This window comes from Nyctereutes procyonoides, unplaced genomic scaffold, assembly GCF_905146905.1.
Source record: "Nyctereutes procyonoides isolate TBG_1078 unplaced genomic scaffold, NYPRO_anot_genome, whole genome shotgun sequence".
Lineage (NCBI taxonomy): Eukaryota > Metazoa > Chordata > Mammalia > Carnivora > Canidae > Nyctereutes > Nyctereutes procyonoides.
The window spans coordinates 15666132-15795046 of record NW_026575046.1 but is presented as its reverse complement, the minus strand read 5'-3'; the positions used below and the strand labels follow the sequence as shown (position 1 = coordinate 15795046).

Genomic DNA, 128915 nt, shown 5'->3' with positions numbered 1-128915 from the left:
TGAGAAGGAGTTCATAAATAACCTATATAGTTGTCAAAGTTTCATTAGGAGAGGTTAGAATAATACAAGAGGGTTATAGGAGGTGTTCTAAAATATGAATTCCCTCCATGAAAAGTACTTCTTCCCAGTGGACTTTTCTCATGCCCAGAGAGCTAGAAGACCAAGCCCTGTCATCCCTTACCCCAACTCCTGGAGACCAGGCCTGATGAATCCTTTTCCCCAGCAGAGTGGGCACTAGCCCTGCCCTATCCTCAATCCCATCATTGGGAACATGACCTCACCTCTAATTCCTTTCACACTTAGTCTGGTCTTCCTAAAATTTTATTATCATTGTCAAAAGATTTGTCCATTGAGGTTGGTTGAAGGCTTTCTACAATTTTTAATTTATTAATAAAGCAGGAATATTGGCATGTTCCTCTTCTTATTGATAATCTTAAAAGACATTTATTTTTGACACACACCCTGGAAAAAATTAACTTTTTCTCCTGAAAATTTTTTCTTTGGTGGTTATCTTGATCTCAAGTCATTTTATAAAAGATTTTTTTTTCTGTACTTGGTGCAAAAGTGTAGAAAAAGTGGTTTACTATGGCAGATATATGTAGGGTAAAGTCATAATTTATGACTCTGTGCAACACCATATTGAGTCAATATAATTGATATAAATCTTATCAATCTAGTCACTTAGAGCTGTATTTCTCAAAAGAACGCTGGCTAGCATCTTCCCTACTTAGTACACCAAGTTGTAGGGGAGAGACTTGTATTTATTTTATTAAAAGCAATCCAATGGATTTGTTTTTGTTCATACTTTGAAAACAGCTTGAAGGATTTTTCTCATTGTAGAAGGTAGAAAACATGTGGACATGTCTTTTAAATTACTGTAATCTAATATATATTTATAAATTATAGCATTGAAAAAAAGAGCTCTAATATTGATGTTGTTACTTTCTGGTATTTAATTTTTATAAAATTTTTTGTAGTAACTAATTGTAGTGCTTTTAAGTAGTTTAAAAATCATTCTCAAATAAGTTCTGCCCATATCCTAGTTCCTTGGGGCAATTCTAAAGTTCAGTAATCCAGTGTGAATTTGAAATATTCTTTCATCCCTTCAGTGTCTTTTTATATATATCAGTACCCAAACGAAGTATACCAAAAGCCTAATTTCTGTGTTGCATTAATGAAGTACTTGTTATTTGTCTAATTCAGTGGATTAGGTGAAATAGAGGATAAGTCTTTTCAAATGTGCATCTGGTCATAATTTTTCTAAATGTTCATTCTGTTCATTTTTGGTGCATGATGCCAAATTTGTCTTTAATTAGCCATTACTACCTGATATGTAATGACAGATGTTTTCCTATCTGACCAATGGGTTAACTATTTTTCTCTGCAGATTCTCACTACATTTTCAAATATGTATTTGGAAAAAGCTGCAAAATGCTCCTATAAGTAAGTTAGCATCTTTGGCCTTATCTATGCATAATGTTCTCTCGGTTTGGTTTTGACAAACTCGTGGACTTGCAATTGCTTTGTAGTATTTTAACTTATTGTGATGTAATGAATTTTTTGAAATGTTTACTTGATTAGCTATTAAAATCAGGAAATTATGTGGCTTTGCATGAAATAAAGAACATTTCTACAAGTTCCTAAGAATTTTGCTGATTATTTATGTGTTTCATTTGATAACATCTTTGAGATTAAACCCCTAAGGAGCCTGAAGCTTTCTTTGTTCTATTTTAAGATAATTAAACACATGTACTTTAGGTTCTACATTACTTTATCCAGTGTTTATAATTAAAATAAATAATTGTTATAAAAATTAGAAATCAATGAAATTTAAAGCTGGAAAACAATAAAGAAAATCAATAAAACCAAAGCCTAGGTTCTTGAAAATATCAATAAAATTGATTAAATCATAGCCAGGCTAAGTAAACAGAGAATTGCTTTCCTTTATACCAAAAAGAACAATTGAAGTTTGAAATTAAAAACAATACCGTTTATATTAGTCCTAGCTAATGCAGTTTAAGAGAAGGAAATAAAAGGTACACAGATTTGGAAGGAAGAAATAAAACTGTCTTTGTTAGCAGATGACATGATTGCCTATGTAAACAACCTAAAAGAATTGGCCCAAAAAACTCCTGGAATAAGTAATTATGATAAGGTTGCAAGATACAAGATTAATATTACAAAAGTCAATCATTTTCCCATATAACCAATGGAAAAGTAAAATTTGAAATTAAAAACACCATACCAATGGCAACATGGCGGAAGGACAGGGGATCTCGTTTCATCTGGTTCCCCCAAGTTTAGCAAGGTAACTTTCAAACACCATCCTGAACACCTATGAATTCAACCGGAGATGTAAAGAGAGCATGGCTGGAACTCTACAAATAGAAAAGTGACCACTTCTTGCAAGGAGGATTGTGGAGAAGAGAAACGGGGGATCTATGGGAAGGTAAAGCGCAGGGGGAGGGAGCCTTTGTAGCCGGGCTGCAGGCAAGTGATACAGTCCTGGGGCTCCAAATCAGGACCTTTGGAGATCTGCTCCCGGGAGAGTCTTCCCTGCCCGAAAGGTGCTCAGTGGTGAAACGCAGAATTACAGGAGGGACAGTGAGGTCTCAATATTCCTGGAGGAACAGAAAGATCGGGGCGCCTGAGGGGCAGAGCTCCCAAGCATCGGAGCAGGGAAACAGGTTTAGGTCAGCGAGCCCGGGGAAGACTCCCGCTTGTGCCATAAAACACGAACCGAACCGAACCGAGGACAGATGGGTGACCTCTGCCTGCCGGGTCCCTGCAACGCTCTGCTTTCACCTGGGAGAGGCAGAGGGAGTGCACGCACAAGCGGGTGAAACCTCTCCCCACCGGTGTCCTGCTGCACAGGTCAGGGTCCGCCCACCTGCTGGTGAGGAGGAGGAGGAGGAGGAGGAGTGAGTGGGCGCTAGAGGGGACTGCGGTTTGGCACGTGCTGGATCTCTTGGCTCTGGGGCTGGAGACCTCTGCGGGCCTTTTTTTTTTTTTTTTTTTTTTTTCCTTTGCCCTCAAAAGAGGCACGGAAAGCCTCCAGGAACAAAGACCTTACACAGCAAACTGCTCCTACTGGGCCCAGCCACCCGGCAAGGGGCACAGCCGCTCCACCCAGGCACGGACACCCGAGAATCCGCAGCAGGCCCCGCCCACAGAAAACCAGCCCGGAGAACCGGAACAGCAAGTTACTGACCTACAGGGACTGAAGAATCCGGGACTAAGAGAAAGTAGCATTTAGAACTCGAGGATTTTTTTTTCTTATGATTTATCTTTCAGGTTAAAACTTTCCAATATTCATTCTCTTTTCCCGTCTTTCTATAACATTTTATTAACTCTGTTTTGAAGTTTTTTCTTTTGTATTTTACAATCACATGTTATAGATATATTCTTCATTTTTGGCTTCCTTACCACTTATTCAATATTTTATTTTTGTAAATATAGAAGTTTTTCCATATATATATAAATTTGGAATTTCATACCTTCAACATACAGACCAAAATACACTCAAAACCAAGTGGATCACCATCTTGGTCCACCCTGTGAGATTCTATTTTCTCTCATGCACCGTTTCCTTCCCCCAACCCCCCCCCCCCGTTTTTTTTTTTTTATTTCATTTTCTTTTTCTTTGTCTTTTTTCTTTTGTTTTCTGGTCCTGGACCTCTGTGGAAGTATCTAGTGTGTATTTTGCTTGGCTTGTGGCTGACATTTTGACTCTGCTCACCTGTACAGCCATTCTGCCCTGGACAAAATGACTAAAAGGAAGAATTCACCACAAAGAAAAAAGAACCAGAGATAATACAGATTTAATGGATATGGATTTAAGTAAAAAGTTAGAGATAGAATTCAGGAATACAATGATAAAATTACTAACTGGACTTGAAAAAAGCATAAAACACTCAAGAGATTCTCTTACTGCAGAAATGAGATCTAATCAGGCCAAAATTAAAAATTTTCTAAAATGTACTCTAAACTGGATGCTCTAACAGCCAGGGTAAATGAGGCAGAAGAGAAAATAAGTGATGTGGAAGAAAACTTGATGGGGAAAAAGGAAACTGAGGAAAAGAGAAAAACAACTAAGAGCCCAAGAGGAGAGACTCTGGGTGATAGTTTGAAAAAAAAAAAATCCATATTATTGGTATTCCAGAGGGCATGGAGACAGAGAGGACCAGAAGGTATGTTTGAACAAAGCATAGCTAAAATCTTCCCTAATCTGGGGAAAGAAACAAGTATTTATATCCAAGAGATAGGACTTCCTCTCCACCTTCCCCCCACCCCCAAATAAAACAACAACTGATCAACACCCTGACGTATAATACTGAAGCTTGCAAATTTTGGAAATAGAGAATCTTGAAGGCAGCTTAAGACAAGAGATTCCTAACATAAAGTGGAAGAGAAACATCAGATTAACGACAGGTCTATCCACAGAGACATGGCAGGTCAGAAAGGGCTGGCATGGTATACTCAGGGTACCAAATGAGAAAAACATGCAACCAAGAATACTTTATCCAGCAAGGCTGTCATTCAGAACGGAAGGAGAGATAAAGAGCTTCCAGGACAGATAGAAGCTAAAAGAATATGTGACCACCAAACCAGCCATGCAAGAAATATTAAACAGGATTCTGAAAGCAAGAAGAGAACCCAAGAGTAACATAGAACAGAAAGAAACAGACAATCCACAGAAACAGGGACTTTATAGGTAATTTAGTAGCACTAAATTCATATCTTTCAATAGTAACTCTGAATGTCAATGGACTAAATGCTCCAGTCAAAAGACACAGGGTGTCAGGTTGGATAAAAAAGCAAGACCCATCCATATACTGTCTACAAGAGACTCATTTGAGGCCTAAAGACACCTCTGGACTGAAAATGAGGGGGTGGAGAACCATTTATCATGCTAATGGACCTCAAAAGAAAGCTAGGGTAGTGATCCTCATATCAGGCAAAATAGATTTTAAACCAAAGACAGTAGTAAGGGATGAAAAGGAACACTAGAGCATACTTAAAGGGTATGATCTTCAAGTCCAGCAGAATATCTAATAAATATAAATATTCATGCTCCTAACAAGGGAGCAGGCAATTATATATAAGCCAATTAATAACCAAAGTAAAGAATCACATTGATAATAATACAGCAATTGTAGGAGGACTTCAATACCCCACTCACAGCAATGGACAGATCATCTAAGCAGAAGATCAACAAGGAAACAAGGACTTTGAATGCAACACTGGACCAGATGGATTTCACAGAAATATACAGAGCATTCCATCCTAAAACATACATATACTTACATATTCTACTCCAGTGCACATAGAACATTCTCCAGAATAGATCTCATACTGTGTCATAAATCGGGTTTCATCTCCTACCAAAGATTGGGGTCATTCCGTGCATATTTTCAGACCATAATGCATTGAAACTTGAACCAATCACAAGAAGAAATTTGGAAAGCTCTCAGTTTTCCCCATAAGGTCAGGAACACTACAAGGATGACCATTCTCACCACTGTTGTTTGATACAGTATAGAAGTCCTAGGCTCAGCAATCAGACAACAAAAAGAAATAAAAAGCATCCAAATTGACAAAGAAGAAGTCAAACTCTCACTCTTCACAGGTGGCATGATACTGTATATAGAGAACCCAAAAGACTCCACCTCAAAATTCCTAGCACTCAAACAGCAATTCAGCAATGTGGCAGGATACAAAATCAATTCACAGAAATCAGTTGCATTTCTATACACTAATAATGAGACAGAAGAAAGAGAAAGTAAGGAATCGATCCCATTTATAATTGCACCAAAACCCATAAGATACCTAGAAAAAATTAACCAAAGAAGTAAAGGATCTATACTCTAATCACTACAGAACACTTGGGAAAGAAATTGAGAAAGACACAAAGAGGTGGGAAAACATTCCATGATCATAGATTAGAAGAATAAATACTGTGAAAATGTCTATGCTACCCAGAGCAATTTATACATTCAGTGACATCCCTAGCAAAATACCATGGACTTTCTTCAGAGTTGGAACCAATAATCCTAAGATTTGTATGGAATCAGAAAAGACCCTGAATAGCCAGAGGAATGTTGAAAAAGAAAACCAAAGCTGGGCCATCACAATGCCAGGCTTCAAGCTGTCGCACAAAGCTGTGATCAACAAGATAGCATGGTACTGGCACAAAAACAGACACATAGATCAATGGAACCTAAGAGAGAACCCAGAAATGCACCCTCAACTCTAGGGTCAACTCTTCTTTGATAAAGCAGGAAAGACTATCCACTGGAAAAAAGACAGGCTCTTTAATAAGTGGTGTTGGGAAAATTGGACAGCCACATGCAGAAGAATGAAACTGGACCATTCTTACACCATGCACAAAGATAAACTCAAAATGGATGAAAGACCTAAATGTGAGTCAGGAATCTATCAAAATCCTAGAGGAGAACCCAGGCAGCAACCTCTGTGACCTCAGCCACAGTAACTTCTTGCAAGAAACGTCTCTAAAGGGAAGGGAAACAAAACCAATAGTGAACTACTGGGATTTCATCAAGATAAAAAGCTGCTTCACAGCAAAGGAAATAGTCAACAAAACTAAAGGGCAGCCTACAGAATGGGAGAAGATATTTGCAAATGTCCTATCAGATAAAGGGCTAGTATCCAAGATGTATAAAGAACTTACCAAACTCAACACCTGAAAAATAAACAATCCAGTCAAGAAATGGGCAGAAGACTTGAAGAGACATTTCTCCAAAGAAGACCTACACATGGCCGACAGGCACATGAAAATATGCGCCTCATCACTTGTCAGCAGGGAAATACAAATCAAAACCACAATGAGATACCACTTTACACTGGTGAGAATGGTTAAAGTTAACAAGTCAGGAATAAGAAATGTTGGTGAAGATGTGGAGAAAGGGGGGAACCCTCTTACACTGTTGGTGGTTTGCAAGCTGCTCCATCCACTCTGGAAAACAGTGTGGAGTTTCCTCTAAAAGCTAAAAATAGAGCTACCCTACAACCCAGCAATTGCATTACTGGGTGTTTACCCCAAAGATACAAATGTAGTGAAACGATGGACATTTGTACCCTCATGTTCATTGCAGCAATGTCCACAATAGCCAAACTTTGGAAGTAGCCAACGTGTCCTTAGATAAATGGATAAAGAAGATATGATATATATGTATACACACACACACACACACACATACACACACACAATGGAATATTACTCAGCCATCAGAAAGGATGAATACCTACCATTTACATCAATGTGGATGGAACTAAAGGGTATTAAGTGTATAAGTCAATTGGAGAAAGACACTTATCATATGGTTTCACTCACATTTGGAATATAAAAAATAGTGAAAGGGACTATAAGGGAAGGAGGGGAAACTGAGTTGGGAAAAATTAGAGAGGCAGAAAAACCATGAGAGTCTCCTAACTCTGGGAAACAAAGGATTGTGGAAGGGGAAGTGAGGGTGGGGGGGGATGGGGTGACTGGTTGATGAGCACTATGGTGGTCACATGATGTGAAGAGCACTGGGTGTTGCACTATATGTTGACAAATTGAATTTATTTATTTATTTATTTATTTATTTATTTATTTATTTATTTTTTCAATCCTGAGGTCTTTTGTTTTCTTTACATTTATCATGCCATGAATTCATAGGGAATGGGTTCCAGCAATTCAGGCTCCTTTCCATTGGTTCTCACAAAGTGTGCTTCTCTGGGTGGGGCAGGCTGGCACTTCAGTTGGACCCACGTGCCTTTCTCTTTGGTTTCCTTCTTTTTCTGATCATTTTCCTTTACACGCTTCAGGAAGCTATCTCAGCTCTTTGAGTGTTTAATATGCTCAATGCGGACATTAATTCTCTTGGCAAGAATCTTGCCCTTAACCTATTTACAACAATGCCAACAGCATGCTGAGTAACATTGTAGACACTTCCAGTTTTGCCGTGGTAACATTTGTGGGGCATTCCTTTTTGAGCAGTGCCCATTCCCTTGATGTCCACAATAATCACCTTTCTTATAGATTCGCATGTATGTGGCCAAAGGAACAACTCCATGTTTTCTAAAAGGCCTAGAGAACATATAATGGGTACCTCTCCTCTTTCCCTTTGTGTTGGTCATTTTGGTGAATTACTGAAAAATGGCGGTTCTGGCTGAAAGGAAGGCAGCAAATTGAGTTTAAATTAAAAAAAAAAAACCAACACAATACCATTTACATAGGCACCCCCAAAAGTGAAATACTTAGATCTAAATCTAACAGAATATATGTAGAGAGAAAATGTATATGAGGAAAAGTACAAAACTGATGAAAGAAATTAAATAACCTAATAAATGGAGAGAATCTGTGTTCATAGAGAGAAAGACTCAACATTGTCAAGATGTCAGTTTTTCCCAACCTAATCTGTAGAGTCAATGCAATCCCAATCAAAATTCCAATAAGTCATTTTGTGGGTATTGACAAACTAATTCCAAAGTTTATATGGCAAGCTGAAGACCTGGACTAACACAATTTTGAAGGACAAGAAAAAGAGAATTGACACTACCCAGCTTCAAAACTTACTATACAGCTGTAGTAATCCAAACATTGTAGGACTGACAAAAGAGTAGACAGTGAAACAGAATAGAAAGTCCACCAGTAGGCCCACAAACAGTCCATTGATCTTTGACAAAGGAACAAAGGCAATTCAGTAGAGAAAGGATAGTCTTTTCAACAAAGGAGGCTGGGATGAATGAATAGCCACAGGCCAAAAAGAAGGGGGAAAAATGGAATCCAGACAGTGCTGACTTTATATCTTTCACAAAAAAAAATAACTCAAAATGATTCATAAATGCAAAACTATAAACCTTCTAGAAGATAACAGAGAACATAGATGACTTTGGGCTTGGCAATGAGTCTATATATCACGCAAAAATGTGTGTGTATGTAAGAAGACATACAAGAACGTTCATAGCAGCATTCTTCATAGTCCATAAACAGCTCGATAAACAGAATAGTTTTACTTATTCAACATGATGATATATACATGTACAACTAAATGAAAATTAATGATTTGCAGCTATGCAAGAGCATAAATGAAACTCACATAATGCGTATCCAAAGAAGCCAGATGTGAAAAAATAATATAGTGTGGTTACACTTAAAGTTCAAAAACTGGCAAAACTAGACTGCATAGTACAAACATTGATGCTTTGTAGTAAAACCATAAAAATAATCAAGGAAGAAATTACCATACATATCAGGCTATTGCTTACCTTGGAGGAGGAGGAAGGGATCAGTGATTAAAGTAAAGCACAAGAGAAGTTTCAGCATTGTGGCCTGTCTTCTCTTTTTCGGGTGCTGGTTTTCTAGATGTTCACTTTGTAATGGGTTGTTGTAATGGGTTGTTGTAACGGTTGTTGTAATTGCCTTTGCGTGTGCTTTCCTGTATGTGCATTTTATTTTGTAGTAAGGGTAAAATCTTTAGGGAGAGCATTAAATTACATAATTTACCGCGTAAATTGGGTGTGGAGGAAGTTGCATTATAGTATGCTAAGGTCATGATAACATAAAGGAGGAATAAAGATATTGCTTAAGCTAGACTTTGTGAAGGATGTGTGCTGTAATCTCTTTGGTAACTATTAAAAGAATAAAAATAGAATTTAGCTTCAAATACAGGGAAGTTGGAATGACTCCCCTCAAAAAAAAAATGATCCAATTCAAAACAGCAAAAGAAAAAAAACAGCCAAAACCCAAATTTTATTGTTTAGAAATGCATACATAGTTGGGCAAACTATAAAGTCATGTGAAGCAATTTAGCATTTAAGTCATGGTAGTGCTTCCGGTAGGGACGGACATTCAGGGGTATTGCTCAGAGAACCTCCGGGTTAGTAAGGGCAACGTTTTATTTCTTTGGGTGCTTTTTCCAAGCATGTTTCTACTTATTAACTAAATATTTATATTTTATGCTCTTTTGGTTTTTTAAAAAGATTACTTATTTTGGGAGAGAGAGCGTGTGCAAGCAAAGGGAGGGACAGGGACAGGGTGGCTCAGCTGTTGAGCACCTGCCTTAGGCTCAGGGCATGATCCTGGAGTCCCAGGATCGAGTCCCACATCAGGCTCCCTGCATGGAGCCTGCTTCTCCCTCTGCCTGTGTCTCTGCTTCTCTCTCTTTCTGTGTGTCTCTCACAAATAAATGAATAAAATCTTTTTTTAAAAAAAGAAAAGGGACAGACAGAGGGAGACAGAGAGAGAGAGAAAATCCCTAAGCAGATTCCCAGCTGAATAGGGATACCAAGTTAGGGCTTGATCCCAGGATCCTGAGATCATGACCTGAGCTGAAATCAAGAGTCAGATGTTCAACCGACTGAGTCACCCAGGTGCTCCTGCACTTTTCGGAATTTCTGTTTGTATTTCAAACTGTAAAAGGTTTTAGGGGATCCCTGGGTGGCACAGCGGTTTGGCGCCTGCCTTTGGCCCAGGGTGCGATCCTGGAGACCCGGGATCGAATCCCACGTCGGGCTCTCGGTGCATGGAGCCTGCTTCTCCCTCTGCCTATGTCTCTGCCTCTCTCTCTCTCACTGTGTGTGCCTATCATGAATAAAAAAAAAAAAAAAGTAAAAGGTTTTACAAAGAAAAATCAATTTCTATAAATTACATTAATAGTTGAAAAGAGTAAAATCTACATGATCATCTCAAATATATGTTGAAAACTTTTTGATATAATTTCTTTAGTGTTTTTAAAGTCTTGTTTTTTTAAAGAAAGATAGCATTCTTTTTTCCGATAAAGGATGTATATCTATATATGTACCTATAGACATATATCTATAAACAAGAACATAAAACTATGGAAGAAATCATACTTAATGCTATCTTTGAGATCCAGAACCAGCCACGAATGCCTACCATCATCACTTCTATTTAACACTGTATGTTCCATAATCATAAGATAAGAGAAATGAAAGGCCTAAGGATGGGAAAAGAACAAGCATTTATCCATCTTGATTTTGATGGTCATGCATATGGAAGATCCAAAAATACACAATTTACTGAAAAATGTCATTTTTTAATATGGTGTTTGGGATCCCTGAACCCTGGTTAAGTCAGAGACCCTCAGGGACACTTGGGTGGCTCAGTGGTGGAGCATCTGCCTTTGGCTCAGGACGTCATCCCGGGGTCCTGGGATCAAGTCCCTTGTTGGGTTCCCTGCGGGGGGCCTGCTTCTCCCTCTCCTCTGTCTCTGCCTCTCTCTCTGTGTCTCTCATGATTAAGTAAATAAAATCTTTAAAGAAAAAGAAAGTCAGAGACCCTCAACAAACCTGAACCTCAGACTCATTTGTTAAAGAGAGAGAGAGAAGGGTGGGGAGTGGGATGGTTTATAACATTACCTGTGAGGGTGGTTGTGAGGATTATAATCAAATAATGCATTTGAAAGTGCCAAAAAAACACATGATAGTACCTTAACACCAAAGAAGAAGGCAGGAAAGAAAGAAAGAAAAGAAAAGAAAAGAAAGAAAGAAAGAAAGAAAGAAAGAAAGAAAGAAAGAAAGAAAGAAAGAAAGAAAGAAAGAAAGAAAAAAAGTAAGGAAGCAAAGGAAAGGCCAGGCCAAGCATAATGCTGCCCCACAGACACTCAGTTGTTAAGAAACAGCAAGCATCCCGGTGGTGAAGCTCATCCTTTTCTTTCAGGGCCTTATCAGGAAGTCACATCTCAGGGCGGGGGGGGGGGGCACCCCTGCTTCATTTTTTTTTCTCCTAAGCACTTAGCACCACCTAACATGATAGATGAGCTAACATATTAGACGAGCTAATGCACATCTCTCTAACATGAGTTCCACGAGGAATGATTTTTGTTCCATTTGCAGAACCACCCTGCTCTGACCCACGCTAAGGGTTCAATAAACTGGTGTTGAATGGGTGAGATTGCTCAGTCGCCACCCCGCCCCGACCTGCGCCACTGCATTATAGCAGGTGCCAGGCTGTGAACGCCAGGCTGCTCCAAGCTCCGCCCCTCCGGGGCTCTTCCCTGGGGGAAGAGGGGAGAATTAGAGGCTAGGTCTGTGTGACTGTTAGAGTTAGTGAGAAGGCAACGGGCACCCAAAAGTCCAGAGAAAGGTCCAGCAAAAGGCAATGGGAATCTGAACAGCAGACCCAACTTGGCATTCCAGGCTACCCTGCTCTGGAGTTTCCCTTGGCTGCTGCAGGGACTGGCGTGTCCTCGCAGGGTTTTCGCTGAGACTCTGCAGCCCTGGACTTCTAAGCAGGGCCCAGGTGAGAGGTCGGGGCCCCAAGAGGTGTCAAAGGGCCCAGCAGGGGTGGGGTGAAGACATCGGGCCTGATGCTTGGCTGCTACCCAGTGGGGGCAGGCACCCCGCCGTCGGCCTGCAGCTTGCCCCCCACCTCCCCCCAGCCTGAGTCTCCCTCCACCCATCTCTCCTTCCTGCTTGATGCACCTCGGCAGGGCAAGTGCCTGCGGGGACGTGAGGCCCGGCCCGGGAGCCCGGGTTGACTTGAAGCCGAGCAGAGCCATTTGACTCCAGTAAAAAATGAGTTTAGGCGGAGAGGGCAAGGGAACTGCAATTCAGGCCAAGCAACCGACGGTGAACCCCAAGAGACTAAGAGGAGGTGAGCTCTTACCAGACCTTGGGAGGAAAGTGGGGAAGGTTACTCTGAAGACATGTTTCGAGGAGAGCAAGAGTTTGAGATTGGGGCGGTTCCTTGTTGGTCAAAGGCAGTGGTTAGTGACTTATTGTTGGGGAAGGGAGGGATCTCCCTTCCTTTTCTTTTTTTTTTTCTCCAGATATTTAAAAATTTATTTAAATTCAATCAATTAATATATAGTGTTTTATTAGTTTCAGAGGTAGAGTTTAATGATTCATCAGTTACATACACCCAGTGCTTATTCCATGAAGTACCCTCCTTAATGTCCATCACCCAGTTACCCCATCCCCCCACCTCCCTCCCCTCCAGCAGCCCTCAGTTTGTTTTCTATGATTAAGAGTCTCTTAGCGTTTGACTCCCTCTCTGATTTCATCTTGTTTCCTTTCTTCCTTCCCTTCCCCTATGATCCTCTGTTTTGTTTCTTAAGTTGCACATATGAGTGAGATCACATGATAATTGTCTTTCTCTGATTAATTTATTTCGCTTAGCATAATACCCTCTAGTTCCATTCAACTCCCAAGTGCAAAGTGCCGTCCTGTGTTGAAATAATTCTTACCTTCCTTTCCCCTGCTGGCTGTGTGGGCTGTGTGGTACCTGCTGAGACCTCTCCCTTCAGGCCTTCCCCACTGCATTTTAAAGGTTTCCTTGATTTTCACACCAGAAATGTCTGAATTTTGAGTGGAGCCAAGCTGGGGCCCCAAATAAGTACCCCCCTGCACAAAGCATTTACACTTTAAAGGAAGTTTCTAGGGTTAAAGATCAGTTCCACCTCCACCCCATGACTGTCTCCTGGACTCATTTTCTAGCCACTTTGTGGTTTTCATTGTAGCAAAAATTGCCAAAGAGAAGGCTCCCAGGATACTCCTGGTCAGCTGTCTACTATAAGAAGCCATATGTATACCACCACGTGCAGTTATTTTTTAGAGCTTGATTAAGGAGGTGGGTGGGGGGTGGGGGTGACTGGGTGACAGGCACTGAGGTGGGCACTTGATGGGATGAGCACTGGGTGTTATTCTATATGTTGACAAATTGAACACCAATAAAAAATAAATTTATATATATAAAAAAGGGACACGACCTTTACTAAAATGTAGTTTATTTCCAAGAAAGAGGAACGCTTTCAACTCTAAGTAAGTCCTCAAGAGCTTATCACATTGACATGGACAGAGGCTCTGGGTCACAGGACAGGGAAACCATAGAGAAAAGTTGCTCTAGGTGAGGGCTCAGAGAGTCAGCATGAGGACTCTGAGGGTCCAAGGCAGGGTTGCCCATATAGGAAATGAAGAGATGGATGAAGCTTTCCTTCTGCTCATCATCCAATGAAGGCTTATCCTGAAGCTTCTTTATATCCCCACCTTCCCACCCTGGTTTTTCTCTTCGTGGACCTCACAAAAATGAAACCTTGTTTTGAGGGGGAAGTCATTATCTAATGATGGACTGGGTATCTCCGATTCTTTAAGACCATGGGCATAATGTGATCTCACTCCAACAGAATGGACTTTTGTTCACGTCACATATCATATCTTTCTATTCTGTGGACTGGTTCTGTCCAACAGAAATATAACAGGAGCCACAAATGCAAGCACCATGATGTAATTATATTCCAGAAGCCACATGAAAAATAAAAACAGGTCAAGCTAATTTTAATAATATATTTTATTTAACTCATTATATCCAAAATATCATTTCAACGTGTAAACAATATAAACATTATTCATGAAATACTTCATGTTTGTTTATACTAAATCTTTGAAATCTGGTGTGTATTTTACAGTTCACACTAGCCACATTTCAAGTGCCCAACAGCTACATGTAGTTAATGGCTGCCATATTGGACGGTAGTGTTTGGACCCTTCTACCATAAGTGATAAGCTATGAGTGCCTTGCTTGTGTTAAATGTTCAGCAAAATTTCATTTGAGTCTACTGAATTATTATTATGAAAAAAGATATATGTGTGGTATCTGTGTCTACTTCAGGGTCCATCTTAAACCATAACTATAGCATTAGAAAATTGGAAACATTGTTTGGCTCTGTTCATCATCCTCTGCACTCCTCCATCTCATATCCTCTCACCTCTATCTTCAGCCCATTCACAGGAACCCTTCATAAACATTTCCAGATCGATTTGATAAAATGCTACTTTGTTTATGTTATATTAAATCTTATAGTTTGTGAAGACTGGATAAAGATGATTTTTCTGATTACTAATGATTCTAGAAAAAGAAAATAGTAAAACTGCAGAAACTTATCAAAGAGCTAATACAAGAAGAAATTTCAGAACTAAAATACATGAAGCTCCACAATGAAAGGCTCCCATCCAGCACTCAAGACAAAGAATAAAAAAATGATCTACACTGAGACCAATCATAGTGAAATTTCAGAGTAGTAGTGATTAATAAAAAGCAACCTAAATGTTTTACTACACTTCAATGGTGAATAAGACTCAGAATGGCATCAATCCCTTTAGCGTTGACATTACAACAGTGTTCACAGAAAATCAAGAAGATTTGACAGTAAAATCATCTCAAAGGTTTTCCTTTTCATATACCGCTTCTTAAGAATTTACTGCAGCATTTAGTCCCAGCAGAACAATGGCCTAACCAAGAAAGAGGAAGACAGAGAGTCAGTCGATAGAACTGGCGAAAGAAGAGAGTGTTAAGATTTGCCCTAAGACATCAGCTGTGCAGTTGGCTTGGAGAGCAGTTAGTTCAGACTGAATCTGTGGAAGAATCCAGAAAGAACATATCCTAGGAAAAAAATTAGTCAATAAGTTGACATTACTGGAAATTGAATTAGAGGAAATTGAAAGGCTGAGCAATACACACAGAAACAAAACAAAACAAAACCTAAACAATTTTTTTAAACAGGCAATATTAACTCCAAGGGGGAGAAAAGTACACAAATGAAAAACAGATAATAATATACTATTTAGCTAAAAAAAATAAACAATTTTTACATAGTTATAAGAATATGAACTTGGAATGTTTGAATGCTTATATAACTCAATATATTGTGGTATAACTAATTGAGAAGATGATTCTTGGGTTTGAAAAGTTCTGACCTATTCCTGGGAATCTAGAAGGCCATGTGCACATTCAGGACTGTGCACATGTTGAGGAAAGACCTGAGAAGGCCCTAAGTGCTCACTTTTGATCACCCTTGAGCCTCTGCACAAGCAGGAAGTGAAGGCTAAGGTAGTGTCATAAAGTGTTTGCCTTTTTTTTTTTTACACAAAAATAAAGCAATTATTACTTGGGAAATCTGAATGAGTGAATGAATTAACTAATAAATCAAACAATTCTTCAATTGTCTCTGACCAAGTCACTTCAGGCAGTCTTGGGAATATGGTACTCTGGCAAACATTCCCAGTTTGTTTAGCTTCCAAGCTTGAATGAGTAAATAGTACCCTTAGAAATTGGGGTGAATCTCACCTTATGAACCTCGCCTACTTCTCTCCTTGCCTTCAATCTCTCCAGCTTAGGGACAAGGAAGTTCACCATTTCATTGTTGGATAAAGTCACAGTTACTCAATTTCACTTCTTTCTCTTCCCTTCTCTTTTCATAAGTTTTTGATGATGAGGTCACTTACAAAGATTGATTTTTGCAAAACTTGAACCTGGTCATTAAGATCCACTCATTGCATAACTCACTTGCTTTCAGCCTTGAAGACTGTAAGTCATGAGGCTGACTCTTGGAAATTCCACTCATCGGAAACTCAAAATAACAAGAAGGTACTCATCTTAACTATGAAATCATAGAGAGGAAAATCATAGTGTCTGTGTTAAGTAGAATGTCCTTGCTGCTCCCTCATTTCTGAAAATGATGCTTCTCACCAGTCAAGGCATTTCTTTCTCTTTTTTTTAAGATTTATTTATTTATTCATTCAGAGAGACAGGCAGAGACACAGGCAGAGGGAGAAGCAGGCTCCATGCAGGGAGCCCCAATGCGGAACTCGATCCCGGGTCTCCAGGATCATGCCCTGGGCTGCAGGCGGTGCTAAACCTCTGCACCACCGGGGCTGCCCAGTCAAGGCATTTCTTAAATACTGCCTCCTACATAAAATGTGTTTTATTTATCTCATTTCTTCTCTAAACTTCTCTATACCCCTGACTTAGCACTTACTTTTGTGCTGTATTTTTTTTTTCATTAAAAAGACTTATTGGGTACTTAATATGTGCCAGGCAATGTAGGAGTAGCAGAGAATGAAAGTTATTGGAAAACAAACAAAAAATCCCCATGTCTTCCCTTTGTTCTCCCATCCTCCAACTAGATGAATCAGGGCACATACACTTTTAGAGTGTGACCTATAGAGCTTAGCACTGTTTCTGCCAGTTTTTTCTCTCTCATTGGAAGTTAATGTTTATATTTCCAAGTGTTAATTTCTAAAAATTTATAGCTGCTGTCTTGAATTTTTCAGAACTATTCCATGTGTTACCTTAATTTTCTTTCTTTTTCTTTTTCTTTCTTTTTTTTTAAAAAAACTTGAACTCAGGACACTGAGATCAAGAGTCACATGTGCTATCGCCTGAGTCAGCTATTGCCTGAGCCAGCCAGGTTCCCCCTTTAAACATTTAAAAAAATACTTAATTTTATGTATTTATTTATTAATTTACCAGAGAGAGAGAGAGAGAGAGAGAGAGAGGCAGAGACACAGATAGAGGGAGAAGCAGGCTCCATACAGGGAGCTCAGCATGGGACTCGACCCCAGGTCTCCAGGGTCACGCCCTGGGCAGAAGGCAGTGCTAAACCGCTGAGCCACAGGGGGTACCCCCCCAAAATACTTCATTTTAAAAATGTATCTCAACTGATGTATTTGAAATTGATAGTAGCGCCCAGAGAGAATCACTGTACTAACTGCTATGCTAACTAAGCTGTTTCAACACTTTCATAATGCCTAGCTTTTTCTTTTGAAACAGTGAACACACTGGTACTTTTTTTTATTTGTAATGACTTGCTCAATATCTGCTTTCCCTATCAAAGTGTAAGCACCATGAGGGCAAAGATCATGTTTTCTTTGCACATTACTAGGCCCACAGAACCTACCATAGTGTATAACACATAGTAGGCAGAAGATAAACCTTTATTACAGAAAGATCAAGATTGGACAAACAGTGTATGTTCTCACTCATTTGGGGAATATGAATAATAGTGAAGGGGAATATAAGGGAAGGGAGAAGAAATGTGTGGGAGATATCAGAAAGGGACACAGAACATAAAGACTTCTAACTCTGGGAAATGAACTAGGGGTGGTGGAAGGGGAGGAGGGCGGGGGGTGGGGGTGAATGGGTGACGGGCACTGAGGGGGACACTTGACGGGATGAGCACTGGGTGTTATTCTGTATGTTGGTAAATTGAACACCAATAAAAATTAATTTATTAAAAAAAAAGATCAAGATTTATAAAAATACTAGGTTAAATTATAAATTACATCTTCCTTGACTAGCTTTTTACAGTTATTGAAACCTTTGATATTGTCCCAGATATAATTAGGAAAATTATCCTGATGTGATCATTGAATTCAAGAAGCCTCCTTGGACTGTTCTTTCTCCTGCTTAAATTTTTTTTTAAAGATTTTATTTATTTACTCATGAGAGACACACACACAGAGGCAAAGACACAGGCAGAGGGAGAAGCAGGCTCCATGCAGGGAGCCTGACATGGGACTCAATCCTGGGTCTCCAAGATCATGCCCTGGGCTGAAGGCAGCACTAAACCACTGAGCCACCTGGGCTGCCCTGTTCTCTCTCCTGCTTAAAGTAGTTGTCTGCTTTCCTCCTCCTGTCCCTGATCCAATCAGAACACCCTCATCAAACTTACTACACTGACTGTCCATTTAGTCCCATATATTTTCTCCTCATAACCTTGTGTCCTTTTGGAAGAAGGCTGTCCTACTGATCATGCCACTGAAATGACAAAACAACTTCCTCTCTCTTGTCCCCAATAATTATCAGTAATTATTCTCATAGAAAAAATTTTCTTCTTGGAAACAGAACTTCTTACAACTTTTGTCCCCAAATTAGTTCATTCCATCTTCTTTCTCCTGAACCAATTATAAAAAGAGTTGAACCAGTGGCACCTGGGTAGCTCAGTTGGTTAAGGGTCTGACTCTTGGTTTCAGCTCAGGTCATGATCTTAGGGTTGTGAGATGGAGCTCCACGTCAGGTTCAGCACCCAGTGCAGAGTCTGCTTGAGATTCTCTGTCCCTTTTCCATCCTGTCTGCCCCTCTCCGCCCCCCCCAACACTCTCTCTCCCTCTCTCAAATAAATAAATAAATAATCTTTAGAACATAGTCGAACCATTTAAATATACATGAATAGTGGTATACCTTGTGTCCTTATGTTAGGATAAATGCATATTTGCCTTCTCTTTCTCTCAGGATGGCACTTCTCAACCCTGGCTGCATATTAGAATCACCTGAGGAGCTTTAAGCAAATACTTACGCTTGGGGCCCCACTTTCAGAAAGTCTTATGTAAATTATTAATGGTGAAGCCCAGGTATGGATGTATTTATAAACCTCCTTAGGAATTATAGCAAAAAGTCAGGGTAGAGACCTTCCTCCTGGAGCCATGTTTCTATCTCCCCCTTCACCGCTTGCCAGAGGGCATAGGGCAGTGCTCTTACCTAAGGGTTCTCTTTAAGTGTTGTGCCTTCACTTTAGCAAAAGGAGATCAAGTACCTGATTGCTGATCTTTGGTTTATAAGTCAACTGCCTGAATCCTAGTTAGAATCTAATTTTCACCCTATTTTGTGGATCCTCAGTTTAGAATCACCATAGCAAATATTTAAACATTATTATTAGAAAAGTAAATGAATACCCCATAAAACAAAGTAAATGCTCACGTAAAAGCTTACATGGATATTAATCTTCAGTAAGGTTTCTTAGACTTTGTATCACAGAAGAGGCCCTGAGAGATAGAGAAAAGTGCAAAGTCCTTATTCACTGGCCCTTAAGTGGGGAGCTCAAACAATAGTGACCGTTTTGAAGGATTTTTTTGCCAGTGGAGTGTGAAGGCCTCTATCGGCCCAGTAGTTGAAAGCAAGAAACTAGCAGCTGTCACTGGCACACAGCTTCTACAGTGGTTTCTCCAATGGAAAATGCTGTTTTTTCACTTATGTTCATAAGACCCTGTCATCGAGATGCTGACAGCCCCGGGAAAATAAGTCCTACACACATGTACATTTGAGAGCAAGGTTTACATATAATTGAAGATCATATAGAGCATCATGGATGAACTTCAGCATTCAGCCAATGGAGAGAGGTCATAGGCTTCAGCTATAGCTGGTAACATCTCAGGGCAGGAAGAGCATTGAAAAGTGGGTAGGAGTTCCATGAGGGGAAGGAAGGAAGAGGAATACTCGAAGCATTAGGAAGAATTATAGCAAAGAAAAAAACAAGGTATATTTGGAGATCATGAAAAGACCAACAGCTAGAGCAAAAAATTCTTAGGAGAGAACAATAGAAGGGATTATTGCCAAAAGTGCTTTCTAGATTAGTCACTTCTGGTGCCAGGATTCTTTTGTGTGTTCCAAGATTAACACTGTTTATGAATATTGAACATTTCTCACTTCTTTTTTCTTTCTTTTGCAGGAACTCATTTAAAGAACTTTTAAAGGTCGTGAAGCTCTACATGCAACTCAGTGTAGTCATTGATTAGGAAGACATTGTGGGCTCCTTCAAGAATGAGAGTTTCGAGCCAGTGGTGGTTGATGCTATAGATCACTGCACTCCCCTGGTTGTTGAGAAACTTAGAAGGCCATTTGTGACCATCCTTACTGGCACATTTGGAATTATGAATTTTGGGATGCCTGGGTGGCTCAGCGGTTGTGCACCTGCCTTCAGTTCAGGGCATGATCCTGGAGTCCCAGGATCGAGTCCCACGTCGGGCTCCCTGCATGGAGCCTGCTTCTCCCTCTGCCTGTGTTGTGTCTCTGCCTCTCTTCTCTTTGTGTGTCTCTCATGAATAAATAAATAAAATCTTAAAGAAAAAAAGGAATTATGAATTTTGGGCTGTGTGAGCCTGTGTCTAATGTTCCAGCATTCTACTCCTCCATGACAGATCACATGGATTTCTGAGGCCTAGTGAAGAACTCTCTGATGTTCTTCAATTCGACCTTGAGGGAATGGTATATTTATACTCAGGTTGATGACTGTCATGTCAGGGAACATTTCCCAGAAGGCTTCAGGCCAGAGCTCTTTAATCTTCAACTGAAAATTAAAGAAAGCAGAGCTGTGGTTTGTTAATTCTGACTTTGCCTTTATTTTGCCTGACCCCTGCTTCACAACATTGTTTACACCGCAGGTTTAATGGTCAACCTGTTGAACCAATACTCAAGTAAATAAAACCTTTGTGCCCCATTTGGATGTGAGGAGTCACCCTCATGATGGTGTCTTTAGTGCACAGATAGCAATTGTTCAAAGTTAAATCTAGGTGGGTTTTTTGAAGACTTTATTATTTATTTATTTGTTTGTTTGTTTATGGGGGGGAGAGAACAGAGAGAGAACAAGCAGGGTGAGAGGAAGAGGGAGAGAGAATCTCAAGCAGACTCTGCTGAGTGCAGAGCTTGACACAGTGCTTCATCTCATGACCCTGAGATCATGACCTGAGCTAAAATCAAGTCAGATGTTTAACCAACTGAATCACCCAGACATCCCATAAAGCTAGGTTTGTTTGTTTGTTTGTTTGTTTTAAAGAAATTGCTTTATAACTTTGCCAATGTACAGATAAGGATATTCTCCAATGCTTTCTTTTTCTGTAGGCTTTATAGTTCTGGATTTTATGTTTAAACTTATGATCTATCATGAATTAATTCTTGTATATAAATTATTTAGAAGACTATGGTTCTTTAAAATATATATAGATATTCAGTTATTCTTTATTTCTCAAAAGAACCTGCTGGGATTTTGTTTTGGGATAAGCTGAATCTATAGATCAACTTGGGAGAATGGTGATCTTAAGAATATTGAGATTTCAGATCCATTAACATGGTAATCTTTCCATTTATTTAGAGTCTAGTCTCTTCAGTTTAACTTAATTATGCTTTGTAGTTTTCAGTTTCATGGGAATTTTTTTGTTAGATTTAATCCTAGGTGTGTGAACTTTTTGAAATTTATTATATTACAATTTTCAATCACTTTTGCTATTACATAGAAATATAATAACTTTTATATATCAACCTTGAGTCCTCTAATTTTAATAAATTCACTTATTAGACGCTAGTTTTCTTTTTTTAGACTGTATCTTTCAAAGGGTTTTTTAAATTTTTTAAAAAGATTTTATTTATTTATTCATGAGAGACACACACACACACACACAGAGAGAGAGAGAGAGAGAGAGAGAGAGAGAGAGAGAGAGAGGCAGAGACACAGGCAGAGGGAGAAGCAGGTTCCATGCAGGGAGCCTGATGTGGGACTGATCCCAGGACTCCAGGATCACACCCTGGGCCAAAGGCAGGTGCTTAACTGCTGAGAGACCCAGGAATCCCCTTTTTTTAAATTTAAATTCAGTTTGACAACATATGGTATAGCGCCCAGTGCTCATTATGTCATGTGCTCTTCTTAATGCCCATCACCCAGTTACCCCCATATCCCCAACTACTCCTCCTTTGGGAACCCTCAGTTTGTTTCTCAGAGTTAAGAGTTTCTCATGATTTGTTTTCCTCTCTAATTTTTACCCACTCAGTTTTCCCTCCTTTCTTTATGGTCCCATTCACTATTTCTTATATTTCATATATGAATGAAACCATAAGATAATTGCATTTCTCTGATTGACTTATTTAATTCAGCATAATACCCTCCAGTTCCAGGATGCCTGGATGGCTGAGTGGTTGAGCATCTGCCTTTGGCTCAGGGCCTGATCCCAGAGTCCTGGGATCAAGTCCCAATCAGGGTCCCCACAGGGAGCCTGCTTCTCCCTCTGCCTAAGTCTCTGCTTCTCTCTCTGTGTCTCTCATGGATAAATAAAATCTTTTAAAAAATACCCTCCAGTTCCATCTATGTCTATGTAAATAGTAAGTATTAATCCTTTCTGATGGCTGAGTAATATTCTTTTATATATATATGCCACCTCTTCTTTATCCATTCATCTAAGGACATTGAGGCTCCTTCCACAGTTTGGCTATAGTGGACATTGCTGCAATGAACATGGGGGTACAAGTAGCCATTGTTTCACTACATCTGTACTACTGTTTCACTACCCAGTAGTGCAATTGCTGGGTTGTAGGGTAGCTCTATTTTTAGCTTTTAGAGGAAACTCCACACTGTTTTCCAGAGTGGATGCACCAGCTTGCAAACCACCAACAGTGTAAGAGGGTTCCCCCTTTCTCCACATCTTCACCAACATTTCTTATTTCCTGATTTGTTAACTTTAACCATTCTCACCAGTGTAAAGTGGTATCTCATTGTGGTTTTGATTTGTATTTCCCTGCTGACAAGTGATGAGGCGCATATTTTCATGTGCCTGTCGGCCATGTGTAGGTCTTCTTTGGAGAAATGTCTCTTCATGTCTTCTGCCCATTTCTTGACTGGATTGTTTATTTTTCGGGTGTTGAGTTTGGTAAGTTCTTTATACATCTTGGATACTAGCCCTTTATCTGATAGGACATTTGCAAATATCTTCTCCCATTCTGTAGCTGCCCTTTAGTTTTGTTGACTGTTTCCTTTGCTGTGAAGAAGCTTTTTATCTTGATGAAATCCCAGTAGTTCACTATTGGTTTTGTTTCCCTTCCCTTTAGAGACGTTTCTTGCAGGAAGTTACTGTGGCTGAGGTCACAGAGGTTGCTGCCTGGGTTCTCCTCTAGGATTTTGATAGATTCCTGACTCACATTTAGGTCTTTCATCCATTTTGAGTTTATCTTTGTGCATGGTGTAAGAATGGTCCAGTTTCATTCTTCTGCATGTGGCTGTCCAATTTTCCCAACACCACTTATTAAAGAGCCTGTCTTTTTTCCAGTGGATAGTCTTTCCTGCTTTATCAAAGAAGAGTTGACCCTAGAGCTGAGGGTGCATTTCTGGGTTCTCTCTTAGGTTCCATTGATCTATGTGTCTGTTTTTGTGCCAGTACCATGCTATCTTGTTGATCACAGCTTTGTGCGACAGCTTGAAGCCTGGCATTGCGATGGCCCAGCTTTGGTTTTCTTTTTCAACATTCCTCTGGCTATTCAGGGTCTTTTCTGATTCCATACAAATCTTAGGATTATTGGTTCCAACTCTGAAGAAAGTCCATGGTGTTTTGCTAGGGATGTCACTGAATGTATAAATTGCTCTGGGTAGCATAGACATTTTCACAGTATTTATTCTTCTAATCTATGATCATGGAATGTTTTCCCACCTCTTTGTGTCTTTCTCAATTTCTTTCCCAAGTGTTCTGTAGTGATTAGAGTACAGATCCTTTACTTCTTTGGTTAATTTTTTCTAGGTATCTTATGGGTTTTGGTACAATTATAAATGGGATCGATTCCTTACTTTCTCTTTCTTCTGTCTCATTATTAGTGTATAGAAATGCAACTGATTTCTGTGAATTGATTTTGTATCCTGCCACATTGCTGAATTGCTGTTTGAGTGCTAGGAATTTTGAGGTGGAGTCTTTTGGGTTCTCTATATACAGTATCATGCCACCTGTGAAGAGTGAGAGTTTGACTTCTTCTTTGTCAATTTGGATGCTTTTTATTTCTTTTTGTTGTCTGATTGCTGAGCCTAGGACTTCTATACTGTATCAAACAACAGTGGTGAGAGTGATCATCCCTGTAGTGTGATCTTTTTTTTTTTAAGATTTTATTTATTTATTCATGAGACACACACAGAGAGAGAGAGAGAGAGAGAGAGAGAGAGAGAGAGAGAGAGAGGCAGAGACACAGGCAGAGGGAGAAGCAGGCTCCATGCAGGAAGCCTGATGTGGAACTCGATCCTGGGTCTCCAGGATCAGGCCCTGGGCTGAAGGCAGCACTAAACCGCTGAGCCACTGGGCTGCCTGTAGTGTCCTGATCTTAGCAGAAAAATTGAGAGCTTATCCCCATTGAGAATGACATTTGCTGTGGGCTTTTCATAGATGGCTTTTACGATGTCGAGGTATGTTCCCTCTATCCCTATCCTTTGAAGAGTTTTAATCAGGAAAGAATGTTGTATCTTATCAAATGTTTTTTCCTGCGTCATTTGAGAGGATCATATGGTTCTCATCTTTTATTAATGTGATCTATCAAATTCATTTTCAAATATTGGACCACCCTTGCATCCCAGGGATAAATCCCACTTGGTCATGGTGTATAATCCTTTTAATGCACTGTTGGATCCCATTGGTGAGCACTGTGGTGAGAATTTTTGTATCCATGTTCATCAAAGATACTGTTCTGTATCCCCTTTTTTGATGGAGTCTTTGGTTTGGGGATGAAGGTAATGCTGGCCTCATAGAATGAGTTTGAAAGTTTTCTTTCCACATATATCTTTTGAAACACTTCAGTAGAAAAGGTATTATTTCTTCTTTAAATGTTTGCTAGAATTCCCCTGGGAAGCTAACTGGCCCTGGACTCTGGTTTCTTGGGAGGTTTTTGATGACTGTATCAAATTCCTTGCTGGTTATTGGTCTGCTCAGGTTTTCTATTTATTCCTGTCTCTGTTTTGGTGATGTAAGTTTCCAGAGCTGCTTCCATTTCTTCCTGATTGTCTAATTTGTTGGCATATAGTTGCTTATAATATGTTCTTAAAATCATTTGTATTTCCTTGGTGTTGGTTGTGATGTTGCCTCTTTCATTCACAATTAATCTGAGTCTTTTCTTTCTTCTTAATAAGTCTGGCTAGGGGCTTATCTATCTTATTAATTCTTTTTTTTTAATTTTTATTTATTTATGATAGTCACAGAGAGAGAGAGAGGCAGAGACATAGGCAGAAGGAGAAGCAGGCTCCATGTACCGGGAGCCCGACGTGGGATTCGATCCCGGGTCTCCAGGATCGCGCCCTGGGCCAAAGGCAGGCGCTAAACCACCGCGACACCCAGGGATCCCATCTTATTAATTCTTTTAAAGAACCACCTCCTAGTTTTGTTGATCTGTTCTACTGTTCTGGTTTCTATTTCATTGGTTTTTTGCTCTAATCTTTATTATCTTTTTCTCCTTTAGTTGAATCCTTATTTGCTGTTCTTTCTCCAGTTCCTTTAGGTATAGGGTTAGCTTGTCTATCTGAGATTTTCCCACTTTTTTTGAAAGAGGCTTGTATTGCAATGTACTTCTCTCTTAGGACAACCTTTGCTGTATCTCAAAGATTTTGAACAGTTGTGTTTTCATTTTCTTTAGTTTCCATGAATTTTTTTAAGGATTTTATTTATTTATTCATGAGAGAAATAGAGAGACAGAGACAGAGAGAGGCAGAGGGAGAAGCAGGCTCTATGCAGGGAGCCCGATGTGGGACTCGATCCTGGGTCTCCAGGATCATGCCCTGGGTCTAAGGTGGTGCTAAACTGCTGAGCCACCCAGGCTGCCCTCCATGATTTTTTTAAATGGCTCTTTAATTTCCTGGTTCACCCATTAATTCTTTAGTAGGATGCTTTTTAACCTCCAAGTGTTTGAGTTCTTTCCAAATTTCCTCTTATGATTGGGTTCTTTTCACTCCATTGTGGTCTTAAAATATGCATGGAATAACCCCAATCTTTTGGTACTGGTTGAGACCTGATTCGTGACACAGTATGATATCTATTCTGGAGAATGCTCCATGTACACCGGAGAAAAATGTATATTCTGTTGCATTAGGATGAAATTCTCTGTATGTATCTCTGAAGTCTATCATTCAAAACCCTTGTTTCTTTGTTGATCTTCTGCTTAATCTGTCCCTTGCTGAGAGTGGGGTGTTGAAGTCTCCTACTATTAATGTTTTGTTATCCATGTGTTTCTTTACTTTGGTTGTTAATTGGTTGATATAATTGGCCTTTCCCACATTGATATAATTAGGCTTTTCCTGCATAAGTGTTCATAATTGTTATATATTCCTGTTGGATAGACTCTTTAAATATGCTATAGTATATATCCCTCTTCATCTCTTACTTCAGTTTTTGATTTACTGTCTAATTCATCTGAAATGAGGATTGTTACCCCAGCTTTCTTTTGAGGGCCGTTTGCATGCTAAGTGGTTCTCCATCCCCTCATTTTCAGTCTGAAGGTGTCATTATGTCTAAAATGAGTCTCTTGTAGCTAGCATGTGGATGGGTCTTGCTTTTTTATCCAGTCTGATACCCTGTGTCTTTTCACTGGAGCAATTCATGTTCAGAGTAACTATTGAAAGATATGAATTTAGTACCATTGTGTTACCTGTACAGTCCCTGTTTCTGCAGATTGTTTGTGTTTCTTTGGGCTCCTTATTTGCTTACAAGATCACCCTTAATATTTCTTGCAGAGCTGGTTTGGTGGTCACATATTATTTCAGTTTCTATCTTTCCTAGAAGCTCTTTATCTCTCCTTCCATTCTGGATGACAGCCTTGCTGGATAAAGTATTCTTGGCTGCATGTTTTTCTCATTTGTTACCCTGAGTATACCATGCCAGCCCTTTCTGTCCTGTCAGGTCTCTGGATAGACCTGTTGTTAATCTGATGTTTCTCTTCCATTGTATGTTAGGAATCCTCTTGTCTTGAGCTGCTTTCAGGATTTTCTCTTTATCTCCGAAATTTGCAAGCTTCACTATTATATGTCAAGGTGTTGATCCCCACCCCTGCTTGTGTTCTCTTGCTTTCTCTCTTTGTGTTTCTCTGTCAAATAAATAAATAAATAAATAAATAAATAAATAAATAAATAGAATCTTGAAAAAAAAGAAAAATATTTTAAAGGTAAGCTGGTCTCATAAAACTCGATTGAAATTGCACCTTCTTGTATTTCATGAGGTTATGTTTCTAGAGGTTTCTTTTTGAAAGCGTTTTGATTCTGAATTCAATTTTTGTAAAAAAAAATAAAATAAAACTTTAATAAGCTATTTAAAGCTACTTAAAATTTCTAATTTTTTTAGTGTCAGTTCTGAGAAATTGTTTTTAGTCAAATAATTTGCTCACCTCACATATCTGATAACCAGATATTTCATTTTTCATAGATACGAAGTGATATATGGGAACTGGGAGCTCTGGAACAATTGGTGCTCTACTCCAGGTATCTTATCAGTTATATATGCTGCCTTGTCAGAACCTTTTTCAACCCAACCCTAGGATATATAGATAGCTCCAGTGAGGTGCACCCTTCCACATTAGTGCTTCAGGATTATGCAGGTCACACCCTGCATTAGTCGTCCTTAAAGTGTGGTTCTTAGCCCATCTTTGTCAGGTTCACTAGAGATACTTATTAAAAATATAGATTCTAGGCCCCACCCTAGGGTGAATCAGAATCTCTAGGTTTGAATCCTGGTAATTTGCATTTTCAACAACACCCAAACTGCATTTATATGGACTCAACATTTGAGTCTTTAAGACTGACTGTGAGACAACCACTATTTTTTATTCTTTCCCTCCATAGTCTCTGCTGAATCCCAAAGTGAATTAACAAACTGAAAAACATTTTCACTATCAGTTCTGTCTGTGAATATTCTAAGAGAAATACGTAATAATCATCATTCTTTTCACATATTAGTCCACTTTGATGTTGTATAGTAGAAAAAACATGGACTTAAGAGTCAGACACAGCCTGAATTGAATCCTGGTTCTACCATTTATTTGATATATTCTCTTCAACAAGTACTTTTTCTTCTCTAAGCCTCAGTTTCTGGGAGTGTAAAAGAGCTATAATCTTAGCACTCAGGATTGTTCAGAGGATTGGATATATGGTTTTTAAAAATTGCATTTAAATTAAATTAATTAACATATAATGTATTATTGGTTTCAGAGGTAGACATCAGTGATTCATCAGTCTTATATAATACCCAGAGCTCATTACATCATGTGCCCTTCTTAATGTCCAATGCCCAGTTACCCCTTCCCCCATCCCACTCTCTTCCAGGGACCCTCAGTTTGTTTTAAGAGTTCCATTGCAGTACCTGACACATGTTGGGCATGACTAAGTGGTATTTGTCTTTGTTATTACTATTGTTACATCTCTGTTAACAAGGACCACAAAACCAGACACATGCCCCTCAGTTGGTTAACTGGGAGGCAAAGATCCAGCTACTTCTGTATTTTTGATGTTTCACATTACAGCCTGGCTTATAGCTTTCTATACATTCTTGAGAGATTTACCATCATCTTTTTTATTAGGTCCTCCCTTATCCCATAGCAGCCACTACCATTGGGAAAGGAATGAGCTCAAGCACATGAGAAGTGGATGACTCTGGAAGCACAGAGAAAAGGAGAGAGAAGAGATGACAAACTCTCTCAAAAGTATACCCACAGAACATCATTTAGAGAGAGTGGTGGTTGGGATGGACACAAATACCCATGAACTTAACTTGCCTTGTGGCAAAGCCCACACAGGTCACTGGAAACCTTTAGAAAAATGAGAATTTGAGATCATATTGTATCGTTTTGCCACATGTGTCTCTCTGACCATCTTCCAGCACTACATATTTTTGCTGCCTCCCTAGCAGTGGTAGATGAGATCCAGCTCCTCCTAACCATTTGGAAATCCTGCTTACTTCCCAGTGTCCTCTGGGGGAAGCCCATCGTGCAGGATGGGGGAAACTATCCTCCTCTGGAGGATACTATCAAAAACTCTCCCTGTCTTCCCTCCTGATCCACAAGAGACAAATTTGAAATTCATCCAGTTATAAAGCCTGCAGGGAGAGGATATACCATTCCTGTGATCCTGGAGAAAAAGGATAAATCAAGGCTCAGAAAAACCTCTGTCTTTCAGGCCATCCAGCACAGTTGATGTTAGCCTACGGAAAAGAAAGGTTTCCATTTATCCTAAACAAGAAAAACACAGAGAGTTCAGATGTGTGCTTCATGAATGGTATAACTCTTCTTTTTGTTCTCTCCAGGAATTTGAGAACTTTATTTCCAAATTTGGACATGTATGTTCTGTTCTTAACACACTGGGCTTCATGATGTACAACCAATAGGTTGAGGAAGACCTAATGGAGATACATGCTGCCTTTGCCCCCCTTCCTCAGGGTGTTATATGGAAGTGTAAGCCTTCTCATTGGCCCAAAGATGTCAAATTGATAGCCAACGTGAAAATCGTGGACTGGCTTCTTCAGAATGACCTTGTAGGTAAGGACTTCCTCCTTCTACAGACAGAAGCCATTCTGCCCTTCTCTCTCTCCACTTAATTTTTCTTTAGGGTTTATTGCACCTGTCACTCCTATCTGGCCACTCCACCATCATTGAAAAGGAAAGCATCTGTTAGCAAAAGGCAAAGCACCAGAAAAGATGGTCACTTTGGGTTCACTTCATTCATTTGTAACCCAGGACCATTTATCTGTAGCACTAGTGATATTCAAATCCTACTTTATGCCTTGGACTTTCCAGTGTGTTCTTACAACTGCCAGAGGTCAGTGTCTGCAACTCTGAGCATGAGTGAGTGATCCTTTTCCCAGAACTGTGGAAGGCTATGCTGCCCATGCATAAGACAGTCTGGAAGTTGGGACGCCTGAATAGCTCAGCGGTTGAGCGTCTGCCTTCAGCTCAGGGTGTGATCTCAGAGTCCAACGATCAAATCCCACATCGGGCTCCCTGCATGGGGCCTGCTTCTCCCTCTGCCTATGTGTCTGCCTCTCTCTCTCTCTCATGAATAAATAAAATATTTTTTTTAAAAAAAGTGTGGAAGTTCCAGTTAATTGGAACTCTTGAGAGCAACCCTCAACCAGTGGTTATTGGAATTTAGCATGCAAAAAATTCCTTTCCTCTCTTGTGGGATAATTCTGAGTCATGTCTTTTGCACTGTTTTGCAGTTTTTCTGTGGAATTAAACTATTGTAGCTGTTTTAATGACTAACTATATCAATATTCTCTGTATCAATTTCCCATTTCCATGCCAGTGTTCCCAAGTATTTTCCAAATAAACAAATCGTACTCAATTCCTTGTCTCAGTGTCTGATTCTGGAGCTGCAATGGACTGAGCATTTCCCCTAAATTCATATATTGAAACCACACCCCAATATGATGGTATTTGGGAATAGGACCTTTGGTAGATAATTAGGTCATGAGGAGAGAGTTTCTGTGAATATTAGTACCCTTATAAGAAGAGGCCAGAGAACTAGCTAGTTCTCTTTCTACCATGTGAAGATACAATGAGAAGTCAGCTGCCTACAAGCCAGGAAGAGTCTTCACCCAAAGCCAACCATGTTGGCATACTGGTCTCAGATTACCCAGCCTCCAGAACTCTGAAAATTTTCTTTTGTTTATAGGCCACCAGATTTATAGTATTTTGTTACAGCAGCCAGAGCTGAGTAAGATAAACCCAAATTGCCTCTTCTTCTGAGCTCTCTTCAAAGTTCCAGAAAGCAGCCCTCTAAATATGTGCAGACCCTCCCGTCCACAATCTTCCCTCCCAGAACTCCATTGCAGCTACAGTATCCCTTCCTTCAGGGAGCACCATCTCTGTTGGCTACACATAGGGCTTACAGGTTGTTACACAGTTTCTACTTTCATGAAATCTTTCCATGACACCTGCTTTCTAAAACAGGGTTATAAGCAAGTCAAATGGGACCATAAAATTTGTACTTAGCCTTTTTTTAATGGATTTTTTAAATTTTTATTTATTTATGATAGTCACACAGAGAAAGAAAGAGAGGCAGAGACACAGGTAGAGAGAGAAGCAGGCTCCATGCACCAGGAGCCCGACGTGGGATTCGATCCCGGGTCTCCAGGATCATGCCCTGGGCCAAAGGCAGGCGCCAAACTGCTGCACCACCCAGGGATCCCTGTACTTAGCCTTAATATGTTTTTGTGATTCAGGCAGCTGGATATGTGGTGATTTCTAAGACTATTGTTATTCAGGAAAGGAATTCCATCCCCTTTTCCTTTCACAGCAATGGACCTTCCTATATATCATGAATCACTAGAAATTAAATTGATTACTAGTCATAAAAGTTCAAAAAAATAATGGCTTAAATATATAAAGGGTCTATTTCCCTCTCATATGAAAGATGGCTGGAGGTTGGAAATGTGAGTCTAGAATGGAAGTTCCCTAATGTCAACAGTTTCCTAGCCCCCTCTTACCTTCTGGCTAGCCACTCTTGCCTGTTGCTTCTATCACAACGTTTCGTCTTGGGTGCTATGTGCTCACTAGCTGGAGCCAGAAGATATGTGCTCTATGGAAGGAAGAAGGAGGAAAAAAAGAATTCTGTGTGAAACAGGTGGAATAATGGCTCCCCCCAAATGTCCACATCTTAACATCTGGAACCTGTAAATATGTTAGGTTACATGGCAAAAGGGATTAAGACTGTAGTTAGAATTCAGATTGCTAATCAGTTGACCTTAAAATAGGGAGATTATCTTGGTTATCAGGTGGGCCCAGTGCAGTCACAAAGGCCCTTTACAGTTGAAGGAGAGGAAAGGCAGAGAAAGATGTAGCTACAGAAGAATGGTCAGAAAGATGCAATGTAGCTGGGTTTGAAGACAGAAAAGGAGATCTGAATCAAGGATTGTGAATCTCTAGAAACTGAAAAGGTAAGGAAATTAATCCATCCCTAGGGTCCCCAAAATGAACACAGGCATGCCAACACTTTAATTTTAGCCCATAAAACTAACATCAGATTTCTAACCTACAAAACTGTAAGACAATAAAGTCATGTTGCTTTAAGCCACCAAGTTTGTGGTAATTAGTTACAGCAGGAATTAGAAAACCTAATAGTGCATGTCATCCTTGAAGGCTGTAACTACTCAATAACTCCCATTTAACTTACATTAATCAGAACTATGCCACATGATGACCCCTAGTTACAAGAGGCTGGAAAATGTAGAGGTTTTTCCTTTTGTTTGTATGTTGGGTACATTTCTATTCCAAATAAAACTGAAGTTTGGCTAGTAAAACAGAATGGGAAAAGGAATATTAGGTCAGGCTTTGATCGGAGAAGAAAGAACACTATGAATTATACAGAAAAAATATTTTTCATAGGTGCTAGGCCTTACATATTTGTGGCACAGGTGGAACAGCCCATGTAAGCTTCTAGTGGGAGATTTAAGTCAGCTAGATTGGCTGTGAGGAAAAATAAAGAGAGGACACTGAGAATAAATTGGAATAAACTGGAACCAGCAAGGATGACCTGGGACTTGTGAGATTGACTAGAACCCATGTATGTCTCTCATACCTCCAACCTCAATGTCCTGGGGGACCGATAAGAGAAGCTGGCCCCTTTATCACAGGGCTGCGTGTGCACCTGGCCCAGGATTCACAGAAGCTGAAGGAGGGGGCTGCAGGATGAGGGCAATGGCTCCACACCAATATAGGATGTGTTTCCATTCATATGTTCTTTAATTTCTTTCAGCAATGTTTTGCAGTTTTCATTGTACAAGTCTTTCACCTCTTTGGCTAAGTTAATTCCTAAGTATTTTATTTTCTTGATGGTATTGTAAATAGAATTGTTTTGCAGATGTGTTTTCAGATTGTTTATTGTTAATATAGAAATGCAATTGATTTTTGTGTGCTTGCTTTGTATTCTTGCTATATTGCTGAATGTATTTATTAGTTCTGACAGGTGTGTGTGTGTGTGTGTGTGTGTACATAATCTTTAATTTTCTACATGTAGGATCATGTCATTTGTGAGTAGAGATAATTTTACTTCTGCCTTCCCAAAGTTTTTTTTCTTGCTTAATTGCTCAGGCTAGAACTTCTGGTACAATGTTGAATAGAAATGCTAAATCATGCATCCTTGATTTGTTCCTGATCATAGAGAAAGTTTTCAGTCATTCATCATTAAGTATGTTTGCTGTGGGTTTTTAATTTATGGCTTTTATTATGTTGAATTTTTTTTTATCATGAAAGGATGTTGAATTTTGTTGAATGCTTTTTCTGCATCAATTAAGGTGGTCATGTGGTTTTTTCCTTTATTCTGTTAATGTGGTGTATTACATTGATCAATTTCCATATATTGAACCCTGTTTGCATTTCAGGATACTTTCACTTGTTACTGGTGTGTAATCGATTTTATGTGCTGCTGAATTTGGTTTGTTAGCAGGATTGACCCTTGAACAGCATGGGGGTCAGGGATGCTATTCTCTTACCTAGTAAAAAATCTGCATACATTTTGATTCCCCCAAACCTTAACTACTAATATCCTACTGTTGAACAGAAACCTTAATAATAACATAAAGAGCTGATTAACATATACTTTGTATGTTATATGTATTATGTACTAGATGTATATGTATTACTAGTGTATGTATTACATATACTACACGTATATGTTATATTATTATATGCTAACATAAATAGGCTAGAGAAAAGAAAGTATTATTAAGAAAATCATAAGGAAAAAAGAAAATCATAAGGAAGTGAAAATATATTTACAGTTACCATATTTATTGGAAAAAAAATCCACATATAAGTGCACCCATGCAGTTCAAACCTATTTGTTCAAGGGTCAGCTTTGTATATCCAGTTTAAAGAAAATAAGAACTGCAAACAAAACTTGTCTATTGAGTATGTTTTTCACAGTTGTGTGGGTTAGTGTATTCAACCTCACTTTCTATTCATGATAGGACTGGAAAAATGAGTAAAAGTATTGATGTTGTCTTTTACTTTTGGAAAAGAGAATTACAAATGTGGAGATGAGGACGATCAGAACAATCCCTGTGATGCATTGAATTGAGATATCAGTATAAATTATAAATTGATTTTTTGTAACTAGGTCATAGACATAGCTACAGCATCTATAAATAGAGAATATGGGTTTTTGATATCTACATCTATAAACATATATTTCCTAGCTCTGTCCACTGAAAGGATTTTAAACAGTGGGGCTTTGTTAGCAATGAGCACACCAAGCAACCATAAAGGTATTTTTTGATCTGGTAGATCATGAACTCCTTGAAGACAGGGACTGACTTAGGCACAGCTTTACCTTTCAGCATTAATTTGGATTCTGTGAATATAGGAATCTTTATAAAATTAAACTGTTTATAGGCACCCAGCTGATAAATTTCAGGGCCAGATTATAATCACATGAAAACTAGCCTTCTTCGTGCAGCCTAAGCTGCTGAGAACCTGTCGTCATCTAGTGTTGTCACCACCCCTCTATCTCTGCTAACAGGTACAAATCAGCAGCAGTGGCTGCCAGCATCATTAGACACTCCTACCCCCTAACAACCCCCTGTCCCACATAGGGGCTGGTGGGCTGGATCTACCACACCCTCCAGACAGGGGCTGCAAAATATCTCAAGCCCCACACTTTCCAACAGCTGTGGCATGAACAACGCCTTCTTAATATCTTCTTATTCCTGCTGGTGGGCATCTGGGCAATGTGTGGCTACTGAGTATGGTGGTCAAGTGGCTGTGTGGGGCCAGAAAGCTGAAGAAGGCCTGATGCCAAGTGTAGCCTTGAGGGACAGTGTATGGTGGTGGTGGGGGGTGGTGGCTACCATTTCTTATTAAATTCCCACCAGTTTTGGCAATTCCTGTTCTCCTCATCGTATCCCTTTGTTAATTTTGTTGCAAATTCCTGCTCATTGGCTTCTTCCTAAAATCAGAATTCTTTATTCAGCTCTTATGGCCTCTTTATTTGCCAGTCACCAAGGGCTATTCTGTGATTTTGTCCCAGAGTAATTTTGACCAGTGACCTTGGAGCCACCTTCCTTGCCATGCCCTTCTTTGAGGCACTGAGCCTCAACCATTCCAGCCTCTGTGTCCAGGATCTTCTCAGCCTGTTTCCCTCATTCTCACCTCTACCACTTGGAATAACACCTAAAACAGGTACCTGCAATTTTTTTTTTCATTTTCTATTGCCTCTCCTGTAAGCTCTTGTCAAAGCTGAGAAAGCTACATGTAGCTCTTTGATCAGTAAAGGAAAAGTTTCCAAGAATTATCCTTCCCTTTTCCCTGGAAAAGACTCTGTCCTCATTGCCTGGAATTCTGTTCCTGGCCATTAAGGCTGTAAGGGAAGCTGCACTGAAACCCTTTACAAGAGCCAGTCTTCCTCTGAGGATAGAAAACCCAGATATGCCTTCTGGGGTTTGCGTGCCTGGTCCTTGCCAGGGCTAATGTGACAAAGAGGCAGAATTACAAGACGTCCTCAATTTGTGCCTGTCGAGACAGGATCCCCAGTCCTATTTCATGATGCTCATTTGGAATTACAGTGTCAGCTTTGGAGGTTCAAACCTCCAGGTAAAGCCTTGGAGGTCTAAAGTTAGGGCTCTAGCACCTCTTCATGAATAAATGACCTCCCTAAGAGGTCTTCAGAACCTAACCCAGGATAGGTCAACTTCTCTTGGGGATTTGCCTCCAGAGAGTAGACACAGACTACTCCCAGGGAGTCGCATCTGTTGAGATTAGAAGCCTAACAGGGATTCTAAGCAAATACCTAGGGAAATGGAGCATGCAGAGGACGGTATGAGGCTAACAGAGCAGTTAGGAGGTGGGAAAATTCGTGGACGGGTCCCCCAAATGGGGATGGGTGTGAGTCACCTGGAGGTGGAATTATCTTGGAAGCGACTTCTAAGGTCCGCACATCCCTGGTTCAGAGTACCCTCTCTGCGGAGAGCGTGGTGATGACACGGACAGGGACAGAGAGGGGTTAAGGAGAGCTCACTGACCCCTCCTTCCCACTGCCCGAGGTTAGGGAGGGTGAGGCCAAATTAGCCAGTGGGGCGAGCATCCTGGGAGGAGGAGCAGAAGGGCAAGAAGCCACAAAGCGGAGAGAGCACAGGCGGGGCCCGTCTGTCACTTCTTCCCCTTCTGCCCGCCAGCACTTTCCTGGGCTGCGAGCCGAGCGTGTCCCCAGGGCGCCCCGGGTGCGCGGGGCGCGGGGCTGCGCTTCCCGGCTCGCCCCCACGACCATGGCCGGGCGCGCGCTGCTGCTCGGCGGCCTCCTTCTGCCGGGGGTCCTGCTTTCCGAGGCCGCCAGGATCCTGACCGTGTCTTTGGTGGGTGAGTGCTCGGCGGGAGGACCGACGGGCGTGCCCCCGGCACTCGGGGTTGGCTCGGCACGCAGCTCCGGTCCCAGCCTCTCCCTGCGGTTGTCCCGACTGGGCTGGAGTCCCAGGCTACGCGCCCGCGCCCGACGGGGGGAAAGGAGGAGCCCGACGGCGGGAGCCAAGACGCTCCCCGAGGGAATACAGCACCTCCTCCTCCTCCCTCTCCCCACTCAGGTTGGCTCTCCGAGGCCCGGGACTGGGTCCAGAAGGTTGCGACCCCGCCCAGGGCCGGAGACCCCCGGCCGCCTCCCCCCCGGGGCTCCGGCTGCGTGGTGCGCAGCGACTGCCAATGGGCACGGTGGGAGCGTTTGCAGGCCCTCGCGGGTCAAGGCCGGAGGTCCGGGGGTGCTTCTGTCCCAGAAGCACCGCCTGGGAGCCAGGGTGGAGCAGGGGACACCTAGGAGGGTGGAGTGCTTTCATCCAGAGGAAACCTGGAGTAGGGGCCAGGGCTGGGGACTGGGCCCTGGACATTCGGGTCTCACGCGGGAGGCTGCAAGTGTTTGCAGGATTCGGAGGGGGGGGGGGGCTGCTAATTCTGCGTTTTGTGGCCTCGGTTTTACTTCCTTTACTTTTGCACGGAAGGGAACAGACGACGAAAAAGAAAAGGGATAAAGGGAAGAGGATCAGGATCCAGGGTCATCATAAGATGAGGCTTTCCCAAGATCGCATCTCCACCCGCAGTGGGGGCTCTTTTAGGTCACTTACTGCGTGCAAGTCACTGGGAATTAGGAGATTTTAGAGCTCCAGGGAATCACGAATAATCTCATCTAAGCCCCCAGAGAGTCCCCCCACCCCCCCAGCAGGAAACTCAGGAGGTGAGGCACCTTTTGCCAGAGCACACCAGGCCTCCCTAATGGCACATACCAGGGATTTAGTTAGGGTTTTTTCCCCAAGACAAGCGTCTCCACAGCTTCCATTCCCACGCACTTTTCAGTGGGGATTAAACAACAAACAAACAACAACAACAAAAAAACCCAAATTGAATAAATAAAAATAAAATCTTAAAAAAAGGGGGGGCAGCCCCAGTGACCCAGCGGTTTAGCTCCTGTCTCAGCCCATGGTGTGATCCTGGAGACCCGGGATCGAGTCCCACGTCAGGCTCCCTGCATGGAGCCTGCTTCTCCCTCTGCCTGTGTCTCTCTCATCCTCTCTCTCTCTCTCTCTCTGTCATGAATAAATAAAAATAAAATCTTAAAAAAAACAAAACACAAAAAACCCCAAACAAAACAGAATAAAACAAAAAAACTCTTTAAGAGACCCTGCAACTCCTTTTGAACTCTTGTTTTTTCTGTTTTGATTGTTAGTGGCAGTGACGTGAAAGAGCTCCCTCACCTGTTGAAAGCCGGTGACCGGGGCCTCGCAGTGGGAGCAGGTGCGGTCGGAGGCCCCGCCTCTGTCCCAGAATGCACCAGGGCACCGCGCCCCGCAGACGTGGCGGCCTCCGCGGGCGGGCTCCTCCCCTCTCTCGGGGCCTTCGTCGGGTTCAACGTGAGCCCGAGCAGGCCCGCCGAGGCCGCAGGGGCTTGTGTTTTGTGGAATCCGTGTTGCCTCGGGCAACACAAGCATAAATATACGAGACCGGACTAACCTCCACGGATACACGGGCGCTGTAGTCCCGTGACCCCCCTGTGACCCAGCGTCACGGGCCGCACCTTCCCAACCACCCCGCTTCCCGGTTGGGCAGGTTCTCTCCCTTCCCTCCTGACCGGGCTCTCTCTGCTGCGGAGACTCAAACTCAACAAAAATGCCCCGTGACCGCTCGTGATTTTAGACACTTCTTGCAATGATAGAACCTGTACCTCCCTGCCCATCAAGCTTCTCTTTCCTTGGGGTCCCAGAAGTTTTCTAGGAGGGTGATGTCCCAGTCTCCCCTGCACACAGGATCCCGTAGATCTACCTCAAGGGCCCACAGTTACCCTCAATGCCTTAATTTGATGTTGAGCAAAATGCAGGCCCCAACTGAGAAACCTCTTGCCAAGTATATTTGAATCTCAAGGATTTTGGCTCTAAGCGGTGGCTCAGCTTCCCTCTGCTCCAATGGCTCTTTCTTGGACTGATACTCAAGTTCCCATGTTTCTGGCTCTTACACTAGCATACATTTCCAAAGGAGAAGATTCCAGAATGAACTCTGATTAATTGCCCTTTAGGAACCATTCACATTCATATACAGCACGGTGCCAAACTTTCTACCAGTACAGTTATTTCTTTAGGACACGTTGTCTCCATAAGGCCTGGCTAAAATTTGCATGTACTTAGGATCAGGAATTCTTTAAGGTGTAAACAGAGCAACTCATCACACTGACGTTTGGTCATTTTTGTGACCGCAGTTACAAAGAGGATGATGGAGGTTTGCCACCGTCAAGGATTTGGGCCAGTTGGGGGGGAGATGGACAGACTTACTGATGAAGCTCATCTTCCTCCACTCACCATGAAATTTCTGTTTGCTAACTCTCATCTCCTGGATCTATCAACCTATCAGCTTCAGGCACGTTATTCTCAACATAATAAATATGAAGTTGTACATTGTTCCTAGGTGGAAGCCATCATCTACTGATGGACCAGGTGTCTCAGATTCTCCAAGATCATCATCATAATGTCATCATGCTTCACCAGAAAGGAAATTCATTGATAACAGGTATCTTTCCCCACCAATTCTTGATTTCTTCTACTCTGTGCATAGTATAGAATAAAACAACGATGACTTTTGCTTAGAAAAGTATTTTTAAAATCTAATTGGACTGAAAGAATGAAAAATGTGTGTGTGTGTGTGTGTGTGTGTGTGTTGGAAAACTTTCCAAGGTGTTGGAAAACTTCTTGGCTCTGTATCCCAGCACTCCACGCTCTGTGGTCCCATATTTTCCTCCCTTACCTTGACTTCCACTTCATCCCAAGCAACCCTCCATATAGTACAGATTATTTTGGTAAGTGGTACTTCATAACGGCATGAAAACACATGAACAGAAGTGTTCAGGCAAATATATGATTTTCTTTTCCTTTATCACAAATTACTCTTCTTTTTTATTTCATAGATGACATTCTCCCTTTGTGATATCTGAAATCTAAGAAAGCTTTCTTAGGAAGTCCCTTATTTATCCAGCTAAGATCTATCATTGAGATGATTTTGTTCTCTTGAAAAATCAATGACTGCCCAACAGTTTGTGTGTAATCATGTTGGATGTTCTTAACTAAATCACTGAATCCAATGAATTTTAGCTAATATGAGCAATAAATCTTGTCTGTTGACAGACAAGAAAACATCAACCCAGAGTACTGAAATGGTTTGCTCAAGGTCATATGGCAGGCTAATAATAATGTTGGGTGGATTTAGGACTTTAAGCTTTGTATTGCTCAATCTGATGTCTTCTCAGGCTTTGATTAAAAAAAAAAGATGCAATTTTGAGCAGCAGCTTTGAAGAATAAAATTCTGAGAAATTATTATTATTATTTTTTTAAATTCTGAGAAATTATAAAACTTTAAAGGTGATCAGTCTTTGTTATTCAGATTTTAAATTTTTTTTATTTATTTATGATAGAGAGAGAGAGAGAGAGAGAGAGAGAGAGGCAGAGACATAGGCAGAGGGAGAAGCAGGCTCCATGCACCGGGAACCCGACATGGGATTCGATCCCGGGTCTCCAGGATCGCGCCCTGGGCCAAAGGCAGGCGCTAAACTGCTGTGCCACCCAGGGATCCCTGTTATTCAGATTTTATTTTATTTTATTTTTTTAATTTTTTAAAAAATTTTTATTTATTTATGATAGTCACAGAGAGAGAGAGAGAGGCAGAGACACAGGCAGAGGGAGAAGCAGGCTCCATGCACCAGGAGCCCGATGTGGGATTTGATCCCGGGTCTCCAGGATCGCGCCCTGGGCCAAAGGCAGGCGCTAAACCGCTGCGCCACCCAGGGATCCCTATTCAGATTTTATTAAGACAAGTTCTTTTCTGTGAAAATTTCTTTTAAGATTCTTATTGTGGTAATATATACACAGCATAAAATTTGCCACTTAAACATTTGCTTTGTAAGTTTAGTGATGGTAAGTACATTCACATTGTTGTGCAACCATCACTGCCATTCATCTCTAGAACATTTCTATCTTCACAGATGGGAACTCTGTACTGATTGTATGGTAACTGCCAATTACCCCTTGCCAGCAGCCCTTGGTAACCATTATTCTACTCTATTTCTCTAAAAATTTGACTATTCTAGTTACCTCATTTAAGTAGAAACATACAATATTTGTTTTTGTGTGTCTGGCTCGTTTCACTTTGCATAACGTCTTCAAGGCTCATCCATGCTATAGTATGGATCACAATATCCTCCTTTTTTTAGACTGAATAATGTTCTATTATAAGGACATACTACATTTTGTTAACCCGGTCATCAGCTGATGGACATTTGGGTTGTTTCCACCTTTTTGGATATTGTGAATAATGCTGCTATGAAAATTGGTGTACAAATATCTATTTGAGTTCCCACTTAAAACCATTTTAATCACCTTCTAGATTAGGTTCTGCATCCTTCACTGAACATTATTTATATGTATATCTTTTTTATATCTGTGTTTACCACAGACATGATTAAATAGCTGTAGTATATTAATTTTCAAAGTAGTTATTCTTAATTTTGAAAATTGCAATTAAATTTAATTAAAATTTTAAGTTAAATTAAAATTTTAATTTGATTAAAAAATAATTTTGGTAGTTCCCATGAATTTTCAGAAACCAATAAAAGCAACAGACCTTCTAACCCTTTAATAAATATATGTACATAAAAATCTATAAACAATTTGAAATCATGAATCCCTTCAATTTTTTTTATTGGTTTCAGAGGTAGAACTTAGTGATTCATCAGTTGCATATAATACCCAGGCTCATTACATGAAGTGCCCTCCTTAATGCCCGTCAACCTGTTATCTCTTCTCCAGATCCACCTCTCCTCCAACAACCCTCATTTTGTTTTCTGGACTTCAGCATCTCTTATGGTTTGCCTCTCTCAATTTTCATCTTATTTTATATTTCCGTCCTTTCCCCTATGTTCATCTGTTTTGTTTCTTAAATTCCACATATGAGTGAATTCATATGGGGTTTGTCTTTCTCTGACTGATTTTACTTAGCATAATACCCTCTAGTTCCATCCACATTATTGCAAATGGCAAGATTTCATTCCTTTTGATGGATGAGTAATATTACATTGTGTGTATATATATAAAACATCTTCTTTATCCATTCATCTGTCGATGGACACATGGGCTCTTTCCATAGTTAGGCTATTATGGAGGTTGTTGCTATAAACATTTGGGTGCATGTGCCCCTTTGAATCACTATGTTTGTATCCTTTGGATAAATATCTAGTAGTGTAATTGCTGGATCATAGGGTAGCCCTATTTTTAACTTTTTGAAGAACTTCCATACTGTTTTTCGGAGTGGCTGCACCAGTTTGCATTCCCACCAACAGCATACGAGGTTTTCCCTTTCTCCACATCTTTGTCAACATCCGTTGTTTCCTGAGTTGTTATTTTTACCTATCCTGACTGACATGAGGTGCTATCTCATTGTGGTTTTGATTTGTATTTCCCTGGTGCTGAGTGATGTTGAGTGTTTTTTCATGTGTCTGTTGGCCATTTGTATGTCTTTTTTTGGTCCCTTCAGTTTCATCCTTAGTTTCCAGGTTTAAGAGTCTAGAGTTTCTTCTAGTATTCCCCAATCATGGGCATTTTTGAGGCTTTGAAACAGCATATTAATTCTTTACCTTAGAAATAGAGCTTGACTAGATGTCTGCAAACAGGGAAAAAACACATGATTGAGTTATTATTTTTGACCTGATGCCCATTTCAGTGTATTGTAGCATTTGAACCTTACAATGTGTTCACTCCTTATTTGGACACATTTTCCCAATATTGTTCATTGATTACTACTTTAATAAAGAAATGGTATCAGATTGAAAAAGCAAAGATCTTCAATATTCACATATACTGTGGCTCCAACCAATGTCAGGCATTATAATTGGGCTATCAATAGAGGCTGGAAAAATATTGAGAAGTCTGATAGAATAAATCTAGATTGTCTTGAAGAGACTATTGGTAGAAATGTGGATTTTAAGAATTCTGTTGCAATATATACAAATATGAAATCATTATGTTTTAAACCTGAAGCTAATATGATGTTATATATGTCATTTGTATCCTAATGGAAAATATAAGAATTCTGCTAATGAGGACCAAGAAGGAAGTGAGGAGCATGGTAGAGAAAATCTATATTGTCTGAGACAGTATGTAAACCATCATAAACACACACCTCTGGTAAAAATATAGATATTGAGGACTTCTTGCTTCTTAGAGTAAAATGTGAGAGGAAAGAGATAAATTGAAGGAAAAACCATTAATCATAAAGAAATGAGGACTTCTTGATTTAGGAAATTCTCAGCCTATCCAGATTGCAAAAGATTCTAAAATTAGGAGATTCACTGTTAGGAAAGAGAAAACCAGAGTTGTGGCTGGATAGCCTCTTGCGGTTGCCTCTGTATGGTCAGAATATCCAGTCTTACAGAGCTCTTTAAATGTTAAGTGTGTGAATCATGAGTCCCTTCAGTTCTGTTGTCTGAAGCCGAAAGTAGAGATGAAATTATTTTTAAAGATCTGTGTAGTAGCTCTTGTATAGCAGAGTGAATTCCCATGACATACCCAGAAGATCCATAAGGTCCTTGAGAATTTTATACCAGGATAAACACTACCAATTTAGACTGAGAAAGACAGAGAAAGAATGACATGAAAGAGGGCCATTGAACTCCCCCAAAGTAAGAAACATAAACTATTCAGCTGAGAGCTCACGCTACCTTTAATGAAGAACAAATGAAGTGTCTGAGTGTGAACCAGTGAGTACAGAGGGTAGAACTTCAAGCTTCAGGGCTGAGCTTCAAATCACAGCAGGTTATTTCCAATTTTTAAAACCTAACATTGTCTGCCCAGTTGGAAGTCAACATGTCTTAGGACCAGAAATTCATACTTTCCTTCCATTTTGTTCCATTTTGAATGATAATTATCTATAACTGGCATCTTAATATTTCTTGGAAGCAGATAAACTGTTTCCTAATTTCATAGGTCCACAGATGGATCATATCCAGACTGTCCCACCCATACCTGATTGAATTATTTGGATAATATAATTATATTCAAGCTAATGATATTTAGATGAGATTTTGAACTATGAGTTGATGATATAATGGTTTGAGACTTGTGGGAATGTTGGGATGGGATGGTTGTATTTTGTATGGGATATGGATATGAGTATTTGAGGTCCAGCGAGCAGAATATGATGGTAGAAGGTAATGCCCTCACCCAAAGAGATCCTCTAATCTTTAGAACCAATGAATATGCTACCTTACATGGCAAAGGGACTTTGCAGATGTGATTAATATAAAGATTTTGAGATGAGGCGATTATCTTGGATTATCCATTTGGGCTCTATATAATTACAAGAGTCCTTTTAAAAAAGAGAAGATTGGGGGGATGGGATAACTGAGTGATGGGTATTAAGGAGGGCACTTGATGTAATGAGCACTGGATGTTATATGCAACAGATGAATTGCTAAACTCTACCTCTGAAACTAATAATACACTATATGTAATTAATTGATTTTAAATTAAAAAGAGAGAAGAGGACAAGAGAGTAAAAGAAGGAAATGTGATGATGGAAGGAAAAGTCAGATGATGGGTGATGTCATTTCCAGTTGAAAGGAGGCCATGAGCCAAGGAATGAAGGCAACCATTAAAAGATGGAAAAAACAAGAAAATGGATTATCCTTTAGAGCCTCCAAAAGGAACGCTGGCCTACCCACATCTTTCTCTTGTCCTAGTGAGACCCATTTTGGACGTCTGATCTCCAGAATTATAAGATAATAAATTTGTTTTGTTTTAAGCAACTAAGTTTATATAGTAATTAACTACAGCAGCAATTGGAGACTAATACTGCTATCACAGGTAGTCTAGACAACTCCAGGAAGCATGGGAAGAGGTTGCTGAAGGCTTGATAATGAATACAAATGTAAGGGGTACTAATGACAGTGCCTACTGTATTGCAATTTGGACCAATTCTAGATCTTTTTGTTATTTGACATTATTCAAAGTGGGCCACTTTTCAAAATTAAGCATAAATGGATTTCTGTATAAATGAGAAATATATTGTCTCCAGATTTAAAAAAGGCTTTAAAGTTGTTGGATTTGTTGAGATATTGTGGTGTTGTGAGTCAATAGTTGTTTCTTTTTTGTATATAAAAATTTTATTTATTTATTTGAGAGATTGAGAGAATCCATGAGCAGTGGGAGGGGCAGAGGGCGAGGGAGATGAAAAAGCAGACTCCCGCTCAACAGGAAGCCCAACTTGAGGCTCAATCCCTAGGACCTTAAGATCATCACCTGAGCTAAAGTCAGATGCTTAATGAGCTACCCAGGTGCCCTAATAGTTGTTTCTTGATAGTGTCATGGATAGAGAGGCCTTACCTGATCAGATAATTCCCAGGAATTTAACTGAGGTCCTAGGCCTTGAGCTTTGGGTGTGGCAATGGCACATCCCTTCATGGGAGTCCCTTTGAGAATGTTTCTCTGTACTGAGTGAGTATGTCAAATGATTATCCTTAGAGCAGGGTATTCTCAATATAATGTACTAGTGGCTCCTGGTGAAAGTTGGATTTGATTAAGATCTTGCCAATAAAGATTATGGCCAATAGTAGGACTACTGAAATACTCTGAGGACAACAAATTAAAGGTGTTCTGTGTCCTTTCCGAGGTGAAGGCAAACTGAAGCTGGGAGCATATTGACATAGGTACTGAATAGAACATACTAGCCTGTGATTGGAAATCTGTAACTGCAAAGTATTTGACAGTACATACTTGGATTGCAGTAATTTCACTAAGATTGGGCTTGGTGGTTTGAACATGTAGGGCTGTGCATTACCGTATCCCCAGTTTACACACAATTTGATTGGGTGTTATAACTGATGAAAACTTATATGTACAAGAGAGTATAGAATGTTTATTACTCAAATAATGCTTTTTTTTAGAAGATTAGGACAGGTTCCTAAGCAAATCTAAAAAATGGCTTTCCAGAGAAGAAAGGGATAACTGGTTTGAGTTTTTACTGTGGGTAGAGAGTTGGGATGTGATGAAGGTTCCCCCTCATTGACTTAACTTGCATAGTTTGAAACTCCCACAAGGGCCAAGGGAACATGCTGACTTTCTTAGTAGTTTGATCAGATGAAGCACTGAAGAGGGCATGAGAGATAGGGCTTGAAAACTGTCAGTAGTCAAACATCAAAAATGGACTCAGACTTTTTATTATACATGAATATGTGGGAGAAGCCATGCTGGTAAGTAGAGGTACAGAAGTCTACTATTTTATGTTTTTTAGTATTTTTTTATTGAATAAAAAAAACGATTTGGATTTATCACTCTAAATAATGAAAATGAGTTTTTCTAAAACAGAAAGAACAGAGGCTCTGAAATCAAATTCTATAACTTCCTTGACAAATTATCCTAAAGATAATTAACTTTGCATCTTTAATCACCTTTGTTTCCTTACCTGTAAAAGGAGACAGATAGTTAAACCTTATGGAAGCTTTAAATGGAATCTTCCAGGGGCACCTAGATGGCTCAGTTAGTTAATCATTTGACTCTTTATTTTGGCTTAGGTCAGGATCTTAGGGTTGTGAGATCAAGCCCTTCATTGGGCTTGGTGCTGAGCAGAGAGTCTGCTTGAGGTTTTCTCCCTCTCTCTATCTCTCTCTGCTTCTGCCCCTTCCCTTGCTCTTGTGTGCTTCCTCTCTCAAATAAATAAATAAATAAATAAATAAATAAATAAATAAATAAGTCTTTTTTAAAAAATGGAAGCTTCCATAACTTTAAATTGAGAAGCACTCCTGAATTAGTGTAAGGTTCTCAATACATGTTATCATTTTATAAGGCTGAATGAATGAAAATGCAGCCAAACAATACAAAAGTAGTCCAAAAGGCAAACATTTAAAGAAAGCAAAATTATTTGAGCAAATATTGATATTATCACACTAATACTAATCCATGTTTTGTGACATATTTATCATTTTTAATCCATGGGTGTTTTTCAGATTTTACAGAGAAGGAAACATCATACCAAGTTATTCCTTGGTTTCCACCTGAAGATTTCAACAAAAGATTGAAGGAGTATGTAGATTATTTTATAGAAGAAGCTTTGAATGGCAGGTAATTGTTATTTTTTATTATTTGAACCAAAGAGTCACTATTTTAGTGATGTAAATGAATGGATGGATGCATGGATGCTTGGGCTGAAGACATAAGAAAGGGATGATGGATGGGTGGATAGATGAAGGGATAGATGATGAATGGATGATTGAGGAATCAAGTATTCACACCAAATCATCCAGTTTAATCACTGGAGATTCTTCTTTGCTTTGCACTATTCCTCTTCCATGAATGGATTGATTGATTTTCCATGAATGGATTTCTGTAGAAAGTAGAGGTTGTTTCTTCTGGGATGTACTTTCAACACTTCTCTTATAATCTTTGTTTATAATTTCCCCAACACAGAAACATAGGCACCTCACCCTCTCACTCTTGGTAGGGAAATGAAATAAGGAAATAACTTTTTCTTCTTTTCTTCACACATATTCTATTAATGGGGGAAGACTTAAGAACATTGATTTTGTAACAATTGAACATCTAGCCATGTAAAGTCCTTTTTTAAAAAGATGCATTTATTGGGGTGCCAGGGCAGCCCAGAGAGAGAGTGAGACAGAGAAAGAGAGAGCAGGAGCAGAGGGAGGGGTAGAGTAAGAGGCAGAGAAAGAGAATCTCAAGCAGACTTCCCACTGAGCACCGAGCCTGATGAGGGGCTTGATCTCACAATCCAGAGATCATGACCTGAGCCAAAATCAAGAGTCGGATGCTTAACCAAATGAGCCACCCAGGCACGCTGGCCATGTAAAGTCCTTGTAAAAAGCAATCAATCTCATGCAGAATAAGACACGACTCCTTTTGCCTTGTCTGAATGAAGAGGAACACATAACTCCTTACTCTTAGACATGAATGTGGGAAGACAAGAAAATCCATCTTAAATAATTACAGTGATCTTGCTTTCTTTTTACCTTGAAAATTTTACTTATTAGTCAAAGTCTTGCTCATATTTCCCTTTTTTCTGTAGAACCTTTTTTCCTTACTCAAACTGGGAGACCACAGTCCTTCTTGCCTAGGTCTGATCTAACCTATTCATTTGATACTGAGTCTGGATTATTTTGTACTGTTCATTATTATATATTTCAAATATTTGCTCTATGTCTTCTCCCTTAATATTTTTGGAGACAGACATAGGTAACTATGCATTCTTAAACATTTTTTCTCTTTGTTAGCTTAATTTTAGACATGATGATGAATGAAATATATTTTAGGAATTCTTATGGCACTACTGAAATTATCTAAAACATCTGACAGTCACACTCCTTTGTTACATGAAATCTTCAAAAATATACAGCCAAGGATGTTTTTTGCCAATCACTTTCATTGAATGACTTGAAGTTGATCCTAAATATCAGGCAGAGATCTGCATATTGTTAATAAGTTCTTCATTTCTGGTCCTTCTCACTCTGGGGTGCAGTGGTACACTAGTGTATAATTGCAGGGTACCAGGGCATTGATTCTCATGGTCCTCCATGTAGCCAGCGGGCCCCTGATGTCTTGAGCTATTGCACCTGTTACCTCTGTTACCTTGAAGTGTAGATGGACATTTTTATCTATTTCTCCACAAATGTATAGGCAGGAAGCAAACAGAATCATATTCTATATAGGCAGTGATGGGAAAGCATTATAAGGAGATAGGTCCTAGGAATATTCCCCTGGGCAAAGTCTTAATCACATGTTAGTACTCTTTATCATTATCTTCTCTGGATACTTCAATCTACGTGGAAGTACAAAAGCTAATAATATTATTATTATTAACTGACCTTGCTTTGCTTTTCCTTTCTCTCTATTTTCTTTTATTTTCTTTCATTGCTTGACTTGTGGGCATAGAAAGGTGGAATTCCCATTTTAGCTGAGTTTTGAGTTCTAATATGATAAATTAGTCCCTTGCATGAGGTGATCTATTACATTCAGAATCCACAGTGATTTTTAAAAATAGCTTGTATGATCAAAATTTGTGGGACTGTGTCATCAAGTGACTTCCACAGTTTGGCTGAGTAAACAAGAAAATCACTCATAAAAAGCCAGTATGTAAAAGAAAGTTAATGAGAACATTAGAGAATTTATCAAGTAGAAAGAGATCTTTGAGATTTGCTATGGTCAGAGAAGGTTTCCAGAGCAGAAGGTCCAACAGTGGCAATTTGTTTCCAGTTAACATAATTCAGTTGTGCCTGAGGATTTCAAGAATTAAGAACTCAAAGGTACAATTTTTTGAAAAAACTGGCATAGAGAGTACTTGGGATTTGGATGAAAGAAGGAAGAGGAGGGGAAAAAGAGAACACTCTCCAGAACAGAACATGTGCTCAAAGTAACTGAGATGAGGGTACTTGTAAACAGTGGTGGGACAGGTGTGTTGCTGCTAGGTGTGGTCTTGCTCACCTGGGATGTTTTCTTTGTAGCTCAAGATTCCTTTACACATGTGAAATTAACACTTCCAGTGAATAGTCACTCTTTCTTTTCTTTCCTACAGACACACATTTGGAAAATTTTTAGACTTTATGAAACTACTGGGGCTTCAGTGCAGTCATTTTTTAAGGAGAAAGGATATCATGGACATCTTAAAGAATGAGAACTTTGATCTAGTGATAATTGAGAATTTTGACTACTGTTCTTTCCTGGTTGCTGAGAAGCTTGGAAAACCATTTGTGTCCATTCTCTCTTCCTCGTTTGGTACTATAGATTTTGGACTACCAAGCCCCCTGTCTTATGTCCCAGTATTCCATTCCCTTCTAACTGACCACATGGACTTCTGGGGCCGAGTGAAGAATTTTCTGATGTTCTTCAATTTCTCCAGAAAACAATGGCAAATCCAGTCTTCTTATGACAACACCATCAAGGAACATTTCCCAGAAGGCTCTAGGCCAGTTTTGTCTAATCTTCTAAAGAAAGCAGAACTATGGTTTGTTAACTCTGACTTTGCATTTGATTTTGCTCGCCCCCTGCTTCCCAACACTGTGTATGTTGGAGGCTTAATGGCCAGACCTGTTAAACCAGTGCCACAAGTAAGTGGTTAGTGCTTAATATGGACTTCATGCAGGGCTCTTCCGTTGGTGGCTGCCCTGCCAGTGGGAACTGGGACAGAATAGGGTGAGGCAAGTGCATCTAAGACATGCTTTTAAGGAAGGCTCACTTTCAGGGTGATGCAATTATAGTGTTAGGAATTGCACTACCCTGAGGAATTCCTTACATAGTACATGTAGGGTCTTCTCTACTCCTAGCCCTGGTAGGATAAACCTTTCATTTTATTTTATTTTTAGTAATCTCTAAAACCAGCATGGATCTTGAACTCATGACCCCAGAGTTGAGAGTTGCATGCTCTTTCCACTGAGCCAGCCAGGTGCCCTGGGATAAGCCTTTTAATAAGTTGATATTTTCATGTGCATTTTGTATGAACATATATATAGTAACTGTGTAGCAAGCATTCGTTACATGTGAGAATTGTTAAAGAGATGAGTTACTCACAGTGAAACTCACAACAGTTATGTAACCAGTGGGATTGTGTGCCCACAGCAAGAAATGTGGGCATCATCACCTGCATCCCCAGTTTATAGAGGCCTAATTCCTAATTCCACCTAGGCCTTCTGATTTGATTGATCTGGGGTCAGTCCTGGGAATTGTACATTGTGGAAGCTGCTGCATTGGTTTGAATGCATAAACTCAGAACTACTGCAGTAGAAGTTTTTAACTGGCGGGGAGTAAGATGAGTTGGCTTCCTGTTGCTTATCAGCACTGGTTTGGCATTTTATGGAATTTATCTTATATAATATCTTGCCACCTGGAGGGAAGTATGATGCCACCTCCATTTTTGTAAATGAGGAGACAGGGACTCAGGTGGCATAAGTGACTTTCCCGCTACCATTCATTTTAGAGCTGGAAAGAGCCTCGATTTGGTCTGGGTCTTCCAGGCACCCAAGTGTCTACCCTTTATCTACTGACCTTGACCTGAGTAGAGAGAGTTGGGGAATGATCCATGGGCTAGATGGGCTTTGAGTTGATGGCAGGATTTTTATGTATGGAGCTAGGGGTGGAAGGACTTCCAATTGAAGAGAATAAGTAGCTCTAAGTGTCAAAGTTAAAATAAGACAGGCACTACTGTGTGTTCTCTCTTGGTGACTCTAGCTAGACTGAACCAGAAGATTCAATTCCATAAATATAGCCAGACCGGGTTGCAGGAGACTTTATTTGGTAGGAAGGTGGGTTAGGGCTTGGTTATAGGGCACGGGAAGGGGATTATTAAGCGGGAGCATAATGGGAGTAAGGGTTGTAATGGCTGTTAGATAAGAGAGCCTTTTAAAAATTTTTCTCTGTATTTTCCAGTTTTTATATAGTGGTCTCATGTGGCTTTTGTAATTAAAAAGAACAACAAAGCTGTTGTCAAAGCGGTCCTTTGAGATGGTAAATCAGGCAGTATTATGCTGGATGGAATCAATCCAGGGAAGAGGGGCTAGAAGTCGATGAAGAGGGGCTCCACAAGTCCAGAGTCAGGGTCTGAAGAAATACTTGAAGCAAGAATTGACCAAAACTGTGTTAAAGCCAAGATTAAAACATTAAATCACAACCTTAAGTACTTAAGTGTATTGCCTGAGGATTTTAAAGAATAAGCTGCTCAGATTTACAGTTAAGCTGCTCAGATTTACGGTTATGACTGGGCACTACCACTTTTTAAAAGTCTTCTTATGTGGATATAATTTGTAGTCATGTGGGTGAGCCACTAACATAGAAGATGAATTACAAAAATCAGTTAATAAGAATATCACAACATATCAGAGCAAAGCACTCTACGCGGTGCATTGAATGTGAGTGGTCAGGAGCCTTTCTCCACTGTTCCACTTCTTAGGCTAGAAGACTGCTCCTGGCTTCTCCAATGTTGCCTCAAACATAGCTCCTCCCTCTGTCAGACTCTAACACCCGACCAGTATTCTTCCTTACACTACCATTTTCTGGTGGCCTTGGGAAATTCCCAAGCAACCATGTCTCCATTGACTTATGATGAGCAGAGGGTCTAGGATGGCCCTGACACTAGCATCAGGATTTTAAAGAAGAAAGATATTCCCACTAACACAATGGACATAAGCACCATGCAGAAAGTACTGAGCTGTCCCATGGGCTGAGCCCTAGGAATGATGGGAGGGTATGTTCAGTAAATAGCTGGTTTCATTTCATGGCTGAACAACTTTGTTCACTTCTTTTTCCTTTCTTACCTCTCTCCAGGAATTTGAGAATTTCATCGCCAAATTTGGAGACTCTGGTTTTGTTCTTGTGGCCCTGGGCTCCATGGTGAGCACCGTTCAAACTCAGGAACTTCTCAGAGAGATGAATGGTGCCTTTGCTAATCTCTCGCAAGGGGTTATATGGAAGTGTAATCCTTCTTATTGGCCCAAAGAGATCAAATTGGCAGCAAATGTGAAAATTGTGAGCTGGCTTCCTCAGAATGACCTCCTGGGTAAGGACTGCCCAGGTCTGACCCTTCTCATTTACATATTTTTAGGACTCCTCAGGCTCTGACCTCTAGTAGGGCGATCCCATTTGCACTAGAAGGAGCTCTGTTAGCAGGGTAAGTGTTGGGAAGGCAGGAACAGAACAGCCAGCTGGAGTTCTTAGGGCAGATCTTACAGATCCTATGTCTAATGAGATCAGGTGCCCAAACAGCCATCTCCCCTTTGTGTTTTTTATCCCAAGCCAGATATCAGGAGACATCAAAATCACCCTGACTTACTGTATTTGATCTTGAAGAGGGTCATCCAAACACAATCCAAAGCAAACTATGGATTCTAGAGAATACATATCAGAAGGATGTTGCCACTGTATTTAATGGCTTCATGAGTAACTGTTCACTCTCACATGCACTTACACGCGTGTGTATATGTATTTATGTGTGTGTATATACACACACACTTATACCCACTGCTCCCACAAACACATCTTCCTTAGCTATTAAGGTGTGAGTAACTCATACCTTCACAACTTTGGTGCCAATAGTGTCTTTAGGATGTGCAAAAATAACTGAGTGCCAAGATGAACAACCTTATAGTTATTTGGTCCATTTTTGTCCCTGGTCCCAGAGAGTTCCCTCACCTCACCCATCCCCAATAGGTTTTCTTTGTGCTCAGTGCTGCTTGTTACAGATCCCTTGCTGCCATAGCCACTAATTGAATCAAAGACTTATAATCAAGATAATGACTTAAAATAACCTGAGGAATTGAAGGAACAGATTCCTGTCTCCACTTCTACAAATTTAACCCTTTTAAGTCTGGAGTGGGGCACATGGTGCTCCTTTCAAAGAAGAGACAAGATTCTGGTGCACCTCAGAGTTGAGTGATACAGGCTGAGACAAACTTTTCATTTTCAACAAATATCTTAGTTAGCTCTAAATAGGGTAGGATGGAAATGCTGGAAGTGGAAATACTCAAGTGTAGAGTCTAGTCTCTCCTTTCAAGGGGCTAATCATGTATTTGAGGAGACAACGCATACAGTATAAGTTTAAGGATTGCCACATGAGTTATGGGCCAATGAATGTGTCAGGAATTCAGAGAAGAGGGAAATAAGTTGGCAGGTGAGAAAAGAGTGCTCAAGACAAAGAGAAAGAGACAGAGGGAGACACAATGAGAAAACAGCTGGATGAAACAAAGGGAGTGACTAGGATGACAGAGAGAAAGATTGATAGATGGAGAGACATATAAACTCCTTGCTTGGCATTATTGTCTAGAGAATTCCCTGGGTTCTGAGTCTTAGCTGGGTTCTGGCTACAGCAAGGAATTTCCACAAGAAGGCAGCACTTGGAATTCTGTATGTTAGTAACACGCATCTTGGATATTTCCCAAGCAAAACATTTTTTATAATGGCTCCAACAGACTTTGAAATTCCCTTGGTATTTTCTTCTGCCCTTCCTCCTTTCCCTGGTTTTCTGAAACTTTTCATTCTGAAAATTTTCAATCTGAAATATTCTGCTCTGTTTCTTAATTGAAACAGCTCACCCACACATCCGTCTTTTTGTCACCCATGGTGGGATGAATAGCATAATGGAGGCCATCCAACATGGTGTGCCCATGGTGGGAATTCCCCTATTTGGAGACCAGCCTGAAAATCTGAACCACGTAGAAGCCAAAAAGTTTGGTGTCTCTATCCAGCTACAGCAGATCAATGCAGAGACATTGGGTCTGAAGATGAAGCAAGTTATAGAAGACAAGAGGTAAGGAGCTCTTTGGGCTTGTGGTAACTTAGGCTGAATGAAGACATAAAACACAAAGGGCACTGTGTGCCACTTTTTTGCAATAAAAGCTGAAACTTCCAAGACACAGAATAATACGTGCATGATGCTTACAACTGACATGTTTCCTCTGAGAACAAGACTAGGCAATTTAGGTTAGATGTTGAAAACAATTGCTGTCTTAAGGGTGAAGACCTCAACATACTTATACAGGGTCTCTGAGAGGTCTTATATTTTGGAGTGCTTATAGTAGAATTCCAGTTGAGTCAGGAGTTGCCTCTCTGTCCCCTAAAATGCCACATTGTTTCCTGCCTTAAGCCTTTTTGTCAGTGCTACTCCCTTCCCTTCCCTTCCCTTCACAGGGATGGCTCCTTCATGACAGTGTCATCTCCAATGTCCTCTCCTCAGAGAGGCAGGAGGTCTTTGTGTGACAGTCCTAAATACCTTATTCTCCACCCCCTTCAATCATAATTTTTCTGTCTTAACACTTCTCATGATCAGTAACCACCCCATTTGTTTGTTTTAATTTATTGTGTGTCCCTTATACTAGAAAGTAGAGTGTAAGCTCCCTGGATGGCCAGGTGTGTCTCTTATTTCCCCTGTGCTCCCAGGGCCTAGCACAGAGCCTGCCACAAAGTAAACGGATGAATTTCTGTTAAGTGAGTCGGTAAAAAAGCTCATGTTCTCTTAAGTAAATTCCCATCCAGCACAATGATGTGATAACCATGATGGACTGGATGTCATATTAGGGTCTCAAGGACATTTACCCTAAATCCGTGTATACTACATAGCATATATTCCTATATAATTTTTCTTTCATTGTACCATAAATATCCTTGTGTAGAGACGTGTCCTTACATTTTGGTCACCTTTTTATAGTTTAGCACTTTAGGACTAGGCTTGGATCTTTGCATGGAGGGACCAGTTAGAACTTTTCAGTGGGACCCACCTAGACTGTGGCAAGGCCAGGCCAAGAACTCTTCCTTCAAACTGAGTCTTTTGTGCATTTGGATGAAAGTGTATGTGAGATGCAGGTCTCTAAGACTTCTGAGGTCACATGAGTAATGCCCCACCCCTGTCTCTGCCAACAGGTACAAGTCAGCAGCCGTGGCTGCCAGCATCATCAGGAGCTCTCACCCCCTGACCCCTACCCAGAAGCTGGTGGGCTGGATCGATCACATCCTCCAGACAGGGGGCGCAGCACACCTCAAGCCCTATGCCTTGCAACAGCCATGGCATGAGCAATACCTGCTGGATGTCATCTTGTTCCTGCTGGTGGTCACCCTGGGCACCCTGTGGCTCTGTGGGAAGCTGCTGGGCATGGTGGCCAAGTGGCTGTGTGGGGCCAGGAAGCAGAAGAAGGCCTGATGGAGGTTCAGCCTTGACAGGTGTTTGGGGAGCCACTGGTTGTATATGGCTTTCCCCAGCTCAGGACACCTGTTTTCTTCTCTGTATTGGTACTTGAGGGTGGCACTCAAATTGCTCTTCACTATTTTCTGTCTCTGTGTAGAAATTTTTGTGAAGCACTCTTGGGGGTCTTTTTAAAAAATATACATTACATGAAATTGACTATTTTAGCCACTAAGTATAGAGTTTAGCAGCACTAAGTACATTCATATTGTGGTGTAAACATTACTAATATCCATCTCTGGAACTTTTCATCTTTCCAAACTAAAACTGCACTGATTACCACCCCACACCCCCACTTCTGACTCTTGGCAAATCCCTGTCCTATTTTCTGTGTCTATGAATTCGATCTCAGGGTTCTTACCCCTTATCAATTGACTCCTCTTGTAGACCCAAACCTTCAGCAAGATAGCCCCACCTTCCTCCCCACTCCCTATTCCTAGACATAACCCCTGCTTAGTTCATTCTGTTGTTCCCTGAAAGGGAGGTATTTACAACTACCTTCAAAGGCCAAAGAAGCCATGAGACTGAAGAAAAAGGCAAACAGGTCCAGCTTGATGAGAAATTATTTATTATGGATAGATATTTATTACATAAACATAAGACTGTCTTGGGCTGCCACAAGATTAGTAGGTCTCCACAATACCACCTCCAGTTAGACCTGCTTTAAAGGCTGGGGAGTATATACTGGGGGGCTGTCTAGGAGGAGTCATATCCTGAACTGATCAAGAAAGCTTTGCCTGGAGGGTGTACTTAAGGGTGAGTTAAAAGAAAAAAAATGGAGGAAAGGGCCTGTACTTAAGAAGGTTTTAGGCCACAGAGTAGTTATAGTGATGGAATTTCTCAAGATGGCCATAGTCTGGTTCATATACTCACTGTCTCAGAAACTTTTCAGTCTCTCTCTGCTTTTTTTTTTTTCCACTTTTCATGATATGACCTGAGATATTTGCCAGCTCTTCCATTTTGGCCTCTGCTCTTACATCTCCTTTTCACCTCACCTCCAAGCTCAGGAAGCCTAGTCTCTGTCCTGCAGCTTGGCATGTGTGGCCCCCAAGGATTTCACCTGTGGTCTCTGTCCTGAGTCCCTCCTCTGAAGTGCTCCTCCTTTGATGCTCAGGCCTGGAGTCTGCCTTTGGGCCACAGTTCATGCTGTGGTTTTCACTTCCCATGATTCCCTTCTCAAGATTCTCACTCTTAAAAATGTAGTCATGGAGACCTCAAATACAGAACTTGGACCTCCGTGTGAGTGAGGCTGTGGGGCCTCAGGTCCAGGATTTGACTTAAAAAAATCATTAATTTGACACTATGACAGTAATACTTGAATCAGGTAAGAAATATGAATGATGATAAAATGAGGGAAATTTGATGAGGAACAGAATTTCAGTTTCAAAATGTCTCCCTCTGTCTTATTTCCTAATTACAGGATAAAAAAAAAAGAGCTTTACTGTTGAAAATCTTGATGAACACCACCTTAAACAACAGAGTTATCAAGTCTAGAACAGAACATTCTGACATCATGTGCTTCCCATTGTGATTCGCTGAGATGGAATCAACACTATCTTTGTAGTATTCTTGCCAAACTTCCTAGTAACCTGAAGTATAATGAGCAACATCAGTGAAACCCAACTGGGCATCTGTCATACAAAATAAGCAACTTGTAATCTTTAAAATGTCAATGACATGAAAGACAAAGAAGGGCTGAGAAACCAATCCTTACGAAAGGGGATAAATAGATTCGATAACTAAAGGCGCTGTGTGATTCTGGATTGGCTCCTATACCAGCAAATTCATATCCCAACAGAGGATATTATTCAGACAATTGGAGGGATTGGAGTAAGGTTTGTAGACAAAGTAATGTGATTGCATTCACATTAAAAGGTGCCTTCCTAGTGCACATTAAATTTTCACTGGGAAGACAATATCTGAACAGGTGATAATTGTGAATGTGTATGCATGTAATCACATGGCCTCAAAGACTATACAGCACAAACATGGAGAGAACTTGAAGAAAAATAATGGAATAATGTTGATAGAGTTTAAAAATCTTTCTAATGAATAATTTCAAACATTTGTAAGACTAGAACTTCCTGGTGCCCACTGCCCAATCCTATTTTCATGCCTGTTCAGATCTGTAGACTGACCTTTAGAGGTTCAGAGCATCAGGTCAAGATCTGGCCCTCCAGAGGGGCTTAACACTTAGGGGACACCAGCATTTGTTATCAGCAAGTTAATTTCGGAAGAAACTCTGAGCAATAAGTGTAGGCATTTCCCATTGGGAATCAGCTTCTGGGATCTTGAGATGGGAGAGCTAGCAGAGATTTAAGCAGGTACTTGGGATATGGGGTATGGGGATGGCAGTATGAGGTCAAAGGAGCAGTTAGAAGGTGAGAAAATTTAGGGACTCCTGGGAGGCTCAGTGGTTGGGTGTCTGCCTCTAGCTCATGATGTGATCTTGGATACTGGGATTGAGTCTCACATCACATTCCCCACAGGGAAGTGTCTCCCTCTGTGTCTCTGCTTCTCTCTCTGTGTCTCTCATGAATGAATAAATAAAATCTTTTTTAAAAAGGAGGTGGAACCATATGATCCTCTCATTAGATGCAGAGAAAGCATTTGACAAAATACAGCATCCATTACTGATCAAAACTCTTCAGAGTGTAGGGATAGAGGGAACATTCCTCAACATCTTAAAAGCCATGTACGAAAAGCCCACAGCAAATATCATTCTCAATGGAGAAGCACTGGGAGCCTGTCCCCTAAGACCAGGAACAAGACAGGGATGTCCACTCTCACCACTGCTATTCAACATAGTATTGGAAGTCCTAGCCTCAGCAATCAGACAACAAAAAGACATTAAAGGCATTCAAATTGGCAAAGAAGAAGTCAAACTCTCCCTCTTCGCCGATGACATGATACTCTACATAGAAAACCCAAAAGACTCCACCCCAAGATTGCTAGAACTCATACAGCAATACAGCAACTCATACAGTGTGGCAGGATACAAAATCAATGCCCAGAAGTCAGTGGCATTTCTATACACTAACAATGAGACTGAAGAAAGAGAAATTAAGGAGTCAATCCCATTTACAATTGCACCCAAAAGCATAAGATACCTAGGAATAAACCTAACCAAAGAGGTAAAGGATCTCTACCCTAAAAACTATAGAACACTTCTGAAAGAAATTGAGGAAGACTCAAAGAGATGGAAAAATATTCCATGTTCATGGATTGGCAGAATTAATATTGTGAAAATGTCAATGTTACCCAGGGCAATTTACACGTTCAATGCAATCCCTATCAAAATACCATAAAAAGGAGGTGGGAAAATTTGGAAAAGGATCTCTAAAATGGAAATCAGTTTGAGTGACCTGGAGGTGGAACTATCTTGGAAAGCAACTTCCTAAGGTCTCTGCATTCCTGGTTTAGAGTATCATCTCTGTGGAGAGCAGATTACAGGGACAGAGAGGGGTTAAGGAGAGCTCACTGACCCCTCCTTCCCACTGCCTGAGGTTAGGGAGGGTGAGAACAGAAGAGCCTGTGGAGCAAGCACCCGGGGAGGAGGAGCAAAGGGCGAGCAGAGACAAACGGAAGAGCAGACAGCGGGATCCACCTCTCACCTCCTCCCAATCTGTCCCCTCAGTGCATTTCCTTGGCTGCCAGCACAGGGTGTGTCCCCAGGGCACAGGGCACAGGCTCAGGGCACAGGGCACAGGACTGGGCTTCACAGCTGGTCCAGGAGAGAACATGGCCAGACAGTGGCCGCTGCTGCTAGCCTGCCTCCTCCTGTCTGGGTTCCTGCTCTCAGAGGCTGCCAAAATCCTGACTGTATCCTCACTGGGTGAGTGCTTGGTGGGAAAATCAGAGACAGCTGTGTCCCGGGCATCCGTGCGGGGGCTCAGGCACACACTCTGGGGTCAGGAAACCCTGTGGGTTTTCAGACTGGATTGTGTCCCAGGCTGGCAGAGGGAGAGGTGGGCAGGCCTGTGTCGCAGAGAGAGGTCCCCACTGCTGGGCTGGGGAAGTCCGTTCTGGAGAAAACAGTGGTTTCCTTTCTTCTCTTTTAATCTGCCTTGTAGGGAATCCCTGGGTGGCTCAGCGGTTTAGTGCCTGCCCCTTTGGCCCAGGGCATGATCCTGGCACATCAGGCTCCCTGCATGGAGCCTGCTTCTCCCTCTGCCTGTGTCTCTGCCTCTCTCTCTCTCTCTCTCTCTCTCTCTCTCTCTCTGTGTCTCATGAATAAATAAATAAAAACTTAAAAAAATCTGCCTTGTAGGTGCTTCCCATGGTGCATAGCTGGGGCCAGAATTTAGATCCAGGGCTGACCTGGAGACCTCGAGCCATCTACTCCAGGGTGAGGCTGGACGTTCAGAGGGATACCCCAGATGTCTTGGAGGTGTGCAGTAGATGCTGTAGGAAGTGGAAGGCGAGGCCAGTTTAGGCTCTTGGAGGCCAAGGATGGGGACTCTTGTGGGCAGCAGCCCAGACTGGGAATGTGTCATTCACAGGACACCTGCAGAACTGATGGGCACAGGAGGGGACCCCAAGACAGTCAAGTCCTTGGGAGCCCCTCTCTCTTTCGCCCTTGCTGCTCGAAGCTTTTGAAGGATAGTGAAGCAGCCAATTCTGCAGGAAGTCAGGTTTATTTCCTTTACTTTGGCCCCAAAGCAACAGAAGGGGAATAGGAACATTTGTCAGGATAAGGAGGCATCATAGGATGGAGCTTCCCCAGGAAAATGTGGCATCATCATGAAAGGATAGGGGTCTCCCCACGTCACGTTTAGATCCCCAAAAATCTGAGGAAAAAGCACAGAGTCTAATTGAACATCTCCGTTTTATTTCCTGACAGTGACCCTGAGGGTCAGGGGAATAAGGGGCCTTTTGCAAGAGCACACGAGACCTCCCTCATGGACACACCCCAACTTACTGTTTCTTCTCTCTAGCCCATCCTCTTTCCCAAACTCCACTCTTTACAGTGGAGATTCCTAAAAATCAGCATTTAAAAAACTTTGATTTCTATTTTAAATCTCTTCTTAATAATAGTTAGAAGCAACAGAAAAAAAAGAACTTTCTCACCTCTTGAAAGTGCATGTCGTCCAGACTCTGAGAGGCAGCAGGTGCGGGTGAGAGGCGCTGGAGGTCCCGCCTCTGTCCCAGAACGCACTGGGTCACCCAGACCCTCAGGCATGGTGGCCTCGGTGAGAGGGCTTGTGCCCTGTATCCGTTTCTTCCTTGGGTTAAATGTGAGCCAGAGTAGGCAGTTGGAGGGAGTATGGGTTTGTGTTTTCCATAATCTGTGTTATCTCAGGCAATAGAATTATAGATTTTAAAAACTAGGGTAATTTCCACAGATACATCCCATTTCTATAGTCCTGCCTCCCTCTCTGCTGACCCAATCATCATGAGATCTTTATCTTCCAAATAATCCCCACTTTCCCATGTGGGCAAATTCTATTCCTTGACCCATAGATTCAAGAAAAATGCTCTTTGATATCACATAGTTTTAGATATTTTTGTGATAGAACCAGTACCTCCCCAGATGATCAAGCTTGTTTCCTTAGGATCCCAGGATTTTTGTAGGGTGAGTGATGTCCCAGTTTCTCATGCATACAGGATCCTGTAGTTCCACCCCAAGGGTCCACAGTTATTCTGAATTCTGTAATTTGATGTTCAGCAATTTTTAGGCCCCAACTGAGGAACGTCTTGCCAAATACATTTGAATCCAAAGGATTTGGGCTCTGAGCATTGGCTCTAACCCCCTTCTGCTTCCGTGGCTCTTTCTTGGACTGATATTCATGTTCCCATGTTTCTGGCTCCCTTGTTAATATAAATTCCAGAGAGAAGAATTCCAGAAATAGCTCTAATTGCTTCTCCTTTAGAAACCCTTAATTCTCACATACATAGCACTGTGCCAAAATTTCTACAAAACAGCTACTTCTTTAGGACATAGTATCTTCATTAAGCCTGCCTAAATTGCAGCATGTACCTAAGATCATGAACTTCTTCAAGCCTAGGCATAGAGAAGCTCATCTCATTGGCACAGAGACCTTAAATTGCAAAGGGGAATTTTTCATGTAAGATTGCTACATGTCAAGATTTGGCCAGAAAGAATGTGGGTATCTGGTCTGGGGCTTATCCTAAAGAAACTCATTTTCTTCTACTAACCGTCAATGCTCTGCTCACTTATCCTGGATTTCCCTATCCCCAGTATCAGTTTCAGATTTTCCATTCTCACCTTTACAAAAATGAAATATTTTATTGTCCCTAGGTGGAAGCCATTATTTACTGCTGGACCGGGTATCTCAGATTCTTCAAGATCATGGACATAATGTCACCATGCTTCTTTATGGAGGAGATTATTTAATCCCAAGTATGTTTTTTTTGTAATTATTAAATTTCTCTATCCCAGGAAAAGATAGACAATGTTTTTGTTTGTTTTTGTATAGCATTGCTTAGCACAAAATCTTTTTGAATTACTTGTACTAAAAAGATGGGAAAGGTGTGCGTGTGTGTGTGTTTTGTTAAGTGCTGGATATCTTATTAGGTGGTATAGACCTGGCTTCCACAATGCCATATCTACATATTTTACCTCTGTAACTCGAGTGTCACTTCATTTTAGGGAAGCCTCCATACATTATTATTGATCAATAAACTCTGAGTTTTACCTAAATGGGGCAATCTTTACTCTTTATAAGTCTATTCAGAATGTCTATTTCTCCTTAAGTTAACTTTGGTAGTTTATGTCTTTCTAAGAATTTGTCTGTATCATCTATTTTCTAATTTGTAGCATCTAGAGTTCATGAATTCTTTTGTAGTCCTTTGAATTTCTGTGTGGTCATTAGTGGTGTTCCTTCTTCCATTTTTGGTTTTTGTAATTCGAGTCTTTCTGTCTTGTTTGTGCATTTTCTTGATCTTTTCAAAGTACTCGTTTGGCTTCATTGATTTCCTATTGTTTCCCTATTTCTAATTTTATTAATTTCTCCCTTATCTTTATTAATTCTAACATGTTTATTTTAAGTTTAGTACACCTTCTGTGGTGTCTTAAGGAGCCAGGATAGGTTATTGATTTGAGATATTTTTTTGAGAAACTTCTTTTTTAATATAGGCATCTAAAGCTTTAAATTTCCTTCTAAATGCTGCTTTGGTGTATTCCATAAGTTTTAGTATTTTGTATTTTCATTTTCTTTCTTTTTTTAAAAAGATTTTACTTATTTATTCATGAGAGACACACACACACAGAGAGAGAGAGAGAGAGAGAGAGAAAGGCAGAGACACAGGCAGAGGGAGAAGCAGGCTCATGCAGGGAGCGGGACGTGGGACTCGATCCCGGGTCTCCAGGATCAGGCCCTGGGCGGAAGGCAGGCACTAAACTGCTGAGCCACCCAGGCTGCCCTGTATTTTCATTTTCATTTGTCTCTAAGGATTTTATGATTTCACTTGTGATTTATTTTTGATACATTGCTTCTATAAAAAGTGTTAATATCCATAATTTGTGAATTTTCTGGTTTTCTTTCTATTCATTTCTAACTTCAACCTGTTGTGGTCAGAAGAAGTATGTTGTATGATACTTGTCTTTTAAAATATGTTGAGACTTACTTGTGGCTTAACATATGGTCTCTGTTAGAAAATGTCCCATGTATCCTTGAGAAGCATACTCATGTATGCTGTTGTTCTTGGGTAGAATTATGTTCTGTAAATGTTTCTTACATCTAGTGTATCAGTGTGTTTAAATCTCCTATTTCCTTGCTGATCATCTTTCTGGTTATTTTATCCATTGGTTAGAGTATGACATTTCAATGATTAATATAGATCTGTCTATTTCTCCTTCAATTCTGTCAGTTTTTGCTTTAGACATTTTGATCATATCTTATTACGTGCATATATGTTTGTAATTGTTATATCTTCTTGCTGTATGAACTTTCATTAATATATAATGTTGTTCTGTGTCTCTTTTAATCTTTTTTGATTTAAAATCTGTTATGTTGTCATAGGCTCATCTGCTTCTGCTTTCTTTTGATTATTACTTACATGGAATATCTTTTTCCATCATTTCCCTTTTAGTTTATCTGTATCATTGGATCTAAAGTGAGTCTCTTGCAGACAGAATATACTTGGATTATATTTTTATTTGCGGCCTTTTAATTTTTGTTTTTATTTGTTTAATACATTTAATTTTGGAATAATTTTAGGTTTACAGAAAAGTTGTAAAGATACTACAGGAAGTTCCCATACACTCCACACCTTCTTGCCCCCATTGCTAATCCTATTTTATTTTTAATTTTTAATTATTATTATTTTTTGAAGCATAGTGACACACAATGTTACATTAGTTTCAGGTGTACAACATAGTGATTTGACAACTATGTATGCACCACAAGTGTAGCTACAAACTGTCACCATACAAAGATATTACAGTTGGATTGTGTGTTCTTACCATTTTGCCATTCTCTGTCTTTTGTTTGGAGAATTTAACCCATGTACATTTAATGTAATTACTGATAAAGAGAGACTTACTTCTGTCCTTTTGCTATTTGTTTTCTATATGCCTTTTAGCCCCCCCCCCACTTTCTGTATCACTGTTTCTTTCGTATTTGGTTAATTCCTTATAAAACATTAAATTCTTTTCTAATTCTATGTTGTGTATATTCTACAGCTATTTTGTGTGTGTGGTTACAATGGGGATTTAATTTAACCTTCTAAATCTGTGACACTCAGATTTTAATTTATACCAGCTTATTAACATTCAAACATGCTGCTCCGATATGGCTTCATCCCCAACCTTTTTGGTTAATTGATGTCACAAAATTACATTTTTATACATTGCTAATTATACATTAGTATATAATTATAATTACAAACTAATTATACATTAGTTTTTATTAGTTTATTAGTTTATTTTAATGTGCTGGTCTCGGGCACCCTGGGTGACTCAGTGGTTTAGCGCCACCCTCAGCCCAGGGTGTGATCCTGGAAATCCAGGATCAAGTCCCACGTGGGGCTCCCTGCATGGAGCCTGCTTCTCCCTCTGCCTCTCTCTCTGTCTCTGTGCCTCTCATGAATAAATAAATAAAATATTAAAAAAAATAATGTGCTGGTCTCTTAAATCATGTAGAAAACAAAAATGTAGTTATAAACCATTGTTACAATAGCAGTAGCTTTTATTATTGCCTGTTCATTTACCTTTTTTAAGTCTTTATTTCTTTATACACCTTTGAGTTCTATCTGGTGTCCTTTTATTTTCCCCATGGAGAACACCCCTGAGTTTTCTCTCAGGGCAGTTCTAGTGGTAACAAACTCCCTTAGTTTTGTTTATCTGTGATTGCCTTAATTCTCCTTGACTTTTGATGGGTAGTTCTGCTGGATATAAGATTTTTTGTTGATTGTTTTTTTCTTTTACCATTAAAAAAAAGATTTTATTTATTTATTTATTTATTTATTTATTTGAGAGAAAGAGAGAGACAGAGTGTGAGTAGGGGAAGGGGCAGAGGGATAGGAAGAGGTAAAGAATCTCAAACAGACTTCCCATGGAGCATGGAGCCCAACACAGGGCCTATCCCACTACCCTGAGATTGTGACCTGAGCTAAAACCAAGAGTTGAATGCTTAATTCACTAAGCCACCCAGGTACCCCTTCTTTTAGCATTTTGAATATATTGGGCCACTTCCTTCTGGCCTCCAATTTTTGTTTTTTGGCCTCTGAAATTTCTGATTACAAATCTATTGATCATCTCATTGACAATCACTTATATGTGTTGAGTCACTTTTATCTTGCTGCTTTAATATTCTCTCTTTATCTTTCCCAATTTTGATTATAATGTGTCCTGATGTGGGTAGGTACCTGAGTTCATTTTCCTTGGAGTTTGTTGAGCTTCCTAGATGTTTATTCTAATATTTTTCATCCATTTGGGATATTTTCAGCTCTTATTACTTAAAATGTTCTCTCTATCCCTTTCTTTCTCTCTTTTCCTTGTGAGCATCCACAGTGCATATGTTGATCCTTTAGGCTGTGTTCTTTTCTGAAATCTTTTAACTTTCTGTTCTTCACACTTGATAATTTCCATTGTTTTATCTTCAGGTTCACTAATTATTTCTTCTGCTTGCTCAAATCTGCCTTTGAATCCCTCTAGTGAAATTTTCATTTCATTTATTTTATTTTTCAGTTGTAGAATGTTTTCTGTTTTCTTTTTAGATTTTCTATGCCTTTATTGACATTCCTATTTTACATACACTTTTTCTTTGACCTTCTCCACATCTTCCTTTAATTCTTTGAGAATCTTTTTTTAAAGATTTTTATTTATTTTTTTTTTATAAATTTATTTTTTATTGGTGTTCAATTTGCTAACATATAGAATAACACCCAGTGCTCATCTCGTCAAGTGCCCACTTCAGTGCCTGTCACCCAGTCACCCCCACCCCCACCCACCTCCCCTTCCACCACCCCTAGTTTGTTTCCCAGAGTTAGGAGATTTTTATTTATTTATTCATGAGAGACACACAGAGGTAGAGACACAGGCGGAGGGAGAATCAGGCTCCATGCCAGGAGCCTGATGGGGGCCTCGATCCTCGGACTCCAGAATCATGCCCTGGGCCAAAGGCAGGTACTAAACTGCTGAGCCACCCAGGGATCCCCTCCCTGAGAATCTTTAAGGCAGTTACTTTAAAATCATTGTCCAGTATATCTGCCATCAGGTCTTTCTCAGAGACAGTTTCTGTTGTTTTACTTTTTCCTCTGAATAAGCCTTAGTTTTCTTATAATTTTTTTTGAAAACTGTCCATTTGAATCTGACACTGTGCTATATCTGGAGATGAGACTCTCCTTTCTCTAGGATTCATAGATTTTTGTTATTAGTTTTTTTTCATTAAAAAATTGTTCTGGGCTGACTTTGTGTTAAGGATCATTGTGAGGTATAAATTTTGGTATTCTTAGGTATTTTCTGAGCCTTTTCCTCGGCTTGAATGGACACTTTCTAATTTTCCTGGTATATGTAGTTATTTTACAATGTCCTAGCTTTTCACGTTTCCCTCCCAAAGAAGAAAATGAGAAAAATGAGGGGAAAAGGTAACATCAGTCTAAAAGTCTTAAAAAGATCCCCTGGAAGTCCATTCAGTCAGAGAGGGTGGGGTTGCAATGACAAAGCATAATCCAAAAATATTGCTGCTGACTTCTTTGTCTGTACTTCTGTGATCAGAAGCAGCAATCAGAGCTCAGATAGTTGATATTTGAAGAAGGTCATTTTTTCCCACTTAGGCTCTTTAAACCTGTGTACAAGCTGTTCTATGAACACATACATATAGCTTTCTGCTTGGAGGCTGAGGAGTGGGGCATGGTTAGTTGCTGCTGTGAAAAGAGCTGAAATGACTAAAATTATCTGCAATTTCTTTCTTTCTTTCTTTATTTCAATTTTAAGATTTTATTTATTTATTTATGAGAGACATAGAGAGGCAAAGACATAGGCAGAGATGGAAGCAGGCCCCCTGCTGGGAGCCCAGTGCAGAACTCGATCCCAGGGCCCTGTGATCATGCTCTGAGCTAAAGGCAGATACTCAACCACTGAGCCACCCAGGTGCCCCTTATCTGCAATTTATAGTTAAGGACTTCTCCTGGTTGTTGAAAAGCATCAGTTGACTGCAGAATTCCCAAATAGTTATTTTAGACAAATTCTGTCAGTGGAATTGTCTAGGTCAGGAGACAGATTACTGGTACTCCACCATCTAACTATACCTTCTCCACTGCCTTGCAACCTATTATTTATTTTCAGAATTTTACATATATTTATGTAGTTAAATATAAATATACATGAACATATACATTTATACATATGTGTATGTATATATAGCAGAATTTTCATATAAATGTATTTCATATATATATAAAATCTTCACCAGTTGCTGTTTGAAAGTAGGTCTCATGCTGGAAACAAAACCATAATAGGTATTTGACAGTGTCAGGGGTGGAAGGACCTTCAACTGGGCAAGTAATTCGTCCCAGGAATTTTAAGTGAGGTGCCATGGCTTGTACTTTATTTAGGGCAGCAGCACATCCCTCTTTGCAAATTCCTATGTGAATGTTTGTGTCCTAAATGAGTATGCTCAATGAATCTCTGCAAAAGGAGGTTTTCATCAATGTAGTGTCATACATGTGTTTCTGGAAAGAGTTAAATGTGGTTAAGACCTTGCTGACAAAACTTGTGTGTGGGGCTATTGAGGTAGTCCATGAGAAGCCAGCTACAAAATGATGTGTCCTTCAAAGATGAAGGTTAAGAGACACTGCAGCTGAGAACTTGTTGAAATAGGAATTGAACAGAATATATTCCTAAATCTATGCTTGCAAAGTATCTATTAGTACTTAGTAGATATAGTCAGCAATTTCAGTAATATTGGAAATGGTGGCCCTAATATGATGACATTAGCAGTAAAGTTATAACAGTACGCTGAGAGGCACCATTCATTCAGGTTTAAGAATAGTCTAAATTAGGCTATTAAATGGGGAAGCAGTGGAGAAAATCATTCCTTGTTAATAGATACATTTTAATGGATTTAATCTTTGAAGGAATCGTATTAAATATATTTGGTTGCGTTAACAGTTTTAATATGCTTGGCAGATCTAATGAATCCCTTTTTGTTGTGCTGTTAGTGCTAAAACCTTAATTTTAACTTATGACTTTTCACATAAGAGCAACCATAGCTACTATGATATTACTTAACCAATGGGTCTTATGACTATAGGATATTTAATTCCAGTAGTTAAGACAGGGCATGCATAGTTGTCCCCTGTCTAATATCTTGTTAACTACTAAGACTACAGAGATACTTTGATAAATTTAGTGAGCTCTTTAGACATATCTGTTATGTTCCCCCAGTACTGACCAAGACCATTAAGGTTTGTCTTTGCTGCATCCAACTGATGTTAGAAGTAGTTTAGAACCTCTGATGTAGAGCCACAGAAGCCAATCTGTGTCATTTATCTGTAATAATTTCTTTTTAAGTAATGTTAGATTCCACATATGTCAAAGCTGAGAACTCTTTGAATTTATTACAGAGTACTGTCTATAATGGGGGCAGTCCTGGAGACACACAACCATTGGTCACAGACTTCTACCTACCCTAGTGTCAATCACAGCTCATGCTGGATCCAGAAGCACAATCCAAGCTGATATAGAAGAGGGATTTGTGTGAGACACATGACCCAGGGCTACTGAAAGTCCAAACCCATACTTTTGTCCCAAAATGCCAATTATGAAAGCTTCTGAGTGGGATGGATGAGGATTCCCCTACTTGGGTATGGCTTGCTTGGCTTGAAACTCTTGCTCACACAAGGGATGGCATTTTTTTTTATTGGAGTTCAATTTGCCAACATATAGCATAATACCCAGTGCTTATAAGGGATGGCATGTTGAGGATTTCTTCTCTGTCTGCCAAGATATGTTACAGAGGGTTAAGGGTGAGATGAAGCTTGAAAGCTGTCATCAGTCCAACTTCAAAAATGGCATCAGACTCTTTATTACACGTAAGTTATGGAGGAGATGCCAGGATGTGAAGTAGAGTTGCAGAAGACTATTTTGTTTAATTAGCCTTTGGCATATTTTTGACTGAATCAAAAACCTTTGCATGTATCACTTTTAAGAAATAAAAATTATTTTTTTTCTAAGAGACTAAGGACTGGGAAACTGGGACAAAATAAGATTTGCATTTAAATACAAAGTGTAGGAGCACCGGTTGGCTGAGTCAGTTAAGCTTCTGCCTTCAGATCAGGTCATGATCCCAGGATCCTGGCATCAAGCCCCATGTCAGGCTCCCTGCTCAGTGGGGAGCTTGATTCTCCCTTTCCCCTCTGCTTGTGCTCTCTCTTTTACTCTCTCTTTCTCTCTCAAATAAATAAATAAATAAATAAGATCTTAAAAAATAAAAACATTGTGTACCACTTACTATATGTGCAACCTTGACAAATGATCTTATACTCCATTTAGCTTTATTTTCTCACCTGTAAAATGATGAATATCTATGCCTTTACTTGAAAACTTTAAATTGAATAAAAGTAATTTAATTTTTATAAGATTCTCAAGGAATATTATCAGATCCTATGATTGAAGAAATGAAGAAGCAAGCCAAAAAAAAACCTCTAAAAGCAAACATTCAAATATATATAAAATTATTGGAATAAAAATATGGTATCATTGTGCTAATATTAATTTGGGTTGTATGACATAATTACATATTTCTTATTGGTGTTTTAATTTTTTTTTTATTTAGAAGAGAAGGAAAGTGTATACCACGTTATCAGTTGGCTTCTATCTGAGGAACATGAAAAAGAATTAAAGAAATATTTTGACTTGTTTATGAAAGAAGTTTTGCAGGGCAGGTAATTTCTTTTATTTTCTGAATGAAAGACTTACCATTTTAGTGATACAAATAAATGGTTGGATGCATGGATACTTGGAGCAAATTTAAGAGAAGTGGATGGATGTGTAGATGGTTGGGGAGATCAATGATAGGTGACAGTGGACGGATGGAGTAGATGAATTTTGCACTCCCAGCCAGTCAATCTGTGTACTTTGGCTCTTCCATTAATAGCATGAAAGTATTTCGGTATAACATGGGGGAATGTTCCTTCTTGATCTTCCTGGCAACACTTCATCTACAGTGTTTTTGTATATACTCTCTGCAACATAGAAGGCAGGATAGACAATATAATTTCTCATTCTTGGTAGGCATATCAGAGCCACCACTTTGAGCTGGTATATTTCTAATTCATTTAAAAATCCAAATAACTTAGAGATACCCAGTGTGAGATTAGCCTGAGAGTTTTTGTCATTACCTGGGATGTATAGAAAATTTTTATCTTTGACACAAGGGGGAAAGATGCATATTAATTCCTTTAGCTTGGTTAATTACAGTGGACTAACCCCACCTTCCTTTCTTCCTTAAAAATTTTATTCAGTAATCAAGGTGGTCCTAAAATCTGGCTTTTTCCTTACCTAAAGTAGAAGACAAAATTCTCTTGTCTATGAGATCTTATCTAAAATAGTCATTTTAGGAGTCTTTATGTTCTGTCATAAAGACTCCTAACTCTGAGAAACGAACTAGGGGTGGTGGAAAGGGAGGAGGACTGGGGGTGGGGGTGAATGGGTGATGGGCACTGAGGGGGGCACTTGACGGGATGAGCACTGGGTGTTATTCTGTATGTTGGCAAATTGAACACCAATAACAATAAATTTATTATTAAAAAATAAAATAGTCATTTTAAACTTTGTCTATATCATCTTTATTATTATTCATAATTTTTAAAGTATATATCTTGTCTCTTCTCCCCCACTTTGAAGACTGGTTGTATACACATGTTACGTATGGCAAGTATTTTGTTCAGTTTATTAGCTTAATTTCAAATATGATTAATGCTCTACTTTTGAGTAATACTTCATATCTTGAATTTATGCACAATATGTAGCAATCATTCATTATGTAAAATTGTTTAAAAATATAGGATCATTCAGCTAATCATCTGTCACTTAAAGTCGGTTCTTTTTTTTTTTAAGATTTTTTTTATTTATTCATGAGAGACACAGAGAGAGAGGCAGAGACAGAAGCAGGCTCCCTGCGGGGAACCTGATGCAAGACTTGATTCCAGGACCCCAGGATCATGCCCTGAGCCAAAGGCAGGTGCTCAGCCACTGAGCCACCCAGGTGTTCTACTTAAAGTCAATTCTAAAGTACTTGTGGGCATCTACATATTGCTAATGAGCTCTCACCTGTTTAAGCCTTCCTTAAGTGGGCTGACATGGTATAGTTTTGTACAGGTTACAAGTTTGCAGAGCTATTGATTCTCTCAGTCCTTCATTCAGGTAGCAGGTCTCCAAAGCACCTGCACCCGTAACCTCTGGTCAAGAAGATTCTCATCTGTTGCCCATATATTGTACAAAAAGGGTCATTTTCTTTGCAGGCACTGACAGGAAAACATTGAAGGAGAATAGTGCCATATATAGTGTCTTAATTAGGTATCGGTAAAATTTTAGCATGAAATGGAAAGGTTAATAGTAAGCTTCAAACAGACTTTTATTTTTATTTGTTTTAAATTGTTTACCTCATAGGCTAGAAAGATGTAAATCTCATGTTCGGCTTAGAATTTGGGTTCTAATACTACCATCAGATAGTCCTTGTGTGAGGTCATCTGTCAAATGGAGAATGTACAAAACTTAAGGAACAGAACGTGGCTATATTATCAATACTGTGGACTCTGCTACCAAGTTACTTCCACAGGTAGACTGGTAAAGAAGACTGTCACTCATAAAAAGTCAGATAATGTTCATAGAGATGAAAGTTAAAGAGAGCATCACGGAATGTATCAGGTAGACATCGAATTGTGAGGTCTGCTATAGTCAGAGATGGCTCCCACAGTGGAAGGCTCTTGAATTGGCATGGATGGTGAGTGGATATGATTGGCTGGAGAAAGGGGATGGGAGAGAGTGAGAACATCTTAAGAAATAGAACACCCAGAGCAGAGTGACCAGAACAGTTATTTGTTGAACACTGGTAAAATAGGTGGTCTGCTGCCAGGTACGGTCTCACTTACCTGGGATATTTTCTTTGTAGCCCAAGATTCCTTTATATATTGTGAAATTAACACCTCCAGTGAATGTTTGCCCTTACTTTTCTTTTCTTTTTTTTTTTTTTTTTTTTTTTTTTTTTTACAGAGAAGCATTTGACAACCTTGTAAAGTTAATGGAACAACTGGGGATTCAATGCAGTAATTTGCTAAGGAGAAGTGACATCATGGATTCCTTAAAAAATGAGAATTTTGACTTGGTATTTGTTGAAGCATTTGACTTCTGTTCTTTTCTGATTGCCGAGAAGCTTGGGAAGCCATTTGTGTCAATTCTTCCCACCCCCTTTGGCAGTGTGGACCTTGGGCTACCAAGCCCTGTGTCTTATGTTCCAGTATTCCATTCCTTGTTAACTGACTGCATGGATTTCTGGAGCCGAGTGAAGAATTTTCTGATGTTCTTTGATTTCTTCATGAAACAATGGCAAATCCAATCTACGTTTGACAAGACCATCAAGGAACATTTCCCGGAAGGTGCTAGGCCAGTTTTGTCTCATCTTCTAAAGAAAGCAGAGCTGTGGTTTGTTAACTCTGACTTTGCCCTTGAATTTGCTCGGCCCCTGCTCCCCAACACTGTGTATGTTGGAGGCTTAATGGTCAGACCTGTTAAACCAGTGCCACAAGTAAGTAAAACTGTAGCTCTCAATGTGGACTTCATGTAAAGCTCTTCAGTGTAGAATTAGTGGCTCCCCTCCCGGTGGGCACAGGGATTGAAGCAGGGTGAGACAAGCAAAACACCTAGAATATACATTTTTATTTTATTTTTAATTTTCTAGTCTATTTTATTGTATTCTATTTTATTCTAAATTTTATTTTATTTTGGTAAAAACACTTAGTATGATATCTACCCCTTTAACAAATTTTTGAAAGTACAATATAAACTATTGACTGTAGGTACCATGTTGTGCATCAGATTTCTACATCTTATTCATCTCACTTAACTTCATAACTCTTCCTCTCCATGGAATAGTAAGTACCTATTATCCCCTTCCCCCAAGCCCTGGAAACCAACTTCTACTTTTGATTCTATGAACTTGACTATTTTAGATGCTACATATAAGTGAAATCCTGCAATATTTGCTTTTCTGTTATTGGCTTATGTCACAAGTGAGATATGAGAGAATATTTTCATAACTATCCTCTGGCTTCAGTGAGACTGGTTACACATTTGGCTGAGGTACCCTTTTATTTAGATTCTGGATTTCTTTATAAGGAGAATTTGAGCATGAAATGTTGCCAAGAATTGGCATGCTTTTAGGGGGAAGGAGTGCTAGGGCTTCCCACTCTGCCATCTTGCTTATCCCAGGACCCACTTTTCAGGAAGCCCTTCCTAGGTCCTACCTGACCCTGTTATTGAGAATCTCTTTAGGTAACAGTCCTAAACTGTTCCTTACCCTGGTCCTAGCCTTCTGGTAAAAATGCTTCAACATGTTGATATTTTAATTTTCATTTTTATGATGACAGGCAAATACTTATGAAGTGGGAGTCTACCACATGAAAGGATTTTTAAGGGGATTGTTTATCCATAACTAAATAAAAAAAAGAGAGAGAGAGACATAATGTAATGAGGTGGGACTGGGTGCAAATGATGGCTAGATCTGCAGGCATCATCTCCAATGGCTCCTTCGAGTAGAGCCCTAACTCCTGGCTCAGCCGAGATGTTCTGATTTGATTGGTCTGGGATTGGGTCTACATATTTTAAGTTTTAAATGCTACCCAGGTGGTGTGAATGCAGAGCCTGAACTCAAAACTACTGCTCTCAAAGTTATCAAAATGAATTAAAGCTATGATTAGTGGCTGCCCATTGCCTGTAGGTGCTGGGTTGCTATTGTACAGGAGTTATCTCATACATTGTATATCGTGCCACTTTGAGGGAATAGTGATGATCTCCAATTTTATAAAGGCGAGGACAGACAATCAGGTGGTGTACATAATATTCCCAGTACTATTCAGCTCAGGACAGCAAAGGCCTAAACCTGGCCTGGGCTTCCCAGGTGCCAAAATATCTACCCTTCCCCTACTGACCTTGCATTGAGTGAACAGAAAATTTTGGGGAATGATTCATGGGCAAAATGGACTTTGATTCATGGTGGCATTTTTTAAGAAATGGAACTGGGGAGGAAGATGCAGCAGGTTGAGAAGACAGGGGCTCCAATGTGTGGAGGTGTAAGTGAGACGGCCATGAGACTGGGTTCCCTCAGTGGCACTGGCCAGACTAGAGTAGTGGAAGATTCAATTGCACAAATAAGACAAGGCCAAAACACATGTCCTACCTGACATGATGGTGGGTAAGTTTTGGAATTGAGATAGGAGTTATTAGGGAGGAGAGTAATGGAAGTTAAGGTGTGTAATCTGTGAGATAACAGATGCTTATATAATTTTTCTTCTTTTCCCCATTTTAAAAAATTGTGATCAAATACACATAGTATAAAATTTACCATCTTAACCATAGTGAAGGGTACAGTTCAGGGGCATTAAGAACTTCCACACTGTTGTGCAACTGTTACCTACATCCATCTCCAGAACATTTTCCTCTTCCCAAACTGAAACCTCATACCCACTCAACAGTGACTCCTCATTTCCTCTCTGCCTCCAGACCCTGGTAACCACTACTCTTCTTTTGTCTGTATGAATTTGACTACTCTACGCACCTTATACAGGTGGAATCATACAATATTTGTTCTTCTGTGATAGCTTATTTCACTTTGCATAATGTCTTCAAGATTCATCCATGTTGTAGTATGTGTCCAAAGTTCTTTCCTTTTTGGGCAGAGTAATATTTCATTGTGTATGTATATACCACATTTATTTATCTATTTATCTGTCCTTAGGCACATGGGTTACTTCCACTTTTGTCTAAAGTGAATAATGCTGCTATGAACAGTAGTGTACAAATATTTGTTGGAATCCCTACTTTTAATTCTTTTGGTAATATACTGAGAAATGGAATTTTTGGGTCATATGATAATTGCATATTTCATTTTTTGAGGAACTGCCATACAGTCTTTCACAGTGGCTGTCCCACTTAACATTTCCACCAACAATGTGTAAGAGTTCCAACTTTTCCATATCTTCACAAACACTTGTCATTTTCTGTTTTCTTTATGTGATTAAAAAAAATTGTTCTTAGCTATCCTAATGGGTGGGAAGTGGTGTCTCATTGTGATTAGATTAGAATTTCCCTGATTAGTGAAGTTTACCATTTCATAAGCTTCTTGGCCATTTATGTATCTTCTTTGGAGAACTACTTGCTCAAGTCTTTGCCCATTTTTGAATCATGTTTGTTTTTTGGGTAGAGTAGTTCTTTATATAATCTGGCAATCAATCTTTTTATATATATGACTTGCAAATATTTCTCCATTCCCTGGGTTCCCCTTTCACTATTTTGATAGTGTCTTTTGACACACAGAGCTTTTCTTTTTGTTGAAATCCAATTTAGCTATTTTTTGTTTTGTTGCCTGTGCTATTGGTGTCTTATCCAAGAAACCACTGCCAAGTTCAGTTACATAAAGAGTTCTCTCTGTATATTCTAAGGATTTTATACATATAGCTCATATTTTTATGTCTCTCCTCTGTTTTAGGTTGACTTAGTATATGGTATAATGTATTTTGCATGTGAATATCCAGTTTTCCAACGCCATTTGCTGAAAAGACTGTCTTTACCTAATGAATGGTCTGGCACCTTTGTCAAAAAAGTTATTTGACTAAATATACCTGGGGATATTTCTGGACTTTCTATTTTACCTTGTTGATCTATACATATGTCTTTTTGTCATAGCACATTATTTTGAATATTATAGCTTTGTAGTATCCTTTGGCATCAGGAAATATGAGAACTCCAACCCTGTACTTTTTTTCTTATACTGTCTTGGGCACTCAGTGTTTTTGAAATTCCATATCAAATTTAGGATAGTTTTTTTTTTATTTATTTCTGCCAAAAGAGAAGATTGTTCACTATTGATAGAGTTTGCATGGTATCTGTGGATCATCTTGGGAAGTACTGACTTCTTTAAAGTACTGAAGTACTAAAGTCTTCTAATCCATGAAGCCTGGATTTCTTTTTCCATTTATTTGTGTCTTTTTATATTTCCTTCAGCGATGTCTTTTAGCTTTCAATGTAAAATCTTTTACCTCCTTGGTTAAGTTTACTCCTGAGTATATTTTTATTCTTTGATTCTATTGTAAATGGAATTGGTTTTCTAATTTTCTTGAAATGTTCCTTATTAATATATAGTAATACATTTGATGTTTCGAGTTGATTTTGTTTCTTGCTATTTTTCTAAATTGCTTATTAATTGTGACAGTGTTTTTGGTATGTGAGGAATCTTAGAGTTGTCTACATATAATATCTTGTCATGTGCCATTATTTTTTGAAGCAATATTTCTGCTCTTTTCTCTTTCTCTTCTGTGACCTCCGCAATGCATATATTAATCCACATGAGGGGTCATATGAGTCCCTGACACTCTATTCACTTTTTTTAAATTCTTTCTCCTTTTTGGTCTTTAGATTTGATATTTTAGATGGCCTATCTTCAAGAGAACTAAGTTTTTCTCCTGTTTGGGTCTGCATTGAATTACTCCAGTGAATTTTTCAATTCAGTTACTGTATTTTTGATTTTTTTTTTAGTGTCTAATCTTACCTTTACTTTTAAAAAAATTTTTTTTAATTGGAGTTCAATTTGCCAACATATAGCATAACACACAGTGCTCATCCTGCCAAGTGCCCCCCTCAATGTCCATCACCCAGTCACCCTCACCCCCCGCCCACCTCCCCTTCTACTACCTCTTGTTCATTTCCCAGAGTTAGGTGTCTCTCATGTTTTGTCACCCTCATGCTATTTGCACTCATTTTCTCTCCTTTCCCTTTATTCCCTTTCACTAATTTTTATATTCCCCACATGAATGAGACCATATAATGTTTGTCCTTCTCCGATTGACTTATTTCACTCAGCATAATACCCTCCAGGTCCATCCATGTTGAAGCAAATGGTGGGTATTTGTTGTTTCTAATGGCTGAGTAATATTCCATTGTTTTTTTATAATAAATTTATTTTTTATTGGTGTTCAATTTACCAACATACAGAATAACACCCAGTGCTCATCCCGTCAAGTGCCCCCCTCAGTGCCCGTCACCCATTCACCCCCACCCCCCGCCCTCCTCCCCTTCCACCACCCCTAGTTCGTTTTCCAGAGTTAGGAGTCTTCCATGTTCTGTCTCCCTTTCTGATATTTCCCACACATTTCTTCTCCCTTCCCTTATATTCCTTTTCACTATTATTTATATTGTATACATAGACCACAACTTCTTTATCCATTCATTTTTTGATGGATTTTTTGTTTTATTTAGTTTGTTCTTTTAGAAAAATAATTTGTCTCCTCTTGCTAGTATCTGTTCAAATATTGTCTTCTTGATTTCCTTTAGATCTTTGTCCATGTTTTTCTTGAGCTCTTTGCACATGTTAGGCAATTTTAAAGCCCTTGTTTAGTTAGTCCAATATCTGTTTCTTCAATGAGAGTTTCTAGAGATTTATTTTGTTCCTTTAAATGACACATTTTGGCTTTCTATTCTTTCTTTGGTTTGTCTTGTGATTGTTTGTAGAAAGTTTTGGGCATTTGTAAAAACAGTCACCTCTACTTGTATTTGCAGGCTGCCATGGAACACTTTCACTAATTAGTGGGGAATGTTTTAATATTTTGGGTCAGCCAGGGAAGACAACTTAGAGTATTCTTAGGTACTTCTTAGCATTTTTTCTATCTGGCCTTTGTGTATACTTTTATTCACCCAATTCTTTCTGTATAGTTGTCTAATATTAATGTCTTACATTCCCAGAGTCTTACCCAAAGTCTGCTCAGGGTATTAGGTGTTCTGTTGTATTTTATTTCCATAATCTCTTGCCCTCAAGATTCTAAGTCTATGGTAGCCTGAAAGTTTTCCCTGGCATGGTAACTTCTACTGTCTTGCGAGACTCCCACCAGCCTGATATCGGAGCTATATTGCCATTCCCAGTCAGAGCTCCAAGTCTGGTGAGACTTACACTTGTCACTTGGGAGCCTATAAAGTGGTTACAATGTTGCAAATTGTTTCAGTTCTACTCCTGCTGCTGAAGGCAGGGCCAGGACTGCTGCCTCTGGATCTGGCATGGCACTCCAGAAAGAGAGTAAAAATGCCATGGAAATTCTCACTGTTTGTAGTTTTTTTTTTTCTTGAATCACATCACATATGTTTGGTTCCTCCATATCATGAGTATTTTCCCAAGTCCTATAAAATTTATTTGAGTCAATCTTTAGCTTTTTTTTGTCCTTTCATTTAATCTGTGAGGGGCTGGGACTATGTAGCTTCTTATTATGACATCATGCTCTGCCCTTGCCAGTTTTAAGTTATAGAGTTACACTGATCTTGTAAATGTCAAATGACAACAAAGCCAATTTTAGTTGTCCTTTAGGATGGTAGTTCTTAGAGTATTGTGCAGGATGGAGTTACATAGGGCCAGATTTGCACAATGAAGTAAAAGGCTGGCAGCTGGGGACAGCCAGCAAATGCAGAGAAAGGAAGAAATAGATGTTTTGCAGAATTGACAAAAACATATTAATCTAATTTGGGGGATATTACATCATGAACTTCTTTAAGAATCATCTGGAGGTGGCTACATACTAAGTAATATTAGACAAAATAGACTGATGTCAAAACTTTTACAAGAGATAAAGAATATTTTATAAATAGTTTAATATAACAAAGTCAACCAGCATAATATAACACATTAATAGAGTGAAGGGGGTAAAAAAGCATATTATCTTAAGAGATGCAGAAAAGACATTTGACAAACTAACACTGTTTCATGATAAAAAACACTCATAATACTAGAAATAGAAAAGTACTTCTCGAATGTGATAGAGCATTTATGAAATAAGCTAACATCATACTCTATAAATAGACTAAAATTGTGCTGCCTAAGATGCCTACTACATCACTGCTATTCAGATATGCCCTAGACAGAGCAAGTAGGCAAGAAGAAGGAATATAAGGCATCCAAATGGGAATGGTCAATGTAGAAATATTTGGATTTCATATGGCATAATTCTATATATAGAAAATTCTTTTTGGTGTATGATTCATACACTATGTCTAACAAAACTAGCAAAATTGCAGGGAAAAATATCAATATGCAAATATGAATTGTGTTTCCATACAGTGGTTATAAACACTCTGAAAATGAAATTAGGTAAATATTCTATTTACACCAGCATCCAGTTAAACTGAGGAGGTGAAAGACATGTACACTGGATACTACAAATTTGCTGAAAGAAATTCAGGAAGACCTAAATAAATTGAAAGACCTCTCCAGACCATGGATGGTGTTACTTAATATTATTAAGAAAGCAATACTACTAAAAGTGATCTATAGATTTTTTTCTAATCCTATCAACAACTGAAGGGCCTTATTATTATTTTTTTGGAGAAATAGGAAAACCAATCTTCAAATTCACATGGAAATGTAAAAGACACTGAATAACCAAATTAATATGAAAAAGAACAGAGTTGGATGACTCGTACAACTATGACCAAATAATTTATGACAAGGGTGCCAGAAGCAATCAATGGAGAGAATAGTCTCTTCAACAAATGGTGCTGGTACCACTGGATATTCATTCACGTGAAAGATAATGTTATATGAGCCTTCCTCACACTACATACTGAAATTAACTAAACATGGAACAATGGCCTAAATAAAGAGCTAAAAGTAAAAAAAAAATTCCTAGAGGAAAAGGGATAAATTGCATGGACTTGGATTTGACAATGAATTTGTAGATGTGATACCAAAAGCATAAGTCGGAGAAGGACAAACAGTGTATGTTCTCATTCATTTGGGGAATATGAATAATAGTGAAAGGGAATATAAGGGAAGGGAGAAGAAATGTGTGGGAAATATCAGAAAGGGAGACAGAACATAAAGACTCCTAACTCTGGGAAATGAACAGGGGTGGTGGAGGGGGAGGAGGGTAGGGGGTGGGGGTGAATGGGTGACGGGCACTGAGGGGGACACTTGATGGGATGAGCACTGGGTGTTATTCTGTATGTTGGTAAATTGAACACCAATAAAAATTAATTTATTAAAAAAAGCATAAGTAACAAAGGAAAAAAATAGATAAATAAGACTGTATCAGGATTAAACTTCTCTGTATTGAAAACACTATATGGAAAATGAATGGATAGCTCATCGGGTACAAGGCAAATATGTCCCCTCCCTCTGCTTTACAGTCTTATATTGGAGGTTCTAGTAAATTAAGATGAAAAAAAGTATAAAAAGCAATGAAATAAGGAAGGAAGAGATAAACTGTTTTTGTTCACAGATGACGTTGATAGTCCATTTCAAAACTCTGAGTCAAGAAATAGATTCTTGCAACTAATAAGCAATTATAGCAGTATCAAAGGATATAAGTTAAATATCAAGTCCATCTTTTTTGTATATATCAGCAATGAACAGGAGGAATGTGAGATTAAAACACTATGCAATTTACATGAGCACAACCAAATATAAAATCTTGGGAATAAATCTAACAAAACATGTATGAGATTTATATGAGGAAAACTACAAAAAGCTGATGAAAGAAATTAAGGAACTAAATAAGTGGAGAGAAAGTCTATGTTCATGGATAGGAAGTCTCGATATTGCTAGATGTTCATTATCTCTAATTTGATTTATAGAATCAATGCAATTCCGTTGAAAATTGCAGCAAGTTATTTTGTACATATTAATAAACTGATGCTCAAATTTGCATGGAGAGGCAAAAGCCCTGATGAGCCAACACAATATTGAAGATGAAGAATTAAGGTGGAGGACTGACATTAGTCAACACCATGATATACTATATGGCTAAAATAATCAAGGCAGTGTGGTATAAGCAAAAGAATAGACAAATAGATCAATGAAATAGAATAAGGAGTATGCATAGACCCACATACATTTAGTCAAATGATCTTTGACAAAGCATTAAAAGAAATACCATAAAAATAAGATAGTCTTTCCAACAAATGGACACAGATATTACCACTTCACAAAAACTAACTCAAAGTGGATCACTGACCTAAATGTAAGATGCAAATATGAAACTCCTATGAGGGGAAAGAGGAGAAAATAGATTAGTGTTTGGTCATTACTTTTTAGATATAAAACCTAAGGCATGTTCTATTTTTTTAAAGGTTATTTTCCCTGGAATTATTTTTCATTTAAATTCAATTAATTAACATATAGTGTATTATTGGTTTCAGAGGTAGAGTTCAGTGATTCATTGGTCTTACATAATACCAAATGCTCATTACATCATGTACCCTCCTTAATGTCGGTCACCCAGTTAACCCATCCCCCCACTTCCCTCACCTCCAACAACCCTCAGTTTGTTTCCTATGATTAAGAGTCTTAAAAAAAAGTCATATGGTTTGTCTCCCTCTCTGATTTCATCTTGTTTTATTTTTACCTCCTTTCCCCTATCATCCTCTTTTTTGTTTCTTAAATTCCACATATGAGTGAGGTCACATGAGAATTGTCTTCCTCGATTGACTTATTTCATTTAGTGTAATACCCTCTAGTTCCATCTATGTCATTGCAAATGGCAAGATTTCAATTTTTTGATGGATGAGTAGTATTCCATTGTGTATGTGTGTATATATGTATATATAGCACATCTTCTTTATCCATTCATCTGTCGATGGACATCTGGGCTTTTTCCATAGTGTGGCTATTGTGGACATTGCTGCTATAATAAACATTGAGGTGCAAATGTCTCTTCAGATCAATACATTTGTATCTTTGGATAAATGCCTAGTAGTGCAATTGCTGGGTCATAGAGGATCTCTATTTTCAAACTTTTGAGGAATCTCCATACCGTTTTCCAGAGTGGCTGTACCAGCTTGACATTTGCACCAACAGTGTAAGACGGTTCCCCTTTCTCCACATCCTCACCAAAATTTGTTGTTTCCAGACTTGTTAATTTTAGCCATTCTGACTGGTGTGAGTTGGAATCTCATTGTGGTTTTGGTCTGTATTTCCCTGATGCCGAGTAATGTGTAGCATTTTTTCATGTGTCTGCTGGCCATTTGTATGTCTTCTTTGGAGACATGTCTGTTCAACGCCTTCTGCCCATTTCTTGACTGGATTATTTGTTCTTTGGGTGTTGAATTTAATAAGTTCTTTATAGATTTTGGATACTAGCCCTTTATCTGATAGGATATTTGCAAATATCTTCTCCCATTCTGTAGGCTGCCCTTTAGTTTTGTTGACTGTTTCCTTTGCTGTGCAGAAGCTTTTTATCTTGATGTCCCAGTGGTTCATTTTTGCCCTTGCTTCCCATGTCTTTGGAGATGCATCTAGCAAGAAGTTGCTTTGGCCGAGGTCACAGAGGTTGCTTCCTGTGTTCTTCTCTAGGATTTTGATGGATTCCTATTTCACATTTAGGTCTCTCATCCATTTTGAATCTATTTTTGTTTATGGTTTGAGGAAATGGTCCCATTTCATTCTTCTGCATGCAGCTGTCCAATTTTCCCAGCACCATTTTGAAGAGACTGTCTTTCTTTCCATTGGATATTCTTTCCTACTTTGTCAAAGAAGAGTTGACCATAGAGTTGAGGGTCCATTTCTGGGTTCTCTATTATGTTCCATTGATCTATGAGTCTGTTTTTGTGCCAATATCATATTGTCTTGATGATTATAGCTTAGTAATACAGCTTGAAGTCCGGCATTGTGATGCCCCAGCTTTGGTTTTCTTTTTTGAGATTACTTTGATTATTCCAGGAATGTCTGGTTCCATATTTTAGGATTATTTTTTCCAACTCTGTGAAAAACGTCCATGGTATTTTGATAGAGATTGATTGAGATTGATTGTATAGATTGCTCTAGATAACATAGACGTTTTAACAATATTTGTTCTTCCAATTCATGAGCATAGAACATTTTTCCATGTCTTTGTGTCTTTCTCAATTTCTTTCATGAGCGTTCTATAGTTTTTTTTTTTTGTTGTTGTTCTATAGTTTTCTGAGTACATATCCTTTGCCTCTTTGGTTAAGTTTATTCCTAGTTATCCTATGGTTTTTTGGTCCAATTGTAAATGGGATGAACTTCTTCATTTCTCTTTTTTCTGCCTCCTTATTAGTGTATAAAAATGCAAGTGATTTCTGTACATTGATTTTATATCCTGCCACTTTGTTGAATTCCTATATGAGTACTAGCAATGTTAAGGTGGAGTCTTTTGGGTTTTCCATATAGAGTATCATGTCATCTATGAAGAGTGAGAGTTTGACCACTTCTTTGCTGATTTGGATGCCTTTTATTTCTTTTGTCAGATTGCTGAGGCTAGGACCTCTAGTACTGTGTTGAAAAGCAGTAGTGATAGTGGACATCCCTCCGTGTTCCTGCCCTTAGGGGAAAAGCTCTCAGTTTTTCCCTATTGAGAATGATGTTTTCTGTGTGTGTGTTTTTTTTTTTGTAGATGGCTTTTATGATATCGAAGTATGTTCCCTCTATCTGTACAATGTGGAGAATTTTAATCAAGAAAGGATGTTGTATTTTGTCAAATGCTTTCTCTGTATCTATTAAGCAGATCATGTATCTCTTGTCCTTTCTTTTATTAATGTGATATATCACATTGATTGATTTGTGGATGTTAAACAACCCTTGCAGTTCAGGAATAGATCCCACTTGGTCATGATGAGTAATCCTTTTGATGTACTGCTGGATCCTGCTAGTATCTTGGTGAGAATTTGGGTGTCCATGTTCATCAGAGATATTGATCTGTAATTCTTTTTGTTGAGGTCTTTGTCTGGTTTTAGGATTAAGGTAATGCTTTCTATAGAATGTAAAACTTCCACTTATATATTTTGAAACAACTTCAAAAGAAAAGGGTATTAATTCTTTAAATGTTTGGCATAATTACCCTGAGAATCCATCTGGCCCTGGACTCTTGTTTGTTGGAAGATTTTTTATTACTACTTCAATTTCCTTGCTGGTTAGGTTTTTCTATTTCTTACTCTTTCAGTTTTGGTGGGTTTTATGTTTCTAGGAATGCATCAATTTCTTCCAGGTTGCCTAATCTTTGGCATAGAGTTGCTCATGATATCTTTTTATAATTGTTTTCTTCAGTGTTGGTTCTATTCTCTCCCATTAATTCATGATTTAATCAATTTCTGTCCTTTCTCTTTTCTTTTTGGTAAGTCTGGCTAGGGATTTATTGATCTTATTAATTCTTCCAAAGAAGCAGCTTGTAGTTTTGTTAATCTGTTCTACTGTTCTTTTGATTTCTATTTCACTGATTTCTGCTCTAATCGTTATTAATTCTCTTCTGCTGAGTTTAGGCTTTATTTTCTGTTCTATCTCCAGCTCCTTTAGGTATGATTAGATAGTGTATTTGAGACTTTTCTTGTTTCTTGGAAAAAGCTTGCATTGCTGTATAGTTTCCTCTTAGGACAGTCTTTGCTGCATCTCCAAGGTTCTGAGCTGTTGTATTTTCATTTTTATTAGTTTCTATGAATTTTTAAAATTCTTCTTTAATTTCCTGATTGACCCATTCATCTTTAGTAAGTGCTCTTTAACCTCCATGTATTTGAGTCCTTTCCAAATTCCCTCTTGTAATTGAGTTCAAGTTTCAAAGTATTGTGGTCCAAAAAATATGCAAGGAATGATCCCAATCCTTTGGTATTGGCTGAGACATGATTTGTGACCCAGTATGTGATCTATTCTGGAGAATGTTCCATGTGCACTGGAGAAGAATGTGTATTCTGTTGCTTTAGGATGGAATGCTCTGTATATACCTGTGAAATCCATTTGGTCCAATGTGTCATTCAAAGCCCTTGTTTCCTCATTGATCTTTTGCTTTGATGATTTATCCATTGCTGTGAGTGGGGGTGTTGAAGTCCTCTACTACTGTATTATTATCAATATGTTTCTTTAATTATGTTATTAATTGGTTTATATAATTGTCTGCTTTCATGTTAGGAGCATAAGTAGTTACAATTGATAGATCTTCTTGTTGGATAGACCTTTAAGTATGATATAGTGTCCCTCTTCATCTCTTATTATAGTCTTTGGTGTCAACATAATTTGTCTGATATAAGGATGGTTACCTCAGCTTTCTTTTGATGTCCATTAGCATGATAAATGGTTTTTCACCCTCTTACTTTCAATCTGGAAGCATCTTTGGGTCTAAAATGACCCTCTTACAGACTGGATATTGATAGGTCTTACTTTCTTATCCAATCTAATACTTTGTGTCTTTTGAATGAGGCATTTAGCCCATTTACATTCAGAATAACTATTGGAAGATATGAATTTAGTGCTATTGTAATACCTATAAAGTCACTTTTTCTGTATATTATCTCTGTTCCTTTTTTGGTCTATGTTACTTTTGAGCTATCTCTTTGCTTAAATGATCCCCTTTAATATTTCTTGCAGGCTGGTTTAGTGATCACAAATTCTTTTATTTTCTTTATGTCCTGGAAGCTTTTTATATCTCCTTCTACTTTGAATGACAGCCTTGATAGATAAAGTATTCTCAACTGCATGTTTTTCTTATTCAGGTCCCTGAATATATCATGCCAGTTTTTTCTGGCCTGACAGGCCTCTATGGATAGGTCTACTACTGGTTTAATGTTTCTACCTTTGTAGGTTATAGAGCTTTATCCTGAGCTTCTTTTAGGATTTTCTCTTTGTCTCTGATATTTGCCAACTTCACTATTATGTGTTGTAGTGTTGACCTATTTTATTGGTTTTGAGAGGGGTTCTCTGCCTCTTGGAGTTGAATGCCTGTTTCCTTCCCCAGATTAGGGATGTTTTCAGCTATGATTTGCTCCAATATACCTTCTGCTCCCCCCGTTCCTCTTTTTCTGGGATCTCAATTATTCTAATATTATTTCACTTATGGTATCTCTCGAGATCACCCCTTATGATCCAATAGTTGTTTATCTCTCTTTTTTGCAGCTTCTTTATTCTCTATCATTTTGTCTTTTATATCACAAATTTTCTTTTCTGCCTCACTTACTAGCAGTAAAAGACTCCATTTTTTTATTGCATCTCATTAATAGTAAGACATTTTCTATGATAGAGTTGATAAGTGGGCTAAATTGATATTAAACATTTTTGTTCTAAGACAGAATTGTAAAGGGAATAAAAAGAGGATTCACAGACCAATAATCAATATTTGCATAGACATATCTGATAAAGACCATTATTCAAAATATACATTTATACACACAACTACACAACTATATATACAAAATATACAAGGGACTATTAAAATTCAGTAAGAACAATAAAAAAACAATAAATCAATAATTTTAAAATGGGCCAAAAACCTTAGCAGACCCCTCAACAAAGAAGACAGACAGGTGGATAACAAGCCCATGAAGAAGACACCTGATAGAGACATTTCTCCAACATCTACATCAGTCTTCAGAAGGCATACTGCCTCCTACTGGGCCAAGACAGTAACTGGCACTCTCTTAGGCACTAGAACTTTCTGGTCTGGTGTTAGAACATTCCTAAATTTCCCTATCTCCCCATACCTAGAATGAAGGATGAGGAAGACCCTGGTACTGGGGCCTATTTTCAATGTAGAAAGAGATTCCCACCATATAGACTTTCCACTTCTATAAAACATTGTTATAAAAAAGGCAAAACAAAACATTGTTATACATGCAAGTCCTGGATCTAGATGTTGGTGCCACAGTATGCTTTGAGTGCCTCATGGGCAATGTGGGCTATTGTGGTAATGCCTACATATTTAAAGCTCTCTTCATTTCCATTCATGGTTATTGGAAGTGTTTATGTGGTATGATGTATCCTGAGGTCTCAGAGAAATGACTTCAAGTTCTGCAGGCACAATGGCACTGAGGTGTCCCATGGGCTATGAGAGCCACCTCAAGACAGTGAGGTCTAGGCACTACAGGAGGGTGTATTCAATAAATAGATGACTTTCATTTCAAGGCTATATAGGCATTCATGAGCAACTCTGTTCAACTCCTTGCCTCTTTTACCTCTCTCCAGGAATTTGAGAATTTCATTGCCAAGTTTGGAGACTCTGGTTTTGTCCTTGTGGCCCTGGGCTCCATGGTGAATCTCTATCAGTCCCGGGAAGTCCTCAGGGAGATGAACGGTGCCTTTGCTCATCTGTCTCAAGGGGTGATATGGAAGTACAATCCTTCTCACTGGCCTAAAGATGTCAAATTGGCAGCAAATGTGAAGATTGTGGACTGGCTTCCCCAGAATGACCTCTTGGGTAAGGACTATCCAATCTACTTCTCTCTTTCCATTTATGTATCTTTGGGGCTCCACTGGGTAACTCTGCCAACATGGGAAGGGGCATCTGGTAGCCAAAGGTAATCTTGAGAGGACAGAAATGGAGTAGCTAGCTGGAGTTCTTAGGAAATGAGGCTATACTTTCCAAATGAGTATAACTGGCATGTTTTCTTCTTCCTATTCTATCGCACTCCTGATACCTGTAGCCATAAGTGATATTGTCATCAGGTAGTTTTGACCTTTCTATATTTGGCACAGACCAAGGTTGTCCATACACAATCCAAGACAATTTGTGGACACATACTGTGGATTTTTTTCCGCTGTTGTTCCTGGCCTCTTGAGTATTTGTTAGGCCAATGTGCCATTATAAACACACACTCCCACACATATTAAAACATTCTATGCTACAAAAGATATATTCAAGCTTTCACAGAATTGATATTGATGGTGTCTGAAGGGTGTGCCAAGATATCTGAGTGTCAAGCTGACTAACCTTGTAGCCTTAGCAAGTTATTTTGTCCATCAAAATCTCTGGTAATAGAGGGATCCTTACACCCCATTGTTGTCATTGCTCTGTGCTACTTCTGAAGCCCCTCAGGGCCACAACCACTGTTTACATCAGAGATTAGTCCCCAGTGTTGTAGTTCACTAATATATTGGGAAATTAAGATAGATGACTCTGCACATATATTCACAGGGCATGATGTAGGGAAAAGAATTGTGATTTTCAGAGAAATACAAATGGATTCTGATGTGCATCACCATTGAGAGGCAGTGTTTGAGGTGAACTCTTCATTATCAGCACTTGTTTTAGTTTTCTCTAAATAAGAGTGGGGTGGGCACACAGGAGCTGGAAATGCTGAGATGAGTGGTCCATCACTGCCTATTTTAAAGAGTTTCTTATGAAATCGAGGAGAAAGCAGATATAGTATAAATTTGATGAATGTCATATGAGATGTGGTGTCAGCGAAAGTGTTAAGACTTTAGATAAGAGGGAAGCAAAAGTTTAGTGAAGGAAAGAGCATGAGACCTAGAGGGTGAGAGACCTGGAGAGTGAGAGACAGGGACAGAGAAGGAGAGACAGAGATAGAAAATAAGAGTGGAAACAGAAAGAGTGACACTGGGAAAGATAACAGGGAGACAATAGAGAAGAAAAGAAAAAGACAGGGTTGAAAGACAAGGATGGATGGAAGACAAGGGATGGAGGAAAATGTTGTGCTTATTTATGATTGTTCTCAGCAATTGTCCCTGGGTTCTTAGTTTTAGATGTATTGATTTAGAGGAATCTCTACACAGAGACAAGGCCAGTATTTTGTACCTATTCACCTAAGAGTGAATATGCACTCTTGGGTGTGTCAAAAGCTAAATCCAGTTTCTCCAACATACCTTGAAATGCCTTGTATTTTCTTCTACCCTGATGCTCTTTCTCCTTGGTGTTCTGAAAGTTTTCACCATGAAATATTCTGTTCTGTTCCTGATTTGCAACAGCTCACCCACGCATCCGTCTTTTTGTCACCCATGGTGGGATGAATAGCATAATGGAAGCCATCCAACATGGTGTGCCCATGGTAGGGATTCCTGTCCTTGGAGACCAGCCTGAAAACCTTGTCCGAGTAGAGGCCAAAAAGTTTGGTGTCTCTATCCAGCTACAGCAGATCAAGGCAGAGACATTGGCTCTGAAGATGAAGCAAGTTATAGAAGACAAGAGGTCTGGAACTCTTTGGGCTTGTGGTCATTTAGGCTAAATGAAGATATCAAACACAGAGGGCATTGTGTGGCTTTTTTTTTTTTTTGCAACAAAAGCTGAAACTTTCAAGACACAGAATTATACATGTGTGATGCTAACAGTTAACCTATTTCCTCTAAGAGCAAGAGTAGGCAATTTAAGTTAGATGCTGAGAATAGTTTTCTATCTTAAGAGTTGTGAAGACTCTGACCCTAAGAGTGTGTGAGAAGTCATAGATTTTGGGGGTGCGTATACTGGAATTACACTGAGGCAGGAGGTCACCTTCTTGTCCTCCAGTGTTTCCTGCCTCAGGCACTTTGTCATTGATGCTCCCTAGGATATATCCTTCCCTTCTTTTCACAGGGCTGGCTCCTTCATGATAGCTACACTTATTGCCAATGTCCTCTCCTCAGAGAGACAGGAGGTCTTTGTGTGACAGTCCTAAATACTTTATTCTCCAGCCTCCTCAATCATAATTAATTTTTCTGTCTTAATACTTCTCATGATCAGTAACCACACCACTTCATTCTGTTTGAATTTATTGTGTGTCCCTTATACTAGAAAGTAGAGTGTAAGCTCCCCTGGATGGCCAAGTGTGTCTCTTATTTCCTTTGTGTTCCCTGTAGCACAGGGCCACACCCCATGGAGGGACCAGTTAGAACTTTTCAGTGGGACCCAGCTAGACTGTGGCAAGGCCAGGCCAAGAACTAGTCTTTCAAACTGAGTCTTTTGTGCATTTGGATGAAAGTGTGTGTGAGATGCAGGTCTCTAAGACTTCTGAGGTCACATGAGTAACACCTCAACGCTGTCTCTGCCAACAGGTACAAGTCAGCAGCCATGGCTGCCAGCATCATCAGGCGCTCTCACCCCCTGACCCCTGCCCAGAGGCTGGTGGGCTGGATCGATCACATCCTCCAGACAGGGGGTGCAGCACACCTCAAGCCCTATGCCTTGCAGCAGCCATGGCATGAGCAGTACCTGCTGGATGTCATCTTGTTCCTGCTGATGGTCACCCTGGGCACCCTGTGGCTCTGTGGGAAGCTCCTGGGCATGGTGGCCAGGTGGGTGTGTGGGGCCAGGAAGCAGAAGAAGGCCTGATGGAGGTTCAGCCTTGACAGGTGTTTGGGGAGCCACTGGTTGCAGATGGCTTTCCCCAGCACAGGACATCCCTGGTGTCTTCTTTGTATTAGTACTGAGGGTAGCTTGCAAATATTGTTTCACTATTTTCTCCTTGTGTTTAAAAATTCTTGTGAAGGGAAGCCCAGGTGGCTCATCAATTTAGCGCTGCCTTCAGCCCAGGGCGTGATCCTGGAGACCCGGGATCGAGTTCCACATTGGGCTCCCTGCATGGAGCCTGCTTCTCCCTCTGCCTGTGTCTCTGCCTCTCTCTCTCTCTCTCTTTTTCTCCGTGTCTCCCATGAATAAATAAATAAAATCTTTTAAAAAATTATTGCGAAGCACTCTTGTGATTATTCTTTTAAATTGTGGTAAAATATATATTATATAAAATTTACCCTTTAACTATTTAGTGTAGAATCAATGACAATGAGCCCGTTGACATTATCGTGCATAAAATCACTACCACCTATTCCAGAACTGCTTTCACCTTCCCAAACTCAAACACCTTGCTGATGAAACAGTAATTCCTCCCATCCCTGCCTCTACTACCACCTCAGTAGGCTCCTGGCAAACCTGGTTCTACTTTCTGTGTCTATGAATTGTATCCTGGTTTCATGACTTGCCTGCCCCTATCAATGGACACCTCACTCAGACCCAAACCTTCAGCAGATAGCCCACATTCCTCCCTACTCCTTATCCCTAGACGCAGGGCCCTGCTTATTGCATCCTTGGTGCCTAGACACTGCTCGTTCTGTCTTCCCTTACTCCATGATCACTTTTTATGATATAACAGAAGATATTGGCCAGTTCTTCTATTTTGGGCCTTCCTCTTGCAGATCCTTTCCCCTTCACCTCCAAGCTCAGAAAGCCTGGTCCCTGTCCTGAAGTTAGACATGCATGACCCTTAGGACTCCTTCTGTGGTCACTGTGCTGAATCCCCTCCTGTGAAGAGCACCTCCTTTGAAGGGAAAACCTGGAATCTACCCTTGGTCCAGGGTGGTTGTTCTGCTTTTACTTTTCACAGATCCTGTCTCAAGATTCTCAGGCTTAAAAATCTAGTCATGGAGAGACCTCAAGTGTAGAACCCAGACCTCTGCATGAGTTTTGAGGCCTCATGGTCAGTGTCTATGGCAGTTCTAAGCACTTTGTTGACTTAGGAAACACCCATCTGCCCCCCAAATGTGCAAAGAGTATTCCTGTATGTGTGAACCTTTAGGAATTATACTCAGTTCCTAGCAACTTACACTAGAAGTAATAGGCCTTACCAGAGTTTTTGTTTATTTGCTCTGTTTCTTTATATGGGCCTGTGTCCTGCTCCATCCTACTGTCTATAGCTCCTACCTCTTTTTAAAATTAATTAACTAAAAAAAAATAATTAACTATCTTTAGACTTTTCTATTTTCTTTACTAGACATCAGGCGCCCTCTCTGGCAAGTTCCTTGTATAATATATTTTACCTTCCGATGATTGTGTCCTCACATTTGCTTTTGCATTCTCACATGCAAATCAGTGTCTCCCTAGAAGTTTCAAACATATGGTATCTCTTATAGTGAACCATAGTGAAGAAAATGGTGGATACACTAGACAGCCCCAATCATGCTGGTTTTTGATTGGTTAATTCTGGGGTTTCAACACATTTTCAAATCATTCAAATGGAGGATGAAGTAGCTATTACAAATACTCCCTACAAAAGTGGAAAGAAGCCCACCCTTGCCAATGTCAGAATAGGATTCTCTGGGTAGAATTCAGAGCTGGTGCCAAGTGTCTACTTGAGTTCTGTGAGTTCTCATGCTATACTATGTCACATACAGCTCAAGCATGCCACATTAGGACACGTTTGAGTGTGTATGTGTCTGTGTGTGTGTGTAATTCCAGGTTTTATTTCTGCAATTCTTATGAAATCTCTGAAATCGGTCTCTGATAATAGTCCCTTGAAAGGAAGACCTGAAACTTTCTCTGTGTTGTCATTAGAATAAATAGCCAAGATGTTTCCCCTCATAACCAACAAAAAGACCAAAGGATGAGGCTTTCAGCTGATGAGTCCCATTCCTGTTCCAGCCTGTTATTCTCCCCAAAGAGATTGATCACAGGGAGGCCAACCCTGTTCTGTTGATTCCTGGGCTACACTTCCATTTAGGAAATCTAATCAAAGGAGCCAGTGAGCCAAGATGATGCCTTTAGTCTCCTTCCATCAAAACCTTCTCCATGGGGCTGTCAGCATGGCCTTGATGGTATGAACATCTGATCTCATCATTCCCTGGTTCAGATCTTTTGTCAGCTCTCATTGCATGGAATACAATCTTTCTGTGATTTGTTTCTGGCTACCACTCCCAATCCTGAAAACTGCAATAGACCCACACTGACATGTTCAGTTGATTCGGGAGAGAATGGAAAGTCAAGTCAATGGGAAAAGTCAAATATCTTTAGCAAATTGTACTGAAAGAGTCTTTGATTTTTGCTTAATTATATACACAAAAGGACATTGACTTCACTGCATATGATACACAAAAATGAACTCAAAGTGTATTATCAACCTAAAGGTGAACACTGGCTATGAACATTCCAAAGGAAAATCATTATAGTCTTATGGTAGCACAGATTTATTATTCAGATCCCACAAGCTCAAATCATAAAATATTTTTAAAAATATTTATTTATTTATTAGAGAGAGAGAAAGCATGAGTAGGGTTAGGGACAGGTGGAGAAGGAGAGAATCTTCATACTCCTAGCTGAGTGCAGAGCTGACACGGGTCTTGACTACAGGACCCTGAGATCATGACCTGAGCTAAATCAAGAGCCAGAGGCTTAACCCACTGAGCCACCAGGTGTTCCAAGAGTTTGTGATATCCTAATGCAGGCTACTGTGAGATGGTTATTTGTTTGTCAACCAATCAGCCACGAAAAAGAAGGAAATTGAATACTTGTCTGAAATAAACTTCCACTTGGCTCAAGGAATAAGCTCTTTCTGAAAAGCAGATTTCATATTTTGAAAGTCCTTAATATGAGTGCATTTTACCCAGTTCAACAATTTGATTCAGCCAACATTGACTGATCTCATGTTTTTACAGGCACCATGCTGGGCACTTTGGAAGATGTGGGTTCTTTGCTAATAGCGGGCTCAGTGGGCCAAGGGCAGGGAAGCAGGTCAAGGCTGAACCCTAGTCTAGAAGGGGATTCAGAGGATCCTTATAAAATCTGGCAAAGGAGGGAATTTTTGTCCTATCCACCCCAACACATTGTGTTATTCTGTACCCTTGTGTCTTTGACCCAGCTGTGTCCTCTCTCAGAAATGCCATTCGGCTCTAATTGGAACAAAAAGCTTCTACATCGTCTTCCTATCAAACATTTATTTCACATTTATGTTCACATCAGCGTGGCCGAACTTGACCTCAACACTTGCAGCAGAGCTCACTGGATATCCTCTTTTGAAGCATTTTTGTTGTTTACTGTATTGAAATTGTTGACATTTATGTGTCGTATTTAGAAACTCTAAGATCCTAACAGTCAGAAGCTGTGATCTATTTATTTTGTTGTTACAGCACACAGCATAGTAGCTTGAACAAACAATGCTGAGATGCCTGGATAACATTTTAGAAAAATGACAATATATGATCCATATCTCACCATATCTAAGAGTGAACTCTAAAGATATAAAATATTTAATATAAAAATGACAATATATTGAGTCTTAAAAAAAAAAGAGGTGAATTTCTCCATAACCTGTGTGCATGGGAAGACTTTCTAGATACGACTTAAAATCCTGATGCCACAAAGAAACATTATCTAATTGAACTAATTTGACAATATTAAAAGTTTTTTGTATGGCTAAAATACAAATGAAATAGTGAGAGAAATATATTTAAATTTCATCACATATAGAGGACTATTATTCCCAAAATTTAAAAAAACTATTAAAATTGAGAGATGAGGGATGTCTGGGTGGCTCAGAGGTTGAGTGTCTGCCTTTGGCTCAGGGCGTGATCCTGGAGTCCCAGGATCGAGTCCCACATTGGGCTCCCTGCGTGGAGCCTGCTTCTCCCTCTGCCTGTGTCTCAGCCTCTCTCTCTCTGTGTGTCTCTCATGAATAAATAGATAAAATCTTTTAAAAAGATTGAGGGATGAACTATGGTAAATGCACACATTGGAACAATAGACATTATAATGTACCCTAAACAAGACAAGTTAAAAAATAATGTTGGCTGGATTCTAATCTGTTCAGTAAGAAAGAGCATAGTCTAAAGATATATAATACACTCACTTTTACTTTTAAGACAAGAGAAAGGAGGAGAGAATAAAAATATAAATCTATCTTCATTCCTTTGCAAAAAGAAGCTGAGGAAGGAAAATCAGAATAATGTGATAGAGTATCTATGAGGCTGTTTTTGAATAGCTTGATGGTCAGGGAAACAAATGGCAGGTCTATGGACTTCTTTGTTTACATAGTTTGGGTTTTGAGGGCATGTTAGTATTTTACATAACAAAATTATATTTAAAACAAAATAGTGGAGAAGAAAACTAAAATGGAACACCAATAGGAACAAAGAAACTCAAAAAAGGTTTCTAATGTAGCAATGTAATTGCAGTATACTGAAAAAAACGAGTGAACCCAACTGCATTTTGAACATAGTACTGTGAATATCTGCCATGTCAATCTAAAAAAAAAGAACTGTAAAAAATCTATTTTCCGAGTAGACTGTTCTTAAAGTAGTCTCTTGAGTACAGTTGATACTCACAGTTGGTGGATGAATATGTGGTAGGTAACCTTTTTTTCAGTGCATATTATGATTGAACAAATGAGTAAATATCCCAAAGATGGTGAAAGGACGTTTCCCAACCTTGCAATAAAACCTTAGGAATTACTAATGGAAATGGAGGAGATTAAAATAATCTCTGTGGTAGTATTTTGGAATGAGAAGTATCAGTATGAATTCACAGTCATTCACAAACTAAACACACACATGTAAATGTTACATATCTATATCTCTATATTGAATAAGTCTATCCATGTAAAAATAGTTATAAAGAGTGGAGCTTCATTAGCAATGAGCTCTTTTGCCATCCATATCCAGGTTTCTAAATATCATTCCTTACTAAAAGCTTTCCTCATGAAATGGAAGAATTTAAGACACAGACAGAAAAGTACAAGAGGAATCTGGAAATTGCATGCAAGAAAGAAAGAAAAAGTTCTAAAATGGTTGATGTTTAACAGGAGCAATCCAATACATGATGATAGTAAGAGATCAGAGACCACTGGATAAATATAAATTGATGAATAAATAATAACAAACTGATAGAGCTAGATGATAGAGAGATTGGTTGATGGATTGATAACTTGATAGATGGGGCAAAGGGAAAGGTTTTTGTAATGATACATTGCCACTTGACAAAACATGAAGAAAATGTGGTTAAAAGTCATTAATTTGCCACCATGACAACTGCTTCAGGTAAGAATTATGAAAGATGATAAAATGAGTGGGTGAAATTTGATAGGAACAGAATATTTATACAGTTTCAAAATGTCTGCCCACACTTTTATTCCTAATTATAGGGTAAAAAACAGCAACTTGACAGTTGGGAATCTAGGTAAGCACCACCGTAAACGACAGCTAGAGTTATCATCTCTAATAACAGGATCAAGTGACATCATATGCTTCCCATCGTGATCACTGATATGGGATCAACGCCACCTTTGTTGTATTCCCACCAAATCCCTACTAACCTCAAATATAATGAGAAAACATCAGGCAAACCCAGTTTGGAAATCCATCAAAGTAAGCAGCTTGTACTCTTTAAAATGTCAATGACATGAAATACAAAGAAGGGCTTAGAAAAAATCCTCTAGAGGAGATGAACAGAGGCGATAACTAAAGGCGCTGTGTGATGCTGGATTGGCTCCTGCACCAGCAAATTCATATCCCAATGGAGGATATGATTTGGACAATTGGAGGGATCGGAGTAAGGTTTGTAGAGAAAGTAATGTGATTGCATTAATATTAAATGGTGCTTTCCTGATGTAGATTAATTTTTTCATTGGGAAGATAAAGTACCTGACAAGATGATAATTGTGAATGAACACACATGTAACCACAAAACATAGGGGAAAACTGGAAGAATGTTGGGCAGATTTGTAACTTTTCTAATGAATAAGTGCAAACATTGATAAGACTAGAACTTCCTGGTGCCCACTGCCCAGTCCCAGTTTGTCATGCCTGTTCAGAATTATAGACTGACCTTCAGAGGTTCGGAGCTTCAGGTCAAGACCTGGCCCTCCAGGGGGACTTAACTCTTAGGGGACACGAGCACTTGTTCCCAGTAGTTACTTTCCAAAGAAACCACCTGAATGATAACTACAGGTCATTTTCCTTTGGGAATAAGCTTCTGGGACCTTGAGATGGGAACACTGGCAGAGATTTAAGCAGGTACCCAGGGACATGGGGCATGGGGATGGCAGTATGGGGTCAAAGGAGCAGCTAGGAGGTGGGAAAATTTGGGTAGAGTCCTTAAAATGGAGATAGGCCTGAGTCACCTGAACATAAAACTGTCTTGGAAGCCACTTCCCAAGGTCCCTACCATCCCTGGTTCAGAGTGTCTTCTCTAGGGAGAGTGTGGTGAGAGAGGGGTTAAGGAAAGCTCACAAACTCCTCCTTCCACCTGCCCCAGGTTAGGAGCCTGAGGACAAATTAGCCAGTGGGGCAAGCACCTTGGGGGAGGAGCAGTAGGGCCAGAAGTGACAAACAGTAGAGAATACAGGCAGGAGCCACCCCTCTGCTCTTCTCCAGCTGCCTGCCAGCACATTTCCTTGGCTGCGAGTGCACACGTGTTCCCAGAGCTCACAGGTCACTGTGAAGGCCTCAGGGCTCAGGGCTCTGGGCACAGGGCTGGGCTCCGCAGCTAGTAAGGACCAAGCATGGCGGGGAAGGGAACGCTGCTGCTAGCCTGCCTCCTCCTGCCTGGGTTCCTGCTCTCAGAGGCCGCCAAAATCCTGACCACATCCTCACTGGGTGAGTGCTTGGAAGGAAAATCAGAGACAGCTGCATCCTGGGCACCCGTGTGGGGCTCAAGCACACACCCTGGGGTCAGGAAACCCTGTGGGTTTTCAGACTGGATTGTGTCCCAGGCCCGTTGAGGGAGAGGTAGGCAGGCCTGTGTCACAGAGAGGGGTCCCCACTGCTGGGCTGGGGGAGTCAGTTCTGGAGAAAACAGTGGTTTCCTTTCCTCTCTTTTTATCTGCTTTGAGGTGCTTCCCATGGCGCATTGCTGGGGCCAGAATTTGGATCCAGTGCTAGCCTGGAGACCTTAAGCCATCTACTCCAGGGAAGGATGGGATTTTTGGAGGCACACCCTAAAAATCTGGGGGAGTGCAGAGTAGATGGTAGTAGACAGTGGAAGTTGAGGTCAGTTTTGGGCTCCTGGAGGCCAAGGATGGGGGTTCCTGGGGGCAGCAGCACAAAGTGAGATGTGTCTAATGGGACACCTGGAGAAACGATGGGGCACAGGAGGCGACCCCTCTCTCTTGTTCTTGCTGCTGGAAGGTTTTGAAGGACAGTGAAGCATTAATTCTGTCAACTGAGTTTTATTACCTTTACTTTTGCCTCAAAGGGAGCAGAAGGGGAACAGGAACACTTAGCAGGATAGGGGGCATCACAGGATGGAGCTTTCCCAAGACTTCTGGATTCATCATGAAAGGATAAGGAACTCCCCTGATTACTGTTAGAGCCCCAAGAATCTGGGGATCTGAGAACTGGAAGAAACCACAAAGATCATCTAATTGGGTCACCTGATTTTATTTCCTGACAGGGACACTGAGGTTCAAGGGAATAAGGGGCCTTTTGCCAGAGCCCAAGAGACCTCCCTCATGGACACACCCCAACTTTACTGTTTGCTTACCTCAAACCTGTCCTCTTCCCCAAACTCTACTCTTTACAGTGGGGATTCCTAAAAATCACTATTTTAAAAACCCTGTTTTCTGTTTTAAATCTGTTTTTTAATGATAGAGGCAGCAGGAAAAAAATGTTTCCCCACCTCCTGAAAGCACAGGTCCTCTGGTCTCTGAGATGGAGCTGGTGTGGTTTGGAGGTGCCAGAGGCCCCGCCTCTGTCCCAGAAGGTATTGAGCTCACCAAGACCCTCAGGAATGGTGGCCTCTGTGGGAGGGCTTCTCTCCTTTATCCATTTCTTCCAAGGATTTGATGTGAGCCAGAGAAGCAGTCTCAGGAGGTACAGGTTTGTGTTTTCTATAACCTGTGTTGCCTCACTCAGCACAGGCATAGTTATAAAAAACTCCAGTAGTTTCCACACCACTGCTATAGTCCTACAACCTTCTCTGCTGACCCAACCATCAAGAGGCCTTTATCTTCCAAACAACCCCCACTTTCCAATGTGGGCAAATTCTATTCCTTTCCCCTGGATCTGACTTTCTCTGCTGCTGAGATCCATATACTCAACACAATCCGTATGATGGCTGATGTCTTACAGTCTTTGCAGTGATAGAACCTGTACCTCCCCAGAGGATCAAACTTCTCTTTCATAGAATCTCAGGAATCTTAGGAAGGGTGATATCCAAATCTATCATGTGCTGGGTCCTGCAGGTCCATCTTAGGGCACACAGTTATCCTGAATGCCTTAATCTGATGTTCAGCAATTTTCCAGTTCCAACTGGAAACATCCTGCCAAATATATTTGAATTTCAAAGATTTGGATTCTAAATGGTGGGTGTACCTCCTTCTGCTCCAATGGCTATTTCTTCCACTAATAAGTTTTCCATTTCTTGGTCTGACTGTAACATAAATTTCTTAAGGGAAAGTTCCCATAAGAAGCTCTGACCAATTGTCAGTAGGAACCCTTCCCCCTCCCAAACACGGTACTGTGCCTAATTTCCACTGTGTCTCCATAAGTGCTGGCTGCAATCAGCATGTACTTAGGATCAGGAATTCCTAAGGCCTAAGAAGAGAAGCTCTTCACACTGACTTAGAGACTATCAGTCACTAAAGGAAATATTGATGGACGACTTCCACAGGTTAAGATTTGCGAAGACACTGTAGGGTTCTTGGCTGTCTCTGCCCCCTTACCTTGGATTTCTCCTTCCCCCACATCAATTTCAGACCCTCTGTTCTCATCCCTACAAAAATGAAATTTTGTATTGTTCCTAGGTGGAAGCCATTATCTGCTGATGGACCAGGTATCTCAGATTCTTCAAGATCATGGTCATAATGTCACCATGCTTCTTTATGGAGAAGAATTTTTTATCCCAGGTGGGTTTTTTGATTTCTTGTTTGTTTATTTATTTTTTGTTAATCTTCAAATTCTTCTATCCCAGAGAGACAGTGTATTTTGTATAGCACTGCTTAGCACAAAATCTTTTTGAATCTAACTATATTGAAAGAAGGGGAAATATGTGTGCATGTATGCTTATGTTACCTGCTGGATATCATATTAGGCTCTGGAGTCCTGGCCTCCAGAACTTCCACATTCCATAACTCCATGTTTTACCCCCTTAGCTAGGTGTCATTTCATCTCAGGCAAGCCTCCATACATCATTATTAATCATTTTGATAACTACTACTGTGTGGTGTGGCTTTAATATGTTTTGAAGAGAAGTCTTCAACCATCTTTGTAGCTTCTGTTACATAAGAAGAGCTGCGCTTCCTGTTTCTAGGTTACTTTCTACTCCTGTTATGAGACCTGAACTTTAAGGAAGCTTTACAAGAATGTCTTTTAGTCATGCCCTAGGATCAGAATCTATCAATGAGTTGATCATATATTCTTGAGACATCATTGGCTGCCCATGACTTGTGCATAGTGATGTCAGAAGTTCTTGAGTCACTGAATCCAAGAATATTGCAGCGAAGATGAAGCTCTTCAATCTTGTTGAGTCTTCTCTGTTGACAGACAAGCATTCAGAGGACCAGAGGACTCAAAAGATTTGTTCATGTTCACACAGCAGGTTAATAATAGAGCGGGTGGATCTAGAACTTTAAGCTCTGGGTTCCTCATTGAGAATTACTGAAACTTTAATTTTAAAAAATCTCCAAATTCATCACCTTTGATGAAAAACAAGTCTGAGCAATTATAAAATTCTAAGATGAACTTCAGGCTCTGTTCCTGTTTAATCACCTTCTAGACCCGGTTCTACATCGTTCTCTGGATATCCTTCTACACATATCCCTTTGTATCTGCCTTGATTGTCAGTCTGATTGTGTATTTTCCTTGACTGCCAACCATGGTGATTGTAGTCCATGATCATTTCATTTTGATGGTTCTCATGGATTGAGGAACTGCTGAAAGCTTTAGACCCTCTACCACTTTAACACATCCACCCACACTGAAACTAGAAACCATTCAGAGGCCCATGGACTCCCCTTTGTTTTATTCTTGGTTCCAAGTTTTAATAGTCCAGAGTTTCTTGCAATATTTACGATTCACTGGAAATTTCTGAGGTTTTGAAATGGATTATTTATCTTTCTCTTCAGCAGTAGACTTTGGTAGAGGTCTGCAAATAAGGAAACACGTGATTGGATTATTTTAGTTGACCTGATTCAATACTCACTATTGAAACTTGTGAGCCTGCATCAGCTACCTGCTTGTATAACTTCCCTATAGGGTTTTTATTTACAACTTTAATGAATAAATGACTTCAGAAATAATGACATAACGTCAGGTGCTAGTGCTGAGGTGTAAGTTTATTTCAATCAATAACTGAAATCACAAGATGCCGCCCTACAGAGGACTGAATTGTCTGCAGGTCTGACTCTTCCTTTTCCTAAGAGAACTTGCTGTACCTCTCCGTCTACCAGGTAGACACTCCCCAAGTGACAGGTCTTTATTTTGGGGATGTGTGCAGTTACATCATTGATTCTCAGGGGCTTGCCTACAAACACTGAAGCAAAGTTTTGCCTAGAGGAACATTATTTTGACTAGAGAGTTCTCCCTCTTTCAGCCAGTTAGTTCTGCTTTCTTTGGGTGTGGAAGTAGAAGAGCAGCCCAGAAGCTTATGTAAGGAAGCCCCATCGTGCAATTGAGTTTTTGATTGGATTCAGGGCTCCTCAGTTTATCTATCTAGTATTGCTCACCTTAGCATTGCGAGTTAAAAAGAAAAGAAAAAAGAAAAGAAAAGAGAAGCCTACTATATTAGTCTGCTGTTATCAAGGTGGGGTCGATTTCTTATAGCTGGGGTTTATAGAGCTTAATAAATTATAACCACCTTTGCCTCTGAATTTTAGAGCCAATTGAGACAAAGTTACAGGAGTTAGATCAAAATGCACCTTTATCCAGCTGATTGGGGAGCTTTCCTTTATATCTTCATTAACTGTCAAGCTGCGTAGTGGCTTGAAAAGAGGCTCTGTAGAACCCCTGGGCAATGCTCTGTTTATTCTTTATGGGGTTTGGGTAATTTCATCACATGTTTGACTGTTCTCAGGAAGACTCCAAGCCTGAGAGCTTTGTCTCCCGATGGCTCCCTTGTGGTATCCTGGTATTGTGCTCCGTGAATGCTAGCTGCCATGTCCTCCCCCAAATCTGAAGTGTTCCACTGAGGGAGAAGGCCAGTCCAGGTCTGGGGACCTCCTCCATGAGCTGTATCTTGGATATTTTCTCCAGCCACCCATGAATGTCCTGTGCCACCTGGTATCCGATGTCTAAAAACCATTTCAACATGTATTGGTCTGGTTTTATTTAGTTACTTAAAGTAGGAATTTCAGTATGTCCTGTCACCTTCTTGTAACCCACTGAAGTTTCCTATCTTCATTATTTAAACCATTGCATTTGAGTAATATTGGCATATAATAAACTGCATATATTAAAATATATAGGTTGACATATTTGGACAAATACATATGCTGATTATGTCAAAATAATGAAAGTCACTAATTGGTTTTCAAATATTAAGCTATCTTTGTGTTCTAGGAACAATTCCACTTTGTCAAGATGTATTTTCCCTTTTATGTAATTTTAGATTTAATTTGCTTAAATTTTGGTTTAAAATTTTTTTAATAATAAATTTATTTTTTATTGGTGTTCAATTTGTCAACATACAGAATAACACCCAGTGCTCATCCTGTCAATTGCCCCCCTCAGTGGCCGTCACCCATTCACCCCCACCCCCTGCCCTCCTCCCCTTCCACCACCCCTAGTTCGTTTCCCAGAGTTAGGAGTCTTCATGTTCTGTCTCTCTTTCTGATATTTCCTACCCATTTCTTCTCCCTTCCCTTCTATTCCCTTTCACTATTATTTATATTCCCCAAATGAATGAGACCATATAATGTTTGTCCTTCTCCGATTGACTTACTTCACTCAGCATAATACCCTCCAGTTCCATCCACATTGAAGCAAATGGTGGGTACTTGTGATTTCTAATGGCTGAATAATATTCCATTGTATACATAGACCACCTCTTCTTTATCCATTCATCTTTCGATGGACACCAAGGCTCCTTCCACAGTTAGGCTATTGTGGACATTGCTGCTATAAACATCGGGGTGCAGGTGTCCTGGCGTTTCATTGCATCTGTATCTTTGAGGTAAATCCCCAGGAGTGCAATTGCTGGGTCGTAGGGCAGGTCTATTTTTAACTCTTTGAGGAACCTCCACACAGTTTTCCAGAGTGGCTGCACCAAAGAAACAAAAGCAAAAATGAACTATTGGGACTTCATCAAGATAAGAAGCTTTTGCACAGCAAAGGATACAGTCAACAAAGCTAAAAGACAACCTACAGAATGGGAGAAGATATTTGCAAATAACATATCAGATAAAGGGCTAGTCTCCAAGATCTATAAAGAACTTATTAAACTCAACACCAAAGAAACAAACAATCCAGTCATGAAATGGGCAAAAGGCATGAACAGAAATCTCACAGAGGAAGACATAGACATGGCCAACATGCACATGAGAAAATGCTCTTTCATAGTCTTTCCTCCTTTATCGAATATTAGTTGACCATAAAGTTCAGGGTCCACTTTTGGGTTCTCTATTCTGTTCCAATGATCTATGTGTCTGTTTTTGTGCCCGTACCACACTGTCTTGATGACCACAGCTTTGTAGTACAACCTGAAATCTGGCATTGTGATGTCCCCAGATATGGTTTTCTTTTTAAAATTCCCCTGGCTATTCGGGGTCTTTTCTGATTCCACACAAATCTTAAAATAATTTGTTCTAACTCTCTGAAGGAAGTCCATGGTGTTTTGATAGGGATTGCATTAAACGTGTAAATTGCCCTGGGTAACATTGGCACTGTTGGGGATTTACCCCAAAGATACAGATGCAATAAAACGCCGGGACACCTGCACCCCGATGTTTCTAGCAGCAATGTCCACAATAGCCAAACTGTGGAAGGAGCTTTGGTGTCCATCGAAAGATGAATGGATAAAGAAGAGGTGGTCTATGTATACAATGGAATATTCCTCAGCCATTAGAAATGACGAATACCCACCATTTGCTTCAACGTGGATGGAACTGGAGGGTATTATGCTGAGTGAAGTAAGTCAATCGGAGAAGGACAAATATTGTATGTTCTCATTCATTTGGGGAATATGAATAATAGTGAAAGGGAATAGAAGGGAAGGGAGAAGCAATGTGTGGGAAATATCAGAAAAGGAGACAGAACATAAAGACTCTTAACTCTGGGAAGCGAATTAGGGGTGGTGGAAGGGGAGGAAGGCGGGGGGTGGGGGTGAATGGGTGACGGGCACTGAGGGGGGCACTTGACGGGATGAGCACTGGGTGTTATTCTGTATGTTGGCAAATTGAACACCAATAAAAAATAAATTTATTATTAAAAAAAAGAGAAAATCCTCTGCATCACTTGCCATCAGGGAAATACAAATCAAAACCACAATGAGATCCCACCTCACACCAGTGAGAATGGAGAAAATTAACAAGGCAGGAAACCACAAATGTTGGAGAGGATGCGGAGAAAAGGGAACCCTCTTGCACTGTTGGTGGGAATGTGAACTGGTTTAAAATTTTATACCTTTGTCCATGTAAGTCATCATTATGTGATTTTCTTGGGATTTTCTTTTCTTTTTTTTTTTTCTGGCAATGTTATCAGTACAATACTTTCCTAATGGAATACTTAAGTAGTGTTCCTCTTTCAGTTTTCTGGAAGGGTTTGACTAGAATTAATATTGTTTCTCCCTAAATTGTTTTAGCCACTCAGAGATACAGGCTTTCTCTCCTAACCCCAAAGTTAGGTTCGGATGTTGAGACTTGGATCCTTACATGCACACCAAAGGTTTTAAAATGCTTTATTTTAGGGGCACCTGGCTGGCTCGTTCAGTATAACACACAACTCTCCATCTCGGCATTGTGGGTTTCAGCCCCACTTTGGGTGTAGACATTACTTCAAAATAAAATCTTTAAGAAAACACAACAGTTCATTAATGACATAATCAGGCCTCATGGGGGAAAGTAAGGCAACTTCCAAACTGGTCCAAAAATGCATTGAGAGAACAGGAAAAGGAGAGTATGTGTGGGCTTTTATGGTGCTCATTGGTGGGGCTGGAATGGCTGCTTCCCTTCATGTTTGACTGATGACCAGACCATTCTGTCTTTCACATATTGCAGTTCGAATTTTTTTTAATTAAAGATCTTTATTTTATTTATTCATGAGAGACACAAACTGAAAGAGAGAGGCAGAGACACAGGCAGAGGGAGAAGCAGGATCCCCACAGGGAGCCCAAAATGGGACTCGATCCTGGGACTCCAGGATCAAGACCTAGACCAAAGGCAGGCGCCCAACTGCTGAGCCACCCAGTGTCCCTTCAGTTTGAACTTGTATAAGTAAGTCATTATGCCATTTAGGAGACCTGCTGCCTGAGGCTGGTGAGGGAGTTGAATGTTTCTCTCAATGTCTTGTTCAGAAGACCAGCATTGTGCATTTAGAGAAGTGAATTGGTTCCTTGATTATGATCAATAATGTCCGAAAGTCTGTAGAAGATAAGGGCAGTCTTGCTTGAGACTGTGTACTTGCCTTTAGTGCATGGAGACATGTGTAACCTTCATTTATATTTTGGATACCTGTATGGCGAGAGATTCTTAGTTCTTTACCAAAATGGAACAAATTTTCCTCTTTATAGATCTCTTTAGAATGTGTTTTTCTTTTTAAGTTAACTTTGCTAGTTTCTGTCCATATCATCTGTTCTAGTTTATTGCTCTCTAGAGATCATAGAATTCTCCTACAGTCCTTTTCATTTCTGTGTGGTCATCAGTAGTGTTCCTTCTTTCATTTCTGTTCCTAGTAGTTCATCTCTTTATTGTTGTAAAGTTTCTTGATTATTTCAAAGAACTGTCTCTGTTTTCATTGATTTCTATTGGTTTTCTATTTCCAGTTTTATTAATTTCCTCCCTAATCTTTTTAATTCTACCTTCCATCTTAGGTCTAGTACACTTTCTTCCCCAGCGTCTTAAGGTTGCAGAATAAGTTATTGATTTGATAACTTTCTTTTTAATATAGGCATTAAAAACTGTACATTTCCTTCTAAGTCCTGCTTTGGGTACATCCCATAAAAGTTTGGTATGTTGTGTACTCATTTTTATTTGTCTCTAAGTGTTTTGTGATTTGCCTTGTGATCTGTTTTTGATACATGAGTTATTTAAAAGGGTATTGTTTAATTTCCATAATTTGTGAATTTTCTGGTTTTCCTTCTGTTGTGAATTTCTATCTTCCTCCTGGTGGGGTCAGATATCCTGTGGTAAGTATGTTTCAAAATGTATTGAGACTTATTTGTGGCTGAGCATATGGTCTCTGCTGGAAAATGTCCCATGTATCCTTGAGAGGAATGTGTGTGTCATTGTTGGGTAGAGTGTTCAGAAGATGTCGTTATATCTAGTGTTCTATCTAGTGGATCAATGTGTGTAAGTCTTCTACTTCCTTACTGATCTTTTTTCTTTCTGGCTTTTCTATCCATTATTGAAAGTGGATGTTGAAATGTCCAATGATTATTATAGAACTGACTGTTTCTTCCTGTATTCTTCTTCTATTGCTTTAGTTATTTTGATGGTTTCTCATTGGGTGCATATATCTTTATAATAGTTATATCTTCTTGCTGTATTGAACCTTTATTAATATATACTTTCCTTCTTTGTATCTTGAAATCTTATTTGATTTGAAGACTTTTGTGATTGATATTTGCTCATCTGCTTTCTTTTGCTTAATACTTGATTGGAATATCGTTTTCCGTCATTTCCCTTTCTGTCTGTGTCTTTGGATCTACAGTGAGTCTCTTGTATACAATATGTATAGTTGTATCATATTTTATTTTGTGTGTTTTTTATTTTTGTATTTATTTTCTTAATGCATTTTCAGAAAAAATATATATAGTTAAATATGTGTGTTTATATATAAAAGAAGATTTTCACTAGTTTCTATTTGAATGCGTGATGGCTAGGAAAGCTTCTTATACACTCATGCTGGAAGTGGAACTGGTATAGTTGTTTCTTGATGGTCATCAGGGATAGAAAGACCTTCAACTTACAAGTAATTGTTCCCAGCAATTCAGCTGAATTGAATACTTGTGCTTTGTGTAGGGGAGCAGCACATCCCTCTTGTGAGTTCCTATGTGAATATTTGTGTCCTGAATGAGTGTGCTCAATGAATCCCTGCAAAAAGAGGTTGTCCTCAATGCAGTGTTATACATGTGCTTCTCTGGATAAAGTTGAGGTGGTTAAGATCTTGCTGGCAAGGCTTGTGTGCAGGGCTATTGAGGTAGTCCATGGGAAGCCAGTTACAAGTGATCTGTATCCTTCCAAGATGAAGGTGAAGAGACACTGCAGCTGAGAGCTTGTTGAAATAGGAATTAAACAGAATATATTACTAAATCCACCCTTGCAAATTAACTATTAGTAATGAGATATAGTCAGAAATTTCCATAACATTAGAAATGGGGGTGCTTAGTATGATAGGTCATGTCCATAATGTTGTAGTCATCCACTGCAAGGTATTATTACTTCTTTGCTGGTTTAAGAGTAGTCTAAACTAGGCCATTAAGTGGAAAACCAGGGGAGCTAATCACTCCTTTGCTTAATAGATCCTTTAAAGTGGGATTTAATCCTTAAAGACACTATCTATAAGTTGCATTAACAGTTTTTATATGTGGGTCAGATCAAAGGGTCCTATTTTGACAAGCTCATCAGCTTGTAAATGCTGAAACTTTGATTTTATGTTAATTTTTGACTTGTTACCTATCAAGAGCAACCATAGCCACTAGGAGGTAATGTAAATATATTGCTGTAATGACTATTGGATATTTAATACCAGTAGTTAAGATAGAACATAAATATCTGCCCTCCAGCTAATATTTTTGACTCCTGAGTACTGAAATTTTCAGGATAAATTTGGGGACTCCACTCATATATCTGTTATTCTTGCCCCAGCATTGATGAAGACAATTAGTGGTTCATCTCATCTGATGTTAAAAGTATTTAGAAGCTCTGGTCTAGAGTCACAAAAACCAATGGGCCATTCTTTTGTTATAAAGTTTTTAAAAAAGTAACATTATATTCCATGTGAATCAAAACTAAGAACTCTGTTTTAACTTCTTTCCTGACTCTCTCACCCTGCCCTGCCCTGCCCCTCTCTTTCCTCTTTATTTTGGCTGCTCTTAGATGTGTTTTGGGGGAGGTTGTCCATTCTAATCTACACATATTTGTAAGTTTCTTCTTCAGAATGTCCCAAATCATATCGAGTCTTGAGGCCACACTGGTGGTAATTTTGAGAGATGTGAAATTAACCTGAGTTTGAATGAACTCCTTGAATTAACTCCATGGGCATGTCATCAGTGTTTTACCCTACTACAACGTTAGTCAAGGTTTTCTTTTAGCTTCAGAGTTGTAATCAGCAGCAGTAGCAGAGGAATTTTCTGGGGTTCTAGTGCACCTCCTACTGTTATAAGTGTGAATCTCATCCTGTGGTATGCTGACTACCATTCTTCAAACATTCTGTGGGCTTGTAAACTGGAATCAGTCTTGCCCAGAGCACTGTCTATAATGGGGGCAGTCCTGGAGACACACAACCATTGGTCACAGACTCTACCTAGCCTAGTGTCAATCACAGCTCATGCTGAGTTCCAGAAGCACAATCCAAGCTGATATAGAAGAGGGATTTGTGTGAGACACATGACCCAGGGCCACTGAAAGGCTAAACCCATACTTTTGTCCCCAAATGCCAATTATAGAAGCTTGTAAGTGGGATAGGTAAGGATTCCCCTACCTGGGTCTGGCTTGCTTGGCTTGAAACTCTTGCTCCCACAAGAGATGGAATGTTGAGGCTTTCTTCTCTGTTTGCCAAGATATGTCACAGAAGGTTAAGGGGGAGATGTAGCTTGAAAGCTGTCATCAGTTCAACTTCAAAAATGGTATCAGACTTTTTATTACACATGGGGGAGAGGCTGTGAAGTAGGGTTGCAGAGGACTGCTATTTTTAATTTAGGCATTGGTATTTTTTTTGGCTAATTGAGAAACCTGTGCATGTATCACTTTTAATTTTAGTGAAAATTAGTTCTTTTTCTAAATGAGAAATGACTGGAGATCTAGGGTAAAATAAGATCTACATTGAAATACAAAGTATACCATTCACTAAATGTGCACTCTTGACAAATTATCTGATACTTCTTTCTCACCTATAGAATGGTGAATAGTAGAAACTTTATTTTTATTTTTTTAAAATGTATTTATTTATTTATGATAGTCACACACAGAGCGAGAGAGAGAGAGAGGCAGAGACATAGACAGAGGGAGAAGCAGGCTCCATGCACCGGGAGCCGGATGTGGGATTCAATCCAGGGTCTCCAGGATCACGCCCTGGGCCAAAGGCAGGCGCTAAACCGCTGTGCCACCCAGGGATCCCTAGTAGAAACTTTAAATAGAATAATCTACTACATTAAAATGAATAAAAGTGACTATATCTTTATATGGTTCTCAATAAAGTTTAGCAGGTTGCATGACTGAAGAAATGAGAAAGCAGAAAAACCAAACCAAAATTCAAAAAGCAAATATCGAGTGTATATCCAATCCTTGGAATAAGCAAACCGTGATATCATCATGCCGATGTTAATTCAGGTTGTGTGGTATAATTACACATTTCTCTATAGGTGTTTTATTTTTTTATTGTTTTGTTTTTAGAAAAGAATGAAATTTCATACGAAGTTCTAAGTTGGCTTCCACCTGAAGATCATAGAAAGGAATTTAAGAAATGTTTTGATTTCTTTGTGACAGAAGCTCTGCATGGCAGGTAATTTCTTTTATTCTGTGAGTGAATGCATTGCCATTTTAGTGATATGAATGAATGGTTGGATGCACGGATACTTGGTGTGAGTCTAAGAGGAATGGATGGATGGAAAAATGAGTAGATGACTTTTGCACTACCAATCATTCAATCTGTGTTTATTGCTGCTCTCCCACTGAAAGCATGAATGTATTTCTGTATAGTGAGGAGGACTGTTCCTCTGGATCTTCCCGGCAACATTCACTGACAGTGTTTGCATATATATTCTCCATAACATGGAAGGTGGGACAGGCAACTTAATTTCTCATAGGTTGGAAAACAATGAGAACCACCACATCACACTGATTTTTCCTCCCGTTTCCTCACATAAATTCAAGAATAGAAAGATGCTTAGGAATATTGATTTTTTAATACCTTGAACCACTATATTTTAAACTAATTTTAAAAACTCAAATAGTTTGATGATATACAACCAGAGAGTAATCTGAGGGATTTTGTCATTATCTGAGATATATAGGAAGTTCTTCATCTTTGACGTTGAACATAAAGACACAAATTCATCTCTTGCTTGGTTAATACACTGGCCTAATGCCCATCCTCCTTCTTTCCTTAGAAATTCTATCTGCAAGGTGCCTTTTGGGCTCAGTTGTTAAGTGTCTGACTATGGCTTGATCTGAATTTGGTCTTGATCTCAGAATTCTGGGATCATACTTACCTGCAAGCTCCCGTGTTGAGCTCCAAGCTCAGGAGGGAGTCTGTTTGTCCCTCTGTCCCTTCCCCCATGTGTTTTCTCTCTCTCTCTCTAAAATAAATAAATAAAATATTAAAAAAAATAAATTCCATTTGCTACTAGGGGCCCCTAAAATCTAGCTTTTTCAATAAAGCCCTGTTCCTTAGTCAAACTAGAAGACCAAATTCTCTCATCTGTAAGAGATGTGATCTACAGTACTCATTTGAAACTTTGTCTATTTTATCTTATGTTGTCATTCATATATTTTTGAATTATATATCTCACCTCTTCTCCCTCAGCTTTATTGTGTCAAACTGTTTTTGTTTGTTTGTTTGTTTGTTTGTTTTTAAGTTGGGCATGAAGCCCAACAAGGGGCTTGAGCTTACAATCCTGATCAAGACCTTAGCTGAGATTTGGAGTTGGGTGCTTAACCAACTAAGCCACCCATGTGCCAAGACTGGTTTGACACACATGTTTAATATGGTGCAATATATTGAGCACAGTGCTTTCCTATTTTTTTCAACTTATTACCGTAATTTCTGTATGATTCATGCTCTAACTTTAGAGGAATTTGTACTTCATATCCTGAATTTATAAATAATACTTAGCAATCATTCTTTATGAAAATCTTTTAAAATATGATAGAAGATAATTTCAGCCAATCATCTGTTGTCACTTGTAGTTGATTCTATAGTTCATGTAGACATCTGTATATTGCTAATGAGCTCTCACCTGTGGACCTTCCTTAAGTGGGCTGACATAGTGGTATGTTGTGCAGGTTCCAGGTTTGCTGGGCCTAGATTCTCTTAGTCCTTCATTCAAGTAGGAGGCCCATGGGTCTTCAAAGCACTTGTACCTGTAACTTCAGGTCATGAATATTCTCATCTATTTCCCATATGCTGTATAAAAAGGATCATTTTTCTTGTGGGCGCTAATAGGGAAACACTGAAGGATTGTGGTTCCTGGGATAGTGTCCTAGACAAGAATCTTAATAGATATTCTTAAAATTTTAACATGAACTTTTGTGAAATCAGCTGGCATGAAATAGTAATCAGCCCTAAATAGGCTTTTATTTTGTTTGTTTTAAATGTTGATCTTTTCAGGTAGGGAGATGTAACTCTCATTGTTCAGCTTAGAAGTTGGATTCTAATATTATCATCAGAAAGTTCCTTGTGTGAGACAATCTGTCAAATTCAGGATATACTCAATTTCAAATAAAAGGGCTACAGCATGAATATTGATGCCATGAAGGTACTTCCACTGTTTGGTTAGGAATCAGGACGGTCACTCATAAAAGGTCAGTATGCAAATGAAAGTTAAACAGAGCATCACAGAATGTATCAACTAGACAAGGAACTCTGAGATCTGCTAGTGTCAGAGAATGTATTCAATGTAGAAACACCTAAATTAGCTTTGCTAGTTTAGGGTGCATATGGATTGGCCAGAGAAAGGGGAGGGGAGGAAGTGAGAATATTTTAGGAAGCAGAAACAACCAGAGTAGAGTGACTAGAGCAGAGTATTCATTGGACATTGGTAAAGTTGGTGGGTTGATGTTAGAGGTGGTCTTACTTACATGAGATTTTTTTTTGAGCCCAAAATATTCCTAATATTGTGAAATTAACACCTCCAATGAATACTTGTCATTACTTTTGTTTTAAACAGAGAAACATTTGACAACTTTGTAAAGTTAATGGGACAACTGGGGATTCGATGCAGTGATTTGCTAAGGAGAGGAGATATCATGGATTTCTTTAAAAATGAGAACTTTGATCTGGTATTTGTTGAAGCATTTGACTTCTGTTTTTTCCTGATTGCTGAGAAGCTTGGGAAGCCATTTGTGTCAATTCTTCCCACCCAGTTCGGCAATGTGGACTTTGGGCTACCAATCCCTGTGTCTTATATTCCAGTATTCCGTTCCTGGCTAACCAACCCCATGGATTTCTGGGGCAGAGTGAAGAATTTTCTGATGCTCTTTGATTTCTCCATGAAGAAATGGCAAATCCAATCTACGTTTGACAACACCATTAAGGAACATTTTCCAGAAGGCTCTAGGCCAGTTTTGTCTCATCTTCTAAAGAAAGCAGAGCTGTGGTTTGTTAACTCTGACTTTGCCCTTGAATTTGCTCGGCCCTTGCTTCCCAACACTGTGTATGTTGGAGGCTTAATGGTCAGACCTGTTAAACCAGTGCCACAAGTAAGTAAAACTGTAGCTCTCAATATCGACATCATGCAGAGCTCTTCAGTGCAGAACTGGTAACTCCTCTGCCAGAGGGAACTGGGAGTAATATATTTTTAATTTTATATTCTATTTTATGTGGTAAAACCACTTAATATTAGACTTACCCCTTTATCAAATTTTTAATAGTGCAATACATAATTATTGACTTAGGTACCATGTTGTTCTTCAGATCTCTAGATCTTATACATCTCATTTACCTACAGCTCTTCCTTCATGGACTAGTAGCCACGCTTTTTCCTCATCACTGTGCCCCCCACCACCCAACCCCTGGCACAAACCTTGAAAACCAGTTTCCACTTTAGATTCCATTAATTTGACTATTTTAGATGCTTCATATAAGTTAATTCATGCAGTATTTGCCATTCTGGCTTATGTAACTTAGTGGAATGTCCTAAATGTTCATCCATGTTTTTGCATATTACAAAATTTCTTTCTTTTTAATGTATTCCATTATATATATATATATATATATATATATATTTATACAATTTCTTTAGCCATTCATCTTTTGAATGGATATTTTGGTTGTTAACATATCTTGGGTATTGTGAATAGTGCTTCAATAAACATGGGAATGCAGGCATCTCTTTAGGATCCTAATTTCCATCTTTTGGGTACAGAAAGAGAAATCAGATTGCTCCATCATATGGTGTTCTATTTTTAATTTCAGTGGGAATTTCCATACTTTTTTCCATAGTGGCTTCACCATTTTTCATTCCCAAAAACAGTTATAAGTCTTGTTCTTTCTCCATATTCTCAACACGTCTTATATTTTTTAATAATAACCATACTAATAGATATGAAATGACATTTCATTGTATAATTGATTTGCATTTCCCTGATGACTAGTATTGATGAGCATTTTTAAATATATCTGCTTGCCATTTGCATGTTGTGTTTGGATAAATGTCTATTCCAGTCCTTAGCCTATTTTTTAATGTGGGTATAAGATTTTTTTTCTATTGAGTTGTCATCTTTCCTATGCATCTTGGAAATTAATCTCTTATCAGGAATAGTTTGCAAATATTTTCCATTCTGTAGGTTGCCTGTTGCTCTATTGATTATTATTATTATTATTTTTTTGCAGTGCAGAAGCTTTCTAGCTTCATGAGTCCCAACTGGTTTTGTTCTTGTTGGTATTATTTATCTTGGTGTTCACTTTTAATTTGACAATTTAGTTTCTTGTGCATTGTGCTATATCATTGCAATCATTGCCAAGACCAATATCATGAAATTTTCTCCATGTATTTTCCTCCAAGAGCTTTCACTCCTCATGTTTAAATCTTTTATCCATTTTGAGTTGAGTTTTTTGTATGGTGTTAAGGTGAGGGTCGAATTTTATACTTGTTCTTGTGGATATACACATGCTGGGGGTAGGGATGCTGGTGAAAGAGTGTTTCCATAACTATTTTCTGGCTTCAGTGGACTGGTTACACATTTGCCTGCAGTGCAGTCTGTCTTTAGTTCTTTCTTTCTTTCTTTCTTTCTTTCTTTCTTTCTTTCTTTCTTTCAAATGTTTCTGTTAGGGAATGGGAGCATGGAGCTTCTTCTAGTTATATCATGCTCTGCTCTTCTCAATTTTAAATAATAGATTTATATTAATCTTATAATTTTCAAAAGACAGCAAAGCTGATTTTAAGTGGTCCTCTTGGATGGTTCTTATGGTGTAGTGCTGGATGGAGTCAAATAGAGCCAGATTAAACAATAGATTAAAGGCTTTGAGCTGGGGACAACCAAACAATGCAGAAGAGGAAAAAAAAAACTAATGTTTTTGAAGAATTGACAAAAGTGTATTAATGCTCATTTTTAGAGCATTAAATCTGAAAGTTCTAAAGAATCATCTAGGGGTGGCTATATAATAATTAATATCACACAAAATAGGCTTAGCTCATAACTTTTACAGGATATTAGGATATTTATAAATGGTTTAATATAACAAAATGAATGTAATACAACATATTATTAGAATGAAGGGGAGAAAGAAATACATCATGTCAACATATGCAGAAAAGTTATTTGACAAAACTCACCCCTTTTCATGATAAAAACACTCACAAAACTAGGAGTATAAAGATACTTCTTGGACATGATAAAGAGTATATAGAACACTCACAGCTAACATTGTAGTCTTTATGATAGACTGAAATTATGTTGCCTAAGATCAGTAATCTAAGATGCCCACTTATATCACTGCTATTCAAATATGCCCTTGATATATTTTGAAGGCAAGAACAAGAAAGAAAAGGCATCCAAATTGGGATGGACAATGTAGAAATAGTTTGATTTTCATATGACATAATTCTCTATACAGAAATTCCCAAAGAATTCATATACCAAAAAGAAACTACTAGTTCTAATAAATTTTTTAAAAGATTTTATTTATTTATTCATGAGAGACACACACAGAGAGAGAGGGACAGAGACACAGGCAGAGGGAGAAGTAGGCTCCATGCAGGAGCCCAATGTGGGACTTGATCCCGGGTCTCCGGGATCACGCCCTGGGCCGAAGACAGATGCTCAACCACTGAGCCACCTGGGCGTCCCTAGTTCTAATAAATTAACCCAACAAAGTTTCAGGGGAAAATATCAATATGAAAATATGATTTGTGTTTCCATACAGCAGCTATGGGCAATCTGAAAATAAGATAAAGAAAACTATTTCAACAGCATCCAATTAAACTGAGGAATTGAAAGACATGTACATTGGACACTACAAATTTGCTGAAAGAAATCCAGGAAGACCAAAATAAATAGGAAGACACCTCCAGACCGTGGATGGTGATACTTGATCTTGTTAAAAGAGCAATACTATTCAAAGTGATCTACAGATTTGATCTAATCCTTATCTACAGTTCAATGGCCTTTTCTTTTTATAGACATGAAAAAGCCAATTTTCAAATTCATATGGAAATGTAAGAGACCCTGAATAATCAAAGTAATATGAAAAAGAACACAGTTGGATGACTCACATCTCTCACCAAATCATTTTTGCAAGGATTTTGCCAAAACTATTCAACAAAGGAAAGAATAGTCTCTTCAGCAAATGCTGCTGATCCCACTGGATATTCATATGAATAAGAATGTATTTTGAGCCTTTCTCATGCCACATACCAAAATTAAGTCAAAATAGATCAATGGTATAATTAAAAAGGTAAAAGCCATAAAATATTTAGAAGAAAAGAAAGGGATAAGTCTGCATGCACTTACTTGGCAATGAATTTGTAGATATGACACTGAGATGAGTAACAGAGGAAAAAATAGATAAATTTGACTTCCTCAGGATTAAAAACTTCTCTATATCAAAAGTTGTTGTATAGAAAATGAGAGGACAAGTTATCAATACAAGGCAAGTATGTCCCCTCACTGCCACTTTTTGGACTCATACTGGATGTTCTAAGTAAAGAAATGATATGTTGGCAAGTTGCATTTAAGTGAAAAAAAAAAAAGGAAATAAAGGAAAGATAATATTCAAGGAAAGGAAATGTGACCAAAAAGGAAAAAAGGTATATAGATTAAGAAGGAAGCAATAAAACTAATTTGTTTGCAGATGATATGATGGTCCATTTTGAAAATCTGAAAAAGCCAAAGAATAAAAAAATAAAAATTCCTGAAATAGGAAGCAATCATGGCAATGTCCAGAATACAATATATAAAATCAATAGTTTTCTTATATATTAGCAATGCATGGAGGAATGTGAAATTAAACACACTATACAATTTACATTAGCACCACCAAAAATGTGATCTTGGGAATAAATCCACAAAATATATAAAGATTTATATGATAAAAACTATAAAACTCTAATGAAAGAAACAAAAGAACTAAATAAGAGAAAATTCATGTCCATGCATGGGAAGACTCAATATTGTCAAGATTTTAGTTCTCTCCAAATTGATCTATGCATTCATTGCAAACACAGTCAAAATTTCAGCAAATTATATTGTAGATATTAATGAACTGATCCTAAAATTTGCATAGAGAGGCAAAAATCTTGAAGAGCCAACACAATATTGAAGATGAAGAATAAAGTTGGAGGACTGACATTTTCAATTTCAAAACATACTATAAAGCTACAGTAATCAGGACGTTATGATATTGGCAAAAGATTAGACGGATTGCAAATGTAACACACTAGAAAACCCCAAAATAGACCCACACAAATTTAGTAAACTGATCTTTCACATAGGAGTAAAGATAATAGTAGAGAGGAAACATAGACTTTCGAAAATGTGGTGCTGGAAAAATGGGTATCTGCACACATACAAAATAAATTAGACTGAGACCCTACACCCTTCAAGCAAATTAGCTAAAAATGGGCCACAGACCTAAATATAAAATGCAAGAGTATAAAACTTTTAGAATATGATATTAGAGAAAATCTAGATGAACTAGAGTCTAGTGAAGACCTTTTAAATGTAAAACCTACGTTGTGTTCTGTGAAAGAAGGGATTGATAAGTGTGCTAAGTTGAAATTAAAATTCTGTTGTGGGGCAGCTGTGTGGTTCAGTCAGCCAAGTGTTTGCCTTTGGATCAGGTCATGATCCCAGGGTCCTGGGATGGAGCCCTGGTTTGGGCTCTCTGGTAGCCGAGGCCTGTTTCTCCCTCTGCTTCTCCCCACTTCCCACCCCCGGCTTGTACACACACTCTCTCACTCAAATCAATAAATAAAAATCTAAAAAAAAATTCTGTTCTGGGAAGACACTGTCAAGAGAATAAAAAGAGGAGCCACTGAACAAGAGCAAGTATTTGGAACAGACCTTTTTGTTCAAGACTATTACTTAAAATATGCAAACACTTTATACACACAAATATACATAGTATGCAAAGAACTCTTAAAATTTAACAATAAGAAAACCAATAATTTAAAAATGAGGCAAAAACCTTCCCAGACCTTTCAACAAAGAAGGCAGACAGATGGCTAATAGCTTACATGAGGCAGACACCTGATAGAGACCCTTTCCCATCATCTACTTCAATTTCTAGAAACCCTACTGCCCTGTACTGGGCCAGGACAGCAACTGGCACTCTCCCAGGCACTAGCATCCTAGCATTTAGGAATGGCATCGGGACACTCCTAAATGACAATATATATGCCCCCACACCTAGAATGAGGATGAGGATGACCTTGGTACTGGGGTCATGTTTTCAATGAAGAAAAATTCCCAACACATGGACTTTCCTCTTTATAAAACATTGTTATACATGCAAGTCCTGGATCTAGATGTTGGTGCCACAGTATGCTTTGAGTCCTTTATGGGCAACGTGGGCTATTGTGGTAGTGACTGGATCACTAAAGCTCTCTTCACGTTCATTTGAGATTATTGAGTGTTTTTGTATGGTAGGATGTGTCCTGAGGTTTCAGAAAAATGGCCTCAAGGCTGCCAGACACAATGGATATGAACACAGTGCAGAGAGCAGTGAGCCGTCTCAGGGGCTATGAGAGCCACTTCAAGGCAGTGAGTTTAGGCTCACTGGAGAGGAGGGTATATTTTGTAAATAGCTGACTTTGATTCCAAGGCTGTCTGGGCTTTCATAAACAACTTTGTTCACCTCGTTTCCTTTCTTACCTCTCTCCAGGAATTTGAGAATTTCATTGCCAAGTTTGGAGACTCTGGTTTTGTCCTTGTGGCCCTGGGCTCCATGGTGAATCTCTATCAGTCCCGGGAAGTCCTCAGGGAGATGAACGGTGCCTTTGCTCATCTGTCTCAAGGGGTGATATGGAAGTACAATCCTTCTCACTGGCCCAAAGATGTCAAATTGGCAGCAAATGTGAAGATTGTGGACTGGCTTCCCCAGAATGACCTCTTGGGTAAGGAGATCCAATCTACTTCTATGTTTCCATTTATGTATCTTTGGGGCTCCACTGGGCAACTCTGCCAACATGGGAAGGGGCATCTGGTAGCCAAAGATAATCTTGAGAGGACAGGAATGGAGTAGTTAGCTGAAGTTCTTAGGAAATGAGACTATACTCCCCAAATGAGTAAAACTGGCATGTTTTCTTCTTCCTTTCTATTGCAGTCCTGATACCTACAGCCAGAAACAATATTGTCATTAGGATGTTTTTACCATATTTGGCACAGACAAAGGTTGCCCAGACATAATCCAAGACTCTTTATGGACCCTTAGAACACGTACTGGGGGTCTTGTTGCCACTGTTGTTCCTGGCCACTTGAGTATCTGTTAGGCCATGTGCCATTATAGACACCCACACACCCACACATTTTAGTACATTCTCATACCCTACAAAAGATGTACTCAAGCTTTCAAAGAATTGATGTTGATGGTGTCAACCCTTCAAGGTGTGCCAAGATATCCGAGTGTCAAGCTGACTAACCTCTTAGCCTTATCCAGCTATTTTGTCCATTGAATTCTCTGGTAGCAGAAAGCTCCTTGTGCCACTTCTGGAGCCCCTCAGTGCCACAACCTCTGTCTACATCAAAGATTAGTCCTCAGCATTTTAGCTCACAAATATATTGGAAACTTAAGATAGAGGACTCTGCACATATATTCACAGGGCATGGGGTAGGGAAGAGAATTGTGATTTTCAGATAAATATAAATAGATTCTGATGCACATCACTGTTGAGAGGCAGTTTGAGGTGAACTCTTCATTATCAGCACTTGTTTTATTTTTGTCTAAATAAGAGTGGGGTGAGCACACAAGAATTGGAAATACTGAGAGGTGTAGAGCATCATTGCCTACTTTAGAGGGTTTTTATGAAATTGAGGAGAAGGCAGACATAGTGTAAGTTTGATGAATACCACATGAGATGTGATGTCAGTGAAAGTGTTAGCCTCCAGATAAGAGGGAAGTGAATGAACAATGAAAGAGAAGGCATGAGACCTATTGAGTGAGAGACCTGGAGAGTGAGAGACAGACAACTAGAGACAGAGATAGTAAATCACAGGATAAACAGAGTGGGACTGGGAGAGACTAATAATGAGAGAACAGACATAAGAGAAACAAAGGTAGGCACAGAATAGAAAGATAAAGATGGATGGAGGGATGGATGGATGGAGGAGAATGTTGGCTTCACCATGCTCAGCAACTGTCTCTGGATTCTAAGTCTTCGATGGATTGATAGAGAGGAATCTCTGTACAGAGACAAGGCCAGAATGTTGTATCTTGGGGAATATGCATCCTCGAGTGTGCCCTAAACTAACTCAGTAACTCCATTTTCTCCAACATCCTTTAAATTCCTTTGTATTTTTTTCTGCCCTTGATACTTTCAAAGATATTCTGAAAATTTTCACCCTGCACTATTCTGTTCTGTTCCCAATTTGCAACAGCTCACCCACACATCCGTCTTTTTGTCACCCATGGTGGGATGAATAGCATAATGGAGGCCATCCAACATGGTGTGCCCATGATAGGGATTCCTGTCTTTGGAGAACAGGCCGAAAACCTGATCCGAGTAGAAGCCAAAAAGTTTGGTGTCTCTATCCAGTTAAAGCAGGTCAAGGCAGAGACATTGGCTCTGAAGATGAAGCAAGTCATAGAAGACAAGAGGTATGGAGCTCTTGTGGTCACTTGGGTTTGTGGTCACTTAGGGTGAATGAAGACATCAAATACAAGAGCACGGTGTGGCACTTTTTTTTTTTTTTTTTTTTTGCTATAAAAGTTGAAGCTTCCAAACTTCCATGGAATAATATGTGTGTGATGCTAATAGCTGACCTGTTTCCCCTGAGGGCAAGACTGGGCAATGTAGGTTAGATGTTAGGTTCAAGAACAGTTTCTACCTTAAGGGTTTTGAGGACTCTGATCCTACACAGGGTCTGTGAGAGGTCTTATATTTTGGGGCTGCTGATAGTAGAATTATACTAGGGAGGTCACCATCCTGTCCCCCAACATGCCACACTGTCTCCACCTGAGGCCCTTTATCAGTGATGCTACCTAGGACATCCTTCCCTTCCCTTCCCTTCACAGGGCTGGCTCCTCATGACATGGACTCATCTCCAATGTCCTCTCCTCAGAGAGGCAGGAGGTCTTTGTGTGACAGTCCTAGATGCACTGTTTACCCAGCCCCTTCAATCATTACTCATTTTCTCTTCTTCACACTTCTCAGGATCAGTAACCACCCCATTTCATTCTGTTTGAATTTATTGTGTGTCCCTTCGACTAGCTAGTAGAGAGTAAGCTCCCCTGGATGGCCAGGTGTGTCTCTTGTTTCCCCTGTGCTCCCAGGGCCTAGCACAGGGCCTGCCACAAAGTAAGCTGGGATGAATTCCTGTTAAGTGGGTCAGTTAAAGGATCCATGTTCTCTTAAGTAAATTCTAGTATAGGTCAAGAATGTGGTAACCACGACGGACTGAATACCTTATCAGGGTCTCGAGGACATTTACCCTGAATCGGATGTATGTCACATAGGCATATATCCCTGTATACTTATCCTTTATTGTAGCATAAGTGTCCTTGGGTAGAGACTTGTCCTTACAGCTTAGTCATCTTTGTATAGTTTAGCATTTTAGCACTAGGCTTGGATCTTTGCATGGTGAGACCGGTTAGAACTTCGACTGTGACAAGATCAGGCCAACCACTTTTCCTTCAAACTCAGTCTTTTGTGCATATGGATGAAATGTGTGTGTGGTGTGTGTGTGTTGATACAAGGTCTCTAAGACTTCTGAGGTCACATGAGTAATGCCCCAACGCTGTCTCTGCCAACAGGTACAAGTCAGCAGCCGTGGCTGCCAGCATCATCAGGCGCTCTCACCCCCTGACCCCTGCCCAGAGGCTTGTGGGCTGGATCGACCACATCCTCCAGACAGGGGGTGCAGCACACCTCAAGCCCTATGCCTTGCAGCAGCCATGGCATGAACAGTACCTGCTGGACGTCATCTTGTTCCTGCTGGTGGTCACCCTGGGCACCCTGTGGCTCTGTGGGAAGCTGCTGGGCATGGTGGCCAGGTGGTTGTGTGGGGCCAGGAAGCAGAAGAAGGCCTGATGGAGGTTCAGCCTTGACAGGTGTTTGGGGAGCCACTGGTTGCAGATGGCTTTCCCCAGCACAGGACACCCCTGGTGTCTTCCCTGTATTGGTACTTGAGGTTGGCGTAGAAATATCTCCTCATAATTTCCTGCCCTGTTTGGAAATTCTTATGAAGCAATCTTGGGGATTATTTTTTCAAATTGTGGTAAAATACATATTGTATAAAACTTCATATTTTAGCTATTAATTGTACAGTTAGTGGCATTGAGCACATTGACATTATCATGGAAACATTACCACTACCCACTCCAGAACAAATTTTATCTTCCCAAACTCAAACTGCACACCGATGAAATAGTAATTCCCCATATCCTTGCCCCCACCACCAGCCCCACGCCTGGCAACTCCTGTTCTACTTTCTGTGTCTATGAATTTGATCTTGGCTTCCTGACTTACCCCTCATCAGTGACATCCTCACTCAGACCCAAACCTTCAGCAAACATCCCCACCTTCCTCCCCACTCCCTGTCCCTAGACACAGCACCCTTCTTACTTCATCCTTGGTGTCTGACAGTCTCTCTGCCCAGTCCAGCCTCACATTTTATGAGATCAGATACTAGCCAGTACTTCCATGTTGGGTTTTCCTCTTGTCGGTCCTTTTCACCTCACCTCCAGGATCAGGAAGCCTGGTCTCTGTCCTGCAGCTAGGCAGGAGTGGCTCCCCCAGGACTCCACCTGTCTTCTCTGTCCCAGGTCCCTCCTGTGAAGTACTCCTCCTTGGTTGCTCAGGCCTGAAGGCTGCCTTTAGGCCACAGCTAATGCTGTGGTTTTCACTTCTCATAGGCCCCTTTTCAAGATTCCCTCTCTTAAAATGTAATCATGGAGACCTTACTTGAAGATCCTGGACTTCTCCATGAGGCTCTGGATCCTCAGATCCAGTGAGTATGGCAGTTCCCAGGACTTGATTAACTTAGGAAACATCCATCTGTGCCCCCACCACTACCCCCCTGCCCCCGCAAATGTGGCACAGAATATCCCTCTATACCTCTATAGGAATTACATTCAGTTCCTAGCAAAATACACCCCAAAACGTGTGCCTTAACCACCAGGATTTTTATATGTTTAGTGTTTGATTCTCTGAAAAGGGCTGGTGTGGAGGCTCCATGTTATTGTCTGTAGCTCCCCCCTCTTTTTTGGAGTTTTCTATCTCCTTTATTAGATACCAGGCTCCCTCTCTGGTAGGTTCCTTGTATAATATATTTTACTTTCCTTCAGTTGTGCCTTCATATTTGCTTTTGTGTTTTCACATGGAATTCACTGTATACTTAAGCATTTCAGACGTAGAGTATCTTGTATATGGAAACATAGTGAAGAAAACAGTAGATATACGGGATGGTCCCAGACACCTTAGTTTTTGATTGCTTAATTCTGAGGTTGTGACTACATGTTGAAATAACTCAAATAGAGGATGAAGCAGCTACTACAAATATTCCATGTAACAAGGGAAAGAACCCCACCCTTGGGAATATTATGATAGGATAACGTAACATTCTGGGTAGAATGTCCCTGGTGCCAGTGTGTAGTGAGTTCTGTGTGTTCTCATGCTGCACCATGTCACCTACAGCCACAAGCATGTCACATGAGGAAGTGTGTGTGTGTGTGTGTGTGTGTAATTCAAGGTCTTAGTTCTGCAATTCTTATGAAATCTCTGAAACTGGTTTCTGGCAATAGTTCCTTGAAAAGCAGACCTGAAGGTTTCTCTGTGTTGTCATTAGAATAAATAGATAAGATGTTTTCCCCTCGTAACCAACAAAAGGACCAAGGGATGAGGCTTCCAGCTGATGTTCCCACTACCACCATGTCATCCTCCCTGAACACTTATAACTCAGTAAGGCCAACTCTGTGCCTGCTGCTTCCTAAGCTCCACTCCCACCCAGGAAATCTGATCAAAGGGAGCCAGTGAACCAGGATGATGCCTCTAATCTCCTTACATCAAAACCTTATCCTCTGAGCTGTCAGCATGGCCTTGATGGTATGAACGTCTGATCTCATCATTCCCTGGTTCAGATCTTTTGTCAGTTCTCATTGCATAGAATACAATCTCTCTGTGATTGGTTTCTGGCTACCACTCCAAATGTATCTTGCAATTCTGAAATAGACCCACATGGACATGTCAGTTGATTTAGACAAAGGTGCAAAGACAAATCAGTGGGAAAAGAGAAATCTCTTCAGCAAATTATACTGGAACAATTGATATCTGAATGGTCTTTCATTTTTACTTAATGACATACACCAAACGACATTAACTGTCACTGCATATCATACACAAAAATTAACTCAAAGTGAATCATTGACCTAAAAGCAAACCCTGAACGTTCTAAAGGAAAATCACTGTAGTCCTTTGGTAGAACAGATTTATCATTTAGATCACACAAGCTCAAATCATAAAAGAAAAACATTTGATTAACTAAACTTTGTCAAAATGAAAAAACTTTTTTACTCTTAAGACAAATATATAAGCTATCAACTGGGAGAAAATATTGCAGCACATTTCTCAAAGAACTTGTATCTAGAAGATACAAAGAACTTGTATCAAAGCAAATCTTACAACCAGTACAAAAATGGACAAAAAATTTTGAGCAGACACTTCTCAATAGAAGATATGCAATGACCAATAATCACATGAAAAATTACTAGACATATTAGTCACTAGAGAAATACAAAATAAAACCACAGTGTCACAGCACATCTACTGGAACAGCTACAATGAAAAAACTGATCATATGAGTAGTTAGCAAGAAGACGGAGCTACTGGGGCTCACATCCATTCCATTACTGAGAGGGGGTGTGAAATAGTGCAGCCACACAGGAAAATCACTCCACAATTTCTCAGTTCAGCACATACTGACCACATGATCCAGCCATTCCACTTCTGGTATTTACTCAAGTTAATGAAAGCCTCTGTCCATGTGGAAATCTGTCCACAATGTTCATAATAACTTTATTTATAATAACTCCAGACTAAGAAAAAACTACATGTCCATTAATAAGTGAATGGAGTAACATTTGTGTTCTATCCATATAATGGATGCAGCTTATTGAATACAAATTATACTTTAAAATTGATTTGAAAATATCTATGTGTGAGATGTGTTCTTCAGTGCCTTTCTGTTGAGTCCCTTAAGATGTAGTATTCGTGAATTATTTTTGCATTTGAGTATAATTGACAATGCAAATACATTTTAATAATTTTTATAGTAGAGCTAGTGCGGTTTTGAAGAGAGAAGAGATATGTGTGTATAAGAATTGGGGGGGTTATTTCTTGAAGAATCAAAGAACTAATGAATGTAAGCAGATGAAGGGATCAGGTTCATATATTAGATTTAATTCAAGTTTATTTTGTGAGTAGGACCGGAGTCTTTCCATAATTATAACCTAAAATAACACATTTGATAAATGATAAACACAGACAAAATATTTGTTTATCTTTAATGGGCATGAAAAATGACACAGTATCTACATATAAAATACATGTACTTAGAGGTATATTTTAAGATGCTGAAATGAAGTTAATCTGCATCTGATTTCCTTTCATTTTGTAGTGAGTCTTCTGCTTATCTGTTTCTACATTAGCATTGACCACATTCACATATTGGTTCCTACAGACAGTGCTCTATGGATGTGATTCCTCCTCTATGTCAGTCTTCTGTTGGTTTATCATGTCCTAATTGCAGGCTACTGTGAGATGGTTATTTGTTTAAATGTTAACCACTTATCTTTGAAAAAGGAGGTAAATGGAATACTTGTTGTCTTAAACTTCTACTTAGTTCAGGGAACTAGCTAGAGGTTTCATTTTTTTTTTTGTTAAAGATTTTTATTTATTTATTCATGAGAGACACAGGCAGAGGGAGAAGTAGGCTCCCTGCAGGGAGCCCCACGTGGGACTTGATCCTGGGTCTCCAGGATCACGCCCTGGGCTGAAGGTGGCGCTAAACCCCTGAGCCACCCCGGCTGCCCGGTTTCATATTTTGAATGTCCTTAATATAAGTGTATTTACCCAGTTCAACAATTTGATTCAGCCAACACTGCCCAATTTCGTGTTTGTGCAAGGCACTGTGCTGGGCACTTTGGGAGAGGCAAAGATGATCCAGAGTATCCTGGTCCTCTCATGGGGCTTCCCACAGTCTTACTGATTAATTGCAAGGTAGATTTATCTGTCATTGACAGTGCATCTTGTCTCAGTGGTTAGTTTAGCTTAGTAATTACATTTAGTGAAAATGAAATAATACAGCTTAGTACCTTGAGGTCAGCTGCAGTAAGGAGGGATGTTTTTGGATGAAAAGCTAATAGTGTATGGGGGAAGATAGTCCTATCCTGGGGTGAAGGTGGATTGCACATCAAATACCCTGTCAGTGTCAATAGCTTTTTATGCTTAGTAGGTGTCATACACCATAGAGAAAGGCCTTCTAAAAGCAGCATTTATCCTAAAAGAGAGACAACTTATTTAACAAGTGGCCCCTTCTTGTTCCTCAAATCACACTCTGCTGGAAATTCCTTCAACCAAGGCAAGTCTTCATTAAAATCCACAGAGAATATTACCTTCTTGATCTCCAGGGCGTGAGTGAGAATTGGACAAGACAAATATGATGTCTTCTGTAGAGATTGTAGAAATCAATGGCCACACTTGCCTGAGAATACATATAATGTACGATGCAGAATAGAACATGGAACTCCGGGCTTCATCATTAGAGTCCTAATTTCTTTGGACTACTCCATGATGGAAGTGAGAGAAGGGGTGGAAATGAGGTAGGGTGGATGTCATGGGTACAAGAATGAAGGAGAGCATGAGCCCTGTTTTCTAAACAGGGCATTAGACTGCTTCTAATCTGGCAAACTCATTGCTAAGGAACAAGAGTAAAAAGGGAAGTGAGAAGAGGAGAAGAAAGGAGAAAAGATGACACCAAGGGTGGAAACAGTAGGGAGTGACATCCTGTCCGTGTGAGCATGCAGAGAAGGAGAGAGGGCTTTGAATCACCTAGAATTACACCTAGCATCTCCTGTGTGTTGAGGTTTTAAGTCTCACCTGACAGATAATGAGACACCCTAGCAGGATGTCCTCTGGAGACAACAGAAGGGCAGGAAGGCTATGTCTCATGGAGTAAGACAATTATTTCATACAACATATGAGGCAAGTTTTGATGCCGTCCTGGAAACCAAACAATTGCCAGCTACATTTCCTGCTGCCTTCCCTCTCAGGCAAGCCGCTTGGGCTTTCACAGCTACCACAGGTCCTAGGCAACAAAAGTGTAAACTTGAGAAAAGGCTGGGCCAGGTTAGGGATTGATAGTGAACTGAGCCAATCAGGCTGTGACTCTGCTTCAGTGATTCTACGCTGGGCAATCAGCGCCAAGAGGGCTGCCTGCCAAGGAGATCCTGGGGGGAAGGTGAGGGGAAGGAGACCTGGGGGAGGGATGCTAGGGGCTGAGCCCTTCCAGGCACGCTTTGGGAGATAGTTTCAGTTCCCATCAACTGGTGGCAGCTGGTTAACATTTAAGGTAAATCGATGTTTTTCATCTATTATGTTGACTTGATCACTTTATTTAGTTTTAGCTAAATGATGGGGCGGTGGGGGGGAGTGGAGAGAGAGAAAGAGAAAATGAAAGATATTACTTTCGAAAGAGAAAACCAACAGTTGATGAGAGTTCTTGGTTGTCAGTCTAGGGAGAAAATAGAGTGGTTCTGGGGAGGCTTTTGTCATCTTTGTGAAGAGGGGCTCAGATAAAAAGGCACAAAAATCACCTTTATTCTGTAAAGGGGAAGGAAATAAACACCACTGAGCAGTGGCAATGTATGCGGTATCAAAGTGTGAAGTGTTTGGGTGAATTGCTTCAACTAGCCTGCATAACCATTGAAAATGCTGAGCTTCAAGAAGATTAAATATCTCCAAGTCATAATGCAATTAAGAGACTGAGCTTTGATTCAGATGTTGGTTTTTCTGACATTTAAAGATGTGCTATTTCTGCCTTACTCTGCTGAACTGACCACTTAGATAAGAAACAGAATTCTTATTAATGTGGGCTGGCAGGGGGGGGGGGGTGGGCAGCCCGGGAGGCTCAGCAGTTTAGGGCCACCTTCAGCGCAGGGCCTGATCCTGGGGATCCAGGATCAAGTCCCATGTCGGGCTCCCTGCATGGAGCCTGCTTCTCCCTCTGCCTGTGTCTCTGCCTCTCTCTCTCTCTCTCTCTCTCTCTCTCTCTGTATCTCTCATGAATAAATAAATAAAATCTTAAAAAAAAATAAAGTGGGCTGGGCACAGCTTGCCAAAAATTGTAGAGTTGATTTGATTGATCACAAAATTGAGATGGGCCTTGGTAAATAGCAATACTGTTTATCTTCCCTTCAGTCTGGGGTGTAGTTAAATCATACTAAGTAGATGAATTTTTTTTCCTGTTTTTAAAGCTCTTTTTTTTTAATCAAAATCATCTTATGACAGAAATGTCTTTATTTCATAGTTGTGCATCTTAAATATTGAGATTTAAATTGTGGATATTCATTTCTGTTTACATTCAAATAGCAGTGATCTAATAGTAATAGCAATGGTCAATTCCAATAACAATCTAGTAGCATCGTGCTAAGTGCTGATGATAGAAACCAAAAGTTTACAAGCTTTGCCCTTAAGAACCTTATAGTCTGGGAGAGGCAGTTCTGAAAGCGAAGAGTTACAGCATGGTTCAACCTGGACACTGTTTGGCTTTTGCACAGATTATGCAAAGATGCGAGCTGCTTCACTCTGGTGAGAATGGTTATGTGAGGCGTCACCGTAGTGACTGTACAGGGAAGAATAGGACTTCTGAAGGCCAGCAAGCAAGGGAGGGTGTTCCTTAATGTGGGGCTGTGTGTACAGAGGCATGGGGACAGGATACCATAGTGTGTTTGGGGAATGTGAGTCCTTATAAATGCAGACTAGATTTTAAAGGGGTGGAGAATTGCGAGAAATAAGGCTGGAGAGAAAGGTAGGGCCAATGTGTACCTTAAATGCTAAGATGTTTGCTCTTTACCTGCACACCAAAGGGTTTTTGATGAGAATATGAAGTTCAGATTTCCATTTTGTCAAGATTGCTTTGACAATCATCTGGAGGAAGGATGGAAGGAGGGGGGAAGACTAGTGAAAAGGAAATAACTAAGAGGAAATTTCAATAGTGGAAATGAGAGGTGACCAGGTCCTGGACTAAGATTGTATCCATGGCAATGGAGGGGAGGGAGATAACAGAGAGGCAAGGGATGTCAGGATGGTGAAATTCTACAGGACTTGGCTGCTGATTCATGTAGAGGGTGAGGAGGAGTCTAGGGTAATGTTCAGTGAATGACCTGGGGAGATGGTGATGTCATTTCCTGAGGCAAGGAACAGGAGGAAAAGATAATGAACTTGGCTCTGGAACATTAATCCTGAGACATCTGTAGGTCATTGAAGTGCACATGTTTTGTGGGAAGTTTGAAATCTGATTCTGAAGCTAGCACAATGCATGAGTTGAAATAAAGATTTGGGAGCCAGCATTCCGTCAGTGGATGTGGCTAAA

At 39.6% G+C, this 128915-nt stretch overlaps 3 protein-coding genes and 1 pseudogene across 5 annotated transcripts; all 4 read left to right on the top strand.

The window, feature by feature from the left end:
* Positions 1-12543: 12543 nt before the first annotated feature.
* Positions 12544-35028, top strand: LOC129509749 (UDP-glucuronosyltransferase 3A2-like; annotated as a pseudogene).
* Positions 35029-36365: 1337 nt separating this feature from the next.
* On the top strand, positions 36366-55498 carry LOC129509579 (UDP-glucuronosyltransferase 3A1-like). Of its 2 annotated transcripts, none has more exons than XM_055325306.1 (7): positions 36366-36633; positions 39218-39319; positions 46797-46911; positions 49373-49904; positions 52114-52345; positions 53872-54091; positions 55201-55498. In XM_055325306.1, exons 2-7 carry the CDS (start codon positions 39238-39240, stop codon positions 55475-55477), a joined length of 1458 nt encoding a protein of 485 aa, XP_055181281.1. In that variant the 5' UTR covers positions 36366-36633; positions 39218-39237; the 3' UTR covers positions 55478-55498. The 2 variants fall into 2 exon arrangements, with proteins under 2 accessions (XP_055181281.1, XP_055181280.1); XM_055325305.1 differs by having other exon boundaries at positions 36404-36637.
* A 3623-nt stretch (positions 55499-59121) lies between these two features.
* On the top strand, positions 59122-90566 carry LOC129509580 (UDP-glucuronosyltransferase 3A1-like). Of its 2 annotated transcripts, XM_055325307.1 has the most exons (7): positions 59122-59354; positions 61782-61883; positions 69763-69871; positions 72201-72732; positions 87139-87370; positions 88879-89098; positions 89938-90566. In XM_055325307.1, the coding sequence occupies exons 1-7, from the start codon at positions 59261-59263 to the stop codon at positions 90212-90214; spliced, it is 1566 nt and encodes a 521-aa protein (XP_055181282.1). In that variant the 5' UTR covers positions 59122-59260; the 3' UTR covers positions 90215-90566. The 2 variants fall into 2 exon arrangements, with proteins under 2 accessions (XP_055181282.1, XP_055181283.1); XM_055325308.1 differs by lacking the exon at positions 61782-61883.
* Positions 90567-96991: 6425 nt separating this feature from the next.
* Positions 96992-124365, top strand: LOC129509578 (UDP-glucuronosyltransferase 3A2-like). Its single transcript, XM_055325304.1, has 7 exons — positions 96992-97236; positions 99384-99485; positions 109344-109452; positions 111839-112370; positions 117994-118225; positions 119706-119925; positions 121081-124365. Exons 1-7 carry the CDS (start codon positions 97143-97145, stop codon positions 121355-121357), a joined length of 1566 nt encoding a protein of 521 aa, XP_055181279.1. The 5' UTR covers positions 96992-97142; the 3' UTR covers positions 121358-124365.
* Positions 124366-128915: the final 4550 nt, after the last annotated feature.

Excerpts from the sequence above, each read along its gene's own strand:
- LOC129509579 (XM_055325305.1), top strand. The coding sequence starts at position 36,547 with ATGGCCGGGCGCGCGCTGCTGCTCGGCGGCCTCCTTCTGCCGGGGGTC. Across the intron at positions 36,638-39,217 it reads CCTGACCGTGTCTTTGGTGG|GTGGAAGCCATCATCTACTG; the intron begins GTGAGTGCTCGG and ends CATTGTTCCTAG. Across the intron at positions 39,320-46,796 it reads AGGAAATTCATTGATAACAG|ATTTTACAGAGAAGGAAACA; the intron begins GTATCTTTCCCC and ends GGTGTTTTTCAG.
- LOC129509580 (XM_055325307.1), top strand. The coding sequence starts at position 59,261 with ATGGCCAGACAGTGGCCGCTGCTGCTAGCCTGCCTCCTCCTGTCTGGG. Across the intron at positions 61,884-69,762 it reads AGGAGATTATTTAATCCCAA|AAGAGAAGGAAAGTGTATAC; the intron begins GTATGTTTTTTT and ends TTTTTTATTTAG. Across the intron at positions 87,371-88,878 it reads TCCCCAGAATGACCTCTTGG|CTCACCCACGCATCCGTCTT; the intron begins GTAAGGACTATC and ends GATTTGCAACAG.
- LOC129509578 (XM_055325304.1), top strand. The coding sequence starts at position 97,143 with ATGGCGGGGAAGGGAACGCTGCTGCTAGCCTGCCTCCTCCTGCCTGGG. Across the intron at positions 112,371-117,993 it reads CTGTTAAACCAGTGCCACAA|GAATTTGAGAATTTCATTGC; the intron begins GTAAGTAAAACT and ends ACCTCTCTCCAG. Across the intron at positions 119,926-121,080 it reads CAAGTCATAGAAGACAAGAG|GTACAAGTCAGCAGCCGTGG; the intron begins GTATGGAGCTCT and ends CTCTGCCAACAG.